General features: G+C 53.7%; 1 protein-coding gene, 1 long non-coding RNA gene and 1 pseudogene across 2 annotated transcripts; 2 read left to right on the forward strand and 1 right to left on the reverse strand.

Moving 5' to 3' along the window:
* Positions 1–31,833: 31,833 nt before the first annotated feature.
* TMEM132E (transmembrane protein 132E) lies at positions 31,834–86,300 on the forward strand. Its single transcript, XM_047833385.1, is given in 15 exon segments — positions 31,834–32,128; positions 32,352–32,469; positions 43,506–43,621; positions 73,753–73,770; positions 73,773–73,847; positions 73,850–73,890; positions 73,892–74,560; positions 74,562–74,683; positions 76,130–76,276; positions 76,552–76,744; positions 77,549–77,692; positions 80,027–80,232; positions 81,807–82,095; positions 83,013–83,204; positions 84,190–86,300. Coding segments are annotated over 15 exon segments (3,681 nt in total). The 3' UTR covers positions 85,246–86,300.
* A 12,596-nt stretch (positions 86,301–98,896) lies between these two features.
* LOC125151154 (uncharacterized) lies at positions 98,897–109,041 on the reverse strand. Its single transcript, XR_007146652.1, has 3 exons — positions 108,970–109,041; positions 106,234–106,350; positions 98,897–99,073 (listed from the first exon to the last, which is right to left on the reverse strand). It is a non-coding gene; the product is annotated as an uncharacterized LOC125151154 (long non-coding RNA).
* A 21,859-nt stretch (positions 109,042–130,900) lies between these two features.
* LOC125152234 (uncharacterized) lies at positions 130,901–131,009 on the forward strand (annotated as a pseudogene).
* Positions 131,010–142,296: the final 11,287 nt, after the last annotated feature.

Raw genomic sequence — 142,296 nt, forward strand, 5'->3', positions numbered from 1 at the left:
GGAAAAGCAGAAGCCAGTGCACCAGATACCTTCCATTTGCCCCATAAATGCTCTCTCCCGTCCACCCTGCTCTGGGGCCATGAGGATGCTGGTGCCTTCCCTGTCTCAGCCAGGATTGACTTCCTGCCTGAACTTCCTTCTTCACACGATCCAGAAAGAGAGACGGATCACCTCTCTAGGATCTTTTTCAAGGGCACGAATCCCCTTACAAGGGCTCCACCTGATTACCTCTCAAAGGTAACCTTCCCCCACTTTGCCATACCAACACCCTGGGGACTGGGGCTCCAACACATGAATCTTGGTGGGATACACGGACATTCAGTCCATGTTAGTGAGTTATAAACAAAGGGCCCCATCCAGCCTGCTCACCAAAGCTCTTCATTATGCCAGCCTCCAGCTCAAACTCCCATCCTGACCCACCAGGCGAGCGGAGGTGAGAGGGACACAGCTGTCTGCTTGAGTTCCAATCATGGGTCTGAATAGGTCATTTCTTGTGTCAGGCATTTCCCCAGAAAGGGCTGGAATGCGTGTCCAACACACGAAAGTCAGAATGGGGTCAGTCGCAAAGCCAGAGTCTGTGGTCTCAGAGAAGCTGCTCAGAAGCACCGGGGTTTCTACTTCTCTGCCCTCACAGCCTCCTGACCTTGATCTTGTGGCGTCTTTCCAGATACTGTCAGGGAAAGATCCAAAGGCCAGGATAGTAACGCTCAGGCTTCTGTGCACATCAGAACTCGGGGAGCTCAGTGACACCGTAGACACTGAGATGGCAAACAAGCTCCCTGGTGGCTCTGAGACACCAGAGGCTGAGGCCAGCAGACCGGGAAATCCTGAAACGGGACAAAAGGAAGGATTTCTCTCTTCCGTGGGTAGTTATTATTGTCATTATTATTATCGAATTACCGAAGAATTGAGTTTTACAGCGAGCGCTTCTAACAGTCCAGTAATTAAATACTAATAAGTACCAACAGAGATACGATCACAGGACTCCCGCCCACCAGGTACTGGGTTCATCACATGCACTAAAACCCATCCTTACATAAACAAAGGTGGTGCACACATCCAGTGGGATGGCGTCCAACCTCAACGGTACTCGGCACATTGACCCATGCTCCATCATGGAGGAACCTTGAAGACAGGGTGCTGAGTGAAATAAGCCAGCCGCAAGAGGTAAATTCGAGACGGTTCCACGTATGTGGGGTTCTTAGGGTGGCCAGATTCACAGAGACACAAAGTCGAAGGGCCAATGCCAGGGGCTGGGGGGAGAGGGGAACGGAGAGCTAGTGTTTCAGGATATGGAGTTTCAGGTTGGGAAGATGACGAGGTTCTGGAGATGGACAGTGGGGACAGCTGCACAATGTCAGTGTACCTAATGCCACTGAACCACACACTTACAACAGCTAAGTGGTAGCTTTCGTGTTATGTGTATTTGAGCACTCACACACAGAAAACATGGGCTTACTATAAGACTGGGCCAAGAGGCGCCTGAGGGTCTCAGGCGGTTGAACATCCAACTCTTAATTTCGGCTCAGGTCAGGATCTCACGGTCAGAAGATCAAGCCCCGAGTTGGTCTGTGTGCTGAGTGTAGAGCCTGCTTGAGATTCTCTCTCTCTCTCCCTCTCTCTCTGCCCCTCCCCTGCTTGGGCGCTTGCTCTCTCTCTCTCTCTCTCTCCCTCTCGAAAAAATTTTTTGAAACGAGGCTGAGAGGTGAAGCATGAACTTCAGAGTCAGGCCGGTCTCGGGTGAACCCCAGCTGTCTCTGGGGAATCTGACTGAACTTCCTGAGTTTCCACTTTCTCTTCTGTGATACGGGGAGGGGGGCAAGACCTCACGTCTCAGGGAGTTTGCCACGGGGGTCATTTCATAGACATCATCTCACGTCCCTGTCCCCCAGCCCTGTGAGCTGGGGAGTATCAGCCTCATTTTGTTGAAGAGGAAGGTGAGACTCAGAGAGTTTGTGTGAGGTGTCCGAGGTCACACAGCTGGGGTGGAAGGGTAGGGTTCCGAACATAAATATAAATATCTGTCTAAAACTGGGATCTGCGCTCCATGCACTTGTGGCCCCACCCCCCACCCTCACCCCTTGAAACACAGAATCTCACTTGGGTCTGAAGACTTGGAAGGTGCAGACCCAGGTGCCCGAGTTAGGGCCCGCTCTTCAGGTTCTGATATAAAATGTATTGTTTTTGAGGCCATTACCTAGCATCTCGCAGTTTATGGGCCTCTTTTATATTTACAAGTCCTATGAATGTGCAATTGAAATAGACCAAAAAATGTGTCTCTAGAATCTTACGTGCTTGGAAACCAAAGCAGGACGCATTGGTGAAGGCGAGAAGTTGTTGCAAAAGCTGAAGTCTAAATTATGGGAATCAAGTCAAAAATCTCAGTTCGGGGAATAAAGTTCAAAATACAGAGAACCAGACAAGATAACGGGTATCGTTGCCAAGAGAAGGGAACGGAACTTCAGCAGGGGAAAAACAAAGCCGATCGAGTTCTCCGTCTAAGAAGCGAAGGACTCAGATTTTCCCTGCCTGCCTCTTGCCAAGGGCAGCACCACATAGAACCAAAAAGACTGCGCCCAACTCCGGGGGCTGGGGGGGCGGATTTGCGTGTTCGAAAATACGAAGGGCGCCCCCTTGAGTCGTGCGGTATGGCAGCTCTCTCTGCCCCTGAGTTAGGAGGATTTCTAAGGACATCGCACATGGTGGGGGGTTCAAGGAAGATGGTGAACAGAGTCGTGGGGAATGAATGTCCCAGCTTTCTTAGGGCAATACCCTCAGGCTAGGTTTCACCCATTTTGCCCCACGTCATCCCCAGCATCTCCCATTTTAATGATAAGGAAAGATGCCCAGAGAGGTTCTGTAAGCGGCCACAGTCATACAGCTAGATGAGCAGTAGAGTCAGAGCTGGAACCCGCAGCAGTGACTCCACATCGGCCCCTCTACCTCCAGCTGCCAGCTGGGAAGACTCTGCACCAGTCTGGACGTGGACTTTTCTAGGCCAGACGGGGCTGGCAGAGCCACTGGGAGCAGATGCAAAGAGGAAGTTAAGCCACAGAAAGGCAACCTGGAGGGTCTGGGGATACACTGAGGGGGGAAGAGACCCAGTTCTGGTAAACCTTGAAGGACGGGAGGGGACAAGGGTTGAAGGTGATTGTTTATCAGCCTCAATGACAACCAGCAGCAGGAGGGAGCTGCCTCATTCCTGAGTCTCTGCCCTCCCAGGTGTCCCTGAGGGATAGCCAAGCTGTCCCCTGGGTCCCGCACATCGTGGGCAAGGCTCTAACGGGTGAGGGAGGGACTAAAATGCAAAGCTCTGAGTGTGGATCAGGAAGCCTGTCTCAGGCACCGGGGTCCAAAGGGAGGCTACGAGTCCAGCTCCGCCCTGGGAGACGGGGGTCTGAGTTCCAGCACTGCCCTGGCCCCTTTGGGCCTGACTTGGGGCATGTACCTCTCCTCTCTAAGATTTCGTTTCCTCTCCGCCAATGCAGAGCAGGGAGGCTGACCGAGATGGTGTTTCTGAGTGTTTTCTATCTCTAACATCCATCAGTTCTAGAATCTGCGTCTGCTTCAAACAGAAGGGCTGGCAGGAAGCCTTCTCCGGGGAGGTGGCCTTGTTCTGTAGGTGCTCTTTGGTCTGGGTGGTTCAGCTGTGTCCCTGCCCTTCTCCTCAAGCCCCGCACTCCCCCGGCTTAGGCCTTGTTAGCCGACGGAGGTGGGGAGAAGGACAGGAGGGGAGCAGAAGCAGCTCGCCTCCCTCAGTCCCAACACCTCCCTACCTTTCTGAATTTTTTAAAGTGCCTTTACTCAGAATTCATCAAAGATTCATCAGGCTTGGGATTGGCCCAAGCGTTTGCCTGAGGAGCCAAGTGGAGGTGGAGTGGGGCGGCGGGGCAGGGGGGAGGCGGGGTAAGCCAGGAGGCCGGCGGGCTGTGCAGGCGTGTGGGCACCCAGAGTGATGTGGGGGCTCTCTGCCTGTCTCTGCCCTGTGTGCTCGGTGGAGGGACTGGAGACAAAGGAGGCAGGAGGTTTGAGTCCAGCTCTCGGAGACCCCCTTCAGCAGTCTGGGCCTCGCCTTCCCCCACAGCCTGTCTGCCCTCCCCATTTCACGGGAGGTGAGGAGGGTCAAGGGGACGATGGACAAGACCCGCTCTGGCTGAGCAGAAGACTGAGTGACACCCCCACTGACTTTACAGTGAGGCATTGAGACCTGATGGGATAGACCGACATTCCAGACTGGCAGATGCAGGGGGTAAAGGAGAGATCAGTCAGTGGGCCAAGGCTCTCGGCTCTGGGCTTCCAAGCAGTTCTTTCCCACCTCTGCCTTGTATCTTTGGCTTCTACAGGAGATTCTGTTTGGAGAGAGGAAAAAAAAAACAACCATCATTAATTTTTTGAAGTTTGCATATCACTGACCAGTCTACGCCTTCGATTTACAGCGGAGGAAACCGAGGGCCTAAGTGGGTATACGACTTGCCATTCGGGCAGTGGGAGAGCTGGGACCAGAACCCGGGGTCATGGCTCTCTGGCCAACAGCCTTCTCTCTTCTCTGTTGGCTTTGCCTTGCCAGTGCCATTGTCTGGGCGTGTCCCTTGGTCCCCCGGGACCAGAGGTGGACTTGCCGAGAGCAGACAGCTTGCCAGACCCCAGGAGGATGTTCCCAGGGGCGGCGTAACTAGGTTGAGCAGAGCTCATCCGACACCCGTGATGAAACGCTCTGGATCACGTACGCTTTGTAAGTGTCCCTGGCTTGAGCCTTACTGCAGAAAAAAGTCCCTCTGGCCCCAGTGGACACTGGGACTTCAGCCCTCAGAGCACTGGGTCGCGTGACCCCCCCAAAGAAGTCAGGGGTCGGATTGGCCCCGGGCCTCCCAGGTGCCCGGTTAGTGCTCCTTGTACAGCATCGCTGCTCCTCCCCAAGGCCTCTCTTCTCCTTCAGAAGTGTCCTTCGGCCCTCAGCATCGCCTCCTCCCCTGCGAGGTGTGACAAGGCCAGAAATGAGGGCAGATCCTTTGTGGGGGTCTTCACCCCTCAGTCTCAGGGAGGCCTGGCCAAGCTCTCAGCACGAGAACACCCACCAAGGGCCTAGCAAGACAATAAACCGTGATAATCATGTTTTTAATAATCGCCTGGAGTTTGTTTAACATACAATCACGGCCGGCAATAAATCCAAATTAAAAGCCCAACCGGGAGGCCTAAGTTAAGCTGCCTGGTTGGAAATGGAACAGCTGAGGGAGAGGAGGGGGAAGAAGGGGAAGGGTGGGACCAGGGAGAAGGGGAGCAGTCTTCCTCCAAGGCTGGGATGTCCTCGGGAGGGGCGGAGAGGGGGCCTGCAAGGAAGCAGGCAGGTCCTGGCCTGGCCCCAGCCTCAACCCAGCGCTGGGAACATGACTTGCTTTCTTAATTCAAAAGGAGGTCTTCAGTGGTCCAGGCAGCAAAAACGTCGAAGTTCCCAAACCTCAGAGACATAAGAGAGACAATATTCACTCCCCTGCCTGCAGACACACAGCTCTGTAAGGCGGGAGCCGTGCCTGTCACACTCAGTTTTGTATCCTCAGCCCCCACATCTAATAGATAATCAGCAACTAGTTGCTGAATACACGAACTGAATGAATGAATATAAACGGACACTTCCGCATCCATTTACTCATTCATTCATTCGGGTCCCCCCACCCCTCAAATATCTATTGAGCACCTAGAGTACCTGGGAAGACAGAGATGAACAAGATCCCTACCTACGAGCTCACAGCCCAGGGGACAGAGGACTGCAGTCTGCACGATGCACCCACCCAAAGGGGGCTTGGCCAGGCTGGGGATGAAGGGAGGGATTGACAAGGGCTTCCAGGAGGAGGTTTCCTGAAGCTGAGTCCTGAAGAAGGGCAGGAGCGGGGGTCGGGGTTGGGGGCAATACAGACCTGAGAACCGTGTTCCAAAGAGAAGGGACAGTGTGGGCAAAGGCGGGGAGGGGAGAGAGGACGGACATGGCAGGTTCAGAGCACTGAGGAGAGCTCCGTGAGACCAGAGAACATAATTAGGGCTGGAAAATGAGGAGGGAGGGAGAGAGGGACGGAGGGGGAGGGTGGATGCTGGCAGCGGCCAGACCTCCAAGCAGCTCTGTGAGCATGTTAAAGAGTTTGGACTTTGTCCTGAGGGCAAAAGGAAGTGACTGAAGGGTTTTAAGCTGGGGTATGACATGACCAGAATCGCAGTTTGGAAAGATGGCCCAGGCTGTGGTGTGGAGAATGGATTGGAGGTGAGGGAGCCTGGGGCCAGGCGAGGGTGGGGTGGGTAGGAGGTGGCTGTTGCTGTGTCCACATGTCTGCCTTAAGCCCAGCCTGCTGCAGTGACCGGCCCCCTGTGCCACCCCTGGAAGGCAACACTGTGAATGCCCAAGCTACAGTGGGCCTTTGAGAAACATCTAGATCAACTCTCTCATCTGACGGTCTCAGAAACTGAGGCCCGGGAAGGGTGGCCACTTGCTCAAGGTCACCCAGTGCTGGGGACGCAGTCCAGGTGTCCTGACTCAGAGCAGAGACTTTGTAGGGTGATCGCTGTTGTTCCTGTGCCACTTCCTGACGCTCTCTGAGCCTCAGTTTCCCCGGCTGTAAAAGGAAAACCGGATGGGCTGGAGATATGGGTTGAGTAAGCACACGCATGTGAAAGGCTTGTTGAACAGGAAAGTACCACCCATGGTGACGGCTTCGGCTTCGGCTTCTTATTCTCATCATCGCTCCTTTACTGGATGTTTGGCCTGTGCCTGCTCCGTCCCAGATATGCCTCTGTACGCCATGGGGTCTGCACAGATGACTGACACAGGGGCCGCCATGGGAATGGCCCCCCTCTCCACTGGCTCTTGGCATTGGGGGTGGTGCATTTCAGTAGGTGGGGTTCCCTTACTGCCCCAAGCCTTACCCACATTCCCTCCATGGACCTGAGATCCCACCCAGCCTATCATCCTGGGGAAGGGACTTCTGGAAGGCCATCCAATATTCATTTGACAATCCTTTATTCTATGCCAGGCACTGAGCTAAGGACCAGGCTCTCTGCACTCAGAGAATTTACTGTCTGATAGGCCTGAGGTGCATGGGGGTCCCATCTGCAAACAGATTAGGTGTCCCCTCACACTTAGGATAAAAAGCCCAAGCCTGCCCTTGTCTCTGGGCCCTTTTGGCCACACTGACCTCATGTGCTAGCACTGCCCCTCCCTCATGCCTCTCCAGCCACTCACACCCCGACTTGTCCTTCAAACTGGCCAAGAATGGTTCCCCCCACTCCCACCAGGTTTTTTCCCTTTCAGACCCTCTGCCTGGAGTGCCCCTCCCCAAGTACCCACGTGGTCCTCTCCCTCCCTTCTTTCAACTCTCTGCACAAATGTCCCTTCCTCAGAGAGGGCTTTCCTGGTCACCCTGGTTAAAAGAACAATCCCTGATCCCTCCCCATCCTCCTTCCTGGCCTTATGTTTCTCAAAGCATTAACCATGACCTTCCTGTTAAATTATTTACATCAGATTTTTATTTGTTTGTTTAATTATTTGTTTCTCGCAATGGAACATGAGCTACAGGAGGTTAGAGACTTGGTTTTTGTTCACTGCTCCAACTCAGTGCCTAGAACAGAGCTCATAAATAATGAATGATTGAATGAATGAATGACTGAATGAATGACTATCGGTCCTCGTAATACTTACACCAGAAGAGAAGCATCTACTGCATTTCCCTGTTTCTAAAAGGCACTTCTCAAAAACATTTGCACATTACTGAAATGCAGATATGTACATTAAAGCAGGGTTTCTTTTCTCCCTACAGCTATTATTAAATCGATGGTGCATCTCACAATTGATGGCATCTTACAATTGAGGAAATGCACAAGAACCCAGAGACGCAGGGATTCATCCTCCCCAAGGAGACTTGGTAGAAACATCCCCAAGCAGAGAATATTTAGCAGAGCTTTGAGGAATGAGTGGGCATTTTCCACAATGAGATTACAGAAAGGGCGTTCCAGGCAGGGGAAACAGCAAGTGCAAAGGCCCCGAGGTCTGGAACAGTATCTGTCCATTGCTAGAAGAGCTCCAAAGTTTGGTGTGTCTAGTGTGGAAGATGCTGGGGTCAGTGACTAAAGATGAGACCAGAGGCCATTTGGAAAGGGCCTCAGGGCACCTGGGGGTCTCATTCGGTTAAGCGTCCGACTTCAGCTCAGGTCATGATCTCACAGTTTGTGCGTTGAGTCCTGCATCAGGCTCTATGCTGACAGCTCAGAGCCTGGAGCCTGCTTCGGATTCTGTCTCCCTGTGTCTCTGCCCCGCCCCCGCTCACACTGTGTCTCTTTCAAAAATAAAATAAAAACATTAAAAAAAAAAAAAAGGAAAGGGCCTCAAATCCTCCTCCAGGGGTATGGGCTCTGTTCTGGAGGCAGATGAGAGCCATGAACAAGTCTGAACTCACTCTGCTTTTTTTTTTAAGTTGATTTATTTTGAGAGAGGGAGAGTGCATGTGGACAAGGGGCAGAGAGAGAGGGAGAGAGAGAATCCCAAGCAGACATGGTGCTGTCAGCGCAGAGCCCAACGTGGGGTTCAATCTCACAAACCATGAGATCGTGACCTGAGTTGAAATCAGGAGTCGGACAGTTAACTGACTGAGCCACCCAGGCGCCCTGAACTCACTCTTTAACTCACATTGTTTCCATATCAAATCACATGGAGAAGCATCCTTACGGATTTAGCAGGACAGGATAAGTCCTAAATCCAAATGTCGCCAAAGTGGATTTTTTTTCCTCCTTTCTCAAAATTATCCAGGTTACTTGCTACTAGGCCCTGCTTCAGAGGCTGAGCCACTAAGACGTGGTACTCCCTCTGGCCTCCTAGGAAGCCTGGGGGAAGGCAGCAAAAGCCGGTTCTCTGCCCACCCAGGAAGGCCCTCTTGCCTCAGACAGATTGATTTGCCTCCTGCTCTGGAAAGGAAGAGCTAGCCTTCTGCTGGTGGGAGAAGGTAGGGGTCCAGGCTTCCTCCTAATGGTACCATGTGCCAGGCTCATCACACCCATTATCTTCTCCCCTTGTGAAGTAAGTAACATTATTATTCCCAATTCACAGATGAGGAAACTGAGGCTGCCATTCTAGCCCCTGTAAATGCCTGGCCCACTTAATAAGCATTTCATCTTCCCATGAATATTAATTGAGCATCAACTGTGTGCAAGGCTCCCCAAAAGACCCTGCTCCTTTTTTTTAATGTGTATTTATTTTTGAGAGAGAGAGAGAGAGAGAGAGAGAGAGAGAGCACAAGTGGGGGAGGGGCAGAGAGAGAGGGAGACACAGAACCCGAAGCAGGCTCCAGGCTCTGAGCTGTCAGCACAGAGCCTGATGCGGGGCTCGAACTCATGAACCGTGAGATCATGACCTGAGCTGAGGTCAAATCCTTAACCGACTGAGCCACCCAGATGCCCCTAAAGAGACCCTACTCTTGAATAAGCCCTACACATGTCATGCTCAGGCTGGTCCCTTGACACAGATTCCTTCACCCCCTAAGAAGCTCCACGGAGGCTTCAAGATACCACTCAGATGCCATTTCTGTGCCACCCCCAGGCAGAACCTGTCACTCCCTCCTCCACCTCCCTCCCACCCTGCAGGGCCTCTACATGGCATGAGAGGGTCTGCCTCTCCGTTTGCCCTTCTTCCAGGGCAGAGACTGGGCCTAGCATGCCATCTGGCACACAGTAGGTCTTCAAAACACATTGGCTAAAGGTGTGAATGGATGAACGACCAAGTAGAATGAAAGGTGGGAAACACGCAGAGCTGAAATGGAAATCAGGAAAGGCCAGCTTCTGCCTCATCCAGCCAAGCCCTGGGGTGTGCTCAGAGCAAGAAGGGAGGCGGCCCCCTCCAGCCAGGGTAGACAGACGAGGGCTCACTGAGGAGGCAGCTGTGCAGGGCTTTGAACGGGGGCAAAAAGCACTTTCATAAGAAAAGAAGGGGGTAGGGACCGCCTGGCAGGCTGGGCCAGACAGCGCCACGCTCAGGGGAAGCCAGGGGTTGGGGCGCTCGTTTAACAAATGGAGCCGGCATTCATTCCACAGCCCTTCACGGGAAGGACAGAAGTAATCTCTGGGTTTGTAGTTAATTTGTTCTTTTAATGGACCCATCTTGTTATCAGCTATTAAAATGGGCTTTCCCCATTAGCTGCTGGAGTCCAGGGAGTCGGCTAGCTTCCCAGCCCCTCTGCCTTAACAAGGAGCAAATGCACCAGCACGTATGTGTTCCAGGCACTGGGGGGTGCGGGGGGCAGTCAGCTTGCCAATACACACCCGCTCAGGGGCATTGGAACCCTGTGCACATGCACAGTGAAACTCACACAGGATATTTTGGACACAGAATATCGTGAATCCCACCAATGCCCACATATATGGATGGAAAAGACCCAGTGATTCCTTTAGGCACAAAAAGGCAATGCTGAAAAGGGCCCCAGGGACCATTGAGCTTAGAGCCCTTCTTTTGATAAATAAAGGGAAGAGAAGCCCTAGAGAAGGCTTCCTAGCCCAGAGAAGGAAAACAACTTTCCCAAGGCTGCACAGCACGTTGATGTCAGAGCCAGGACTGGAACCCAGGTCTCCAGGTGCCCAGTTTCAGTGGTCTCCTAAAATAGGAGCGACAAAGCCTAGTTCAGGTCCCTCGGAGCTGGGGTTCCCAACAATCCCCCAGGACTCCCCCTGTTCATTTTTCACTCTGCCAACCTGTTGTCTAAACGCAAACCTAATTAGAGCATCACAGCTCAGCTCACAATAGTTATAATAGTTATACTCCCTGGCATATAGGCAGCACTTTACAGTTTATAAACCGCTGTACCTCATTAACTCTCCATCTCAAAGGTAGGCAAAGCTGGTATTATTTTAATCCCCATTTTCCAGATAAGGAAGCCAAGGCTCAGAGACAGTAAGGGATTTGTCCAAGCTTGCAGCTTGGAAAGATAAGGCCGGGACTCAAAGCCAGACCTTCCAAATCCAAATCCCAGAACCCCCCAGGGCCACTCTGATTGCTGTGTACAGAAAACCAGGTTCCTTCTCCTAAAGCTGCACTCAGAAACCACACAGGAACCCACATGGGACCATCATCCCCACACATGCGCCTGAACAAACGAGCAAGGACGGGATGTGTGAGCAGACAGACGGCCTCCCCTCTACTCACATGGTCCTCCCCACAGCCAAGGCTGGCCCAAATCTGCCGACACTCCCAGGCACTTAATAAGCAAAAACATCAAGTCACTCGATCAATGAGCTCAGCTGTTGACAACAAGCGAGAGCTGAGCGCTCCTAAGAGCTAATAATGCTTTGAGCTATAAACATGGCCATTAGCCGGGCTTCCGCCCTGCCATGCGGGCTCTGCGGCTGTGGGCAGGGGCACCCGCGCCTGTAGCCGGAGGCCGTGGCATTTCGAGGTTGGCTGAACGCACCCGGCCTGCCCAGACCGGGCTGCTGCTGCCGTCTCCCTCCCCTGACTTCCTCAGGTACTCCTGAGGGGCCCCAGCTGGATCCCACCAGCACACATGGAAACCCCAGGTCACCTCCAGGACTCCTACCTTTGAAACCCAGGCTGGCTCACAACCACGCAGTGTCACCCTCCGAGAGACCCCCAGCAAAAGAGGTCACACACCCAGCCCTCAAGAAAACCCTATTCAAAGTAGATGCTAGACTCCTGGCTCAGCCACTTATTTGCTGTGGGACCTCGGGCAAGTTCCTTAACCTCTATGTGTTTCAGCTGCCTCATCCGTAAACTGGAAATAACCACCACCTCCGAATGGAATTTTGAGGCTTCAGTGTGTCCGTTGTGGCTAACAGAGTGCCCAGCGCAAGAAAGAAGCCTGACAGTCGAGGCAGGAGGAATGTGATCTGTGGGAGTTGCCTGCAAGGGTGGGAGAAGCCAGCATGACTGGAAGCGGGGAGGGGCATGAGCCAGGAGACACGCCTTGATCTCAGGCACGGTCAGGCAGCAGCTAGGCAGAGGGTCTGCCTCTTTCAAGCTGTTTCCTCCAGATGATGTCTGACCTTAAAACTCCTGTTCAGCCAGGACAGGTGGGGGAGGTGAGGGATTAGCAGACCTGGGTGGCATGGGAAGACAGTGACCTGCCAGGACGCCAGCCCTGGATTAAGGAGGGCATTTTGGTGCTATTACCAATCCTAAATCTGAGTACAAGATTACACCAGCCTCTCCTTTTAAATGAATCTCAGCCCCGGCAGGGAGTTGAAACATCTGAGGGTTGCCCTTAATTAGTTGTTGTTCCAGCAGATAGAATCAGGGGGCACGTATTCCCCCAACTTCCCAGAGGAAAATAACATGACTTCTTAGTAAGTAGGATGATTTGAAAGTGATGTCAAAACAAAAGCCATTTTTTTCTCTCTCTCTGGAAATCTCTCAGCACTTCTGACTTTCCAGTGGCTTCTCCTGTCTGCACCTGTGTGTGTGTGTGTGTGTGTGTGTGTGTATCTGTGTCCTTTTCTGTCTCCCTCTTTGTCTCCCTTTATATCTCTTTGTCTCTCTCTTATCTCTCAATCTTTGTGTGCATGTGCATGCATATGCAATCTTTTTTTTTTCTTCTACGAAGACTCAGAATTCCTGAAAACTTTTAGATAAGTGTTCGTTCCCACAGACGTCCCAAGATAGCGGAGGGGTAAAGTGCCTTGGAAGCATGTGATTCAGAACCATGGACAGAGTTTTGCCTCAGCCTCACTAGGCCCTCGCGGCCTTGAGAAAGCAGGTGCCGCCCACAGGGTCCCAGTCAGGGTGAGCAGGCTGGGAAAAGGCTGAACAGTTTGGGAAGAAGCTCCTAGAATTGAGAGGGTGGAAGAGGAGGAGCTTGAATCCACGGGCGTGGGCAGGGCTGAGAGCAGAGTGAGGGTGAAGGGCAGACACATGAAGAAGAGAAGGTGGGCTGAATGTGAAGGCTAAGGCTACAAGTTCAGGTGTACCTGAGCATGAAAGTGGGGTTAGCTGATAAGGGATAGCCACAAGTGCATAAGACTATGTCTGTCCACCTGAGTGGATGTGGAGGCAAGTATGAGATATGTGCAAATGAGAGCAACCCAGGACTAGAACTGGGCCACTCTCAGGCTTCCAGCTTCCCTTCTCGTTGTTCCTGGGGGGCAGCAGGGGCCACCGGGCTGATCCCCAGGGAGGCCAGAGTGGCAGGAGAGCTGAGCTCACGCTTGGAGCTCCACTTGCAGAGAGAAGGCAGAGAAGGGAAGCAGGCCATTCTACCAGGCTGGCGGGTAAATATTTAGAGGGCTGTTTCCACATGTATAAAAACTCAGCCCGTCTGCTAGGCAGTGTTTGCAGAGGCTGGGAGGGGAGCTCTGGACCTAGGCCAGCCAGGAAGCCTGTTTAAACCCCTCTAACTCAACAGCTTCCCCAGCCCACGTTGCACCGGCCTTCTGGCTCTCAGAGACACACACAGGGCACTCAGCCCACTGGGACACATGCTGGCATACCCCAGCACCCTGCATGCGGGGACATGATTAGCCACACACACGTACACTCACACACACACACACACACACACACACACACACACAGTTTTTTGGTTCTCACACAGATGCACATGCGAACACTTTCTCATGGCACCCAAATACACACCACACACATCTATGTGTGCCAGCTTGCGCTCTCTCTCTCTCTCTCTCACACACACACACACACACACACACACGCACACACATACACACACTGTATCACATATACAACCAGACCACACAACTCACATATCACTACAAATACGTCCACAGTGGCCCATACAGCCCACACAATAACACCTACACACACTCAGTTCACAAGGCATCACCCCCACAAATGTACGTGTGACTGAAACACACAGAGACCAGTCATCATAGATTAAACAATATCACAGGTGAACCAAGACATACACAGAACATACACGTGATCTCTCACAGGGACCCAATCGCACACGGAACAGCACGTCAGTTACACACAGGAGTGCATGCACACACACACAGGCATTTAATACTCACAGACTCAACATAGCTTACACATCATTACAAATACAGTTTACTTATCAGAGGCCCTAGACCCATTGTGATTGTGCAGCATCACACGTTGTCAAGCAACCCACCACCACCTGGGAGGCTTTATGCTGTAAGTTTAATGCTTGCAGGGCAGTGGTTAAGACTCCCCTGGAGCCAGGTGGTCTGGGGTAGAACCCAGCTCTTCTGTTTGCCAACTGATATTGGAGGGAGCAAGTGGACTTAGAAATGGTACCAAGCAGGGACGCCTGGGTGGCTCAGTGGGTTAAGCGTCTGACTTTGGCCTAGGTCGTGATCTCACCATTTCCAAGTTTGAGCCCCATGTAGGGCTCTGTGCTGACAGCTCAGAGCCTAGAGCCTATTTCAGATTCTGTGTCTCCCTTTCTCTGCCCCTCCCCGACTCATATTCTCTCTCTCTCTCTCTCTCTCTCTCTCTCTCTCTCTCTTTCAAAAATAAATAAACATTTGATGGGGCGCCTGGGTGGCTCCGTCAGTTAAGCGTCCAACTTCAGCTCAGGTCATGATCTCACAGCTCGTGAGTTCAAGCCCCACGTCGGGCTCTGTGCTGACAGTCAGAGCCTGGAGACTGCTTCAGATTCTGTGACTCCCTCTCTCTGTCTCTGCCCCTCCCCTGCTCATGCTCTGTCTCTGTCTCCCAAAAAAATAAACGTTAAAAAAGTGTTTAAAAAAATAAACATTTAAGAAAAAAATGCCAAGCCCATGAGGAACACTCAATAAACCCTAATTATCACAGGGTTCCCACACATGTCCTGACCCCATTCCATAAGTAAGGGAGCTGAGGCCCAGAGGGTAGAAGTGACTTATCCAAAGTCATAAGAATGATGATGTTTGGGGTGGGGGAGGGTGACGCTGATGATGACACAGGAGCTGATGCTTATTTTGTACTTATGAGAGAGACAGGTACTACTGTGTTTTCATTATATACATTATCTCTTTCCATCCTCGTCACAAGCATATGAGAGAAGCTCTGTTATTATCCCCAGTTTACACTTGAGGAAATGAGGCACAAAGAGTTACAGGATGAGGACAAAACAGGGGCAGCTCCAGAGTCACTGTAGAGTCCAGTAGGCCCCGTCCTGCCCGCATGGTCCACTTGCTGACCAGCCACCCCCAACAGGAACTCTGGAACCTTCTAGCGGTACTGGGTTTTCCCCCTTGGACTCCTCTCCCCATCTTCAGGAACTTTCTCACTGACTACCAAACCCTCCTCTCTGGTTTGCATTCCTTCCTAGGAACCTAGGCCTTATTCTTGGTCCACAGTATGGGAAACCCAAGGGGAATAGAGCCAAGAACCCAAATTCTGCTTCCTGGTCTGTCATTCAAATAGTCCATATCCTTCCAGAAAGTCACGCTAGAAAGGAAATGTTTCACGGGACTGGGCATGCTAGCCACATAACTGGATCCACCCCAGGATGTGTGGCCTGGCTAAGTTCCTTAACCCTCTGGCTCCCGGGCAGCCCATCTGTGAAATGGGAACAGCCGTGGCTCCTTCACAGAGATTAGGCAATCCACATGAGCAGTCTTTGTAAGCTTTGGAACTATCAACAGACATTGATGGCAGCATTGGAGAGCTGGGAAGCTCCCAGAAATCCTGTTCTCAGATTCTGCACTCAAGGCAGCATCAGGATCTCAATTTGGCTTTGGTGGGAATGTCCACATACCTCGGCAGTCCTTCTGAAGAAGAGCTCAGGGAGTGACGGTCCCGGGCCAGCAGGGACAGAGCCTTGGAAGCCTACCTACCTCTTGACAGCTATGAAGAAAAGGCATGTATCGGTCAGAATCGGCTACACTACACCTCAGTAACAAATAACCCCTGAATCTCAGTGGCTAAAAACCACATTATTTCTTGCTCACGCTGATCTCCATCATCAGTCAAGAGGGGGCTCTGCTCCCAGGCGTCACTGGACCCCAGACTGATGAAGCAGTTAACATCTTTCCTGTTGCTAGTCCTCTACCAAGGAAGGTCTCACTTTGACAATTGTGCTTGGCCTGGAAGTGACAGGTGTCAGGTGTCAATTCTGCTCACAAGTCAGGGGTCAGAACTAACACAGAGCCCCACACAAGGGGACCAGGCAGTGCAATCCTACCATGTAGGAAAGGACAAGTGGGGACAGCTGGAAATAACCAGATAGCAGTGCTAATGATGACCCCAAAGACAAAAGCCACATCAGGTGCACTCCGTCCTGAGGTCACAGTTCCTGGGATGCATCCAGCCTCTGTGACAAGCATTTCCAGTTCTGCGAAACATCCCTTCCCACTGTGACTTTCCAGAAGGATATGGATTATGGAGTCCCAGAGGCCTGAGTTTGAACACTGGGTCTGCAACTTCCTGCTGCGTGACCATGGGACAGTCATATTCTCTCTGAGCCTCAGTTTCTTCGTCTTTAAAACAGCAAGCTCCCTGCCAGAAAGGACACCACGGAGATAGCACCTATATCGTGCCTGCTGCTGTGCTTGGGCATGTTGAGGGCACTACATACATGGTGGCTGTGTGTCCCATGGGCTAAAGCACTGAAAAGACCTGTCCTCCACCGTGGCCCCAGCCTCGAAGCCTGGCCTTGCCCTCCCCCGTCTATTCCACCCTGGCTCCCCCTGCCCTCACCAGGTTTTTGCAGTCCCATCATCCCTTGTAGTGAGGCTGACCCATCCCTCGTTGGTAGTGCCTACCCATGGAAAGAGAGAGGGGGGTGCTGGCTACCTGGAAGAGGGTGAGCCGAAGAAAATCTCAGCGGCTCGTCTGCATGCTCATTAACAAGGAAAATTGTCATCCACTGAAACCTAGGGACTGGAGGGAGGGAAATAGCTATTTGGAGCTTCGTAGATACCTTCATCCTGAACACCTCCTTCCTCCCAAAATGAAGCTGGATGCCTCTGGCCCCAAAGGACTGGTGGGCAGCCCCCAGCTCAGGTAGCTGGAGAAAGGGGGAGTCTGTCCTCCTCCAGCCCATCCTTGCTCAGCTGCCTTATTTTCTCTCTCTATTCTTTCTCCCTGAGCACAGGCATGCACCCCATTGCTCCAGCTACCACCCATAGAGTGCAGCTCCCAGATCTCTCCCCAGTCCAGACCCACTCCCCCAGCTCCAGTCCCAAATGCCCCTCTCATCCCGGGTGCCCCCATGTCCAAATCCACAGACAGCCCAAAGCCAGCCTGCCAAACCTCACTCACCTTCTCTCCCCAGCCCACCCCAACCTGGTCTTCCTCCCACCTTCCCGCTGTCAGTGAAGGAACTTTTGAAGCCATTCATTTGTCCAACACAAATTCAATGCTGCCTGCATGCCAGGCCCGGTGCCAGCAGCTGGGGATGCTGAGATGAAAGTCACAGTCCCAGCCCTTGGCAAGTTCTCAGTCTAATAGGGAAGACAGAGACCAAGCACGGAGGGCCAATCGAAAGGGCATATGGGGCAGGGGAGGGAGTGATCAGCTTTGCAGGAGAGGCAGGGGGTGGTCAGGAAAACTTCCCAGAGGAGGCAACCTGAGGGCTGAGTGTCCTGGGCACAGCTGGGAGGGGGCGCTCCAGGCAAAGGGCACCGCGTATGCAAAACAGCTGAACAGCAGGACGCGTTCACAGAACACGGTCCTCTGTGGCTAACACCTAAGGTGGGAAACCAGAGGAAAAGAGTTGAGTGGGGGAGACATGGGTGCAAAGCAATCCGGGAATGTATGTTTCGGTGTCGCTTCACTGGGTCCCTCCCTCTGTTGATGGGGGTGTTACTGTCAGGAAACAAGTGAGCTGTCTCACCTGGGAGCTGGAGATTGCTGGCGATCCCCCAGCAGAGCCCAGGTCCAACCAACCCTCCTACCTGTGGTTTGTGCTTCCTCCTAGCTTCAGGCCCCCTCTTCCCTTGTGCTCACCTGCCTCAATGCCTTAAGGCCCTGACCCCACCTCCTTTTCCTGGACTCTGTCTTGTGCTCTAGCTCCCTGCAGCCTTGGGTTGCCTGCCCTAGAGTTAGGTCCGCCCCAGGTCCAGCCAGCCGAAACCCAGGGGAACCTGTGGCCGCAGTGAGGGCTGTGCAGAGAGGAGACCAACATGGTGGGGGTGAGGTGGGAGCCGCCCAGCCGCTTGTAGGTCTAATGCTGCAGTAGTTTCAAGGGGTCTCAGTGGAAACACCTGGACTCCGGGTGCAATGGGAAGCCATAAAGAGGTCCTAAAGGGGGAAAGTGACAATGCCAGATGTGTGAATTAAACAGATGATGGGAAGGTGCGAGCGATGCTCCCCCCGCCCCCACAAGTGCTTGGCCATGTAGGGCCTGCTGGAACACCAGCAGCGAGGCAGCCCTGGCCATCTTTCCCTAAAGCAGGGCTTTGGGGCACGGAGTACCCCAAAGGAAGCTAGTTGCTAAAGCAGTGCATTCCCCACACTGGCGGGAGGCAGAACCCACCCCTTCCCACCTGTCATGAACATAAGCAGCAAGAGTCTTGCTCAAGATCAGCGTGAGTTGGTGCCCACGCTGAGCTTGAGCCCAACCTCCAGTCCAGTGTTGCAGAGGCTCTGTAGCTGAGCGCTGACAAAAGAGCCTTGAACGAAGGAAGAAGCCATCCCCAACTCTGTGTAAGAGAGTGGGGAGCCCCCCACCGGCCCCCTTATATGCAGCCTACACCTGTAGCCCCACCCCCACCACATCCCATTTTTCCAGATTTCTGTGACACGGCCAGAGGTGGCTCAATCAGCAAGCATACTGCTGTGGGGGCCTGGCTATAAGGAGCTAGAAAGCTGTGAGAGAGGTCCCAACACCCTTCCCGGTGTGCACGTGAAAGAATTCCGAAGCTGCAACCCCACTCAGAGATGCACACACAGACACACACTCAGTAATGCACACACAGACACACACTCAGAGACACACACACAGGCACACTCAGATGCACATGCAAACACACACTGGGATGCACACACACTCAGACATGCACACACAGACACAATCAGATGTGCATACACAGACACACTCAGAGATGCACATACAGGTACACACTTATAGATGGACACACAGGCACACTCAGAGATGCACAGACACACACTCAGATGTGCACACACAGACACACACTCAGATGCACACACAGACACACACTGAGATGTACACATAGACACACACTGAGATGCACACACAGACACACTCAGACGTGCACACACAGACACACTCAGACATGCACACACAGGCACACACTGAGATGCACACACAGGCACACACTGAGATGCATGCACAGACACACACTCAGACGTGCACACACAGACACATCAGAGATGCACAGACATACACTGAGATGCTCACACAGACACACTCACAGGGGCACACTCAGGCACACACTCACAGGTGCACACTCAGGCACACACTCACAGGGGCACACACAGGCACACAAATAGCAGGAGCTGCCGACACCACCGCAGCCCCTCAGAAGTACCTTCAGCTTCCCTGGCGGTCCTTGCTTTGGGCAGCTCTCACTCTGAAATAGGCAGGGGCGCGGTGTGGAGACCACCATACAGAGCAGTAGCTGCTTGCTCCTGCTTCTCCTCCTGGGCTCTGGCCTCCTGAGTCTCCACTAACATGTTCTCAGTCCCTTTCCTGCTTCCTGTCTCTGTGTCTATTTCTATATCTTTCTGCATCTTAATGAGTCTTCCAGCTGGGTCTTCCTAGGTCTCTCTGCATCTCTATCTTGGTCTATGTGTGTCTATATCTCCACGTCACTGTTTTTTTCTATCTCTGTCTCTCTTTCTATGATGTTTCTCATGGCACCATCACAGACGAACAGGGTAGAAAGAGTCTTTAGACCTCATCATGCCCAAAAGGTACTTGTGGAAATGAGGAAACTAGAATAAAGGGGAGGGACAGGCCTCCAGGTACACCTAAGCCTGGACTACTGGGGCTAAAACCTCTCTTGTTTTATCAAAGCTGAAGCCTTCGTTGCCACTTTATGCTGATGCCAAGTAGGAGCAGGATGTGCAGGAAAGAGAAGGCAATGGTGGTCCCACAGCAGCAAGGTGGAGTAGGAAGAGCTTTGGGCCAGTGGATAAGAACTCGGGTCTAGTAACAGCTTGTCATTGAGCCTGCTGTTCGACCTCGGTCATGTCACTTACCATCACTGAGCCTCAGTTTCTTCTGCTGCGAAATAGAGGTAATCAGGGCAACTCTGCCTGCTTCACAAGCCTCTGGTTAATTCTCATTAGAGCAAGGATATGGAAGTGCTTTGGAATAAACTTTCAACCACCAGGCAGTAATGGAAGGCAGGACAAGGACAGTGATTGATGATTGGTGATAACAATAACCCTGAGGATGATGGTGATGGTGGTGACGGTGATGGTGGTGACGAGATGAGAACTGTGATGTGGAGGACCATTGTGATCATGGCCGTGGGGATGGTTATAGCAGTGATCATGTTCACAGTAACAAAATGTAACGCTCTGGATCCAGCCTTCTGACGCGGAGATGTAAAACAGTGGGTATGCTTTGGAGACAGCAGCCCCCTCCAGCTCACAGCCAGGGACTTCTGTGCACCCTCTGCCAGCCCAGACCTCCAATCCCAACTTCCCCTTTAAGTTGTCCTAAAGCACAGATCCAAGCTCTAAACCTTCAGCTCTCTCAACTCCTCCAGCCCCTCCTCTGCAGATGCCACTCTATCCCGAGCCCAAGTGTCACTTCTCTCTCTGTAGCCTTGGCTCCCCTTCCCTGGCCACCTCCCCAACCTGTTCTTTCCCTTGACTCACTGCAACACCCAAGCAAGGAGGGTGAGCACACCCACCATGGCTATTTATACTCAGAACACCTCACGTTTCCCCTGCCTTGGCTTCCTTCCATCCAGCACTGCCCTGCAGTCAAGCTTTCTAAGATGGGAGGCAGGATGGACAGGGCTGTCTGCTGCCCACCCAAGGCTCTTCCTCAACTCCTGGGACAGGACCACCATGGGATGTATAAGGGCTGCTCGTGGGGTGGCCCCAAGCCCAGCCCCCTGCTTCAGTTTCTGCCACATGGGAGTGACTGCTGAGTCTCTGGAGACTATGAAAGAGTTTCCTGCCAGTACGGACGAGGATCAGGGGCTTGTAAACTCTGTTGCCACTCTCCTCAGCAGGCTGGGTGAGGGGAAGCTGTAGGATGGGCCATGTCCCATCTGTGCCAGGGGACAACCACGTCCTGTTCTGTAGCCCTCCTCTCAGCACACAGTCAGGACCTGTCAGGAGACCAGGGAGAACTGAGAGCAGAAGGAAGACAAAGCTGTCTGCCAGCAATGAAGGCTGAGGTTCCCAGCTCCAGCATTCTTATAACCACTAACGCTTCTGGTTATGTCACGCCAATCTCCTTGTGCCTCGGTTTCCCTTTTGCAGGAGGCATAGCCACGGACAGAGGCAGAGGCCCACTGGCTGCCCTCATTGCAGAACGGACAGGGGCTGGCAGCCTCCCCAGGGTCACTCACACACCGCCCGCACCTCCTCCCCCTGCCGTGGTTGCGCCTCTGACAAGCACCGCTCAGGAATCAATCACCCGAGCAGAGCCAGGCCCCGGCCCCTGACATTCCAATTAAACACTTCACTCTGACCTTGGTTGCATCATCTCGGCTTGGAATAACGTCATCCATCTTCCCCAGACGGACGGAGCCTGCAGGCCAGGCAGGGGGAACCAGAAGCCCCCATCCCCAGAGCTGGCCTCATCACTACAGGGACACGTTCAATCAAGAGGACTGCGGCACTCTCAGGAAGAGAAGCCATCAGCCTTCCCAGGGACAGACATCCATCTCCCTGGGAGGAGAAAAACAGTCATGGTCTCTGCCAAGGGGAGCCCCATGTTTGTGCCTCTGCCCTTCCCATTCGTTGGGCTGTCACCGGCCAGCCGGGACCTCTGGAATCCCAAGGAAGTGGCAAGCAAGGGGAAAGGGAGAAGGTATGACAAAGACTTAGTTTGAGGAGGGCAGGGCCCCGGGTGGGGGAGCCTGAGGTCCCCTACCCCAAGGCCTCTTCAGGCTGACGGGAGACAGTCTTCTTTTGGGGATGTGCCAGACTGAGTGGAGAGTCCTGTCCTTGGGAACCCCTTTCCTGATGGGGGAAGCGTAGCCCTGCCTTGTGGAAAGCCCTGAGTGTCTGAGTGACACAGGTCCCTGCCTAGGGGAGCCCCACACCCCGCCTGGGCTTAAAGGGGAACAGAGCCCCTTTCTGATGGCAGACACAAAGCACCTGCCTTGGGAAGCCCCATCTGAACGGCAGACATGGCCTCAGCCATATTCTGAGCATCCCCCTGCACCCCCACCGTGTGGGCCCTGGCGAAGAAGAGCCCCTCATTTCAGGACTTCCTAAAGGAACGTTCTTCATCTTTGGCATCAGGCGGATGTGCCTGAGTTCAAATTCCAACTCTGTGCTTTTCCTCCTGTGTGTCTTTGAACCAGTGACTCAGCCTCTCTGAGCCTCTTTTCTTTACCTGGAAAATGGGGCCTGCTCTGAGGAGAAAGTGGTGAGGCTGTCTGCCACAGGGAAACCCTCGGGGGAGGACAGCAGCCTCCGGGTCAGGCCAACTCACCGCGGGATGGGGCAGAGGCAGCCCAGCCAGCTCAAGTGATCCCGGCCCTCGAGGGAAAAGGAGGCCGGGGTTCCACAAGGTAGTAACCAAGCCGGCGGAAGGACTAGAAGCAGGGCCCCAACATGCCACAGCCTTCCTTGGGCCACTAGAAGATGGCAGGAGGCCAGATGCCCAAAGACCATACTAAAGCTGACCTAGGGGCCTAGACTGTGGGGGCAGGGAGACAGGCCCCACCTCTCCAAGCAACTCCAGATTTAAGAATTATACCCCAGAAGCAACAGAACAGTTCCTTGGACACCCCCCACCTCCAAAGAACTGCTTTTCAGCTGGCACTGCTTCCTTTGGGGTTATTTTTAGCTTGTTTTCCTGGTAATGATTCTTTTGGGTGGATTTCAGGGTTGTAGCTGTGTGCTCTCTGGGAGACGGGAGCGGTATCCATACAAGAAAAAAAAAGGGGGGTTGTTATTCATAGTAATTCAACTGGATTTGTAAAGTTATTATTAAGCATTTGTCACCACAAAAGTCACTTTGATTTGGCTTTTCCTTGGAGCTGTTCTCCCTGCCCAATTTTGCTTCCTAATCTTACAGAGGAGGCCTAGAGAGTTTCGAGCGCCCGTCAAGAACGCACAGGCAGAAATGGAGGCCACTCTTCTCAAAAGACAAGGGAGAAGGCAAACCCTTTGGGGCTTGCCTCTCAGAGGTGGCACAGATGTGGATAATAACGGCAGCAGACAGGCACAGGACTTACCATGAGCCAGTCACTGCTCCAAAGTTCTTCGTGACACTGCAAGGTAGGTAACTACCAATATCCACATTTTAGAGATGAGGCACTGGGGCACAGAGAGGTTAAGGCAGTTGCCCAAGGTCACACAGCTAGTAGGCAACAGAACTGAGCTTTGAGCACAGACAGCCTGGCTCCAGGAATTAGGGTTCGAACCACCCACTAGACAGCCCCGGGTAGCTGCCTATGAGGATCTGAAAGACAGGTGTCAAGGTGGAGACAAGGATGCCTTCACTTAGCTTCAGAAGGGAGGAGGGGAGTCTCCAAGTGAAGAAGACACTGCCATCACCCCCAGACTCTCTTCACCCCCTGCTTTTGGATTTTGAGGTAATCATGAGAAGTCATGGGGAGATCAGCCTCAGAGGACATTTATAATTATGCTCTAAGCAGGTGACAAGACCAAGCATTAGGGACAGACAGGCTTGGAACAGAACCCCAGCCCCACCCCTTTCTAAGCTGTGTAGCTTTGGGCATGTTACTTTGCCTCTCTGGGCCTCAGCTTCCTCATCACCCAAGGGGGCTGATATTTACATACCACTCAGCTACATAGTGAGGATTCAGATAGGTGATGGATGGGAAGTGTCTGAGCCATTGCAGGACACGTGTCCAAACCACGATTGCCCCTCTGCCCTTCCTGTATTCATTCATTTGTTCACGAACCATTTGTCGGACACTTGCTGCATGTATGGGACCGTGTTCAGTGTTGTGGAAGGATCTGAAGATGAATAAGATAGAATCTTTGTCCTTAAGGATTTTATAAGTGAATAGGAAAAGCTAAGAGATCAGGCGAATCCGAACTACAAGGCAGACAACGATTGATTCCATCTGGAGTGATGAATAAGGCTTTGCAGATAAGGCTCCACGAGGAGGTGGGGAAGGAGGAATGAGGCTTCTAAGCAGGAAGAGCAGCAGGCAAAGTGCCCCCAAGGTAGAGAAGTGCACAGCCGATGTCAGGGGGAAGAGTGGCTAAAGGTGAGGAGAAGGTGTGTGTCAAGTGCTAAATGCCAATCCGGGCAATTTGGAATTAATCCTGCTCCAGCGGGGCACCGGAGCTGGCCTTATAGCAAGGATGAGACATAAAGAAGCTGAGAATCAGATTTGGGGGTGGGGTGGGAAGGGAAAGCACGGGTTCCCATCTTACAGGAGCAGAAAGGAGAACCCCAGTTTGGATCCCAGCTCTGTGTGAAGTCAGGCAAGTCGCCCAGGGTCCTGGGTCTCCTGGCCCCACCTGTAGCACTCATGGATTTCCCAGATGGCCTTGAACAGGCGTACAAGCCTACAGCGTGAGGGCTTCCTCGCCAACGCTTAGCACACCTGGCTCCCCCTCTCAGCCTCCCCAGCAGCCCGGCCTGGCATTCTCCACCCCAAGCAGGAGTCCGGGTGCTGCGAAGCCCAGGAGCCTGGCAGAGCTGGCTCCATAACTCTGTGGCATCACAGACGATGGTTTGGGAGGCTCTGTGGAGAAGCTGGGCCCCGGGCTCTTCCTCCTCCTCCTGCACCTGGCAGTCACGTTGGCGAACAAAAGAGAACTTGAGTAAGTTGTAGGAAAACCAAGAGTTTACTGCCATTTAGCTGCTGGGCCGTGGCAAAGAGAGTGTGCTCGCTCACTCTGTCTCTCTCTCTGTGTGTCTCTCTCTCTCTCTCTCTCTCCTCGGTTCTGGCTCTCCATTTCTCTGCTTCACATTTGATCAGAACTTTGCCCTGGAATTAAGTGAAGCCATGTGGGGGGTGGGGAGGAAAAGACAGGAGAGCAGAGCCCAGGCCCGCATGGCCGGAGTCCAAATCCTCCCTTGGCTGGGTGCCCAGGGGTGGTCCTAGCTTACTGTCAGTGTGTGCCCGAAGGAGGAAGGGAAAGGGGACAGCTAGAGTCAGAGCTGACAGAGGGTAGGGGCTGGAGGGAGCGTGCAGCCCGGATGAACCGAAGGTGGAGTGCTCTGGGGAAATGAAACTAGAAAGACCGCAAACAGATGGTTCAGGGGGCAACTCATTTTGCAGAGTTGGTGAGTGTGCGTGCGTGTGTGTGTGTGTGTGTGTGTGTGGCTATGCACACGCATGCTCTGTTAAGATGCTTTAGAAGCATCTCAGTGTCTTTGCCTGTGTACGTGTGAGGTTGTAACTGAACATAATAACGTGGGTGTGTGTGGCATCACAGGCATGTACCTTTGTGTGCCTGCTTGCCTCTCCAGCCTCCGTCCCCAGCGCCACCCTGGCTCTCAGTGCTCTGGCCGTGTTGTTTCCTGATCATACTGTACCGCCCCCCTCCTCAGCTCCAAGCCCGCATGAAAGCTGCGCCCTCTTCCTTCAGCCGCCTCCTCTCCTGCCTCTCCCCCCTACTTTCCTGATGTGCCCCCGCTTGTCTTTCCTTCAGTGCAGCTCAAAGCTCACCTCCTCCAGGAAGCCCTCCCACCACCCAAGACCAAGGCTAAACTAGATGCTCTTTGTTCCAGCCCCCACCTCTCCTGTGTTTCCTTCTGTGAAAGTGCTCCCAGCTCCCCTACCTCACAATCCCTACCTCTTCCACACAACGGTGAGCTCTCTGAGGGCAGAGACCATTTGATTCAGCTAGCTTAGCTCCAGACACATAGTAGGTAGTCAAGAATTCATTTATTCAATAGCCATTAACTGAGCACCCAACAGGTGTCAGGCCAGAGGTATACAATGGGCACAACAGAGACATGGTGCCTGTTTTCCTGGGTCTCCCCATTATAGGAGGACAGAAGACACATGGACACAATGCCATGCATGCTTGGATTCAGGAAACAAGACCCCCCAAGTGCACAAAATAAGGATGGGTGTAGGGAGTGTCCAGGAAGGCTTCAGAGAGCAAGAGGTGTCCAAAGTGAGACGGAATAAGTGAATGAGGATGTAAATGCAATTACTAAACCGAATCTAAGGTCTGAGCTGAACCAAATGAGGGCTGAACCCCCAAAATAACGACCTGGGAGCCTCAATCCCTCCATCAAAGAGAAGACTGGTTCCCAAGTCCACAGCGGGACTGAGACAGGTGGTAAAACTTTGGGGATGGCCACACTGTGGGGCAGGGTGCCAGGCTTATCCTTACACGGGGTTATATTCCTGTCTGTCAATAACTGGCTGTGTGACCTTGGGCCAGTCACTAGCTCTCTCTGGGCTTCGGGTTTCTTATCTATACAATAAGAATATAGTGGATTCTTATCACAATCCTAATTGAGAACCTTACCCCCTACTAGGGGGGATGGGGGAGGGTGGGGATTAACCGTGTAGTAATGACTGGTTGCTCAGGACACAGAAAGAAACTGAGCAGGGTAACTAAGCAGGATTTGGACCCTTGCCTGGTGATGGTGCCGGCTGGCCTAGCCTGGCTGGGGCAGAGGATTCACACTGGGGAATTAGCTGTAGCACGGTGCTGTGCAAAGGACACTACCCTCTTGTCAGAGGCTCCTGTCCCCAGGAACCCCTGTGCTGGCCTCCACAGCACTGCCTCCGCAGCCGCCCCCACACCCCCGGCATTGAATGTCCCCTCCATCTCCTCGTCTGGAAAATAGCAATAATAGTACATACTCTTTTTTTAAGCTTATTTATTTATTTTGAGAGAAAGAGAGGGGCAGAAAGGGAGGGAGAGAGAGAGAGAGAGGGAGACTCCCAAGCAGCTTCTGCACTGTCAGCCCAGAGCCCAGGGCAGGGCTCAAACCCACAAACCATGAGACCATGACCTGAACCGAAATCAAGAGTTGGAAGCTTCAACAGACTGAGCCACCCAGGCGCCCCAATAATAGTATCTACTTAACAGGGTTGTTGCAAGAACCCAGATAATAATGCATGCAAAATGCCCAGAACGATGCCTGGCATATCAAAAACACTCAATAAATGTTGGCTATTATATGACTAGGCACTCAATATGGGTTTGTAGAACTAAGCTCTTGAACTTCCCCATCTGGCTCTTGTCTGTCTTATCCAACCGATGTATTCCAGTACCTAACACAATGCTTCACATATAATTAGAGCTCAATAGAAAAAAGTTGAAGTATTTAATAAAATGAATTAACTAATAAAATGAATGAATCAAATGACCTCAGTTTTTGCAGCTGTAAACGGAGAGGGCTAATGTAGGAAATCTCTGAGCCCCTCACCAGCTGAGCCAGAGTACAATTCTAGGGGAATCCCAGGAACTCCCTCCAAATGGTGACTTCCCCTTAGTGAAGTCCCACGTTGGCCTGTCCATCTTCTCTTCTCCGCAGGCATCCTGAAACACGGGGACATGCTGATAGGGCAGATGTCATCAGGTCCACCATGGTGGCAGAGGTGAAGCCAGGTGCCTGGTTCAGCCTAGCTCCCTCAGGGACATCCACACAGGGCACAGGGACCTGACATAGAGCCCCACTGACTCTCTGGCTGTCTGGCAGGAAGGTGGGGCTGCTCCAGGCAGCACCCAGGAGCTGAGGATCTAGGACATCCCCAACCATTGCCAGCCCTCTGGCTAGAAAGACACCTGACCCTGAACAAACTGGTAACAGCAGAAAGGAGACGCCACCACCTGAATGAATAAGGCGTCCATTTGGGGAAGAAGAGTACATACATGCCAGTCCTTCCTCCAGTCTGGGCTCCTACCCAGGTTCCAGGTGGGATCCATGAGGAAGCCCCACAGGTGAGGTGGGGGCAGTCTGTGGGTGTGGCAGGAAAGGACTGCAGGAAGGTGTGAGCCCCTTTCCCAGTAAATGACATACGGGATTGGGATGGTTATGGCAGCTGGCTGTGTCTACCTCTTGCCCGCTGCTCTCTCCCTGAGCTCTAGAACAGTAACAGGCCCACGGGGCACTGGAGTTGGAACAACTTAGGCATTTTATTCTCCAGGTGGGCTGCCAGCAGCCCTCCACTCCCTAGGGTGAGGAGAACGAACTGCCACTTGGAGCAACAGAGAATAATCAGATATGCTGACCAGGCAGAAGACTCTTTGGGGGGGGGGGTGGGGCAGAAGAACCTGGGACTGAAATTACATAGCAGGCTGCCCCCCTTTCCTGACCCTGGGCCTCAGTCTCCTCTGTAAGAGGAGCCAAAATATATGTTGCCTTATAACTTAACACAGTGGCCATCAGTGATTGGCTGAAAGTCTGTCTTCCCCTCTAGAGTGGAAGTTCCATGAGGATGGGCTAGGTCTGCCTTGCTCTCTGTTGTAAGCAGGGCCGGTGGGGCTGGAGTCACTCACCGAAGTGTTGTGAAAGGAGAGGGGGAGGGGAGGCTACTTTCTCTTCACCTAAGAGCCGGGGGAGGGGAGGGTGGATGCGGTGCAGAGAAGAACCAGAAGTCTCCTGGGCTCGGTTTCCAGAAAAGGCTGGGAGAGTGGCTGGAAATGCTGGCCCACGTCAGCGGCAGACATCTGGGGAGGATGGCTTGCCCCACATCACTGGGGGCAGTGGGTCCTCAGCTCAGAAAAGCAAACTTGTGTCCCTCCTCTGGACTTACTCTTTACAGGCCCTGTGCCCCCTTCCATTTGGGGAGGGAGAAAGGAAGGTGGCTTCTTTTCCCCCTTTCTTCCATACACGGAGCTCCTGGATAGCCTCTCAGTGGGATGGCTAATAAGCCTTTGGGTGACATTAATTGCCGTGAGGCATTAGGGGCCTAATGAGAATCATCTTCCTTGATGACTCCAGCACCTTCCATCCATCCCCAGGGCCTCCAAGTGCCTGGGCAGCCCTCGGTAGCTGCGCCTCGGAGCTCCAGACAGATGTGGGCATGGGGGAGGGGCGAGAGCGGCTCTCGGCAGGCCCGGGTTCTAAGCTGAGACAGCAACAGCAGGCTGCCAGGGAGGAGGGAGGCTTCCAGGAACCGTCCAAGCCCATTTTCCAAAAAGAAAATGCCAGTTTCCTGGATAACAGGGTTAAGAAGTCTAGGGCAGAGTCAGGCACATGGGGGACATAGATTGAGCACCCCAGCTAGCCTTGTTCTGACCTCCCTCACCCCACACTCTCTGGACACATGCACACGTGTGGCGGAGTGGCCCTCAAGATCCATAGTCACCCCCCCCCATAAGAGGTATGTCCATAGGCTTGAAGACCCCGTCCCTCCCGAGTTGAGTGGGATTGAGACCCGGCCCCTGGGGGCTGGGGCCCCACACCCAAGGATGCTATAAAATCATTGCCATTGATCGAACGCCTGGCTGACGGTTGACGGTTGACTTGTCGGGTCTGATCTGGGTTGCGCTCTAATGGAACCGGCCTGACGGTGGGAAAGAACGCCACCCCCGTCGCCCCTCCCCCTCGTCAGCAGGTGCTCTGGTGAGTGTGCCAGAGGGGCAGATCCCCACCACTACCCGCACGTCCCTTTAAAGGCTTGCAAAACAACCTGTAGAAAGGCACGTCCCCCTCCTCTCCCCCCCCCCCCCCAGCATCGGACGGGTTTTTCCCCAGCTGCGCCCCAGATCCATCCCAAACGAAGCTGAGCCGACGAGTTCCCGCGCGGCGGAAGGGCAGGGCGCGGCAGCTCGGTCGATTCCCACCCAGTGCCCCCCGAGAGCCCCGCACAGACTCAGGGGGTGGGGGTAGAGTGCCCCCTACCCGCGCCTCTGGCAGAGCGGCTGGAAAGCACCTCCGGCGCCCGGCGAGGAGCGTGCTTCCTTTGAAAAGGGACATCGGTGGTTGCGGTGGCGTCTACCCGGGGGAAATGCAGCCACAGCAGCCGGCCGGCACCGCTCGGGCCCCAGCGCTAGCCTACAATGGGGAGGAAAAAATAAAACATAAAAGAGAGGCGAGCGGAATCGCGAGGTCGGCCGCGGCCCGAGTCTCATTAAGGAGCCGCGCGCGCCCCCAGGCTGGGAATGCGGAATGGACACGTGGACCGGGGTGGGGGGAGCAGGGGGGGGGGGGTGTCTCCGAGGCGCGCGAGTCGTGGGCCGCGCGCTCCGGGCCCACGTGACCACGGGGAATCTGGGAGGGGAGGGGAAGGGAGCGAGCGCGCCAGGCTCCGCGCCCGCTACTGCCGGGGTGGGCGCTGAATCCCGGACGGGGGAGGAGGGCGGGCGGGCGCGAGTGTGTGTCTCTCTCGAGTCATTTACGGCGGAGCAGCCGGCGCGAGCGCCGAGGAGGCAGCGGCGGCGGCGGCGGTGGCTTCGTGCAACTGTGGCTCCCCCCACCTCCTCTCGCTTTTTGCTCCTTGATTCTTCTCCCCCCACACACGTCCATGGGGAGCCGGCCCCCCTGCCGGCACCTCCTCTCGGCTCGGCCCCGTAGGCTCCAGCTGCCGCCTCCCTGGCCGCGGGCTGCGCGGGCGCCCGGTGCCTCGGCCCCTGGCGTGGCGCCCGGGTCTCGCCGCCCGCAGCCTGGGCTGGCGCGGCGCTCCGCTCGCCCAAACTGACTCCGAGAGAGGCAGCCGATGCCCGGCTGCACCGAGACAGCGCGCGAGCCGGTATCCGGGGGCAGGGCGGGGGCGGCGGGGAGAAGGAGACATCGGAGACTCTGAACCCCCGAAAAGTTCAAGGTTTGTGCAGGTCCCCCCGGGGAAGGCGACGAGCGAGGCGGAGCGGCGTGCCCCTCTGCTGAGACAGCGAGACCTGGGAGGAGAGGGGAGCGGCTCGGGGCCGCGGCGGGCTGGCCGAGCCCTTCTCCATCCTAGTACGGCTTACCGGCCGGGAGGCTGAAGTCGGCACCCCTGGCAGGGAGGGCGCGGGTCGAGCGCATTAGCCGGCTGTCCCGCTCCCCCGCTTCTCCGAGCCCCATCTCCATGGGGCAGCGCGTTCCGGCCGCACCACCCTCGCCCCAGCCGCGGAGCCGCTGCCCGGGCAGGCGGCGCTGAGCCAGCCTGCGTGGAGCCCGGGCCCTGGTCGAGACTGGAGAGAGCGCGCTGGAGCCGAGCAGCGAGCTCTGCGAGGGGACGAGCTGCTGGCCGCCTGCCTCGGGCATTTTGTCCCGGCGTCGCCCAGGGTGGTGGCGACCCGCGTCGCCGGTCTCAGCACCGCACGGAAACTTTTCCTGCTCCAGATGGATTAAAGTTGCCTGGATTTGCTCTTTCTTTGCGAAAGAAATCATTCATTTGCACCTAACCTGGAATTTCTATGCTGGGGCTGCTGCAGGGCGCTTGGAGGAAGGAAGCCGCGCTATCTATGTGGGGTTACTACCGAAACCGAAGAAACTGGGGCTTGCGTCGGAAATCTGCACCCTCGAGCGAGTTCGGGTTCGAGCTGGGCCTCGGGGCTGGGGGATCCAGCACTTGGCTCTAGGCAGTCCCCGAGACGCCGGTGGCCACTGGGCTCCGGGACCGCACGTGCGGCTCCCCCCTCGCCGCACAGATCCTGCAGGGGGCACCAGCCGGGGGAGGTGGAGGCTCCTCCCGCCCGGAGCTGCGCCCCTACCAGCTCCGAGGGTGTAGCCGGCGGCGCCTGGGACGCCCCCTCCCCTCAAAGTGTCCCCGAATTGCACTCCCTGGCCCCCCAGAGCTTCGGCAGAGACATTCGGGCGCCACGGCCACCCTGAGTTGGATGTGACCAAGCCCAGCCTGGGGCCAAGTCGTCGAGGACTGTTGCCCCCTCGGCCCCTTCCCGCTCCCGCCTCGGCCATGGCCCCAAGGATGTCGGGCCGCGGCGGCGCCGCCCTGCTCTGCCTCTCGGCGCTGCTCGCCCACGGTAAGTGTCGCGGCGCGGATTGGGAAGTGAAGATGCGGCGGGCGCCGCTGGAGGGGGCACAGGGGAGACTGGAGAAAGGCGAGCCCCCACCCTCCGGACTCGCAGCCGCGGTTCCCAGCCTGGCATCTCGGGCTGCTGCTCGAGTTACCTTCAGTCCCCTAGCCCTTTGGCGGGAGCGGCGGCTGCGAGCCCCGCCCTGGGGACCGAGCCCGGCTCCCGAAAAGGGCGGTGGGGGGAGGGGGGGTAGGCACTCCAATCCTTTCCTGGTTAGAAAGAGGGTCCAAACCCTAGAGTCTGGGGGCGTGTCCGCCCACGGAGATCTGTGGGGATCCAAGGGATCCGCTAGATCGCATCCGGGCCGCCCCTCCTTCCACTTTCACCCCCGCAACCTGCGGGGCTGGGGGCCGTTTGGGTCCGCCGGGATCCTGTCTTCTCCGCCGCGGGCGCGCAGGCCAGTGCGGGGCCGCGCCGCCGGCCGCCTGGCTTCCTGCGGCGGTCCTCGGGAAGGGAAGTGGACTGACCGGGGCCCCGGGAGCCGCGGCGGCTCGCCGCTCGCCGCCCGCCGTCCTGTGAGCTGCATCTAAATGGCCGGCTTAGCCGAGCCTGGAGGGCGGGGGTCTGGGCCACGGGCGCGGGCCGGGGCGGCGAGCGGCGCGCGGAGGGGACGGGCTCCGCGCTCTCGCGTTCTGCAATCTGTTGCGTCTGCTCCCTAGGCTCGCCCCGGGCTCCGCGGTAAAGGGGGTGGGAGAGGGAGGGGCCGGGGTTGGCGCGCTTTGGCAGTGGGACAGCAGGGATACTGGTAGGGGACAGAGGGTCGCTGAACAGCCCCCCCCTCCCCAGAGTGGGAACTCCGAGCCGACGGGAGAAGGCTGCAGCGGGCCTTCCGCAAGCTGGAGGCGCTCCAGGAGGCGAGGGGCGCTGACCGAGCGGGGAGAGGGAGAGAGCTGGGGCGGAGGAGGAGAATGGAGAAGAGAGGCCCCCTGCCCCCTCCCAACACGAAACCAGCAGACCTGGGACACATTTCCCCCACCGGGGGTGGGGGTGGGGAGGGCTTTGTCGCCCCACGCTGAGGGGTGAGCCTGGACAGGCTGGAGGCGACTTGGATGGAGAGGGCAGGGGGCTCTCCGGGTTGATGGAAGACCCTCGATGTGTCGGGCTCAGCGTTTGCCCACATCTGCCCAGTCCTGAGGGGCCGGCCCAAGCCCCTCTTGAGCTTGCCCCCCGCCTCTAACCAGCTGCCTCTCTCACCCTGACCAAGGCGCTTCCTCAAGGTTGAAAGAAGGAAAGGAATGGGTTCCGGGAATCTGGGGGCCTGGGGTTAGGAGTGGGTGGGGAATAAGGCCAACCTCCCTCTAGGGTAGATTGGCTCTTCTCTGCCCCGGGGGGGTTGACTCTGGGTGGGAGCCCGTTTGAGTTCAGTTCACCAGACACAGCCAACCTCAGTTCTTTATCGGAAAAATGGGCAGGGCAGCGGGAGGGGGGTAGGGGCAGGGGGAATGCAGCTGGGAACCAGAAATCTCGGCTCCGTGTGCAAGACTGAGGGTGGGGAGGGGGTGGGGAGGTGGGCTGTGCCCGTCTGGGCACTGGAGGTGCAGGGGCTGTGCCTGTGACCCAGCCCTGCTGAGCAGGAAGTGTGGGCGCCTAGCAGGAGGAAACTGAGCTGGGGCCTGGGTCTAGGCGTGGTTCTGCCCAGCTCCCGCGGTCTTGTGTCTTATTGTCGGGTCTCCTTTCTAGAACCCAGCCATGGCCCCACCTGGGGGCAGCTCAGCTGCTCTTATTAGGTTCCCACTGCCCAGCTTCCTGACCCCTCAGCCTGGTATTAAAGATCCTTTCTCCTCCCTCACCTGTTAGAATCCTGCCTGCTTCCAGAGACCCAGCCCCAGTGGGGCCTTGGCGTCCTGGCCCTGCTTCTCCTGAGGGGTAGCAGTCTGCTTCGTTTCCTCCTGAGATGTCCCTGTCTTTTCTGCACCCCGTTAGTCCTGGAGTGGTGGAGGCAGAACGGTGGGCTTATTCTCCTCTGTCCCTCCACACAGCCAGTGCTAGTATGCACAAGACCCCTGGCTGACCAGCGATCAGAAAGAAGCTATTTGCAGAGGTGGGGTGGGATTCCCCCACTGAGCAAGTGGTTTCCCTTCCTGGTTACCTGGCTCCCTTTCTGAGCCCCTTCCCGGAGTTCCCATGCCATGCCTCAATCTCCCCATCCTCAGGGAAGGGTGCCAGGAGATGCTCAAAGCTTGGGGAACTCCCCACTCCAGAGCTGGATAAGGCCAGAATCGCAGAAGTTCCTCCCCCCTTGAGAAACAACCCGTCTTCCCTGGACTTTCCTCCTTCGGGGCTGTGTGACACCCACCCACCCGGACCGTCCCTCTGTCAAGAAAAGCGGTCATGGATTTAGTCTCACTTCAAGCTAACTGTTGGTTGGGATTTCTGGGCTCTCCAAAGATGCTGAGATAGGGGAGGGACTTGTAGTCTTCGGTGCCCGGCAGGCTACTGAGGCCACAGGCTTCTGACCACACAGCCAGACTGGGAGCCAGATAGCCTAGGTTTCTGTCTGACTCTGGCGCCATCCGGCAGGGTGACCTTGGGCTGTCTCCCTCGTGCTCCCCATCTTGCACAAGCAGTCCCTCGCGGCCCTGCCCCCCTCACATTCTGCCAGAACCGCTGGGCAGATACCACGTGTGGACAGAAACCCACTATGTTTTTAGGGCCCAGCTCAGCCTGTGGGGCAGCAGCCCTTAGCCTCAAGGCTTCTTCCAGAGACTATCAGAGAAGGCCACTTTCCTGCATCTGGTCTTTGGGGAGGCTTTCTGCTCCATTTTTAGTTTGAATGGGAGTTTAGGGGGGCAGGGTGCTGGTTAAATGTGTTGTAGAGCTGATAATGTCAGCCTCCTACTCAGTAACCTGCACTGGCTCCCCGCCGCCTGTAGGATCAAGGATACACTCTTTGCCCCCCCCCGCCCCCCCCCCCGCCCTCCCAGGATCAGAGGCCCTACACGATCTTGTCTGGGTCTGCGTCTTCTCCTCGGTGGCACTTCCTGCCTCTCCGCTTTTGCCCCCACCAGCCCCTCCCTCTGGAATACCAGCCCCCAGAAATCCTTACCTCGCCATCAGAGCCCAAGTCAAACCTCATCTCGTCCAGGAGTCTGCCTCTGTTACCCCTGGGCTTCCCACCAGCAGCCCCCACCCTGTGACAGAAACAATGGCTTTTTCTAGTGCAGCCTTGGCTCTTTGTGTGGCCTTTCCAGCACTCCTCGTGCACCGGAGTGTGGGTGTGTGAAGGGTGTGCGTGAGCCTGTTTGTGCGTGTGCACCCCTCCTGGTCCCCACGTCCTTGCATTTAGCACAGAGGCTATGTGTTCTTCATTTTTGCCCCACTCTCCAGTGCTTGACACATGGTAGGTGCTCAGAAGAAAGGGATGGGGTGGGAAGACAGCCCCGTCTTGAGGGGCCCTCCCAGTCACAATTGAAAAGGGAGCTCTGGGGGCGCCTGGGTGGCTCAGTCGGTTAAGCGTCCGACTCCGGTTCAGGCCGTGATCTCACGGTTCGTGAGTTCGAGCCCCACGTCGGGCTCATCCCTGACAGTATAGAGCCTGCTTGGGATTCTCTCTCTCTCTCTCTCTCTGCTCCTCCCCAACTTTTGCTTTCTCTCTCTCTCAAAATAACTAAATAAAGCTTTAAAAAAAAAAAAAAGAAAGAAAGAAAGAAAAAGAAAAGAAAAGGGAGCTTTGGCGGTGGGAGGCGGAGGGGGGCCATGCAGAAGCCGGGACAAGGAGGAGGTAGGCAGAGACACCAGGAAGAGACCAAAGGAATGGGGCAGGGCCGTGCCCACACCCTCTTGAGGGGCACATATAGGGTACACGTCTCTGGAGTGACATGTTATAACAGCACTCCATAGGATACGAACGTAGCGTCCCACGGCAATCTGACTGCACAACCTCAGATGCGTGCGTCCTCACCTTTTGGTCCCCAGCCTGGCAACCTCGAGCCTCCCTGGTAGGTTGGGGCCACGCTCTCCCCACCCCACCAATGACCCTTTGGAGATGCACGAGGGACACCGCAGAAGAGGGTCAGCACTGACCCCTAGAGTGAGGAATGGTGTTCCCCCCACCCCCCGACACACACCCCCGTCTTGGTCCTGGCCACATGGAGCCCTACACCACAACACAGCCTTGTTATGTTTAAGACCAGTAGGTGGGGATGTGTTATAAACTTGGCGGCAGAAAATGAGCTTTATTAGAATCCTGAGGATAACTCAGTGCTTGGCTGTAGGAGGCAAGGCCACGTTGGAACATGAGGGGAGGGCCTGGGGCCCTCGCTGGGGCAGCCTGGCTGGAACTGACGGACCCCAGGCCTGAGATTGGCAGTGAGTGCTCAATGAGGCCGCAGAAACTGAGACCCTTAGAGGCACTAACTCCAACCCCTGCCACCCACCTAGGGCAGGGGGGTGGGTGGGGGCGAGGGGAGGGCTCGCCTTGCTGCCCTACACATGGTGATGTCCATCCCCAAACCTGTGACTGAAAAGGACCACACAGCCACCACTGCAGCCCTCACGCAGATGAGGAAACGGACACTCAGAGAGGGACGGGGATTGGCCAAGGTCACCCTGCCAGTTTGTTCTGGAATCAGAACTAGCACCAGAGCCCAAAGGGAGTTCCTGGAGTGGTGGTCTGCTCCAGGCCACTTGGCAGGGATCCCACCGTCTCTGTTGCCGCCCCCCCAACCCCATCTCCCGGCTTTGTCCAAAGACGTGCTTCTGGCCTCAAGCCAGCCTCGAGTCCCAGCCAGTCGAGACAGCCAATCACCAGTGGCATTCACAGACCTCGCCGGGCACAACAGGGAACGTGGAGGGGTTCCGGACATGATCTTCAGCTCTCTTTCATGCGTCCAGTTGAAGAGATGAGAAAAAGGCCCAAATTCTGAAATTCAAGGTAGTTTGAAATCAGAGTTCCCCAGGAGAAAGGCGGGGGTTCAGATCCTGAATTTGTCATCCACTTGCTGTGCAACCACAGTGAAGCCATCTCCCTCTCTGAGTTTTTTCCTTCTCTGTCAATGAGGGGACAGTGTCCCCCACGCCCCCGTCCACGTCTCTTGTTGTGATGGACAAGCCTGCTGTTTCGTCCCTTAACGTGTCTCTGCTCCGTGCGGTGCCTCCCTGCACAGATGCCCACATTAGATGCTAACAAGGGGATCGGCTTCCCTCTCTCCGTTCCCTCCCCAGAGTTCTCCTTACTTCTTCCTTGGCGGTACTCAACACAGAATTTTAATAAGAGATTAATGAGCCAGGTGTGGTGGGTTTTTTTTTTTTAAGAAAATGAATTTTTTTTCTATTTTCCTACTCTTCTTACATGGAAAGGGGGCCTCCTTACCATCAATTCAGTCAGCTCTGCTGCCCTCCAGCTGTCCCCAAGGATGGGACACTGGTCTCTGGGAGGCCAGTGCAATAACAGGGCACAAGCCTCTCTGGGGACACAGGCAGAGAGGCCAGAAGTCCCCTTCTCCTTTCTTCTGTCCTGTTTGCCCCTTTCAGTCCCGCCTCCCCCAGCCCCCCCATGCACACACCTCCACCCCAGGCTCTGGAGACAACCCAGCAGGATGTATGGGACGTTGGAAGCAATTACCTGGATTACTCAATGGTTGTTGCAGGAGAGAATGAATGCAAGAATGAATAATTCGGTGCCGGAAAAAGGTAGAAAAGGTAATTGAAGGAAATCCCTTTTGGCCTAAATTTTCTGCCTTTGGAAAGTTTTGCTTTTTTTCTTTTAATGTTGCATTTATTTTTGAGAGAGAGAGAGAGAGAGTGCAAGCCGGGGAGGGGCAGAGAGAGAGAGGGAGACACAGGCTCCAGGCTCCGGGCTGTCAGCACAGAGCCGGACGACGTGGGGCTTGAACTCCGAGTGGCAAGATCATGACCTGAGCTGAAGTCAGACGCCCAAACCGACTGAAGCCCCCAGGCCCCCCTGGAAAGTTCTGCTTTTTATCAAACTTGAATCCTTCCTGCACTCTCTTGCTACATTCTTGCCCACACCTTCTTGGCCTGTGAGGATAGGCAACCAGTTACTCTCTTCTCTTGAGTGACTTTTCCTGTTCTGCCCACACGGGAGGCAAGGGGCAGGGCACATGCTTACTGGCGGAGTTTAGCAGCCTGTCTCCATTTCCTAGGCCCCTACCTCAGGGCCCTCAGAGCTGGGGAGTGATATGCCCAGGGTCAGCTGGGTAAACAGGACAACACTCAAAATAGTTGAGCTTTTCACAGGTATCTTTCTCCAAGAAGCCAGGTCTGAATGGCATCAGACCCTAGAGAGCAGTCCCCTGGCAGCCGGGACACCCTTAACCCGGAACCCTTGCCCAGGTACCCAGTCCCAGAGGTGGCCAATCCTTAAACAGAATGAGTCACAGTCGCACTGACAACCTCCCTGCTTTTCTGAGGGACAAAAGGAGAAGAGGGAAAATGGTTTCTACCCCCCGGGAGTGCCCAGTAGGACAAGGGGCGTCACGGTCTCGTGCCAGAGAAGCCCCAGTCCGATGAAGGAGGCACAGCCCAAGCCCTCAGAGATGGCCTTTGTCCCCTTGCATGGTGAGGGTCTGACGGAGAGAGACAAGATGACCACCTTTGCCCAGAAGCGCGGGGCCCCACCTTACAGACCTCCTCCTCCACTCCCTGCCGCCCCCAGGGCTGTTGGAGAGCATATGCTCTGGGCCAGAAGCGAGTGTGTTTTGGGTGGATTGATACAGACAATGCAGCAGACTTGTCACGGCAGGAGAACGGTGTCACGGGGAGCTCGCGGCCCAGGCTCACGCTCGCATGTGCACCCACATGGTCATGGGCACACCCAGACATGCTTGAGAGATCAGGCAGCCCTTTGGGGTCAGATCCACAAGCTCATCTGAGTTCCACGGCAGCGGCGGGGCGAAGGCAGTGCTTGCGATCCCCATTTTACAGATGGCAAAACTGAGCCTCCACAGAATCCTCACCACACCAGCTCTACTTTCTAACCCTGAACAGGGAAGTCTTCTTTGCCGTACCTGTCTGTCTCTCACAGGGAATAAGCACGGACATGGACAGACAGACACGTGGGCTCCCTCATCTCGAGCTCCTCTCCCCTTACTCTCTAGACCTCTTTCAGTCCCTTGAATGAATGTTCTTTTCCGTGCCAGAGCCTCTGGACATGCTGTTCCCTCTGACCAGAACACCCTTCCATAGCCATCTCCTGCTCAGCCTTCAGGCCGGAGTCTAACCACACTTCCTCTTGGAAGCCCACCCTGATTCTCAGGTGGGCAAAGACCCACTGTCTTCTTCAGCTCCTTGCCGATTTGCCGTGCGCATAACTGTGCTGTGTGGCCTCCCGGCTGGCCGTAAGCATGAGTGGACCTGGAAAGTGGGTGGCCTCTCCCCGGCCACTGTATTCCCGTGGTCTGCTGGGAGGTCTGGGACAAAATAGGTGTTTGGTGATTTGTCAGATGAGTCCATGCACATACTTGTGTACATACACGTCTTCCCCGTCACTCCGTGAGTTTTCAGTCGGGGCTTCCTGTGGGCCAGGCGCCGTTCAAGGTACTTGTCTTAATTTAACAAAAATCCCTGCACTCATGGGGGCTGTGTTCTTGTGGAAGGTGGTGAGGCACGCAGACAGCAAGTAATAGATATACTGTATTAAATAAGTGAACTATATGTTAGAAGGCAAAAAGGGCTATAAGGAAAATAAAAAAGGTAGGGTATGGGGAATTGGGAGTCTGTGTGTGTGTGTGTGTGTGTGTGTGTGTGTGTGTGTTTTGGGAGGGGTTGTGCAGTATAAATGAATGCTCACTTGATAAAGTGTCATTAAGCACACTTGAAGGAGGTAGGAAGCAAACGAAGCGAGTAGGGGAATATTACAGAGGGCAGGCCCTAGGGCAGGAGTGGGCTTGACCATTCAGATTCAACAAGGAGGCGAGACTGGGCTGGACAACAATGCGGGATGAGGACAGCTGCGGCAGACGGGTGGCTCTTGTAGGAACATTGACTTGTAGGCTCAGGGAAATGGGGAGCCATAGCAGGGTTTGGAGCAGGGGTGACCTGAGCTGCCGGCTTGCAGAGCCCCAGAACCTGTGGGGTCAGTGGCGCAGGGAGGGACCTCTGTCTGCTCCCTTTGGCCCATTGACCCTCACAGTCCTGGCTGTGGCTGCCTTTCTGGCTGCCCCACAGCCACCCCATCAGGGGCAGGCCCAGGGTGCGGAGGGGGCAGGCTGCAGCAGAGACGATCCAAGCATTGGCAAAGCTGATTTCCAGACCCGCCCGGCCGAGGAGCCATGGGGCTGTCCGGCCCTCCTCTGATGGGCTCGGACCTCTGGAACTGCAGCCCTGGATGCTTCCATGGCCTCTTCCTGCCAGGCCCCCACCATCGCCTCCGTGATGGATGCCAGATGCCAATATCTTCATCTCAGCTGGGGCATTTGGGATGCTAAGTTAGCTACAGTTTATGTCACAGATTCTGATTTTGTTTTAACTAATTATCATCCCTTACCAAAAAAAAAAAAAAAAAAAAAAAAAAAAAAAAAAAAAAAACCCACTCCAGCGGTCAGGCGGATTATAGGCACTTGCTTGGACAGCGATCTTCTAGACCACTCTGGTTTGGGAAGGAAGACAGCCAGGATGTGTCCCGGCTCTGTGTTCCAGGAAAGCAAAACCCAATTTCCCTGGATCCCTGAACACCCTGCAGTGACTCCAGATTACCTGTTGCTTTGACCTCTCTCTGTGTCCCTGTTTTATGTCCGCAAGAGCTGGGTTGGTGGCCCCTCCTTCCACCACCAGCCCCCTGCCACCCGCATGACCTCTGCAGCCCACGCCCCTTAGGCAGGGAGGCGACCTGCCCCCGGGTGGGTGTTGGGGGACCGCACTCTCCTGGGCCCTGCCCCTCCTGGGGAGAGAGAAGTGGTAGGAGGCCTTTGTCCAATAGGAAAGAACTCTTGGATTGAAAATAGGAAAAATTACCATTTTCTCCGCTGCCAACACAGCAGAGAAATGATCTCAATTTTCTGTGGCTGTTCTCGGCAGGAGGAACACTGCCAGCCGCCTGCCCCATGCATGAGAGGTCTGAAATGCTGGAGGGAGGAGGCAGGAGCCGGGGGAGGTAGTGGAGTGAGATGCGGCAGGGGGACTGGCATAGGGCAGAGGCCTGCAGCCCTCCTCCAGCACGGCCCCCACTGACCACAAGCCTGTGTCAGAGGAGCTGTTGAATTATCTAACTGCCTCGCTCATCACTTCTGTTAACTGGGTACCTACCATATGCCACTCCCTGTGCTGGGCACCAGGAATTGTCCCTGGGGAGCCAGGAGTAGACTTTCGTCCATTTTGTTTTAGCCCTGATGCCCACAGCTCTCCTCCCCTACCCTCACTTTTTCCCTGTGCTTGACTCTAAAACCAACCTGCCCGGCGTCGTCACTTCCTGTGTGACTTCAGGCAAAGCCACTGAACCACTTCGTGCCTCGGTTTCCTCATCTGCAAATGATTATAAAAGTACACAACTTGTAGGGTTGTTATGGTTCGATAAATGAGTCATTGTTTCATATCAGATGTTAAGAATAGTGACTTGGGGGCTCCTGGGTGGCTCAGTCGGTTCAGCGTCCGACTTCAGCTCAGGTCATGATCTCACGGTTCGTGAGTTCGAGCTCCAAGTCGGGTTCTGTGCTGACAGCTCAGAGCCTGGGGCCTGCTTCGGATTCTGTATCTCCCTCTCTGTCTCTCTTTCTGCCCCTCCCCCCCCTCTCAAAAATAAATAAACATTAAAAAAATAGTGCCTTTGGGGCACCTGGGTGGCTCAGTCAATTAAGCATCCGACTCTTGATTTTGGCTCAGGTCATGATCTCATGGTTCGTGAGATTGAGGCCTGCTTTGGGCTCTGCGCTGACAGCGCGAAGCCTGTTTGGGGTTCTCTCCCTCCCTCTCTCCCTCTCCCCTAGCCTGCTCGCACACAAAGGCTCTCTCTCTCAAAATAAATAATTAAACATTTAAAAAAAAATAGTGCCCGCCCATACCAAGTGCCAAAACTGAAGGTTGTCAATGTCATTGTTGTTACTATACTATCACATGCCCGGCACCTTGTTAAATGTAAAAATGAAGAAAATACGGTGCCTGTCCCAAGGGGGGCTCTAACGGGGTGCCCTGAGCAAATGAACCATGTCTGCACAGACTGTGATAAAATGCAGTCGTAGGTTGTCGGGAGGGATAAAGTCGTAGGTTGTGGAGGGAGAACTCTCATAACTATTCAAGAGGTCAGGGGAGGCTTCACGGAGGAAGTGCCGCCCCTGAAGACCAATCAGTCAGCATCTACTGTGTGTCTGATACCCTAGGGAAGACAGAAACGCAGGGCAAAAATGGTTGCTGGCCTACAATTCAGTCCAGCGAGGGAGAGCCAAGCTGCCTGGGATGGAGTAGCAGGATAGGCAGACTAAATGCAGGGTATATGGTTGGGAATTCTTTACCTGGATGATCTTTAGAGATCTCTCAGAGCTTTGACTCCATGTTCCATTGAGTGCTGGGGAGCTACTGAGTGCTCTGGAGTGAGGGAGTGACATGATCAAAGCAGGGTTCTCAGCAATGAGTTGGTTGGGGGCAGTCTGCAGATTGGAGCAGCGCTGAAGAACGCTGTTGGGTGAGGGCTCTTGGGAAGGATGGTAAGTGACCCTAGCTGTCCTAAGAGGTACCACCATATGGCAAGGAGCCCAGCCTTAGAACCAGAGAGACAGATCTGAGTGCTGGCTCTGCCATTCTTCCATGGCCTGACTTCTTTCTACTCCTTGGTTTCCACCTGTGAGACCTGATGGCAAATGTGAGGCACAGAGCCTGCAGCGTAAGGCTCAGTGTTTGGAACTATCTTGATTATTTTAGCAGCTAAAGACCACGGAAGAAAGGGCACTTTAGCCCACAGCCATTTATGACCCCTGGGAGGTGGGTGGGGGGAGTAGGGGGGTAGTCAGGAGTCCTGGAGAAAGTGGCTGGGTAGGAGGAGAGAGGCAAGATCGCCCTCAGTATTTTCAGCAAAAGCCCAGCCTTCCCCCCTGTTTCCCACCTCCACTAGCAGCCAGGGCCAAGGGGACAGATCCCAGGGGTCCCTGCCAGCTTTGGGCTCCAGGGAACTCTCAGACAAAGCCCTGTCAGGTCAGAGAATGGGGGTGGGTTTTCAAGTCGTGCAAATGTAGGTTGGCATCTCAGCCCTTGACTCGGTCCAGCCGGGTGACCCAGAAGCCTCAGCTTCCCCCTCTGCAGAATGGGAATAATAGCATCATCTCTCTTGAGCTGGGCTGCTGCAAGGGTGTAAGGGTGGATGTGCCTGGAACAGGAGCCGTGAGCCTGCCGGAGGGCTCAGCCCAGTAAATGTGGTAGGTTCTGTTTGTTTCTTCCCTCTTTTGCCTGGAGCCAGGCCTCGCTGCTGGGAAGCATGGTTAAGACAGTGCCAAAGACTTCCCGGAGATCTGTTTTCTGGTGGTTGGGTTTTTTCATTTCGTTTTGTTTGGGGTCTTATTTTTCTTACCCTTATGCCTCCTAGCAACATGCTGCCTGTTTGAAACACAGCAGTGGCCAGCAGCCGGCCCCTCACCCTCCCTCCATTCCTCTTCCTTTCCCTTCCCAGGAAAGCCACCACCCGCTTCGGCCCCCATTCCCAGTGCCTCTCCAGCCTGGGGCCAGGGGAGGCGTTCCTGGGTCCCGCAGCCGGCCCCGTGGCACTGCCTGGGTCTCACTGGGCCGGTGAGGCCGTGGCTTCCTGATATTTGCATTGCATTCTCGGCAGGTCTGCTCGGTGACCAGAAATGGGGTCTGGGGTTATAGACGCGGAGCCAGGGAGGTTCCCAAAACACGTGCTCTGATGCGTCCTGCAGCCCAAAGCACATGGAGACCCTGGTCCCAGAGCTGCCTCCTCCCCCGTCCTCCGGCTCAGATTGCCCATCTGCAAACAAAGAAAAGCAAACCCATCCTGTAGGGGCGTTGAGGGCAGGGTAACCGAGGTTATGCACCCTGCCGGCACAGCCAGAACTCAGTACAGGTCACGGTAACCATTTCTTATTCATCGTGAGCCCCTAGGAGTCCCCTCAGGGCCCCAGTCTTGCCAGCCTCCCACCAAATCTTCCTCTGCCTCTGGGCTGTCACAGCCCACCACTGGCCTCAGACACAGCCTTCTTCCCACTGGAGTTCATTCTCCTTGTCTCTGAAATTGGGGCTGCTATACTGGGTCCCTGAAATCAGGGCTGCTATATTGGATCATTGCTGCCCAATGGAAATATACCACATGTGGAAGGTACGTTTTCCTAGTAATCATGCGAGAAAACAGTGAAAAGAAACAGGAGAAATGAATTTGAACATACTCTAACTGATATATTCAAGTTTGTCATTTCAACATGTAATCAGCACAAAAGTTAGTGAGGAATTATTTTACATTGTTGGGTTTTTTTTTTTAATTTTGTGTGAAATCTTCGAAAGCCCCTGTGTCTAACTCTTACACATCGCGATCCCAGCCAGCCGCGTTTCAGTGGCTCAGTAGCGAAGCCTAGAGAGTAGCCACCACCCTGGACGGTGCAGGGATAGATGCTCCCCAAGGACCTTACCAAGTTCTCCCCTGGGAGGTTCCTTGGGGACCCCTGGAGTCAGCCCCCTGGGACTGATGAGCTGGGCCACTGTCCTTTCCGCAGTCCTTGGAGATTCCCTGCCCACGTGGAGTAGACTCAGTTCCGCCCCAGCCCTGGGGTGATTCGTGGGGGACCTGGAGACCCATCCATGCAGGGCCCGGCAGCTCCCGGTCGCTTCCCCTTCCCGTTCTACCGGGAGATCCTGTAAACCACACGTCACACCAAGTCCCTCTCCGTCAGAGCCCTCCACCTCACTGAGAGTGAAGGCCAAAGTCCTTACTGTGGCTGACAAGGCTGGCACGATCTGTCACTTTTCCCGACAATACCTCTCTGACCGGATCTTCCTTCTCAGCCACTTGGCCCCCACCACACTGTCCTCTGCTGTCCTCATACACGCCAGGCACAGAGCCTCAGGGACTTGGCCCTTGCTGTCCCCCATCTGGCCTTTTCCCCCCAGATAAGGATGACTCATGCCCCCACGCCCTTCAGGCCTCCACTCAAGTGCATGCTGCGGGAGAGCCCCTCCCTGGCCATCCCCTATCCAAACTGGCCCTGCCCACACCTCCCTCTGCCCCCCACTGTTTCCCTTCACCGACAGGTCATGTAGTTACGTGTCTGCTTGTTCATAGACTGACACGCCCTTGGAATGGAAGCTCCTGAGAACAGGAGCCACATCTCTTTTGTTCCCTGCTATATTCCCAGCACCTGGCTCAGGGCCGGCACAGGAGAGACGCTCAGTACAAATTTGTGGAAGGAAAGAATTAAAAGCTTGCTTCTTTCTCTCCTCTCACCTTTCTCCCCAGGGAGCCACTGGGAAGAGAGATCTCGGAGTTAAATGGGTGACAGAGACCAGAGGGAAGTAATTTCTTCCTCCCTGCCTCCCTCCCTTCCTGCCTGCTTTCCTTCCTTCCTCCCTCCTTTCTCCCTCCCTCCTCCCTCCCCTCCTTCTTTCTTTTCTTCCTTCCTTCCTCTCTACCTTCCTTCCTCCTTCCTTCCTTCCTTCCTTCTTCCTTCCTTCCTTCCTCCTTCCTTCCTCCTTCCTTCCTTCCTTCCTCCCTTCCTCCCTCCCTCCCTTCCTCCTTCCTTCCTTCCTTCCTCCTTCCTTCCTCCTTCCTTCCTCCTTCCTCCTTCCTTCCTTCCTCCCTCCCTCCCTCCCTTCCTCCTTCCTTCCTTCCTCCCTCCCTCCCTCCCTTCCTCCTTCCTTCCTTCCTTCCTCCTTCCTTCCTTCCTTCCTCCCTCCCTCCCTTCCTCCTTCCTTCCTTCCTTCCTTCCTCCTTCCTTCCTTCCTTCCTTCCCACACTCATCTGCCACATCTTAACTTGGTGGTCTTACAAAAATTACTTCACTGCACTGTGGCTCAGTTTCCACATCTATAAAATGGGAGAATAAGGGCACTGGTCCCATAGGGTTGTTGGGGTGAATAAACACCTTAATGCCAGTAATGTGCTCAGAGCAGTGCCTGGCTCGTAGTAAGTGCTCAGTAAACGATAGCTCCAGTTTTACTCTGCACACATTTTTGAGCACCTACTCCACGCCTACTGTGACAAGCAGTGGTCATGTGCAGGGAAGACGTGCTCACCAGCTGATGTGGGACAAGGGCAGAAACCTCCAGTGCAGTAGAATCGGTGCCAGGGTAGCAGAGGTGCCGGTGACTTTGGAGAGGAGCAGGGTGTAGCTTCCCGTCGTTTTGCAACAACCGCTCTCAAAGGCTATGCAAACTGGTGACTTGAGCTCCGGTAACAACAACTGGGGCGGCCATTGTGTGCAGAGTCTTGCCCGCCCAGTGACTGCGGCATGCTCGAGAGAGTACAGCAGAGCGGTTCGAGAACCCCGCTATGAACAACACCCACCTCTTAGATCATGGGGTCCGATGGGCTGTGTATGTAAAGGAGCCAGCACTGCCTGGATGCAGAGTGTAGACCAGAGAGACTAGACCTATTATTACCCTGGCTATTGATGTACTGGCCAGAGGGAAGGCAGAAAGTGTGAATCTTCCTGCACACAGCGCCCTGCCTGCAGCTGGCACTCTGTCAGTGCGTGTTGAATACACGGAAAGCAGGTGTCCTCTGATGTCCTACCTGCACCGTGGCACAGAAGGGCCGCTCGGTGGGGTGAGATACTTAAGGTCAGAGAAGCTTGGGTCAGGGAAACTAGATGGGAGCTACGTGCCCCTCTCATGCCTCCCATCCATATTTGAAAGATAGGGACACTAAGGTCCAGAAAGGGACAGATCTTGGCCCAGCTCACACAGCGGTCTGTGATGGCAAAGCCACACCTAAGACCCAAGTCCCTGATGCCCAGCCCAGTGGGCTTGCCAGGTGTCTTCGGAGGTTTTGCATGAGGGCGTTGGAGGCGAGGGCGTGGCCAGCAATCACTGGAGGAAGCCGGTTGGTCAGTCGCAGATCAGGGTAACCCCCCCATCTCCGGCTTCCCCCACGGCTGTATCTGGGGGGTAGGTCTCAGCGGGCATGGTGTTTACACCGAGTAACCAGATTCCATCTCCAATAATCACATCACAAACAGCATGAAATGCGAACTGTGGGGAAGGCTTTGCTAAATGTGCAACCGGTTTTCTGATTTTCCCTCCACTCACTCCCCGCCCCCACTTCTCTCGCTGCGCAATCGCACGCCCGCACATGGATGCACACATACGTGACCTGCATTCTCCAGACATCCAATTCAGGCCTCTGATCCCAGCCCAGCCAAGGTCACTTAGGTCCTTGTTCGGGAGAGCAGCTTCCCCTGTCTGGGGGGCTGGACAGGAGGAAGGGGTGTTTGAAGGTCAGGTTCTCATCCCTCAAGTTCGCCACCGTTTCCTACCGAGACCAAGAGTGTGGTACCCTGGGCAGTTCAAAAGTGGCTACCACACACTTTATCACCTCATCACAGGTAAGCCCAGCTTGTGAAATTGGCAATCCTGATCCCCATTGTATGGACGAGGAAACTGAGGCTCAGAGAAGGGAAGTGACTGGCCCAGGTCGTAGAAGGGGAAGGCTGCCTTTGCCTCTTGAGAACTGTCGTCTGCTCCCCCTGGGCCCTATCTCCTGAGTCTGTTGGTCCAGGCCCAAGGCCCCTCCTCTTGCCCCAATATCAGAGGAAGAGTCACACCCATTCAGCTTGGTCCCAGAGCCATCAACTCACCCATGCAGGTGCCCCAGTTACAAAGGGGAAACCAAGGCATACATCCACTGGTGCCGGCTCCCCTCCTCATGTGTCACATCTCTTCGCCCACCATATACTCCCCATCCATCCATTTCCTGGGTCCCTGGCTGCTGCTACCCTAGCCTTGAGAGATTTGTCAGAGCGGGACCCTGCAGGCCCCCTCCCCCTCCCCACACCCCTCAGAATCCAGATTCTCCTTCTTGGCAACCCTGCAAAGCTGATCTGCATAAAACCATCCCCGGGCCCTGCCTTTAAAAGTCTTCATCTTTTCTCTTCTCCCTAAACGGCCCCTAAATGATTTCTGTAAATTGCTCTAAGTAGCTCAAAAAAAAAAAAAAAAGAAAGAAAAAAGAAATAATAATAACTCAGTGAGTGGCTGCCTGACCAGAATGTGGATGGCTCTCCTGTCTGGCCGCAGCTCCCAGCTCCTTCAGGCCCAGCACCCAGGCACAGGGGCCTCTGCTCCTTAACCCAGGAAGGGGCTGCACTGCCTCTGAGACCCCACCTTGCCTCCTCCCTCAGGCAGGAGCATCCCCCATCAGACAGGAAGATCCCTGGGACACTGACATTCTCCCTTCCCCTTCCCCCACCCCTCCAGCCTGTGGACCCACCAAAGGCAGAGCTGGGCCTCCCTTCTCAGTCTGGGTCTCCTCCCCCATCAGACATGAGGCTTTCCCAGGAGAGACTGCAGCTGCCCGGTCAGGCAGGGGGTTCTCTCTGGGCAGGACTAACTCTCCTTGTTCTGCAACCAGCTGCCCTGTACAGCCTCATTTCCTTCACCCATGTTAGAAGCTTGGGCCCTGATTCCTAGACTGGGCTCCATTTCTATGACTCAGTCAAGCATGCACACATTCATTCATTCATTCTACGAAGCTTTCCTAAATACCTCCTTTGTGCCAGACTGACTGGGCACGTGCCCTTCTGCAGAGTTGACTCCTTTATGGTGCTCCTATGAGCAGGACCCCCAGACATAGGCCTGGTTCTCCTGGGGGTAGGGTATCCAGCCAGAGGGCCAGCCGGGGCGGCATCCCTCATGGACATGAGCCCAGCCTCACCCCTTAGCCACCGTGATGACCTCTTGGCCAAGGTGGACCAGAGAGGGGCCCCTCTTGGGGAGCAGAGGCCAGGGGTGGGAGGTAGGTGCTTCCAAGGAGACCCTGGCCTACCCCCCACTTCCCTCCATAAACTCTCCCCAAGCCCCCCACCCCCACCATCTCCTGGCCACAAGGGGCTGAGATCAGGGCCAGGAGACCTTGATCTTAGCAACCTAAATCCTAAGCATGGACTTAAACAAGTCTCTTCTCCCTTCCGGGCATCAGTTTCCCTTTCTAAGAGGTGACAGAATTGGACTCCATAACCAGGGAAATACATAATCCATAATATATTATAATATGTAATATATATTGCCAGGGATATACATAATCTATAATGTATCATATACTATATATTACATATGATACAATTACTATAGGATGCAGTCAAAGCAGAGCTACTGGTTAAATGGAGAAGAGAGGTGCCCCCCCCCCCCGAGGGCTTATCTGCCCCACCCTCCCCTGCCACCCCAGGGCAGCCCTGGAGACACCCGAGGGAGCCCAGCTGGCAAGCTCTGGGTCTACTTAATCCATCCCTGAGGCCCCATCCACTCTGCCTTTGGGGGGGTCTGGCTAGAGCTGCCTGATTAGGGGCAGTCCTTCCACCTCTCTGGCCCCAGTTACCTGGGACCACACTCAGTTCCCCTGTGGGGTGAAGCCCATGAGAAGACTTTGGCTTTTGCCTGGGCCCCCAGCACCCCCTAGGGTCCCTGAATGGGTCCAGCCTCCGGTTAGAAGTGCTGGCATGAGAGCTACTCAGAAGGTGGCAGGTGGGACCGGCCCCAGGACAGCCCCGTCCACCCCTGACGGGAGGCGGATTGTTCTAGATGGGATGAATCCCGTTTGTCACCCTCCCTGCACTCCCTGTGATGCGCAGAAGTTGAAAGGGGGAGAATAAACAGACACAGCCCTCTGCTTCCTCTCCGATTTAATTGGAACCCCATTAAGTGAGTAATTGTTACAAATGTGAAATCACCTTCCACCAACTTGGGGACGTGAACCTACGCTCAGCCTGACCCTATGGGACCCAGGCAGGGACCCAGCCCCGGCCCAGCAGTGCAGGCTTTCCAGGGGCTGGGGAAGTGGTGACTCACAGAACTCCTGACCGCGCCCCCCAAAGCTGGGAGAGATGCAGGAGGATCCCGTCCAGCCCCTGCTGCCCAAGCACAGCCTCTGGCCTCCACCCTCTGGTGTCACATTTGGCTGCCAAACTTGATTGACCCAGGATGTGGACTCCTCGCCCCAGGTCTCACAGACACTTGCTTGGTCCGAATGAAGGTGCGTGGAAGTGTCACCGTCGAGGCAGGGACAAGGGTCCCCAGAAGAATGGGGGTGAGGAGGGGTGAGGGGCAGGTGTGATGACAGTGTCTGTGGATTCAGGGGAAAGAAGTAGAACAACTCAGGGAGCAGTTCTGAATCTTGGCTGCACATTCAGGAGTTTGTAGATAACTCCTGGTGTCTAGGGTCCCAACCCTAGTGATTCTGAGGCCACCAGCTTGGGGTGCGGCATGGGCTCCCAGGTGATTCTTCAGACTCACTACTGGGGCAAAAGGGGTCAGGGAGGAGTGAGACAACTGTCCCCTTCCAGGACCCACCCAGACCCGCCCGCCTGGCAGGGTCTGGGAACCTGCATCTTACAAAGCTTCCTAGAACCTAGATGATCCCGGTGGGGATGTCCCCATGCTGGGGTCCTCTGGGGAGGGGACACTTGGAGGGCCTGGGGGCCAGAGGCGCTGGGGTCCCTGGGGAAGAGGAGGAGGCTAGAAAAGGTGTTAAGGATGGGCCTATTTTTAAGTGATTTGAAGAGAAACTTTCTTTGGTTTTCTCTCTTCTCTTTCTCTCTCTCGCGTGATCCTGTTTCAGGACCCAGAACTCAAGGTGACACTCTTAGAACTGCTGTTCAGTTTCATTATACACATAGTAGGTACCCAATAAATATTTATTGAGAGGCGCCTGAGTGGCTCAGTCGGCTAAGCATCCGAATCTTGATTTCGGCTCGGGTCATGATCTCACAGTTCTTGAGTTTGAGCCCCCATCGGGCTCTGTGCCGACAGCGGGGAGCCTGCTTGAGATTCTTTCTCTCTCCCTCTCTGTCTCTGCCCGTCCCCCATGCTTGCTCATGCTCGCTCGTTCTCTCTCTGTCTCTCGCTCAAATAAAATTTTAAAAATATTTAATAAACACTTTATAGGCAAAATCTGTTGGGTGGGCTAGCCTGGGAATGTAACTGCTATCGATGATACTGGCTCTATGGAGGAAGGCATTGAAATGTGTTTCTAATACCCAATTTCCAGCAAACTTTTGATGAGCAGCCATGTAGAAGCTGGTGTGTGTGTGTGTGTGCGTGTGTGTGTGTGTGTGTGTGTGTGTGTGTGTGAGGGAGAGAGAATATTCTGCTCCCAGTGAGCCCAGCATGGACCTCACCCACCTTGGGGCCCACAGTGAGATGTGATATGGGTACCCAGATTGAACTCAGTGGGCATTTATGGAGATGGCAGAGAGGAGTGTGGTCAGAGGGAGGAAGGCCTGAGTGGTGGTTGAGGAGAAGATCAGAGAAGGGCTGAGGCATCCAGGACAGGCAGACGGGCAGGGGTTAGAGTGGCCAGCGCTGAGCTGGGGCCCGGGATGTGGCTGTGAAGGACACAGATGTCAGGGTCCTTTGCACACGGCCTCCTCCACTGGGGTGGGGGGGGGGGGCGGGGTACAAGGACAGATCAAAGATTCCAAGTAGAAAAAATGGCTGGAGATGGGGAGCTGTGAAGGGGAGGCCATGAGGTCACAGGACCCCCTGACCTGGAGCTTTAGCCCGGGTCCAGCTCACTGTGGGTCTCTACAGTGTTTGCTGTGGGAAGAGAGAAGGGACAGTCCCCACCAGGGAGCAGGCAGAACCCAGGAGAAGTTGGAGTGGGGAGGAGTCTCCTTACTGCCTTCCCACAACACAGGATTTGGGCAGTGACAGCTGACCAGAGTCCTGGGAAGAGTGTCACCAAAGACCAAGGAGGGCTCTGGCTCACAACCTTCTAGGGGTTTGCAGGAGACCCCAACTTGACCATCACCCCAGCATCATTAAGGAATATGGTGGAAAGAAGAGAGAAGCAGAGCCTGGTCCAGAGGCCTGGCCAACAGTGTCCTTTCCCGGAGCCTCTGAAGTGCAAGAGTCAGGTAGCATCTCCAAGGAGGAATGACAGTCAGCCTACTGGCCATTGGTCCCCAGGACATCACTGTCACTCCAAGGGGCAGCCATTAAACTCAGAATGAGGGGCTTGGGAGAGCCCCCCAGCTCTCTGGGCTGCCATATATCTGGAACCAGGCTGTCTTTCCTACAGCCAGCCTCAGCCTGGCAGGGTACTCCGACCTCTAGCCCAAGGCTGTCTTTGTCCCCAAAGTCCCAGCCCTACTTCCTGCTGACAGAGGACTCCAGAGAGGCGGCCATTCACAGGAGAGTTGACCCTGATGGCCTTGGGGGAGGGGGCTATCCCTGACCACACAGGGTGACAGTGATTAAATGTACCAGCAGCTGGGCCATCCGGGCCCTCCCTGCTGCTAATTTGGGTCAATTAAGCCAATTTGTCTTTGTCGACTTGAAGTCCCTTCTCTGTAATGGCTGCGGTCCCTCTGGGGCTTCCAAGGGAGGAGGGAGCGGGAAGGGAAGGAGGAGGCAGTGCCCTGGCCTCGGTGGCCATTCTCCCATCCCCATCCCAAAGCCCCAGGCTCAGGGACATTCCTGAACCTTGTGACCCCTCCCATTGCACTGCCCAAGGGCCTCTGCGGCTGTCACCCCTGCAGGGGCCCCATAAGGTAGGTCAGGCAGGGTTAATCCCTGTCCCACAGATGAGCAATTAGGGGTCCTCCAGGGAGGAGATGACTCCAGGTTAGCGGAATAGAAAGATCTGAGCCAGGCATTCAAAGCCCAGTCCAGCGCTCCTCTCCCCAGGCCATTTGGACTTACAATTTCCTGAAGGTGCTCAGTCCGTGCTCCTGAGGCCCAGGGGAGCCCCGCTGCCATGGTCCCTGAGAGGCTCCAAGGAACACAGTTTGGAAACCACTTCCCCACTCTCTCAGGTTCCACCTTCCACAAGAAAAGGGAGGCAGGGACAAAAATCAGTGTCTCCAAAGCAAAGCCAGCTGCGTCTGCTTGGCCTCCCGGCCAAGGAGAGAACGGCCATCTTCTGGAAAGGGCGATAGTGCTGCCTGGAAGCTGGGCCCTGGGAGCGTCTGGACCTGGCCTCACCCACAAGAGGGGTGGGAGCAGCAGCACTTTAGGCAAGCACGGGGTCAGAGGCCAGATCCCCAGCCCGACATGCAGCTCCAGCTACCCGGCGTCTCATGAGGCCCCTTCGCTCCTCTGGGCCTTAGTTTCCCCATCTGTAGCATTGCCGGACGTGAAGAGGAAATTGGGCTAGGACCCTACGGCTCTCGCATTTGACAAGTCCTCCTAGAGGGAGTGGAGGTCGAGGGGAAGGAAATGGAGTGCTCCCTCTCTGCCTCCATTCTGTCGAGGTGAGAGCAGGCGCAAGAGGTGAGAGCAGTCCTAGAGGACTGGCAGGGAGGAGGGGGATCCAGAACTTCACAGTGTCCCCTGAGGGCAGCGCCTGCTCAGATTTCATCCCCAGGGACCCAATCTGGGCCTAACACTCAGGGCAGAGGGAGGGCATCGGCTGGGGCAGTGGTTTCCGGGGGAGGCAGGCAGGAGAAGAGAATCTGGAAGGCACCACAGGCAGGGTCAGCGTCCGGCACGCAATGAGTCGAGCTCCCCATTAAGCCCCTACCAGGTGGCTTCCTCAACCCATCTCATGACCAGAGTCACTTCCACCAAGGGCAGAGGGTGGGGGAGCACGTCCAAGTGGGATGGGGTAAGTGCACCGTCTGCAGAGAGATGAGAGTCCCCTCTCAGGAGACCTCCAGCTGCACAGGGCCACACAGTGGCTCAGCCTCCTTCGGGAGTTCGTCCTGTAAGATGCGTCCCAGCCTAGGCCAGGCTCCCAGGAGAGGAGGAGGGCCAGATGGCCGGGGCGGGGCCCAGAGGTAGTTTGTTGGTGCTAAGTTCTTACGTGAAGTCATCTTTGTGGCTGCGTCTTGGCCGACAGGAGACGGGATGGGTGAGGGTCAGGTGCAGGACTGTGGCAAATTCGGGAGAGCCTCACCTCCCCGGCATCCTCTCCCGAGTCATTCCCTTTGAGGGAAAGCCAGTGCTGCATCTCGGATGTGTGTGACCTCAGGCCTCTATGGTATCGGGGCCCCCAGGACAGGAGGCTAGGGCGACAGACTCACAGACCACCTGGAGCCTCGGGGCAGATGCTTCAGGGCGGGAAGGGACCCAGGGAGGGGCCAGCTTAGCCTCTTCCTGTTGTTACTGGTGGGGAGACTGAGGCCCAGAGAGGTCACAGGGCCGGCACGCCGTGTAGACGTGCTCCGTGAAAGCCAGCCGACGACTCCCAGCCTTGGCCAAGTGTTGCCTTCGGGGTCCTATTAAATAAACCTCCACGCCATGGTAGGTGGGAAGAAGGGACGTATGCTGTGCCCACTCCTGCACAGGCATCCATTTGACAGGGGACACACGGGACAAGGTGGGTGGCGGAGCTGAGCAGGCTTTGGCCTGGACCTTGGAGGGAGCCCTCAGGGGCCGTTCCTTCCCTGGGTGTGATCGGTGGCACTGTCCTCCTCCGGCCAGCTCTTTCCCCCGCATGTCCCCATGTCCCCCGACCCTGCCTTCTCAGACTCCTTGCAGCTTCTGTCCATGCCCGCCACTCTCAGCTGTGTGCCCTGGTGGGCAGCCCTCCCCCTCGGCCGTCCCGGCCATGCTCAGATCCCTGGGCACGGGACCCAGCCATCATCCGTGTCTCCTCACACGGCTTCCTCACTCTGGTCACCCACCGAGCCTGGTCACCCCAGAGCCCTCCGTCATTCACTGCAACTGCCCTCCTTCCACCCAGAAGCCCAAGTGGGCAAACTGCCCACCATCTAGACCTCTCCCCCTCCTCCTCCTCCTCCCTCCCTCTCCTGGCCTTGGGTCTGGTTGACCGAGTTGCTTTAAAGTGACAGCAACAAACACTATATGTTAACCAGCTTGGATTTAAACAAAATTTTTTAAACAATAAGAAAAGAAAAGAAAAGAAAAGAAAAGAAAAGGGAAGGGGAGGGGAGGGGAGGGGAGGGGAGGGGAGGGGAGGGGAGGGGGGGACGGGAAGGGAAGGGAAGGGAAAGGAAGGGAAGAGAAGGGAAGCAAAGAGAAAAAGTGACAGCAACCATAGTTGTCACTTACTGGTGTTTACCCATTACCTGGCGTTTTTCTAAGGGATTCGCACATATTAACTCATTTAATCCTCCCAATGACCCTCTCAGGCGGGTACCAGTACTATTTCCATTTTGCAGACAAGGAAGCGGGCCCAGAGAGGGTGGTAATTTACCCAAGGCCACACAGCAGCTGGTGAACGTGAAGCCAGGACCAGGCGCACATATGCCCTCAAGTCTGCGCCTCACAGTGGCTTCTCTGGGAAGGGCCTCTGCTTCCTCGCTGTCACCACCCCGCTCGGGGCTCCACGTCTCTCTGCTGGACCGCTGCACCTGCATCCGGTGTCCGGGGCGGACTTTCAAAATGAAAGTCTGACCGTGTCACCACCACCCTCCCACCTTTCCTAGTTGCCTATGTATGGGGTGGAGGGAATACAGGGTGGCACCCGAGGCCCTGATCTGGCCTTGCTCTTTCTCCTGTGCCATCACCCACCTCTCTGCCCTCTCCCCCGGAACACATCCCCTCAGGCTTCCCCCCCCCCACCCAGATGGCCACTGGTGCCTGAACTCCCCAAGCCCCGCAGGTCCCACAGCGCCTCGCTGACCCGCCCATCCCTGACTCTTCCTGGCAAAATCCGGCTCACGGGCCCCAGCTGAGGGCCCTGCTGAGTCCCCGTCGGACTCCATTATTCCCTGCTCTGTGCACCCTCAGCAGCTTAGTTAGCTACCTGTGAGTCTGTCCCTCTTGGAATCCAGTTATGACCTCTCTGGGCCTCACCTGCACATGGAAAGCCTTTGAAGGACCAAATAAAGGAATGGATGTGTTTTCAGGAAGATAAAGTCCTGAGCCTAATGAGAGTGGTTTATTATTAATAACCGTTGCGAGCCTTTATTACTGAGCACGTATCTGTACCAGGCACCACACACAGAGTTTGCTTCGTATCCTCACGGCACCCCCTTGAAGCATCCACTTTAATGGAGAGGTGGCTGAGGCTCAGGGAGGTTGAGTCGCTCGCTCAAGTTCACACAGCTGGAAAGAGGCAGGGCTGGGATTCAAAGCCAGGTTTCTCCGAGTCCAAACTTGAGCTGCAGACCCTCCCACCCCCGCCACTGCTTGCACTCCCGCTGCCCAGAACGGCCCAGAATAATGGGGCAAGCCTGGAGGGGCCGTGCCTACATGGGCAGCACTGAGCGGGACGTGCCTGTCCTCTGCTGCCTGAAGAGCGGCTTGCATTTCCGTATGTAATCAGCCATGAAGTCCTAAGTGAGCAGACTCAGGTCCCTTGTCCCTGACTGTCACACGGGCAATTGGGGCCCTCAGAGCATGAACCATATGATGAGTGAGGGCTCAGCCCAGCTCCAGAACCACCTGGTTCTTCACAGCGGAGCCCAGCAAAGGTATCTCCTTTTAGAATAAGGGGTCGGGTCGGCTGTGCTTGGCACCCCCATCTCCGTAGCTACACGGGACAGGAGGGGCTGCCCCTTTTAGGCAAACTCCTATGGAGACCCTTCCTTGGTCATCTACAGCCAGCCTGCAGGAGGTGCCAGGAGCCCCCAAATACACCCCCAGCATCAGAACGGCCTGACCCCGTCCCGCTCTCCCACCTGGGCTGCAGACAGACAGGGAACTGCGCTGTGCCTCCAATAAGCCATGGTCTCGTACACTGGCAGAAGAAGGGCTGAGACGATCTTTCAAAGTCCCTCATCAGCACCAGGATTCCACACATCCAGGAAAGGCTATCACTCAGCTATTGCCGTGACGATGCCGCATAACAGACTTCCCCATCTGTCTTAAGGTGTGTCTATTTCTCGCGAGTCTGCCTGGTGTCTGGGGTTTGGCTATTCTAGACCGGGTTTGGCTGGCTGGACTCCAAGCCGCTGTTTGGACCCCAGGCTCTCCATGTCTCCCAACATCCTCTTTGGACCAGGTGTTGCTTGAGGGCTTACTCTTCTTGTGATGGAAAGTCCCAGTCGTGCAAGCACATCTCAAGCGTCTACGTGCGTTTCCTTCGCTCAAATCTCACTAGCTAAAGCAAGTCCTGTGGCCAAGCTCCAGATCAGGAGCTGGGGAGGTATACCCCACCTACCACAAGGCCACGGCCGGGGCACAGCTGCACCGTACGGCTGCAGGACATTGAAGAACTGAGACTAATAATTCCATCTGCCACCCAGGGAGAAAGTGAGGCAAGTCAGAGCCGGAAAGGGACCAAGAGGTCACAGGCATAGAAACTGAGGCCCAGGGAGGGGATAGGACGTGCCCAGGGAGGTGCGAGACCCAGTCTCATGCCCTTAGTTTGTGCTTGTGTTGGACGGACCAGACCACCTGGAGTGGGGAGCAGTGTGCACCCCAATCCCATGACCTCTCCTACCAAGCAGAGACATGACTGCTTCAGTTTCTCCAGCTGCAGTCCTATCTGCCCTCCCTGCCCGCGCCTGGCCTGCCGGAAAGACAGCGCTGGGCCTCTTATCCCCTCTCTGCATCTCGCACTCACCCCTTCCCCCCCTCCTCCTTTCCTTTCCTTTCCTCTGCCCTTCCACAGCAGACAGCAGTTCCTAAGAACGGTAGCCTCCCAGAATCTCACAGCCAACCCTCTGCCTGTGCGGTATCACCGATGGAGATCGTCAGCCTCAGGTGGCTGGGATCCTTCTGGGGATGGGGAGCTCACTACCCCCACAAGGCAGTCCTTTCTGTTATTGGGCAGCTCCAACCCCAAGAAATTCCCAACTCATTTTTAGTTCCAAGTCTTCCTCACCACCCCCCCCAATTCCATTCATTGATCTTAGCTCAATATTTCGGAAAACATACATGCCAGCCGGGAACTGGGGATACAGAGATGAGAGTCTGCCCACGTGTCCAAGGGGCTGCAGTCCACATGGGAGGCAGACAAGGGTACAGGGTGACAGGCATTTGGGTGGGAGGAATCATGGTTGTCCTTGCGAGACGTCCTCACCTTCCTGGAGCGTCAGGACATCTTGTCCTCTTCCCCAGGGCATCTTGAGATGCTCTGGTGTGAGCAAAGACTGTTGAGAATGTGACTCTGTTATCTCCCTTCTGGTTGCTTCCTCTCGGAAATGAGCAGCGTCGTGGGACCCTGAGAACGACCAGGGGGCATTAGGCCCACAGAGGAGTTTGAGCAGATCTCTTTAGCAGAGACCGGGAAGCAGGTGGCCTTAGCATGGAAGAGAATGTCATCTGCTCTTATATGGCCCCTCCCAGAATCTGAGAGCTGCAGGGAACCTCAAAAATGTCTAGTTGAATATCCATCTGGGTGCTTGGAGTCAGGAGGGGTAGGCACACTAAACATGGACACAGAAGCCACTGTTCCCCCATCCGGCCCTCACAGAAGACATTGTTCATCACGTGTGGCTCTCTCCTTCCCTTGAATGTGGGCTCAGATTCAAGCCACTCTCAACTCCGGCTCCTCTGCAGGAGGGATAAGAATTTCTTGACCGGTCTTGCTTTACAGCAGCCCACACAGGCTTCCTAGAGGAGGCGGGATTTGGGGATTGAAATGAGCAGACATGGGGCGAGCAAGTTCCGGGTGTGGAGTTGGGAGGGCATCTGGGGAGGGCCCTGTGCTCAGTTCTCCTGCCTTCCCGGCAGGTGCCTGGGAGATCTCTCTCAGAGAGCCTCTGGGAGGCGCTGCCGTGGAGTGGGGCAGGGACAGGGACAGGATGGGAGAGGAGGGAGAAGAAGGCAGTTGTGAGCGGAGGGGGCCATGGGGTGAGATGGGGGGCTAGGGCAGGTGCCCGCCACGGGGTCTGGCCCCTTCACCTCAGGATGCCTGGAGCCCAGGCTGACCTGACGGGTTGTTGCAATAACATAAGCTCAGGAAATTCTTTGTAATTATGGCACTCGCTTCCCATGCCCCGCATCAGCCCCTCTGAACAGCAGTTTTATCCGTGTCTCCTGCTTTTGCCTGCTGTCTTGAGTGTATGTTGGGGGTGGGGTGCCTGGGAGGTGCTGGGAGATAAGGCCGGGCCCCACCTCTGGCCTCCCTGCCTTGCTCCAGATCCCTAGGGGCTCCCCATCACCCGCAGCATGATGGCCCGAACTTTTAAAGGCAATTACTCACGTGAAAGCCTTTGTGAAAATCCCTGTCTACAAAACCTGCCGAGGACCTCTGCGGCACCCCCCTTGCACCACCCCCAGGCCTTGTAGGGTCCGGGACCCTTCCGCAGGGCCCCAGGGCCCCTGGGAATACAGTCTGAAAACCATTGGGATAAAATCCCCAGACTCACCCTTCCAGCACCAAAGCCTTTCCCACGCCCTCGCTGCCACCTGCTGTCCACCTCAGCTCCCTATGCCACCCAGCCCAGAGCTGCCTTCACCCCTGGCCCCGTTGCCCACCCCCGCTCGCTCCGCCTGAAAGCCCCTCACCTCCCGGGTCTCATCACGCTCCTTGGTTGATGTATTTCTACCCTGCTCCAAGGCCCCGCCACTCAGTCCTTCCTCCCCCTCCCGGCGTTTCTTATGTGGGCATCTGCCTCCTCCTAGAACACCCAGGGTACCCTGCACTCCTCCTGAGCCTTGCAGTATTCTACCTTTTAGCGTGGTTATTTATGTACCTGTCTGGTCTCCCTGTTAGCCTGCAAATTCCTTCCGGGCAGAAACTATCTTCTTTATCTCTGGCTCCCTGGCAGCTCCCAGCAGGGTTTTGAGCAGAGAAGGGGCTGAGTAAATATTTATGTGTTGAATATCTTTATTGAGGACTGTTGTACTGGGTGGTCAGGCTGCAAGGTGAAAGGCCCAGCCCCTGCCCTCAGCAAGGCTTCGGTCTAAGAGGAAGCAAAACCTGTACAGAGGAAAATGCGGAATGGTGAATGCAAGCAGCTCAGAAGTGCCTAACCCGGTCTTGGGGGCGGTCAAGGAGGGCATCATCAAGGAGGTGACCCTTGAGAGGAGTCAAAGGTCAAGGAGCACCCACCAGGTGGAGCGTGTGGGGAACAGCACCACAGGCATAGGGAACAGCATGTGCAAAGGCACAGAGGCAGAGGGCATGGCTGGAGTGGCCCAGACCCAGGTGTGTGGGCTGGGGAGTGGAAGGAGGTGACTCGAGAGCAAGTAAGGACCCACGACCGGGGCACTGTGGGAATGAAACACTCGTGGGGATATGGGACCGAGAGGAGGAAAGAAAGCATCCCATAAGGAAGAGGAATGGGTTGCAGTGAGGCAGAGCGGAGGAGGAGGAGCAGGGTGTCTGTGTTCTCCAAACCTCAGTCTTCTCATCCGTAAAGTGGGTGGTTACAATCAGAGTCTGGAAGACCCTAGCCCTGGATCAGAAACACCCATGGCGCATCAGGTAGATGACTGACCGTCAATCGTTGTGGTGCCAAGAGAAACCAGGCACAAGAGGGCCTAGGCTTCGAGGGGCAGTTAGGGTAGGGCAGAGCAGATCCGGAAGGCTCCATGGGGCTGAAGGGGGACACCCGTGAGCCAGAGTCTGTGAGAGCACTCAGTAGGGATTCCCACACCTGTTCTTTGTAACACCTGTGTAGAGGTGGGTTTCCTTGGCCCCATTTCGTGGGTGAGGGAGCTGAGGCTCAAAGAGTAAGTGGCTTGAATCCAAGGTTGTGACGCTGACCCTCTGCTCTCTTCCCAGCTGGCAGGCAGATCTCATCATCCAGGGCTCCCCACCTCCACCCCCAGGAAACCAGCCCAGGTCCTACAGTCACCCTGCGGGACACTTCCTAGTTCTTTTTAACGCCCTTTGACAACCCTGTGGGGCAGACAGAGAAAGGATGGTTAGCCTCCTTCTTAAAGTGACCAACTGTGTTTTGCCCAGGATGGGGGGGGGGGGGGTAGTGGGGACTGTCAGTATCAGATTGGTCGCACTACTCATTCTGCAGGCCCAGGTCACTCCTTGCAGGGGGCAATGCCCTGGTCCCCAAACTTGCCCTCACACACACATGTTCCAGCCCAGGGGCCAGCTCAAGAAGGGGCCTCCCTCCCCAGCTACCCAGTTCCCAAGGCCCCAAGCTGGGGGCCACAGAAGACTCTCTAGTGAAGAGACTAGACAGCTTGTAAGTGAGTCAGGAAGACCAAGGCAAGGCTCAATGCCGAAGGACAATCATGGGCTCCTCCTCCAGGTCCGGATGCCCAGACCAGCTTGGAGTGCGCTCTCCTCCTTCCTGGGTGGCTCTCTCTTCCCCAGCTGGAAACTCCCCAGATGGGGCTTTGGCTGTGCAGCCCCAGCAGACCACCCCCCCTACCGCCACCCTGCTGACCTGTCCCAGGGGCCACGAGTCTGAGTTCCAAACCCTGCTCTGCCACAGAACCCCTGAGATCTTGGACAGATACCCTCCTGTCTCTAGGCCTCAGTTAAAATGGGCTCAGAGGAAGGCCCACCTCTCAGGCCGTTGTCAGAACGTGAGACCTGGGCTGTGGACGGGCCGAAAAGTCCTGTGTTCATAATAGCGCCAGCCGCCGGAGCTGTTCTGGAAACACAGCTCAGTTGGTCCAGCATGCCAGGTCTCCTGCTTCCATTGCTCCCAGGAAATGAGCCCAGGGCTAGGGAAATCAGGAGGCCTGAAGGAGCCTAACCCCAGCTGTGTGGCCTTGGGCAAGCCTCTTAGCGTCTCTGAGCTTTGGTTCCCTCACAGGCAGAAATAGGGATGTTATTTATTTCCTGGAGTTATCGTGGGGACAGGAGTCTAGCCTAGTGCCTGCGGTCTGTAGGCAGCCTCTAAATATGAGCTGGGCCCCCCACAGGCTTGCTCGGCCCTTTGGGGCCACTCTGTTCGCTGCAGCCCTGACCCCCAGACTGGGCTGGGCTGGGCTGCAGGGGTGAGGTGGTTCCCCAGCTGTCCCCAGAGCCTCCCTTCCCAAGGCCCAGCTCCAAACCCCACCCCCACCCCCACGGGCAGGCACACACACACACACACACACACACACACACATTCTCTCTCTCTCTCTTTCTGTTGTTTGCGGCTAATTGTTTATTAGGAGATTCGGGGCGACTGCGCCAGTGGGAAGGCTCAGCTTGCTCCGCTATAATTAGGATAATGCCCACTAGTCATTTAGTGAAACTCAGAGAGCAGCCCCTCCCCCGCGGTTCCTGCTGCAGCTCCCAGGCCCGGCTGCCCAGCGTGCTCCAGTGCCAGGCCGCCCCACCCCTGCCCTCGGCCCACCTCCTTACCCCTCCATCCCCCTGGGCACCCGCCAGGCTGAGGTTTTCCTCCCTCCCTCTCCTGGTTTCTTTCTCTCTGTCCTCTTCCTCTACCTCCCCCCTGCTCTCCTGACTCTAGCTTCCTCTCTCCTTTTCTCAACACCAACCCCCCCCCTCCCCGCCCAGTTCCCTCATCCTTGCCTCATGTCTGCTCTCCCCCTCCCCTTGCCCTCCTGGGAGCCTGAACCAGAAGCTGGGTTGGGAAGGTCAGCAGAGTAGGTCAAGCCTGGGTTTCCAGGCCCCAGGCGGGGGCAGTTCTAGTGGAGGCTGTGACCTCCTGGGGGACCCGCCTCCTTCAGGCCTGCTCCCTTGGAGGGGCCCTCCTTGCAGCTGTTCTCCCCTCTTCCCTGCCCGAGGCTGGAGGACTGGACCAGTAGAGCAGGGCTTGATCTCCAAAAGCCCCCTCCCATGAGCACAGCAGTATGACTCTATTGCCCTATCCCCCATGCACTTAGGGTCTTCCTGAAATCCCAGAAACAGGGGTGTTTGGGGGGTTAGGGGCTTAGGGTTCTGGGTGTGAAGGTGGGGACCCCCACAGGAATGGCCAAGCAGGGAGCCGTCCGCCTCACATGGCCCGAGGTGGGGAGGGGCAGCGGGCTGCTGAAGAGTATCCATTAGTTCACCAGCAACCAGGGGCTCTTCCAGCAGCTTCCTTTTGTTCTGAGCCCCACAGCCACCAGTGGAAACCAGACCTGGCCACATATGAACCCCCAACCCCTCTTCCTCCACCCTGGACCCTACCCCCCACCCCCGCTCAGCCCTTTCCACCACAAAAGAGACCTCACATCAGACCCATTACAGCTGGGCAGACTGAGGGTTTCACTTGCCCTGATAGTTGTTGCAGGGGGCAGAGGTGAGGACGGGGTCCCTTCCAGCTTTTCAGAAGTCAATAAAAGAGCTGTTCCCCAGGGGTGAGAGATGCTTGCCTGGAAATACAAGGCCTCCTTGTCCTCACAAGCCTGTCTGAGCCTCTGGTCCCCATCCTGGGATCACAGATGCAGACAGACTAACAGACAGACACACACTCACGACTCATAAGGGCAGGCTCACAGAGCAGGCACTGGGAGGGGGGCCTGGGACACTGGGCATCTGGAAGGGGCCGGGCTTCTGTCCCTCCTCTCCTGGGCTCCCCCAGCCCAGGAACCCTGTCTCTGGGCTCAGGCTCCTCCAGCCCAAGGTCACCGTCCCACATCTTCAAGTCTTTGCCCCCAAGAGGTCTGTATCACCCTCTCGAGGGCTACCGCTTCTCACCCTCCCTCTCTTCATGGGCCCCAAGGCTCTGGACCCCCGGGCCATCTGTAGCTTACAGCATCCCACAGAGAGAGCAGAAGCTGGAAGGGAAGGGAGTGAGCCTGGCTCAACCAGTCCCTCAGGACCAGGCTTGGTCTTGCCCTGGGATTGCTTCCCTCTGGCTGCAAGGCTCTGGGGCCAGCAAGATAGTGCCCCTGGGACCAGCAGGGAGCCGGGGAACAAGAGCCCTGGCTCCAGCGGGTCTCCCATCTGCCTTGCTGTGCACCCAGGATGTCCTCCCTGCCTGGGCCTCAGGTCCCCTGCCAGGTGCCCAGGAGCAGGACTGGACAGATGGTCAGTGCCAGCACACAGGGGCCACAGCAGCTCCCTGGGGGGCACAGCTACCCGAACTTCCGGTGCCCTGGCCCTCCTTTGGGCCTCTGAGAAGCACTCCCAGCCCCCAAGTTAGCAGAGCTTGATACTGTCTCTCATTCACCAATACTCTCCTCCTCCCCTCTGTTTCTGCCTGCATCTGATTTCTCCCCTTGCTCTCAAAGATGACCAGTCACAGCTGAGCGGCAGGCAGCCGCTGGTCTCATGGAGCAAGAGTGGCCAGGTCAGGATGCCGGCCCGGGATAGGGCTGGAGCAGGGGGCCTGGAAGCTGGAGACTGGCCCAGACTGTGTGTGTGCGCGTGCGTGCGGGCGTGCGTGGCTGTGAATCAGCACGCACAACCTCCCAGGGTACCCCCCCACCCCACCCCGGTCGTTCATTTGTTCATGGCTCTGTGCAAAGCACCAGAAGGCTCGGACATAGTGAGGAGGGGGAACAGTCACCGGGTTTCGGAGGCTCTCTGGGCCCTGGCTCAGGAGGCTGTGTGGGTTCCCTTCAGTGATGGGGACAATGACTGCCAAACCATAGCTGACATTTAAAGAGGCTGACTGTTGGGGCACCTAGGTGGCTCAGTCGGTTGAGCCTCCGACTTCGGCTCGGGTCATGATCTCACGGCTTGTGGGTTCGAGCCCCGTGTTGGGCTCTGTGCTGACAGCTCAGAGCCTGGAGCCTGCTTCGGATTCTGTGTCTCCCTCTCTCTCTCTGCCTTCCCCCACTCACTCTCTGTCTCTCCCTCTCTCAAAAATAAATAAACATTAAAAACAATTTTTTAAATAAAGAGGCTGACTGTGCACCAGGCATGGGTGAAGTACTTTATAGGTCATCTTATAACACGTGCATTTCCTTCTCAGAGCAGCCCAGCGAAAGAGAGACTATCGCCCCCTTGGACACTTTAGGAAACTGAGGTAGAGGGATGCTAAGCTGTTTGCCCAAGCTCACACAGCTGATTGATGGCACAGCCAATCTGAGGGGAGTCTTCCTGACCCTCAGTTTCCTCATCTGTAAATGCAGGGTAGGGATCTTGCCATTGCTACAGCTAAGGGACCAGGAGTTCTCCTGTAGATGCAGGAAGCGACCTGGCCAATCATCAGTGCCGCAGGCAGCAGGCAATTTGGGCAGAGTGGACAGGTGCCCCTTCTACTGGTCCCTCCCCTCGGCTTGTTCCAGCCCAGTGTGGCAGGGGGTGTGACAGCATGGGGAGGCTGCCTCCCCAGGATTTGCAGCCTCCTGGGGGCTGTGGGATACTGGAGGCTTGGCTTGCCACAGGTCCTCTCCCTGGAGCTCCTGCTCTGCTCAGCCCAGCCAGGGCTACAGGCCCACGGGGGTCCTCAGTGCTGTCACACTAGGTGCATGGTGAGACAGCCTCGCCTTGAGGGAACCGCTTTGGGAAGAGGCAGAGCGAAGCTGGGGAGGGAGGGATAGTGGGGCTCAGGGTGGGGACAGACATCTCAGGACCCAGACCTCAGGGAGGCACCCATTTCTCCGCCGGGCTCCTCCTCAAAGAGGTGGTTCACCACAGCCCCAGCCTTGGGTGGGGACATACCTATATCGACCAGCCCGGATGGCATCACATAGGCACATAGGCACCAGGCTCTGGGCTTGGTGAGCAGAGCCCGGGGCTGGGTTTAATTTCCTGCTGGCTCCCTGGGCCCAGCATCTTTGTGCAAGACCCAAACTGTTTAACAGTATATAGAGGCCCTGCCTTAGGGGATACGGGAGGGCATTGTTTGGGGCCCACGGGCCCAGCTGTCACCTCTCCTGTATCCGGCTGACCCCTGCCTGGCCTAGAACCCACCAGACTCCCTGCACACATGGCCCCTGCCCACCCCTACGTCCCCCATGTGGCAGGCAGCTCAGAGACTGTCCGCTTCTTCCTGATGAGGTCCAGAGAGGGGAGGAAACCGCCCCAGCTCACTCAGCAGGCCACCGGCAGATCTTCCTGAGCTGGATTCCAGGGGCCCCCAAAACTAGTAATCCTTTCAGCCTCGGTGACACTTTCGAGCTCCTTGGGACACTGTGCTTCATGTGCCTGTCATCTCTGTACTTGTCCTTTTTAACTCAACAGACACTGACAGAGGGCCTGCTGTGAGCTAAACAATGCATCCAGTGCTGGAGAAAAGCAGATCAGCACTTCTCCCTTCTCACAATGAAATAACCAATACGTGTTGAGTGAATAAATGAATAAACACTGAACGCTGAACACTGACTCTGTGCCAGGAATTACACCAGGCAATTTGTTTATTTAGTCATGGCAACCCTATGAAATAGGTTCTATTATCCTCATTTCCCAGGTGTGGCAATCGAGGCTCAGAGAGGTTAAGTAACTTGCCTAAGGTCACACAGCTAAGAAGTGTCAAAACTGGGATTTGAACTGGGATTTGAGCCATTTGTGTGGCTCCCAAACCACATAGGTTCTTTCTTCCTTTTCTTTCTTTCTTTTTTTTTTATTTTCCTTTTTAAAAAAAAATCTTGGAATAGCTTCAAACACTTTCCTTCATTTTTAATGACATTTATTGTTTTCTTTCTAATTTTACAAGCAGTACATGTTCATCGCAGACAACTGGAAAATACATAAAAGCATAAAGTAAAAAATAACAATCACCCGTAATCCTCACCCCCCAGAGATAACCACTATTAGCATTTTGATGTATTTCCTCCCGGTGTCTACATCTTTTTATGTAAAATTGGTAAAATTGTAAAATTTTACACCCTTCTTTGTTCAGTTCAAACTATTTTGTGAGCATTTTCCCATCTGAGTAAATATTTTTTTGAAAACTTGATCTGTAATGCTTGCACACATCCATTCTTAAGCATTTGCTTTTATTTAACCATGTCTTGCTTTTGGACACTTAGGTGTTTCATATTTTTTACTTATAAACGTAACATTGCAGTGAGTATCTTTTTACATAAATCTCTGAGCCAATGTCTATGGACGAGATTCCCCAAGGGGAGTTCCTGGGGCAAAGAGCATGAGCATCGCCAAAACCTTTAAAACGTATCTTGAAAGCGCGTTCTAGAAAATTGTCTACAGTACCCTCCGACAGTAGGGCATGCAGATGCCCCGTTTCTTAAAACCCTTGCTAATACTGGATCTCACTAATGAAAACAACCACAAATGAAAACCAAAAACCTTCCTCAAGACAGGTTTTTCCCACTTCACCTCACTCCGTGGTTCCTGGCATATGGGTTGATGATTGATTCTCCGTGTTACTGATATGGGGAAATGGGTCCTCAGAAATGGCATGCTTGCCCTGGGTGGGAGCTACTCGTTAGCCAAGGAAGAGCAGGACTGGCACCGGGGCACCCCTCCTCCCAGCCAGAGCCCTCTTCCAGGCACCTTCAGAGGGGAGCTTCCTCCCCTGAAGCTCTCCTGGGCCAGGGGTGTTTCACACCTCTGCTGTGGGCCTGGAGGTTTGAGCTTGTTGGCGGGGGGGGTGGGGGGGGGTGTCACTGTGCAAACCCATCCCTGGCCTCTTGATAGTGGACACATAGACCCCAGGATCCTCACCACCTACAGCAACCATATCTCTTGCTCCCATTCATTCATTCATTCATTCATCTCTTCACAGATTTGGCACCTGTATGTGCCAGGCACCGTTCTAGGCTCTGGGTACTTCATCATCCACTGTCAGCATCACCAAATTATGTCATACAAGTCACTTCAGTGTCTCCCAACCTTTCCCGCTGGGCGCCATGTTTTCCAAACTTCTGTGATAACAGCGCCTGGGGTGCTTGATAAACACACATCATCAGGTCTCTCCCCTGGAAACTCCGATTGTGTTAAGCCTGGGTCCAGCCCTAGAATCTGTTTGCTTTTGTTTTGCTTGCTTCCTCTGATTCTTACATTCAGGCAAGTTCAGGAGCAAGTGCCAAAGGCTCCCCAAACATTGACATCTGGTGTGGCACCTGTGTGTGTGTGTGTGTGCGCGCGCGCACACAGGCGAGTAACCAAGCGGCTCCCAGCACAGCCCAGCACCCTCAGGCCCTGCTAGGACACCCTGCTGTGTCCCTCAGCCTCAAACTCACCAGAGCTAATGACGATCTTTTTTTCTGATTTGCAAGCGATTAGTTTTAATTTGGGGACAATTAGAGGTAGAAGCAGGAGGCATCTGATCTTGATTAGAAGCCGGGAAATGGCCAGAGGCACCCCCATCCCCAGCCTGCCTGGCTGTAACCTCCGTGTAGATTAATTTATATTTTCAGTAGGTTCGTGGGGGTGGCAGGCTGGCCTGTGTGTCTGGGGAGAAAGTGGGAAGGTTTTGTGGGGGTGGCCAGAGGCCCCTGCTGTGCTCCCAGACCACAAAAGCCAGACTGAATTGAAGAGGGAGAGCCTCTGTGGGGCACCTGGGTGGCTCAGTCATTTGAGCGTCAGACTCTTGATTTCAGTTCAGGTCATGATCTCACAGTTTTGTGGGTTCGAGCCCTGCATCGGGCTCTGCGCTGGCAGCTTGGTGCCTGCTTGAGATTCTCCCCGACTTCCTGCCCCTCCCCCATTCATACCCTCTCTGTCTCTCAAAATAAATAAACCTATAAACTTAAAAACAAGGAGGGGGGAGGGCCTCTGTCCAGCCACTGGCCCTGCGCAGATGTCTCATAAGAGGGTAGAACTGAGACTTGCTAAGCACCCCCTGAGTGCCACCCTTTGCACTGCGCAAAGCTGGTCCAGGCCCCGTGTCTGCCTGTCTCACCATCGAGTTGGAAAAGCAAAAGCATAAATAAGTAGGTGCCTTCTGGTGTAGGGGGTGGCTTGGGAGACTTCTGCACAGGTGAAGGGGCGCGCAGGCCAGTGTCCTGCCTGCGGGGAGCATTCACTGAAGTGACTAACGAAGCAGTTCGATGGTAATTTGCATGTTACACCCAGACCAGGGCCAAGCTCCAGATCAGTCGGACCCAGAGCTGGACAGAGCAAAGCAGCACCCACGGGTCCTAGTGAGAGGCGTCGGGGAGTGCTTCAGGAGGAGGCAGAGCCAGGGCAGGCGTGGAAAGAAGATGGGACCCCCACACCCCATCCCAGCTGAGCATAACCCCAAAGTGGCCCGGGTCGGTGCTCCTCAAGGGACTGGGCAGATTCAGTGCCCAGGGAAGCTGGGTGGGGGGAGAAGATTCGAGGAGGATGGGAGTTCAGGCCTGTTGCATCCACAGACACCCCATTCTTCGTTACCAAGCTGTAAAGAGCTGTATGTGCCTTCTGGGGCTGTGGGAAGAAGGAGCTGGCTCAGCTGAGTTGGGAAGGGTCACACTCTGGGTCTAGTCTCAGGGAGAGGCTGGGACTGCCTCAGCCGCCATCATTATCCCTGAGCACAAAACCAGCATGATCCCCGCCCAGCTTCTTCCCCTGGATGGTGTCTCCGCTCCTGACTGGGGAAACTGAGACTGTTGGGGGGCAGAAACAGCCAATCCCCATGTGTTTATCTGCTTGGGCGGCCCTAACAAAGCACCACAGACTGCATGGCTAAAACAACAGATTTTGGCTTCTCGGTTCTGGAGGCCAGAAGTGCAAGGTCAAAGTGGCAGCAGGGTGGGTTTCTCCTGCGGCCTCTCTCCTTGGCTTGCAAAGGGCCGTCTTCTCCCTGTATGTTCACGTGCTCTTCACTCTGTGTGTCCGTGTCCTCATCTCCCTACTTGTTGGGACACCAGGCGTATTGGATTGATGAGCTCGGTTTACCCTGATGACCTCATCTTACCCGAATCACCTCTTTGCAGACCCTATCTCCAAACACGGCCACATTCTGAGGTCCTGGAGGTCAGGTCTTCCACGTATGAATTGGGGTGAGGGGTCACAATTCAACTCCTAACACCCATCATGCGCCGGAGAAGATGTGGAGAAGCCCTCTCTATCAGAAGGCGGCTCAGTCAGTTGAGCGTCCAACTTCTGCTCAGGTCATGATCCCACAGCTCGTGAGTTCGAGCCCCATGTCGGGCTGTGTGCTGAGCTCAGAGCCTGGAGCCTGCTTTATACTCTGTGTCTCCCTCTCTTTCTGCCCCTACCCTGCTTGTACTCTGACTCCCAGGGCTGCACCCAAATGCCTCCGGAGGCCCAAAGCTGTTTACACAGAGGGGAACCTAGCTGCTGCTCCGGGGGAGAGTCAAGGCCACTGACAGGAACACAGTGCAAAGGGTGGTCCGCAGGGTGAGCTGGGCCCAAACACAAGAGCAGGAGTTGGGAGCCTGGAGGCCAATGCTCTGGGGAGCAAGTGAGAGGGTGAGGGGCAAAGAGTGGCCAGGGTTCAAAGCCAAGCCTGAAGAACCCTGTGGGGTGCCTGATGTGGGGCCCGAGGGGCAGATGTGTGCCAGCCCGTGAGATCAGCCCCCCTGTGTTGGGGGCGGGGGGGGGGGGTCCAGGCTGTCATGTCCACCCCAGCCACACCCCTTCAGCACCTCTGGGCCCAACCAACCTCAGTTCTGTTAGATCCTCCCCTCCCCTGACTGTTGTCATTCAGGGAACCTGCCAGCAGCTCTTTCCTCCCAAGGCCAGGCCCTGCTTTATGCTGAGATAACAGGCCAGTGCGCACATTAGCACACACACACACCTTCCCAGATAGCCTTCCAGAAAACCTGACCTGTCTGCTGACAGCTCCACGGGCCTCAACTTCCTCCCCTCCAGCTCCCCACCCACCCCAGACCACCTCCAGGGCCTCTCCCACCTCCCTGGGGAAACTGAGGTCCAGAGAGATCAAGCAGCTTCCTTTATGCTCCACAGTAAGTGGGCAGGAGAGCAGAGGTTATAGTGCTGGGGCCTCAGAAACACTCACCTCCACCACAGAGGAGGCCTCAGGGCCTCAGAGGATAGAATGACTCACAGTGGTGACTGGAGGGGGTGTCATGTGTCATGATGACACAAATACGAAAATTGCACCACCCTAATACTGTCTTTTCTGGCTCTCCTTTCTGAAAGCGAGCTGTTTTCTTAGCACAAGTCGCTTCCCCTTTCGGAAACCCAGACTCTTTATCTGCAAGGTTGCTGCCTGCCACTGAGAACCGTCCCCCTCAGTGGCCATCCGGTCTCTTCTCGATGCCTCGTGGAGGAGGCCCTTGTACCCCACAGAGCGTCCCAGTCGTCGGGTTCTGAGAATTCCGTTCATTCCACAAAAATCTATGGAGGGCAGAGGGGTGCATGCAGACATGGCCTCCAGGCCCCTCCCCCGTGCCCCTCTGAGTCTTCTGCCCATCTGGTGGCTCCTGCCCCCACTGTGCCTCCAAGGGGTCCAGATGGCCAACCGTGGGGTGGGGACGATGAGAGTGTCATCAAAGGGGACTAAGTGCTTACTTAGCAGCCTTTGGGATCTCCTAGGGACAGTAAGCAAGGCAGGGTCAGTGGTTATGAGTTCCGTGTCCCCAGGCTGTCCACCCCGGATGCTGAGCACTTACTGCTATGGCAGCTGCCCTTCCTCAACCCCAGCAGGACAAGCACGGTGGCCCCTCCCCGCCTCGGCCCAGGGCCCACAAGCCCTGGACATCCCACCACACGGAGCAGTGCCCCCCTCCTCCTCTCCCTTGGCCTTTTAGCCACTCTCCACATCCTCGTGGAGGGGCTGATGTCACCATCTCAATTTTAGATATGGGAACCAAGGGAAGTATCTTGCCCATGAGTGTCATGGGGAGAACCTTGCACCTGAGTCCTGGATTCTTTGTTTGTCTGCTTCCTGCCGCTTCCAAAGCAGTTTGGGTGGTTTCTGAGCTCTGGCTTAGGCTGTTCCCCTGGACTCCAACATGTGTCACTTGGACCAGCCTCCCCCTGATGGCAAGGACAGCATCTCAGAGACTCCAGGTGTAACTGTGGGGCAGGGACTGCAGCCAGGAAGGCTCTTCCCATCTCTCCAGACATCTTCCTGTCCTCGTCTTGGACCTAGCTGTCCACCCCGCCACTGCAGCCAGCATACCTTGCAGGGTTCAGAGCATCTAGTGGGGAAGGTGGCCTGGGAGCAGAGTTCTCCAGGGAATGGGAGGAGCAGTCTGGTGATTAAAGCATGAGCTGCCCCCCGCACGGGCCTATGCCCTGCCCCAAGCCAAATGCTTCTTTTTTTGAATGAGGAAATTAAACCACAGATTGAAAAAAAAAAAAATAGGCCATAGGCACCAGAGCCTCAAGAGCGGGGAATTTTAGTTCATTGCCTTTATGAGGAATTGGATGTGAAGGTCTGTAGAACTATCAAGGTTTCATTGATGGTGGCAAAATAATAAATGGGCATAAACTGCAAGGAACCACTATAGCGTTGCTTAGAAGGCTCTTCCTTGGGACACAGGTCTCTGCAAATCACTCCGCGTAAATCAGGCATGATTTGTCAGAGGCTTGCTCAGTGCACGGCCTCCTAGATAACTAACTTCCATACAAGACAGGATGCGAAGTCCCCTCCGAGAAGGAGAGTCCCAGGGATTTGAGGTCATACCTTGGAAGGCTTCCTGGAGGAGGTGGCATTGGAGCTGGACCTCGGAGGAGGATTCCGATGTGGATGCATGCAGTTGGGAAAGGGGAGAATTTGATGCAGAAGGCACAGCATGAGCAAAGAGGGGAGATGGGGCAGAATCAGCAAGTGCTGCAGGCAGAGATGGTCCAGTCATGCTGGCAGCGCGGGCTTGGGAGGGGGAGTCCTGGGGCAAAGGGGAGCCTGGAACCCCACAGTAGAGGACCCTGAATGCCACACTCAGGCCCAAAGTGAGTTTGGATTTTGTCCTGTAAGCAGAAGGGAAAGAGTCTATAAAAATGCCTACAGACATTGGCATTGCGATGCACAATTTATAGAGTTCTTTCTTATTTGATTCTCGAAAACAGAGCAAGTGACAGCACAGCATCCTTTAAGACCAGTATTATTATTATTATTATCAATTACTATTATTATTAACTTGATTTTAAAGGTGAGGAAAGTCACTCAGGGCCGATGAGAAGATCCAGAGCTGCTTCTCAAACCTCAAACCCCCACAGCTTGGTCCTTCCTATTCCAGAACAGTGTCCAACGGGAATTGAGCTGGCAGTGAGGGGCCAGCAAGGTCTCATTTGTGTCCAGGAGAAACAAATCTCTCTGCTGCTGTGGAGGGGAGTGGATGCCAGGGAGGTGGTTAGAGGGAGAGGGGAGACCCAGTCAGGCGGTGTTATGTTGTCATAGCAGCGGGATCAAGGCAAGGTTCTGGGGATGGAGGACAGGGGGCAGCTCAGGACACCTCACAGAGTCAAGAGGTAGAATTGCTTTTGGCAGGGTCCTTCTGGGATGTGGGGAGGGGACCAGAGATGGCAGACCCAAGGCTTGAGTTGGGTTTGGGAGAGTGGGGTCCCATTCCCTGTGTATACAGTGCATGGGGAGAGGGCGTGGGGGGGGGGGGGGAGACAAGGGATCTCTGGGGGCCCTGCACCGTCTGAGGCAGAGGGAGCAGGAAAGGGCTTGGGTTTGAGAGTCAGGTGGCCCTGGGTTGGAAGCCTACTGCTGGCCCCTTTGGCTCATGTGGCTCGGGCAAGTTGCTTAAGCATTCTGCACCTTTACCTGTAACATGTGAGAATAAGCTCTCAAAAGAGAGAAGTTGTTGACAGAACACGATTGAATCCGTGGAAATGGTAGACTGTGTAGCTCAGAGGATCCATCTGAGGATCAAATAAGCTAATGCCGGTGGCGCCAGCGTGGAGCAGGTTGGAATGGTAAGAGCGCTTTCTGGGGGCCCCCTCTCCGCTCTCGGCCCTTTACCCGCACACACTACTCGGGAAGTCTTCAGCAACCGCACCTGGAGGCAGAAAGCAGTTTCATCCTCATTTTACAGATGAGGATGTGGGGGGATAAACCCTCTTTAAAGCCTCACAGGGCTTTGCGCTAGTGTCCGGTTTACGCGCACGCTGCAGCAAAAGAAACCAGGCAACGGTGAGCGGAAGGTTAACACAGCAGCACAGGGGCGCGCGCTTGGCACGGACACCCGCTGCGGGGTGGGAGGCTGGGGTGCCCTGCCGTGCCCAGCACAGCCTCTGCTCACCCCACTGGGCTCTTTCCCCTGTCTGTCCCCAGCCTCCGGCCGCTCGCACCCGGCAGCCCCAGCACACCCGGCCCGCAGGCCGGCCCGGTGCTGCCGGTCAGCTACCGCCTGTCGCGGACGCGGCTGGCCTCTTCCTGCGGGACGCGCGGCCCTTGCCGCCTGCGGTAGCACAACGGCTCCCTGCAGCGCTCCGAGCCCTTCGTGGTGTTCCAGACCAAGGAGCTGCCCGTCCTCAACGTCTCCCTGGGGCCCTTCAGCACCAGCCAGGTGGTGGCCCGGGAGCTGCTGCAGCCGTCCAGCACCCTGGACATCCCCGAGCGCCTGACGGTCAACTGGAAGGTGCGGGCCTTCATCGTCCGCGCCCGCGTGCCGGCCTCGCAGCCGAGGCCCAGGTGCTGTTCTAACGTGGCCGGCCGCGACTGGGACGACTTCGGCGTCACGGAGCGGCTGCCGTGCGTCCGCCTGCACGCCTTCAGGGACGCGCGGGAGGTCAAGAGCTCCTGCCGCCTCAGCGGGGGCCTGGCCACCTGCCTGGTGCGGGCGGAGCTGCCCCTGGCCTGGTTCGGGCCCCCAGCCCCCGCCGCGCCGCCCGCCGCCCGCCGCAAGTCCCCGGATGGGCTGGACCCCGAGGCGGCCGGGGAGAGTCAGCAGGCTGAGCTCTACTACACCCTCCACGCCCCGGACGCGTCTGGGGGCTGCGGGGGCGCCCGTCGGGGGGCAGGGCCCGGGGCAGGCGCCCGCGCAGAGAGCCCCACCCAGCACCCCCTGCTGCGCATAGGGAGCATCAGCCTGTTCCGCCCGCCCCCCAGGAGGACCCTGCAGGAGCACAGGCTGGACAGCAAACCTGATGATCCGCCTGCCTGATCGGCCCCTCAAGCCTGGCGAGGTGCTCAGCGTCCTCCTCTACCTGGCCCCCAACTCCTCCTCTCCCTCCAGCCCCAGCGTGGAGCATTTCACACTCAGGTAGGGGGCATGTGGGGGGAGGGTCCGCCTGCATCCCAAGGTCAAATGCATACCTGGCCGCTTGCAGGGGTGAGCCAGCACCCTAATCCGACTTCTTCCATTTCTCACTTTGGCTACTTCAGGAAGGCACCTTACTTATTTGAGCCTCAGTGTTCTCATCTGCCCGGTGACAACAAAAATTTCTGCCCTACCTCCGTAGCTCACAGACATGGGGAAGGAGAAATGTTTGTTTTCACAAGCATAGGTATCAAGAATCATAGAATGGGGTTGGAAGGGCCCTTAAGCCTTAGCTGGTGTAACTCAAAACGGTGTACCCATTTTGCAGCTGAGGAGACCAAAGGCAAAGAGAAGAAATGGAGATCAGACAGCAGCCCATTGGCTGGGAGTCAGAAATGAGCAGTAGTGTGTCCATGTGTCAGGACATTTGCCCAGTCTTGGAATTAAGAGAAACATTTTCAGGAGTCCCAGCCTTTTCTGTACCCTGAACAGGATACAATCCACAAATTCAGAAATACCTTAAGCCATATCACATCCTCACAAAACAGGATGGAATTTAAACCATGTTGAATGATTCTGAGAATGCAGCAAAGGCCCCACCAAAATATTCCCCCCACCCCAGGCACTATGCATAGGACCCACAACATTGCCGTTAGCCTCCGACTTCTTTGAGTTAAGTATTACCCTCTCTCCTGAGTGTACCACCTTAAAGTTCAGATCTTCCTGGAAGGGATGAGACCTGATTCAATGATTGATACGTGAATGTGAATATGAGTTAAATCAGTCATCACAGATCTTGGGCTACATTAATAGGAGTAAACATGTAGAATTAGGGAGGTGATCACCATTCTGCTTTAGCCAGTATGAATCGGAGCATAGCTGAAGTGTTGTATTTAGTACAGGGCGCTACACCTTATGTGTGCAGTGTCCAGAGGACGGTGACCTGAACCTGTGGCAAAAAGTAACAATTGGAGGAGCTAGAGATTTTAGGCCTGGAGAAAAGACAGACTCGGGGAACACCCGCTCCCCTCCGGCTGTCTGAAGAACTGTTACAATTGAGACGAAGGAGGAGTGTTGTCTCCTGCCCCAGCAGAACCCATGACTAAGTATAGGAATGGGGTTTCCAATCCTTAAGGGCTTTCTGAGAATGGAATGGGATGTGCACAGTAGTGAGTTCCCTGTCACTAAGGTATGCAAGTAGAGGTTTGGTAAAACTTGGCAGAGAGATGGGGTAGAAGCGATTGTAGCCTCCACTGAAGGTCAGCATTTTCAGCCACATGATACCAGATTCCCCAAGTTCATCTCAAGCATGAAGTCTAGGACTCAGGGTAATGTACTCACCTGCTCCCCCTACTCCCAGCCCCAGCCTGGGGGGTGGGGGTGACCAGGTGGGCAGCCATCGGGCCCTAGGCTGACCCTCTCACCCTTCTCCCTCCCACTTTGTCCCAGGGTGAAGGCCAAGAAGGGTGTGACCCTTCTGGGCACCAAGTCACGGAGTGGTCAGTGGCATGTGACCTCGGAGCTGCTGACTGGGGCAAAGCACTCAACAGCCACTGTGGATGTGGCCTGGGCGCAGGGCACACCCCTGCCCCCCTGGTAAGCTGAGGTTGTGCCTCTGCCCACCTCTTTGCAGGATAGCACCTGGGAGGGGTGGGGGAGTTCTTGATGGAGGAAGCCAGACCAACAGAAGGGCTGGGGCTCAGATTGTGGGGGCTCTGGGGCCCGGGTCGGGGCACCTCAGGTAGCTGGAAAAGGCTCAGAAAGCTCCAGGAGGCAGGATGCCAAGGAGGGCGGGGGTCCTCATCGGGGTCCTCATCCCGAGCTGCTCCCAGCTCTTCCTCCCGGGCTCTGCTTCCTTCCTCCCCCTGCAGGGAAGGCCAGGGGCCCCTGGAGATCCTGCAGCTGGACTTTGAGATGGAGAACTTTACCAGCCAGTCGGTCAAGAGGAGGATCATGTGGCACATTGACTACCGCGGCCGCAGCCCCCTGCCTGACCTGGAGCGGGCGGTCACCGAGTTGACAGTCATCCAGCGGGATGTACAAGCCATCCTGCCCCTAGCCATGGTGAGCGGGGCAGGTGACTGGGCCAGTGGATGCATACGTCTGTCACGGGCACGTGTGTGTGACAGGCACGTGCACAGCTGAGCGTGTGTATAGATCAACGCATGTCCGTGTGAGCCTGCGGCCAAGTGCGTGCCTGTGAGTAAAGGTGTGCGCATGTGTGTGCGCGCGCTCACTGGAGGCAGGCGGTGCTCTGTTCCTGGTGCTGGAGTAGGACAGCAGAGGCTCGCGGGGACAGAGGTGGGAGAAGTCACCCATGGAGAGGGCACTCAGGAGAGGCTTCCTGGAGGAGGCGGCCATGCAGTTGAACCTGGAAGGAAGGGCTTATATAACCAGAGATGAGGAGGGTGCTCGAGGCTGAGGATCGTGTGGGCAAAGGTGCGGTGATGGGAACGTGAGTAGTTTGTTCTAAGGAGCAATGGACTTGGGGGTGCCATGGGTGGTAAGGCTGGAGTCACTGGGCCAGCCTGAGGGCACCTGGAATGGTCAGCAAATGTGTTGGATGTGACGCTGAGAAGCATGTCAGATGTTGAGAGAAGATGGTGGGGGACTGGCGAAGGGTTGTCTCCTGGTGGCACGGTGGCCTCCTGAAGGCTGTGGCAGGAGGCCAGGTGAGCAGAGCACCTGAGAAGGCAAGTGAGACTGGGCGGAGGCCCCTCTCTGCACATGCGTGCTGGTGTCCCCAGGGGAAGGACGCGCATCTGAGGAGTGGGGGCTCCAGGAGCCTGGGCCTTGGCTGGCCTGTCGTGGGAGAGCAGATGACCACCATAAGCACCCCAGCTCATCAGGGCCCCACCCTCCCTGCAGGACACAGAGATCATCAACACGGCTATCCTGACAGGCAGGACGGTGGCCATCCCTGTCAAGGTCATCGCCATCGAGGTGACTGGACTTGTCCTAGATGTCTCTGCCCTGGTGGAATGCGAGTCTGACAATGAGGACATCATCAAGGTGGGCGTCCTGGAGATGGGCCCCCCACACACAGGGAAAGAGGCCTCAGACCTTCAGGGGGAGCAGAGCCCCAAGGCAGTGGGGATTCACATCCCAGGCAGCTCCCCTTGGTAGGCAAGTGGAGGAGAAATGGGGGTGGGGGAGAATAGCTTCGCATCCCACGTCTAGCCTGAGGGGGGTGAGGAAAAGCCCTGGGTACTGCTATCCTAGAGGGCTTCCTGCAGGAATTTGAAAGAGGCCATTTGGCAGGCAGAGGGGAGAAGGCAGCGTTGACAGCCTGAGCTCAATCCAATCCAGCAAGTGATTATTGAGCCCTTGCCCATGACAGCCAACAGGGAAGGCAGCGGGGATAGGGAGGGAGCCTACCCCTCAGGGACACGCCCTGAACCCAGATGCTGGTGACCAAATGGAGAAGCTTCAGCTCTGGGAGGAAGCCCCAGAAACATGCGAGTTAGTCCAGGGGTGAAGGTCATGTAAGGAAGGACTCTCTCAGGGCACACGCCCCCAAGTCCTCCAACTCCTGAAGCACCCCCCCCCCCCCGCCCAGTAGAGCTCCTCCCCAGAGACCCACTCTGGGCCCCCGGTCCTCATGACCCAGCAAACAGGACATCGGTCTTACTCAAATCTCCCAACTTGCCACCTCCCCAAGAGGGCCTCCAGATTTGCCCCCGCCCCTGGTTTTGGATGGTGTCACAGGCCATGATGCACAAGGGTGCAGCCCCAGTATCTGTGTGGTGGGTGAGCTGTTTGTTGGGCCAGCCTCCAGCAGGTGCCAAAATCAGATGATCAGACAACAGAATCTGTTCCCTGTGTCTGTAAATAGCTCAGCGTGAAGGAGAACGGGAGGAATGGGCCGTGGGTGTCCTTCTCCCTCCGGCTAACTGGGGCTAGCCTGGAGTGTGCTCGCTCTCTCTCCCCACATTCTGCTCCAGATCCCTCCAGGTCTGGGGAGCTGGAGCCTCACTTCACCCATTCCCCACCCAGGAAGAATGCCCCCTTCAAAGTCAGCCAGAGCAGATGGCTAGGTACCACAGCCCCATCCCCTGCAGAGCAAAAGCCTTGCCCAGGCCCTTGGGGCTTCCCGGTGCTGGCAGGCTGCGTCAGGAAGAAATAGACCTGCTCTCAAAGGCTGTCACCCAGAACCTGCCCCTGCCCCCCCCCACCCACGCTCCCCGACCCCGGCCGCAGAATGGACCAGAACAAAGTCTTGACAGCTTAGATACCAAAGGGGAATTCGCAAAGATGCTAGGTGGAATCTGTTTCCGTTCTCAATGAAATACACTCAGGTTCTTTATGGAGTTGGCCAACACTCTGAATGGACTTTGCCAGCCTTCTGAAGTGGGAAATGAACATTTCTGGCAGAGCTGCTGTCCCACGTCCCACCACCCCCCATCTGAGATGCTTAAGGGAGCTGGCAAGAGTTTGGGACGAGCCAGGGGCTCATCACAGATGAACCACAGCCCCGGCCCCCTCCCCGCCCCCACCAGAGCCTCCAGAGTGTCCTACGCCCGCAAACCGCATGATTAGACCCTCCTCGCACGCGAGGGGGGGCACCCAGGGGCCTGTAGCAGCAGGAACACTTAAATGCGTTGCACACAAGATTCACTGCTGCGTGTGCCGGGTACATACTGGGCACAGTTGACGTGCACACCCACCTACATCTGCCCTGATGTACCGGCACAGGTGTCAGCGAGTGGGCACAGGTGTCCACCAGGATGTGTTCAGCAGGCATGTGCCCACCCAGCGAACCTCTAGGAGTATAAGCTGGTGTCCTGGTGGGCATGCATCCGTAAGAGCTGCACCCACCGGTGGCAACCATCCACCTGTCTGTCCTGATTTTTCCTCTCCCTGTCCCCCACCTCCACCCCAGGGCTAGAGCAGTCCCTGCGCCTGAAATTAACCAGCGGCTCATTTTCCTGGGGCCACAGGGCCAGATGGGCCATGGAGGAGTCGTGGGTTCAGGACAGGCTCCCTGCCCCCTCTGCACTGTGGAGGGTCCTACCAAGTGACACCTGCACCAGAGCGCAGGCAGTCATGCGGGGGAGGGGAGCCAGCCCCCGGGGGTGGGGTGGGGGGAGGCGTCTGCTGGAAGGCTCCTCTGAGGGGTGGTCTGTAAAATCACGGGCACGCTGGCTCCTTGCCAGGGAGCAAAACCCTCCTGTAGGAGCCACTGAGAGATGATGCTCTGTGGAGAAACAGTGGGAACAGGGACACCAAAGCCTGATGTTTCCCCCCCCACCCCCCGGAGGAAATAAATTCGTCACCTCCCCTCCAGCCCACAGGATGCCCCCTGTAGGGCAAGACAGGCCAACCAACCTCCCTCCCCCTCCCCAGGTATCCAGCAGCTGTGACTACGTGTTTGTGAGTGGAAAGGAGTCTCGCGGGTCCATGAATGCCAGGGTCACCTTCCGCTATGACATCCTCAACGCCCCCCTGGAAATGACAGTCTGGGTCCCCAAGCTGCCCCTGCACATCGAACTCTCGGACGCACGCCTCAGCCAAGTGAAGGGCTGGAGGGTACCTATCCTCCCCGACCGGAGGTACAGCCCCTCCACACACAGTGGACACTCGGGATACTCACAGGTGGACACAGCCCTGGCACATAGTCTGATCCACACATGTGTGTAAGACCCCAGGTGTATACAGTCTGCAGGTCGGTGATGCAATCAGCAAACTTTTATTGAGCAGCTTCCTGTGTGCCAGGCACTGATGGGTGCTTGAGACATGGGGTGGGTGTGGCCAGTGCCTGACCCGGCCACGCCACGAACATGGTAGACACGGGAAGCCCTGTGCACAGGGAATCGAGTGGCACTAAAGGAGACAGCCACCTCTTCCTCCAGGAGAAGTCCAAGCAGGCTTCCTAGAAGAGGTGACTCTGGGTATGCCTCTCTGGGGCACGTCCTCCACTCACCCCTCATTGCTGCTGGAGAGGAAAGCCAGCAGGGCAGAGAGAGAAAGAGTGGCAGGCAGCTAAGAGGGGAGGGGAGGGGCTGGGGGAGAAGCAGGCAGCCAAGGGAGAGCTGGGCTCAGCTCAGTTCTGTAGAGATTGGGAAAAGCAAGGTCCGGTGGACCGGTGGATCGGAGCCTCTCAAATTTGAATGTGCACATGAATCCCCTGAGGGCCTGTTCAAATGCAGATTCTGACCCAGTAGGTCTGGGAGGGGGCCTTCTGCAGGGGAACCAGCTCCTGCCCTGCCCCCCCCCCCCCCCACCAGGTGCTGCTTTGAGTCATGACGGGGGAGTGAACTCTGCAGCCAGATAGGCTGGGTTTAAATCCTGTCTGCTGTTTACTAGCTGGGCCACCTTGGACTACTTACATAACCTCTCTGTGCCCCCGTTTCTTCGTCCACAAAACGGGCACGTTAACACTTACCTCATAGAATGGTTGTGAGGATTCATTAACACGGGCACAAGAGACCTGTGTGAAGGGATATTCTGGTTGCTGGATGCGTCCAGAGCAGTAGCAAAGCACCAGCCACGCCCTCTGCTCTCTCTCCAGAGCACACTTCCCTGACAGTGAAATCTCCTGGTTTTAGCCTCTTAGGCAATCTGGATAGGCTGAACTTCCCAAATCCTCAAGTCCTGGCGCCCTTTTGCTTACTAGCGCCTCCCTCGGCTCACCTGTCTGCTCTCAAGTTTCACGATGAGCAGCAAGGGGAACCAGGCCGCACATTCCACAGGCTGCTTGGAAATTGAAATCACACCAGCTAAACCTCCGAGTTCATCTGCTTGCCGCACGGCTGTAAGGATACAATCTGGCTGAGCGTTCTGGAAGTCTGTAACAAGGGCTGCCTTCGCTCCAGTTTAGAGCTGAGAACAGGGCCAGGCGCATGCCTGGCGCCGAGAGAGAGAGAGAGAGAGAGAGAGAGAGAGAGAGAGACACGGCACTTGTCAGGATTTGACATCAGCTTCTCCCAGGCGTGCCCAGCAGAGGCCGGGAGGCACAAGGGAGGGTCAAGGAGGTGCCTTTCTAGGAGAGGAAAGGCTGGGGAGTCCGGGCTCCAAGTTTGTCAGAGACAGAAGGAACGGGGCAGGGAGGGGGCTTGCCCCTTTGCACGGCTCCCACCCACAGCGCAAGGGTGAGGAGTGACCCCCCTGTGCCCCGCCCCCCCAGGTCGGCCCGGGAGAGCGAGGACGAAGACGAGGAGGAAGAGGAGCGTAGGCAGAGCGCCAGCCGCGGCTGCACCCTGCAGTACCAGCACGCCACTCTGCAGGTGTTCACCCAGTTCCACACGACATCGTCCGAGGGCACCGACCAGGTGGTCACCATGCTGGGCCCGGACTGGCTGGTGGAGGTCACCGACCTGGTCAGCGACTTTATGCGGGTGGGCGACCCCCGCGTGGCACGCATGGTGGACAGCAGCACGCTGGCGGGCCTGGAGCCAGGCACCACACCTTTCAAGGTAGGCACAAGGCCAAGGCCAGCAGCTCTGTGGATCTGCGGGCAGAGAACACAGACGTTCCCGGGACAGGATCTCTAGGGCCTCTGGGGTCCACCCCAGCCGGCCCCCAAAACACACTCTCTTCCCCTCACCCCGCCCCTGCCCCCCCCCCACCACCACCAGAGGTGAGCTCCTTCACTGCCCCCTTGGTGAAGGCTCTCCCTGCAAGCCCTATCAACCTTTACCCACCCGTATAGATCGCTCGGCGTGTTCCCTGAGAGCAGGTGTGGATGCGGAGAGGCGGCAGAGGAGAGGGCCCAGGAAGGGGAATTCAGGGACCTTAGAAATTCAACTCTGACCCTCCTACAGCAGGGTGCCTGGGCAGAAACCATCCATCTAAGAGGTTGTGAATAATGGCCCCTGGGCTAGGATCTGCCCGCAGACGTGATTTATCTGTAAAGCAGTGGATCCAATGTTGAAATCTTGGGAGGTTTCTCATTTTTCAAAATCTAGATTTCTGGTTTTACAAAATACAAGGCCCACATTCCCACCTGGCAATCATCAGCTGGTCGGTACTGGTGCCTCCTTGACATGAGCGTGAGTTCTGTTTGCCAAGGTCCCTACCTTCCCCCTTTGTCTCTCTGACATCGAGGCCAAACATCAATGGCTATTTATCGCTGTGGGGGGCTGTTGTTGACCTTAAAATCTGCCCACCTGTCTCATCCGTGTTCCTGCCTGGCTCTGGCGAGCCCCTGACTCTCACTTGGCCTCTGGACCCTGGTTTCCAGTTGCAGCCCTAAGGCAGAGCCCAAGATTCTTGCCCCCCAGCTTGCCCCCAGGGGTGGGCCTCTCTTGCAGCACTGGCTTTTCTTCCCAGGCTGGGAATCGGGGGGGTTGCTCTCCTGGCCTTCGCCCATCCCTGCCCCACTCTGCCTCAGGTGGTGTCCCCGCTGACGGAGTCTGTGCTTGGGGAGACGCTGCTAACAGTGACGGAGGAGAAGGTCAGCATCACACAGCTGCAGGCCCAGGTGGTGGCCAGCCTCGCCCTCTCCCTGCGGCCCAGCCCGGGGAGCAGCCACACCATACTGGCCACCACGGCCGCCCAGCAGACCCTCAGCTTCCTCAAGCAGGTAACTGGATGCCCAGCCGGCCAATCTGGGGGCTTGGGGTGTGGAAGGAAGAAGGAAACTCCGGTTTTCCCTGGGGCCATGAGTCCCCAAGTTAGGGCTCGAATGGAAGATCTGTCTGCCCTTTGTGCCCTACACACCCGGCCCACCCCATTCCCCTGCCATCTGCACCGGGAGTCTGGCCAAGGTCCCGCTTCTTGCATCTGCCACCAGAGATGCTCCTGCTGAGGGTTCCCCCTCCCAGATTCTCAGAGAACCCCCGTCACCTGTGCCTCCACCCCCAGGAATTACCCTCAGCCATCTCTGGAGCCCCAGTTACAGCCACCCCACCCCCCCACCCCCGACAGATCCACCAGGGCATAGGCTACAGGACAGAGGTACAAAGGTGACAGGCAGGAGCACAGGGAGCCAGAAGGCTGGTGTTGAGCACCGGGCCAAGGGTCCCCTGCCCCTAACCCGCTGCATGACCCCAGGCCAATCCCTTCTCCCTGGGCCCCGCTTCCTCATCTGCAGGAGGGGCACTGCTCAGAATGTTTTAACGGAGGACAAGGGTGGGGTGGGGTGTGTGTTCTCAATGTCCACATGTCTCATGGGGATGATCCCAAGGTCAGGCGTGGAGATATGGGGTTGCTCCTGCAGCAAAAGGGACTTGAGGTAGACCCAAGGCAGAGCATACGTTCAGCCCATCGAGGGGCGAAGGATAAAGTGGGTGAGGAAATTCTCAGGGCCGTATGAGGCCATATTGAGCCCTTGATGCTCCCCACAACCTCCAGAGGAAGACTTCCTGCTCCTCCAACAATTCTCCCTAAGCACCTGCCACTCGTCAGGCACAGTTCCAGTGCTGGGAGTTACAGCAGGGAGGCAGAGTACCCCAGTCCCTGTCCTCATAAAGCTCAGCATCTGCTTGGTATCTCCCAGTGAAGCCAGCCAGGACTAGCTCTCTGACTCCTGTCCCCTTCTCCTCCTCCTCCTCCTCCTCCTCTTCCAGGAAGCCCTCCTGAGCCTCTGGCTCTCCTACAGCGATGGCACCACAGCCCCACTCTCCCTGTACAGCCCCCGGGACTACGGGCTGCTGGTGAACAGCCTGGATGAGCGGGTGGCCACGGTGACCCAGGACCGGGCCTTCCCGCTGGTGGTGGCCCAGGCCGAGGGGGCAGGGGAACTGCTTCGTGCAGAGCTCACCATCTCTGAGAGCTGCCAGAAAACCAAGCGCAAGAGTGTGCTGGCCACAACCCCAGTGGGCCTGCGGGTGCACTTTGGGCGGGAGGAGGAGGACCCCACGTACGACTACCCAGGGCCCAGCCAGCCGGGCCCCGGCGGGGGCGAGGACGAGGCCCGGGGAGCCGGCCCACCGGGCACCGCGCTGCCCCCAGCCGAGGCCCCGGGCCCGGGCTCGGCCAGCCCCGCGGTGCCGCCCACAGAAGACTTCCTGCCGCTGCCCACCGGCTTCCTGCAGATGCCGCGCGGGCTCACGGACCTGGAGATCGGCATGTACGCGCTGCTGGGCGTCTTCTGCCTCGCCATCCTCGTCTTCCTCATCAACTGCATCGTCTTCGTGCTGCGCTACCGGCACAAGCGCATCCCGCCCGAGGGCCAGACCAGCATGGACCACTCTCACCACTGGGTGTTCCTGGGCAACGGGCAGCCGCTGCGGGGGCAGGCGGAGCTGTCGCCGCCCGCGGGCAACCCGCTGGAGACCGTGCCCGCCTGCTGCCACGGCGACCACCACAGCAGCGGCAGCTCACAGACCAGCGTGCAGAGCCAGGTGCACGGGCGGGGCGACGGCTCGTCGGGCGGCTCGGCCCGGGACCAGGCCGAGGACCCCGCCAGCTCGCCCACCTCCAAGCGCAAGCGGGTCAAGTTCACCACCTTCGCCACGCTGCCCACGGAGGAGCTGGCCTATGACTCGGTGCCCGCCGGCGAAGAGGACGAGGAGGACGAAGAGGACCTGGGTTGGGGCTGCCCGGATGTGGCAGGCACCACGCGGCCCACCGCGCCCCCAGACCTGCACAATTACATGCGCAGAATCAAAGATATGGCGTAGAGGCGCCGTCCCGCCCCATCCCTCCGGGGTAGGCTCTGTGTGGGACGCGACCGGGACCCCTGCTCACACTGACGCAGGCGGGCGGAAGCGGATGTCGTACTCCCTGTCCCTGCAGCTTTGCTCTGTGCTGGGCGGTCGCCTGCCCCAGCTGGGCCTTCCCCACCGCCACCTCGCACCATACCCAATTGTGCCACCGAAGGCGGAGGGCTCCTTCCTCAGGAGCTTGCTAGGAGGAAAGCAATCCTTGTTCGACTCTTTCCAAACCTCCTCCCATCTTAGACAACCCCCTGCCCCAAAAGTGAGGCATGGAGGCCAAGCTTGGGGTGAGGTGGGCCCACACTGTGCCCCGCCCCTGCCCCCCCCACGTCCCCTGTCTTCCCCCTGTGTGGGGGAGCTTTGGGGGGGTCTTGTGTCACAAGCTGCACAAAGACTTTTCTCAAACCAATATTCAGGGATTTCTGTCCTGCAGGGTGGGGAGACGGCGGCTGCCCGCCCTGCGGAGGATCTTGCTGTGGACAAAACATGTGGGGGATGGGGGAGACACTTGTAGCATCTGCTGGCTTCCGGGTGCCCCCCCCCCCAGTCCCTTCCCAGGACCTGGGAGCTGACCCTACAGAGGGGTCTGGGACCAAGCCAGGCACCTTCCTGAGATCTCAGGACTCCCTCCTCTATCCCCACCGGCTGTGGGCGGAGCCTAGAGGGGGAGGAGCCCTGGGCCGGCCCTGAGCAAGCCACACCCCAGCACTGTGGTCTGAGCAGTCCCGGGGAGGCCCGGTCCCCCTGCTAAGCCCACAGCAAGGTCAACACTACGCCTTAGCCGCCCCTCTCGCTCTGCTGACCACTCCTCCCTCTCTGCAGGGGCAGCCACCCATCCCCCCAGGGAACGGAATCGGTGGGAGGGGGAGGGGGCACCAGGGGATGCTGTGGAGGACCTCGGGATGGGCAAAGGCAGCGGGGAGCCGGGCGTCTCCCTTACCCTTCCCAGCCCACAGCCACTTCTCTCTTGGGTTCTACCCACCACTGTGTCGGATTTTCTTAAATAAATGGGGGTGACCAGACTGGGGCGGGGCAGCAGCTCCCGGAGAACAGAAGGCGCATGGTGGCTGGCTCTGCGTCTGGTCCTTGTGCGTGCGTGCACACACACACACACACACATGCGCACTGTGGACACACTAAATGACAGAGATCGCCCGGCTGAACCCGGCTGCCCCTTCTTCCAACATCCACATCCCTTCAGGCCCTGTCTTGCCGAAGGGGGTGCCCACGTCCAGTGTGAAGGATTTGCTGGCCCAGAAATGTGCCCTTACAGAGAGGTAGCTCCCCTAGGAAATGCCAAGGTTGTCTCGGGAGGGTGGGGCAAGCCTCAGGGCCTCGGCTCCGGAGAAAAGGCTTGGGGAGTGAGGGGGCACAGAAAAGTAAGGAGAGGGGTGAGAGCAGGTTGGTGTGCACACCTGAGCTGCTTCTGGATTCCCTCTCCACCTGTAGTCCACCTCCCAGAGACGGTCCCTCCCTGTCACTGTCACTGTCACCACCTCCCAGGGAGGCCTCTCTTCTGCATGGATTGATGAGGAAAGCCTGGGGCGGGGTCTCCATGTCCAAGCTGTAGGCAGGAGAGAGTGAGGGCTGTTGGGTGAGTACACGGCCTCCGACGGCCCTGGGGCACTGCTCCCCAGGAACTAGCAGCAGCCCCGGCCCCGAGAGGCACAGGGGACCTGGCCAGAGCAAGAGCCCAGCCGAGGCTGCCTGGCCAGCCTGCAGCGCCCTGGACGGGTGACTACAGCCACCAACATCTGTTCCAGAAGGGACCAGGGAGGAGGCCCGGACCTCCCTCCTGGCTCAGAACCAGGGCTGCATTGGCACCCGTGCCCAACATGCTGTAGTCCACCATGGAAGGAAGCCTGCTTTCCTCAGTCTTCTGCTCAACAGATCATGGTGGCCCTGGGGTTGTTGTGAGGACCAAATGACACCACATATGCCCGGCAGGAGACTAAGCTCCTAGCTCACACCTGCTCGTAGAGGTTCCCAACAAATGGAGTTTCTCAGGCCTCAATGTTCAGGATCCATTTGTTTATGCAACACATTAAGCTCCTGCCGTGCACTGGGCCCTCCCGGGGAGCGTGGGGGCAAGATCATGGGCCTGTCCCCCAAGGAGCCCCAGCCCCGCTGGGAAGATGGACGCGTCAACTGACCACGGTTATCTGGAATGATTGATGCTATGATAGCTTTACCCTGGGTTGGTGGGACGCAGGGGAGGGGGGAGGAGACATTCTCAAACTGAGTTTGCTGAGGATGGGGCCAAGGGCATTCCAGGAAGGGAAGGGAGCGGGTATAAAGGCCCAGACGCCACCTACAGGGGCACCCAGCTGCGGAATTGTCAACTGCGTCATCCTACCTGGGGATGAGGGGAAGGAGACACAAGCCACTGCTTGCCACGGAGACCTCCTTCCCTAATGAACCTCAGAGACCAGGCTGCCCCAGAAAACAAGGTGGGAGCTTCCACAGAGGTGTCTATCAGCATCCAGGCTTTCACAGACAGGGAAACTAGGACCCAGAGAAGGGGAGCCGTTGGCCAAAAGTCACACAGCAAACTTAATAACGGAGCCAGCGGCCTGCCTCCCGCTCTGTCCTATAATTTGTGTCCCTTTCTGTTCATCCCTCACCCCCTGTCCGGATGCGAGAACTCAGAAGCAATTGCTAGAAACAGCGAGCCCTGACCCTCATGCAGTTCAAGAGGGAGCAGGCTTGGAGGGAACGAGACAGGACATTAAGTTAACAGCCCCTCTGGAATGGCCCTGGCACCGAACTTCTCTTTAAAAATTTGTCTTCAACCCCAAAAATGAATCGAGGGACCTTGTAAAGAATAGTTATTGACAGAGAGCTGCTCGGGGAGCACTGAGACACCGGGCCCATGAATCAGCTTGCGAGGGAAATGAGATTTCCCAGACAGCCAGGCCTGGCAAAGGCAGAGCCAGAGGTACAGAGAAGCCACCTCGAGCCTGTCCCCACCCTGGTGCTCAGCTCCTTGCCCCACCCCACACCACTAGCTCCCCACCCCCACCAGCCCTGCGTGTGTCTCCGTGCCTGCCTTCAACAAATATTGACAGGCACCTACTATGTGCCAGGCACTACATTCCCCCTGAGAGAAGGCTTCAGGAGAAGAGGGAGAAGCCATGGAGCCCGCTGAGAAGGCTGAAAATACAACGCATGGGCCGGAGAAAGGAAACTCTCAACTGAAAGGATGATTCTTCCCAAGACAGGTTGGCAAGGACTCCTGGGTCTGACAGTGCATTTGCTGTGTGGCCTTCAGCCACTGTATCACCAGCTCTGGGCCCCCGTTTCCCCTTTTGTACAAACATGGAAATCACTACTGCTAGGCCATGTCCACTGACCTCCCTCACAAGGCCCCAACTGTTTCAACACCTGTATCACTGCAAAGAGTCTAGAGAGGTAGGAATTACTACTCCCATTTCCAAGAGACCATAACACAGAGAGGGCAGGTAACTTGCCAGTGGTCTCCAGCTCAGAAGTGACCAGGCGGGCAGCTACAAATTTATCTTCCTTTCGCTACCTCCTTAAGCACCATTGGCAACTGAAGGGGAAAGAGGTTGCAGAGATTTGGGGGAGGTTAAGAAGGGGGTTTCTAAAGATTTGGTGGGCTGGGATGGGGGCAGCCTGTGGGGCCACCGTTCAGGGCATGGATAGATCACAGAAAGTGTCTGGGGACAGATGGAACATTATGAACACTATGACCTCTCTGCCATCGTCAGAGGGACAGTACTCGCCTGCTGAGAGAATTCTATGACTTGCTTCGTGGCACATAACAGATAAACAGCAGAGTCCGGATGCAAACCCAGATTACGTGGTTCCGAGTTCCAGGTCTTTCCGCTGCCCCGCGCCGCCCTCCTCAGCGGGCATCTGGACTCCAGAGGATCGTTCTGATGAGGCCAAAAGAACAGCCAGGCTGGGAATCCAAGGGCTTGGTGCAAGTTCTCAGCCATGAGTCTGGCATGGCCATGTGTGGAACAAGCCAGGACCCTCAGCTAGAATCCAGGGGTCAGATGGTCCCTCTAGTCCCTTCAGTCTTGACGCTTTGTGTGTCTTCAGGTGGGAATCCCTGGGCACCACCCAGCCCTGCCAGGCCACACCTCCCCCACCTCTACCCCCTTATAGAGATAGCTGCTGTGGGGTAGAAGGGAGAGTAATGGGCCTCAGCGGTCCTCAAAGCTCTGCCAGCCTCTACCCAACGCCAGCACGGGTTTGGATTGGCCGTGTTGGGGTGGGAAGAGCATGGTGAAGGAGCAAAGGGGGGTGGGAACGGTCACTATCCCTGTGTGCGCCAGACAGGCAGTGGGTCTCAGGGCTGAGACAGAGCGTGAAGGGTCCCCTGCCCACAGGGAGCTCCCAATCTGATGTCAGAGACCAGAATCTGTCCCACAGGAGCTCCCGGTCTTGGGGGGGGGGGGGGGGCGGGCGCGGGAAGCCACCTGCCTGTGACGAACGCCCAGTCTGATCAGGGCAACAGGTCGCACCCTGAAGAAAGGACATCATGCATTCAGAGAGATATAAGCACTGAGCCCACAGAGCAGAGGGGATGAAGTGGACGTGGAAAGCAGACAGCTCATCCAGGAAGGCAGAGGGGAGTGTCAGTGGCGCTGAGGGGAGTTGTGAGGAAGGGTCTACCAGATGGCTGGGACTGGGAAATCAGGATCCAGCACTCAGAGGTTTGGGAGATAGGATTGATTTCTCCTGGAAGAAAGGGATGGAGTCCTGCGGGGTCCTGACCAAGAAGAGTGGGTATGGGAGGCAGGATGTGACCCTCCCTCGGTGACCCTGGAGAAGCCCTGGGCTGCTGGGGAGAGAGCCGCTGTCCAGGCCTGGGAGAGGCAGGGGCGAGGGCCCCAACCCTTTACACCCTTAGGGGAGGAAAAGGAGACTGGCGCATAGTGGGGAGGCCTGGATGGGGGCCAACAGGCTTGGATTCCAGCCCCCTGGGCATCCCCATTCGCAACGGGCCCTGGCATGAATCTCTGGCCCTCCTCTGGCCCCCTCCTCTGGCCCAAGGGATCTGGACTGGATGGCATCAGAGGGCCCTCCCCGGACTGACCCTCCCATCAGGAGCCCCGTGGTGCCCCGTGTGCAGACACATATACATCAATTCGAGCACAGGGATCACTGTGCCAGGCAGCCCCTCCCTGGGCAGTAGGAGGGGACCTCAGGCAGGGGTACTGCGGCTGCTCCCCATAGCTCTCCCACTCCCTCCTGGAGTGGCCCTGTCAGCCAAGAGAACTGATGGCGAGCAGAGCAGGGCCAGGCACGGATCTCTGCGCCCTGCCACCAAGCACTTGCCCTGAAAGTGGCCTCCACCTACAGACCTATCCGGGAGGGGGGCGGGAGAAAGCCACAGCCAGTGGAAGAAGGCAAGCGAAGGGTCACCTAGGCACCCCCCCCCACCCTCCTTATTATTTACTCCCCACAACCACCTGCACAAGACAGAGTGGAGCCCACCCCAGGGATGCACTTCATCAGCGCTGACTGAGCTAGAACGCTGTTCCAGGCCCTCCTCCCTCTCACACTTTTGCCCACGGGGTCCTGCCTCTGCCCCTCTCCTCCCCGGTGCTCTGGTCCAGATCCCAGTCCCTTGGTGGGAAGACTCTCTACCCAGGGAAGGGGTGGGCCCAGAGGAGGGGAGCTAGGCTGTGGTTGGCCCTCGGGTCGGGGACCACTTCCTCCAGGGAGGGAAGAGGGGAGGAGGGAGAGCGTAGACCACTCCAGCCGCTGCAGCTCAGCCAAGGAAACCTCCAGAGATGCCTGAGTCACGAGGCGACCCCTCCACCCCAGCAAACCAGGCTCCGGGAACAGACACAACAAAGCGCCAGAAGCATCCAGTGATTAGAGAACTGCCTTTGTCAAAAGATGAGGAGCCAGGCTCTGGTGAGTGGTGCGGGGCAAGCAGATCACGCGTACACACGCTCCCCACGCGCGTGCAAAGCACACATAAACGCACGCTCTCTGAGCACCGCTGCACATCCGCACACCTGCCGAACTCACTGCCCCCCAACACGCATGCACACACAATAAACACATGCACACATAGGGCGCGTGCACACTATAGCCCCAGAGCAGTAACAAGCAGAGGCAGCCAATGTTTTTTTCACTATTTTTTTTAGTGTTTATTCATTTTTGAGAGACAGAGACAGAGTGCAAGCAGGGGAAGGGCAGAGAGAGAGGGAGACCCAGAATCCGAAACAGGCTCCAGGCTCTGAGCTGTCCGCACAGAGCCCGACGCAGGGCTTGAACTCACAGACGGGGAGATCATGGCCTGAGCCGAAGTCGGAAGCTTAACCAACTGAGACAGTGTTTGAGCACTTGAGGGGGCAGAACCCTCCAGGCCCTCCCCGCCCCCAGGCAGGAAGGCCCACAGTTTGAGAGAAGGTCTGCAGGGGCCTCATGAAGAGGGGCTGGAATGAAGACAGGTGGCACACTCTGGGCTCCAGTTGTCCCCAGGGGGTCTCTGCGAAGGTGTGCTGTTGCCCCTCTGTGGAAGTACCCTGGGGTGGAGGGGGCGGGGGTTGGTCGACTGTAGAGCAGCTTGTCTGAGGGAGGGGCGGTCAGGAACATCTTTACCCCACACTTAAAACAATAAATAAATAGTCTCAGGCACTCAGAGGAATTTCCATTTACATGCAAGCCATCACTGAGTTAATTACAAAGATTCTTATCTGTTCATTAAAGCAGACTGGAGGCTCTCTATTTGGAAACACTTTGCAGTTAAAGGGACCATGTTATTAACTCTAATGAAATGATTTATTTTGGACTCGTGCCTAGTGAAGTAGAACCTGGGACCAGAAGCCCTCATGGGGTGGGGAGGGTGCGCCCTGGTTCTCTGCGCTGACATTCTTGGTCCCGGAAAACCTCTGTGGGAAAGGGAACAGGGATCCACAGAGATTAACACCTCTCCTGTGGATGGAGGGAGCCCCGCTGAGGCTGGCTGGAGGGGAAGGGCACCCAAGGAGACTTGGGGGCCATGCTGGCCAGTCTGCCTTTGCCGCAGATGGCAACCGAATTGATTCCTCCCTGAGCTCAGTTCCTTGTCTATGAAATGGGGGTAAAATAGCACTTAACCTCATTGGGTGCTCGTAAGGATAAAATAAGTTCCTGAATGTGAATAACAGAAAATGTCCGGCCTACAGCTCACCTAAGTAAATGCCAGCTATTAGTTTATCATCTTCCAGGGAAAGATGAATTTTCTAAAGTGATGTGACACCTGATCTGATCCTCCCTATGATACTCCCAATTTTTTTTTTCCTAGCTTGGTGTTTAGATGTGGGACTTCCCTCTTAGGTTAAACCACCTCTCTGGGGTACCTGCACAATTTGTAGGGGAGGCTTGCAGTCCCTAAAAGGAAGATATCGATGTTTTGCTAATTTGGGGCAGGGGGAGTTCAGTCAATTCATCTGAGAGCCCAAAAGAGATCTGAATCCAGGCTGGCATCAGAATACCTACATTTGAAATATTTTTCAGGACGGACTCTCTACTGATATTCCTTGGAGCCATTCTAATACTAGGAGGTATGAACTGAATCTTTTGCGTGTGCTGGGAGCAGAGGGGTGGAGTAACTCGATTCTCTTGGTCCAGGTGACCTCATCAGGAGTAGAAATGCTTCAGGAGAGCAGGCCCCTGGAGCTGAGGCCAGGGACAGTCGACTCAGAGAAGCAGGATCTCAGCTAAGGCGGGCCAGGGGGCAGCTTGCCAGGCCACACAGATCCTGCTCCTGCTCCTCAAGCTGGCATGGAGCTCAGAGGACCACTGTGGGCCATAAGCAGGCAGCCAGGCGGAGATGTATATCTGCAGGGTGGAGATAAGGCCCAGCCCAACAGCAGGGGGCTTATCTCCTGCTGGCCTGTCTCTCGTGGTGCTCACAGGCTGGTTGGCCTGCTACCATGGCTCGCCCCCACCCCCAATTCCCAGTTCCAATCCCCTCCTGAGTCCTGCATCTCGGTGAGCCCCCCAATGAGACCCTGCACCGGAGAGGGTGTGTGGTTCTGTTTGGGCCACTCTGTACTCCAGGCTGGGAGGGAATGAATGTATAGCGACTTTGTTTCTCGGCCACTGGGGCCCATAGGTTGAGAGGCAGCCCCAGCTTGTCCCCAGGGACATGGTGGGTGGCTCCTGCCTTTCCTGGCCCACCCGGGACCGACAGCCCATAGGAAGGCATGGCAGGAGCAATGCTCAAAGACCAGACTGGAAGAATCCCTCCCTTCGAGTCCTCAGGCTTAGCCCTCCCTACCTGTGCTTCAGTCTCTTATAAAAACAGGTTCTACCTTGGGGTACCTCAGGTCTACCTTCCGGAGGGTTTCCTGAGGGGTGCGGAGGGGAGTGAAACAGAGTCCAATGGCCAAATAGAAAAGGCATTGAGAAGCTCAAAATTTCCTCCTGGAAACCACATTAGGAGAACTCTTGCTGGCAAGGGAGGAAACCCAGACTCCAAAGAGATCAGAAGTAAGAGAGAACCCAGGGATTTGGAAACACAGAAGCCTTCTCCCCTACCTCACCCCCACCCACCGGAGCTCAGCAAGCAAAGAGGCAGGTGAGACTAGGAGTGTGGGCTATATCCTGGGGCCCACTGAGGCCTGAAGTTGCACTAGGTGTTACCTGAGTCTGGGAAAGGGAATGCTGTCCCCCAGAGCTCTCTCAAGGCTCCCAAATACCTCCTTTCCATTATTAAAAAAAATTTTTTTAATGTTTTTTATTTATTCTTGAGAGAGAGAGAGAGAGACAGAGCATGAGTGGGGAGGGGCAGAGAGAAAGGGAGACACAGAATCAGAAGCAGGTTCCAGGCTCTGAACTGTCAGCACAGAGCCGGACGCGGGGCTCAAACTCACAAGCGGTGAGATCATGACCTGAGCCGAAGTTGGACGCTCAACCAACTGAGCCACCCAGGCACCCCACCCCCCCCCACCTGCTTTTCCATTATTTACTTCTCCGTGAAATTCCCTAAGTTCCAGGCCCCCAGGTGTCTCCGCACCCTGGGATGAGCACATCATTGAATAAAGACTGTGGAGCCGACAGGGCTGGGTTTGAGTCTTGGGTCTGCCATTCACTTCTCGAAAGTCCCTTCAAATCAGCATCTCAGTGGTCCAAAGTGTAAACCAGGGCTAAAGTGCTCTTGTGAAAACCAGCCATCTTTTCCATACTGTCTAAGGCACACAGTAAGTGCTCAATAAGTGGTGGGACATTCACATCGGATCTTTCAATCACCAGTGCATCATCTGTCACCAGCCCTGGGAGGAATCCATTCCAGTTGTGGAAGAAAACAAGACCCAGAGCGGTAGAACAATTTGCCCCAAGGCCTAGAATTTCACTGATTCGAGTCCGGAAGGAGCCGGATTCGGATCTGGGTCTCCAGACCACTGTTCCTTCTTCCCAGCTGCCCCATCCCCAGGCGGACCTGACCTTCCGCGTTTCCGTGAAATGACTGCCCGGTGTCAAGTTTTAAGATTGGGTAAGGCTACCAGGCCCAAATGCAGGGCCTCATATCTCCTCTCCCCTGACCACAACCTCATCCTCTCTCTGTCTTCGGAGGCCCAGGGCGGGCCTCCAGCAGAGAGGGAGAGAAGGAGGAATGTTCCTCTTGTCTCTCGCTCTCCCCTGGGCCCTAGAGCAGGGCTGAGGGATAGGCCAGTGCTCTGTCAGCAGCCCCGGTCCAAGATGGATGTGGAACCTGGTAGGATGGTGTCGGCAACACTTGGTGAGATTCATTTTCCCCGCTGCTAGGGGAGAAAAATGTGGCCTCCGCGCCATTTATCTGCTCTGCAGCGAAGTGGTAAACAGGCAAGCCTCTCGGAGAACAGCCTGGAGCGGAGCCCAGCTCAGCAGGCCTCCCACAGGGGCTGGGATGCTGGGAGAAAGCACTGGGACTCATTTCCCCGGGGCGCCCACGACTGGAAGGACTCCCAGCTGTAGACCCACGGGGTGGGACCCTCGGGGGAGCCACACACACCCTCAGGAAGCAGAAGTTAGGAAGTCAGATGGACCATCTGGCCGCCGAGATGGATCCAGGAGAAAAATGGCTGGGTGCCCCCTGTCCCTGAAGCCCTGCCTTTGCCTGTGCTGTCCCCCGCATGGGGTGTTCTCTCCGCGTCCCTCCTGGGAATACCTGGGGCCAGCCCACAAGTCACCTCCTCTGAGGAGCCTTCCCAGATCCTAGCAGCTTTATTTCCCACTGCTCTTGGCACATATCCTATGAGCAAATTTGGCTTTAAATGGTTGAATAATTTTTATCCCACTTCTGCTCCCCGCAACTGTATCATTTCTGAGCTTGGCCCTCCCGCGCTTCCCCTGTAGTGAATTATCTGTATTCCAGGGCAGCCCAGGACTGGGCTGGAACATGCGTAAAATCAAAGTTCACTATTTCCTTCCCAGGTCAAAGGCTGCCTCCTTCCTGGCAGGCTCTGTCAGATGCCCTTGTCAATTCTATTGTGCTTCCCGGGAAGGCAAGTAGACAGGCTGAGTGGAGTTTGATGCTTCCTTCTCGGGCCCTCCCTCTCCCTTCCGCACTCCCCGCCCCCATCACTTCTTATACAACAGTCCCACATCTGTTCTCCATAAGCATCAAAGTGCTTTCATGCCCACCCTCCTGTCTTCGGGCCTTGCTTGCAAGGAAGAGTTGCTACTATGATTCCCATTTAACAGATGAGAAAACTGAGGCCAACACATAGAGAAATCTTGCCTGGAGTGACAAGAAACCAAAGCACACACGAGGACTAGATTTAATCTGAACCTTCAGAAGCAATTCCTTTCCACATTTTTCAAGTTCCCAGCCCCAGCATGAGATCCGCCCCTCCCCCCTTTGTCACCGGCAGGGACAGGGCTGGCTCCAATGCTCTTTCTCTCTGCCTTCCCACCTGCTAGGGCTCACCAGCACCACTAGAACACCCTCCTACCTGGCTTCCACCGCAGCCTGTGACCTCCACACCCCTCAGTGAAGCTGCGCTATGTCCCCTCCCCCTGCCCCACACAGGTGTCTTTTGGGGGAGCCAAGATCGGCTGACCCAGGCGAAGGGTCCTCACAGGTTGCCAGCCCTAGGAACCTCGGTGGAAGCAGTCAGGGCAGCCCAAGCACACACCACACATCAGAGGCTTTGCTGGAGGTCCCTGGTCTCACTCCGCCTCCTCCCCACCCCCACCAGCCCCTTCACCCTGTGGTTCACAAGGAGAAAGGCATGCAGGGAGGCTCAAGAAACCAGGATTCTCTCACTCGGCACCCCTCTTTAGCAGAGATCATGCGGACGTGAAGATGAACACAACCCAGCCCAGCCTCCGGATCCATCCACACACGTGCCATAGGACATGGGATAAGCCCTTCTCCCTCCCCATCTGTTAAGCAAGAGGGCAGAATCCGAGAGATCTTGGGGTGGGGAGCATGAACCCTTTAGAGAAACCATGAACCCTCCCCAACCACACACACTTTTCTAAAATAAATTCCTCCTCATACAAAATTTCACCTGCCACTCCGTGGGGGTGGTGGACAGACCCCTGAGGACCCTCCTTAAAACTCCATGGAAGCTAGGGGCACCTGGGTGGCTCGGTGGGTTGAGCATGCGACTCGATTTCAGCTCAGGTCATGAGTTTGGGCCCCGCGTCGGGCTCTGTGCTGACAGCATGGAGCCTGCTTGGGATTCTCTCTCTCTCTCTCTCTCTCTCTCTCTCTCTCTCTGACCCTCCCCTTCTGCCACTCATGTTCTTTCTCTCTCTCCAAAATAAATAAACTAAAATAAAAAAAATACACCTTCACAGAGGCCACTTCGGAAGCTCTTGTAAGACAGTTCCTAAGGACCTTTCCAGCTTCAGCTCTCTGACATGGTCTGCTTCTGCACAACCAGGAGGAGGCCAGGTGGACAGCAGTCTCTCCCTGGTCCCTGGCGGCAAGCCCCAGGAAAGGCTGGGGGCGGGAGGGGGGTGGGGGTTTTCTCACCTCATCCCTCACCAGGGGTGTTAGCGGAGACGGCATGGCCATTACTCACTGAGCCAATCTCTCACTCCGACACAGGCCTGACCCCACCCCCTCCTCCAGAGAACAAAATTAAAAGAGATTTGTCCTCCAGCCGAGACAGCTCATCTCTCTCACCACAGCAGCGACAACTTTCCTGGGCCCGCAGCTCTGTGCAGATTGCCGGGTGAGCCTGGGCAGGAGGCCTGAGAGCCCATCTCCTTGGCCTTGGTCCCCACTGCTCCCCGAAGCCCCTCCCAGTTCAGCCCCCTCCCTCCAGGGCTCTCCTCCCATCCTAGTTTCAGCCCAGGAACCTCTTAAAAGGATCCAATTTAAAACTTCAGGAGGAATCCCTTCCCACATTTTTAAAGCTCACAGCTCCAGCATCAGGCCCTCATCTCTCATTTGTTCATGCGTTCGTTCAGCAAGTAGCCCAATTTGTCACCCTTTGCCCAAGCGTTCCCATCCCTGCAAGCTGAATTAGGGTGTCCTACTTGGAGCTCTTAGAGTGAGTGCTTCCTTGAGGTTTCTGCCCTCAAAGTCAGGGCCCAAGCTGCTGGCCTCTCTGTCTCTCCCACAGGACAGTGAGCTACTTGGGGGTATGGACCCTTTGGATTCATTTTTGTACCTATGCGTGGCATAGGGCACGTGCCAAGATGGCTGACCACATGTACTGACTGTGGAGCTCCCATGTGCGGGCCCTGAGTAGGCCCACAGGGGGCTGACCAAGGACGATGCATCCAGTAGAGGAGACAGATGCAGAATCAAACAAAATGCTTCTGTGACCAGTGCTGCGATAGGGGTGAGCAGCCCCCCGCCCCAACATTTTGCCCTCTACCTCTGGCCACATCGTCTCCGCAGCTGAATCAGGCTTCCCCAGGCACGCAAGGCACCCGGCTCACCAGCATAGCTTGGTCATTACCACCACCATCCAGGACACTGGGGCCAAAAGACCGAGCTTAGTATCAGCTCTGCTCCTTGAGAAGGGAGTGAAGAATTGTGGGAAATTCCATCATGGCTCTTCTTATAAGGGATGGGGAGTGGCTGACGGAAGCAGGGAAGGAAGAGAACCGTTCTCTTGATCAGCCCCAACCACTTGGCCATGGGTACAGCAAATTCACTGCAGAGAACACCTGAGGCCCTCAGAATTTAATTTGGAGGACCTGCCTTGGGGGACCTTCCTAGCCCCCCAGATCTCCTCCTTTAAGGGGCTCGCAACCACAGCAGAAGTCTAGACTGGATCTGGACTACACAGAAGTTCTCAGTTCGAGGGCCACCAAGGAGAAGAACCACTCAGACCCAGGCAAGGTCCTGCCCTGGATCGACACATTATCTTAAAGCACCAGATAGCAAATATTTCAGGCTTGCCGGCCACACCGTGTGGGCTCTCTCATAGTACAAAAGCAGCTACAGACTATACCTGAGCAAATGGGGTAATTCTGTGCAGTACAAGCTTATTTATGAACCCAGGTAGTTGTCTGCTGGAACTCAAATATCACACACATGCAGGAACACACACACACACACACACACGTGCGCGCGCACACACACACACACACACACACACACACAGGCACACAGACCCTTTAAACAACTCAAGGCCACCTCTTATTACTCAGGAATACTATACTATGCCCAGTGCCGCCATGGTAAACCCCCTAATCCTAAAAACCCTCACGATTAACACTGTTCGGGCCCCAGGGATGTGCACCTCCACGTGGTTTGGTCCAGGTTTGCAAAATAAAAACCAGCAGATTGCTGAGAAGTTTTCTGGGACCCGCTGCGGCTGACATCAGGCTCCACTTGATGGAATGGGGAACATGGAAAGCAGCAGAAGCCCTTAGGTAACCAAGAAGAAGAATTAATTAGCTTTTCAAAGCCTTGCTCTTAGATAGCAAGAATGCAATAGATTCTTGAAAAACAAACATCGCTTCCAAGTAATGCCAAGTGTCCTAGCTATCTGACTGCTCCAATTAATGGTTCTGGAAGTACCCACAATTACCAACTTATTACTTGTAGCATTTGCTACAGTCGGCACAGCAGCTAAGGAACATTTTGCTACATTGAGCAATTCATATTAATCACATGTTATATGTGTAGGGCTAGATGTAAAAAGCATGATACTGATTCATTTCATTAACCAAAAAATTGAACAGTTAATGCTGTTTTCTCATAAAATTTTTTAGACAAATATTTAATAATATTTAAATATCTTTTCCAAAAAATTAGAATAAAATTTCAGCTTTGTGTAAATAATTTTGATTTAGAGTTTTGATCTTCTTTAGTTACAATAGGAATTACATTGTTTAATTTGGAGAGACCATTTTGAATGCTTTTCAAAAAAGCATGAAAGAATTTAATTTCTGACTATCGGTTGAACTGAGGTATTTAGCGAAAATATATCCAAATTTCGTACACCTCGGGTTAAGATTTCATCCTTTAGCTGAGCTGTCCCACAGAGTAGCCACTCTATATGTGATGATCGAACACTTGAAATGTGACCAGTTTGAACTGAGAGGTACTCCAAGTGTAAAATGCACACTAAATCCCAGAGCTCTAGTATTAAATATGTCGTTAATAACTTTTTATATTGATTGACTATCGAAATCACATTTTGGATACCTTGGGCTGAATAACATGTATTCCTAAAATTAATTTCACCCATTTATTTTGACTTTTAAAAATGTGACTGCTAGAAAATTATACACGCGACTCCTATCTGTGGCTCATGCTATTTCTATGGGACAGGGTTGCCTTAGCTCAGTCCCATAAGTAGAACACGAATAGTATAAAAATCCTGATTGTAACGACAAGATTGGCGATTTTGCTGACATGATGGCAAGAAAAACTTTGGGGAGTGGATATGCGATAGTCGAAGCATTGTGCACAGCTATTTTTGTGCGATGTTTTAACACTGAGTTGTTCTAAATTTCTCACGATTCTGATGTTCAGTTTTCTGTTATTATATTCGAGGCATAATTTACATATAGTGCAACGCCCTCGTTTTTAGTAGATAGTTGGATGAGTTTGGATGGGTGTATACGCCCGTCTAGATATGAGACAACCCCACACCCCAGACTGGTCCCTCGTGTTCCTTTTCCTTAAAACCCACCCCCTAGAAACAACGGATTTTCTGATTCCTATCACCACAGATTGATTTGACCTGTTCTTGAACCTCCCGTGAACAGAATCCCGTATTATCTACTCCTGTGTGTCCAGCTTCTTTTACACATTTTTATTTCATTCCTCACTCAGACATCAACCCACCAACAGGACTCCGGGACAGCCACGGTAGTAATTAAACTGTTTGATGTTTACCACCAAAGCCTTATACATTCTTTGCAATTTTGTCATTACGAAGGTACGTTTGCCTGTCTGCTAGCTGTCTCCGTGACATTGAGGCGCTTCGATGTGTGGTGTGTGGGCCCCCCCTTTGCACGGCTGCCGGGGCCCCGCAGATGGTAGGCATGGGTGGGTCAAGGAGGGAGAGAAGAGAGGCCAAAGCGGCAGGGGAGCCTCCTCCACCCTGCAGTGCAGGAGCCTGGCTGGGTGAGGAGACTCAGCCCTGAGTGGCTGTGTAGGGAAGGACCCTCCAGCTATCTGAGAGCCAGTAGAGAAATCCTTACCAAGGAGGCCGAGGTGGAAAGTTCAGGGTGGGTGGGAGGTAACAGATCACGGTGCTAGGCTAAAACAGGCACTACTTATTCAACTGATCAGTATCGAGCATCTCGTTATGCCCACAGTGTGTCAAGTTTGGGGAGGAGATATAAATAAACGATGTGCCCTCTACCCTCCTGGAGCTTACAAATTGGTATGAGAGATCTTAATCAAATAGTCACAAGCACAAGGGATAAAACCGACCAGATCCAGCCCAAACTTTCCAGACAGACATTCAAGCCTTTATTGCTGCCTCCCCCTCTGCCGGAGAAGCCCCCTTCTGGTTCTTTCTTCTGCCTGCAGAAGTCCCTACCCGTTTAGCAAGGCCCGGCTCCAAATGCCTCCCCTGTAAGCAACCTTCCCTGTTGTCCCCCATCTGAAGCTCGGGCCCCGCCCCCTGAGTTCCCAGGGCACCTTGCTCTCCCTCCCTGCATCATATTAGGTGGGGGTCATTGGTCACCGCATCTGTATCTCCCACCACTGAGGGTTCTCTGGTGGGGGACAGGAAGGGGGCGGTGTGATGAGCTTGAGGGCTGCCTTTGTCCAGGTGAACTGCTGTCTCTGAGTCTGTTTCCTGGTCTATACAATGGGAACAATGACCCTTACTTCCTAGGGTCTTTGTGAGGATTAATGATGTCTACAGGCACGTACAGACCCTGAGTAAATGTTGGTGTTCGCCTACCCTCCCCCGTCCCTCCCCTCTTCCCCGTGGAAGAGGAGCTGACCACCCTCATCCGGCCATAGAGCCCCCGCATAGCCTGGCAGAGCGGACAGGCAGCTAGAACGGGACGCGAGGGGAGCAGAGGCAGGCTGGAGCTTCGGGGGCCCTGAGTTCCCTGGGGGGCATTGGTTCCCATCTTTAATGTAGCTGAGGGTAGGGAAGAAGCTGCCTCTCCAGGCAGCATCGGAGCTTGGAGTCAGCTGCCAGGACGGGCCCTGTGTGGTGGCAGGACAGGCCCAGAGCAGCTGGGACCCAGGTGGGCAGGAGGCAGGCTCAGGATGCTGGCGGACTGCCCAGGGCCACTTCCCCAACCCCATCTTCTCCCCACTCCCAGGGTGTGGCTGCCACACTGCCAACAAACCTGGCAGTGCCTGGCTCCTCCGTTTCCAGAGCAGCCTGGGAGGCTGGGACTCTGCCAAGCTAGTCGCCGGTGGGGTGAGGCGCCCCTGCCTGGGCCCCGTGGTTACAGCCCCTATCGGCCCCATCACTAAGCTCTGGGATCCAAACCTTGATTACAAGCAGCCCCGCCCAGGCCCAAGGACAGCCCCCCTACGCCACACAGAAGACTGGGGTCCCGAGCTGGAGCTCACAGCTCCGCTGCTGACTCATTTCTTTTTTTTTTTTTTTTTTTTTTTTTTTTTTTTTTTTTTTTTAATTTTTTTAACGTTTATTTATTTTTGAGACAGAGAGAGACAGAGCATGAACAGGGGAGGGTCAGAGAGAGGGAGACACAGAATCTGAAACAGGCTCCAGGCTCTGAGCTGTCAGCACAGAGCCCGATGCGGGGCTCGAACTCACGGGCTGTGAGATCATGACCTGAGCCGAAGTCGGCCACCCAACCGACTGAGCCACCCAGGCGCTCCCTGACTCATTTCTTGAATCCCGGCTTGTGCACGCCTCTTTCAAGTGTCCGTTTTCTCATCGGCTCCGTCCTCCCTAACCTCCGCCACTCTGTGGTTGTAAACGGAGATCGCGCAAGACGATGCATTTTACACATGGCTCAACCTACTGTGTGACCTTCACTCGGTCGCTGACTTTCTCTGTGCCTCAGTTCCTATGAGGCAGCGCTAGGCAAGAGGCTGGTAAGTGTATTCCCCCTCCCTACCCACACCCCCACCTCAGGGAGAGAGGAGAGGGCAGCTCCTAGCTGGAGCCACCTGGGATGAGCTGCAGGTTTCTTTCCCCCTCCCCACCCCCCACTTCGAGAAAGCCAAGGCTTGATTCTCACACACACACCCGTCTCCGTCCATCCTTGGACACGTCCAGGGAAGCTCCTGTGTCCTGGAGAAAGTCCAGAGGCTCCTGCCCTGTGAGATACGTCCCCAACCAGATGCCAGCTCTCCTACCAGCAGCCAGCCGTAGTTGGGCCCCACCCCTCCCTCCCAAGCTAATTATCACTGTCCCTGCCAGCTCCTCTTGGCAGCTCAGACCCCCACACCTCGCCCAGCCGGGCCTCTCCTCCTATCGGTCCTTCCCCGCCGCTCCACTTCTGCCATTTACTTCCAAAATCACTGCATCCAACTGGGATTCACTGCGAGCCTGCTAAGGTCCAGGCACCGGACCAGGCTTGGAGGCACACAAGAAAATGAGACACAGCCCCGCTCAGTGGGGCAGACGGATACAGCTGGCCCCAGCGACCAGAGGACGATGCGCCTTCTCAGAGGTGTAGAATAAGAACAGTTCACATTGATTGGGTGCAGCCCAGGTCCCAGGGCCTGAAGGGCTGAAGGATTTACAGGCATTATCGCCGCCCTGTGAGGTGGGCGCCATTACTGGAATGCAATGGTCCCATTTTTAGGCACAGGATCACTGAGGCTCAGAAAGGGCACCTCCCTCCCCAAGGCGTGAGGTCGCAGGAATCATTCTACCGTTCCGAGTGGAGTGCTCAGGCCACACGCTGCTCACCAGCAGGTAGAACGCAGGTCTCCGATGGGCCCCTTGGCTCAGCCCGCTTCCAGGTTGCACACAGGTGCGCGGCGCACTGCACCTGCCGGGGAGCCCCGCCCACTGGGAGCGGGCCTGCCGAGCGCGGGGAGACTGCCCTTTGCAAAGGAAAAGGCAGGGCCCTTCCCATCTCCTTCCCTGGACCCCCGCCCTGCTGTCATTCACATCCCAAGTGATAATAATGCAAATACTGCTTGCCCATACAAATGCAAATTACTTTCAGAGGCATGCAATTGATTGTTGTTCTGCGGATACCGACTAGATTTGCCCGTGTTTGCATCTATTTGTAAATTCACTCTAGCAATACCTTCCCGGACTATAGATGTGAGGTGCTTTGAATTCTCCTTTGAACAGGTTGTAACATCTCACGGGGTCCCTCGCTAATTATTGAGTTAAATACAATCTTGACACATGTTCATTTTATTTCTATACGGGAGTCATGATGGTCCTTTTTCAAAATAAATGATCCTTTATTAATACTCCCAAGATGGCTGGCAATTTCTCATCCGGAAACTGGAATCAGGGGGGTTAGGGGCAGGCTGCACCCCAACCGTCCCAGTACTGCTCCCCGCTACTTGTTCCCCTGCCATGAGGCCTGGCCAAGGGGGTGGGGGGCTTCTAGTGATCTCTCCCAACGCTGTTCCACTACGTTTCTTGCTAACAGAAACGTGGAAAAGACATCAGTGTTCCCTCCTGATGGGAGGCCCCAGCCCCACATTCTGAGCAGAAAGGGGCCTCCCTCTTTCCGGTTGTGCCCAGTCTGTGGGCTTCACAGAAGGGGACTCTGGAAAGCAGGGAGCTTGGGATCTTTTGCTGGGCTCCTCAGTCTGTCATTCAAGCCGCATTAACTGAGCACCTGCTATTGTCAAGTGTTCTGAGAGCAGAGCCAACCAGGAGGGCTCTCCCTTCAGGTCTCTTTCAACTTCCCTAGGCCTCAGCCCTGCTGTCATTCGTGTTCCAAATGGCCCTGGCATCAGGTAGGCCCTTAAGGAACCAGAGAGACCCTATGTTCCAGTCCCCCACCCCTCCAAGAAAGCCTGGCCAAAATCCTCTTGTGGGAAGCAGGGCTCTCCAGACTCCAGGGCAGCTGGCCTGCCTCAGTGGCCACAGCTTCCACTTACAGGGGGGCCTCCTTCCCCAGAGAGGAAATCGGCACCTCTCTCCACCAAAGCTCCTGGGTCTCTAGAGCCCCCAGTGTGGTTCAGTGAAAAGTGTACAGGGCAGCACGTCAGATAGTGTTGGGGCCTCAGCTCCTCCACTAATTACTCGCTGTGTGACCTTGTGCCAGGGGCTTCACCTGTTTTCCCGCGTGGAGGATGGGGACCATATTAGCCCCTACTCATAAGGTTGTGAGCAGTAAATAGGACCATGCAACAAAGCTAAACTCCGAATAAACGCTGGCTGGTATTACTGCGGTTATTAATTATTCATCCACGCCCCATAAAAGGCTAAGTGGGGTCAGGGTTGTTAATTCCATCCTATAAACTGGCAAATTGAGGTCCAGATGATAAGGAGATTCAAAATGTCTCTAAATGTAAGTTCAAGTACAAAGTCAGAAAACGAGATTCAGGGACCCCCCCCCACACCCCCGATTTGAATTCCCCTCATCAATTCCCCAAGAAGGAAAAAGAGCAGGACTATTTAACAAGCAGATCAGGCAGAATGATAAGGATGCCACAAAGACCCAGGAGCCCTGTGCCCAGTGTGCCGTGTCCAGCTTGGCGTGGTGAAGGAGCTGGCCTGGAGCTCCAGACACCCCGGCCAGGGCGCATGGTGCGCGGGAATGTCTCCTCCACCTGGGGCTTCCCATCAGGATGCTCTACCCCAGTCCCCCCCACACCCCCTCTGGGCTGTTACCAGCCCACAGAGCAGCACGGGGGGCCTCCTGGCCCCCATGGAGGCTCATTAAAGAGCTTTTGGGAGGCTCCAGCTGCACGAGCCTGCATATGGACAGACGGATGAGCAGGAACGTGGAGAGAGGTCTTCCCAGGAGACCACAGCCCACCCCACCCCACCCACCGTTCCCCCTCCTTCCAGTCATAGCGGATATGACAGGGATAAAGGGGAACTCCCAGAGGGGTATGGGAGGAAGCAGATCAGTGTCCACGGGGGGGGCGGGGCATACATGGGACCACATCCTCCTGCAAGCCAGGCATTGTGCTAATAACAGGTGAGCCTCATGTGAGGCACACGCCTTACCAGGCAGCGGTCCACACGCTCTACAGGTGCTCCTTCATTTAGTCCCCGCAACCACCGTGGGAGGTGAGTACTATCACGATCCCCATTTTACAGGCTAGGAAACTGAGGCTCAAAGAGGTCCAGTGACTTGTCCTAGCTAAGCACGGTGCGTGTAAAAATCTCACTGAACTGTTCTCACCAGTCAGTAGGGAAAGGGACTGTTTTGATCACTATTGTATAGAGAAAGAAACTGCCTAAAAAAAAAAAAAAAAAACACGGAGAAAGAAACAATGTAACTTGCACAACACCACACAGCTAAGAAGTAGGGGAATATGACCTAGGACACAGGATTTTTAGTGATCCCCCACCCCAAGTTTGGGCTTTTATCACCATGTCATATTGCTATCAATCCGGAGATGTAGGTGTATTATCACCAAACCCATTTTCTAGAGGAAGAAAGCAGGCTTTCAAGGACCAAGTGACACGGCTAGTAACATACCAATCAGCACTGGAGCCCAGCCTGTCTCCACACTCCAAAGACCTCTGTTTTCTGGGATACCACGGACTGGGGGTGGCTCAGTGTAGATAGAGATGATGCTTCCTCGGGCACAGCTGCCTGAAAAGAGACTTGTGGGTTCACAGTAGGGCTTCCCATCCCTGAAGGTCCACATCAGACCCGAGGGAATGACTGGGGTGCACTTGGTGGGCTTAGTTTGGATAGGAGCCTGTTTGGTGTGAGCTTCAGTGGACCCAATCTCAGAGAAATTTCACAAAGTTCTGCCCAGTTCCTAAGAGTTTCCCCTCTTATCCTTGACCCTGGGGAGCCTCTCACGCCCCCTGTTCCCGTGAGTCTGAGCCTGAGGACAAGAGCTCAAGGGGTGCACTGGCTTCCAGCCTCGCCTCTCTCTGCTTGCGTACTTCTCCACTGAGTGACCTTGGCCAGGGGCGGTGGGGGAAGCCTCTTCCACGATGGGCCTTGTCTCTGCAGAGGGCCCTGCCCTCAAGGCGCCACACGCATGGAGCCATAACATACTCCCGCCAGCAGAGGCAGCCAGCCCAGGACATTCAGAAAAGCACCCCAGCGGCCACTCACATGGTCTCACACTGTCCTAGGAGGCTCATGGAAAGGGGTCCTTGTAGAGAGGGGCTCACCACCACCACGTGCAGCCAGACAAAACACACAGGGTACATACAGCAGGAGAATGGGAGGGAGAAGGGGAAAGGGAGAGAGGGGTAGAGATCGAGACATGGGGGAGAGAGGAAGGACAGAGAGACAGAGACAGAGGGCAGAGATAAAGGAGAGAGAGAGTGACACAGTGGGAGGAAAGGCAGAGAGACAGAGAGATGGGGGAGAGACAGTGAGGCAGCCAGAGACGCAGGCTTACCAAGACGGGAGCAGAGATGAGGAGAGCCAGCCATTCAGCATGACAGAGAACACAGAGAGAAACACCCAGAAAAGCGAATACAGAGCCCAAGAAGGCCTGGCGGCAGCGGGAAGCGGGGAGCAGCCAGCTCAGGAAGAGGGGAAGGTGGAACGCGGAGGGCGAGGCGGAGAAAGCTACGGGGAAACTCGGCAAGGAAACCTGACAGGAGACGCGGAAGAGAAGGGCCGAGGCCGGGACCGTCGGAAGAGAGGCGCAGGGGCGGCTGGAGGAGGGCGGGGACACAGGGGCGCAGCCCGCAGGGAGCCGAGCGGAGGCGCCCCGCCCGCCGCGCGCCTGGGCATATGGCTCCCGGTTTCCTAAAGGCACGGGAACGATAACCATTCATCTCTATAAATAATTTTATCCGCCGAGCGTCCTAAATGGGTTCTGTGTGTCTGTGAAAGCTTTTAAAAACCATTTGCTTGGTAAACAGGCGGGCGGCGAACAAAGGCCTCTTCCTACCAGCGGGAGGGGAGGCTGGGAGACCAATTAGGCCGAGGGGGTAATTAAAAGGGAGAGTGCGCTCCGCTAGGCCCCTGCCCGCCTCCTTCCCTCCCGGGGGCCTCGGAGCCAGCTGAGGCTGCCAGTCCGTCTCAGACAGCGGGTGCCCCCCCCCCCCCCCCCCGCTCTTCACCCCTGTCCCCTCCGGGTCCCTGGCGCAGTGGCCGTCCGCGCCCGGGGGGCCGGGGCTGGAAGGGACACCCCCGCGGCACGTGAGCCACCCACACACGGAGGGCATCTTAGTCGTCACAGAAGCCTGAGCCTGGTATTCCAAACGGTTTAGAAATGCCTCTGTCTCTAGCCTGAGTCCCTCCTGCGTTTCCATGCCTTACAGCCTTTACCCCTGAGGTTTTCTTGGTCACAGGGGTCTAAAAACAGACTGGGGGTGCGGTCACATAGGAAGTTTCTTATCCCTAAGTCTAAACCTCAATGTGTAGTGTCAGGCCCAAGACCCTACGTGGGGGGGGGGGGGGGGGGCAACCCTGGATACTGATATCCCACTTTGTCAATATCCTGTGCTGAGTATCTGTACCTCCCCCCAAAGGAATCATTGCTGCCTGCAGCAGGCCCTCTGAGTATTTGCTAAAGCCCCTAGGTCATTGTCACCCCTGCTGGGGCCCGCCTTGGCTCTTGGGACACCCAAAGCAGATGTCCCCTTTGTCCCTGTTAAGTTTCGTCTTGTCCGATTCTGGTGTTTGCTCCAATCATCCAAGATCCTCTTGGACCCTGATTCTATCGTCCAGTTTATTCCCCAGTCCTTTCTGGCCTCTATTCCACCCCTGGGGGCTGGGCTCCTGAGCTCTGCTGGGGACGCTCTAGGTGTTATTGGGCACAAGGCACCCATATCTCCGCTTACTCCTCAGGGATGATCCATGTGTTGACTGCTCTGGCTCCCTGGACTGCCCACTGTCATCACGCCCTCCATTCATGCCACCCATGGTTGCCTAGACATGCCAGAGAGCCTCACTGGGGACCCTGGCTTCATAGGACATGTCCCCATGTGGCCCAAGGTGGTCCAGTGGTGCCAAGGCATCTCCAGCCAGCCCTCTCTGACCCTGGAGCACCCACAGTTCCCTGACTCTATGAACTTGGAACCCACACAGACTTTAAAGAGCACAGAGGGGCCTGAATACCACCACCCCCCTCCCAGCCGCAGCTCTGATTATGGGGAGTCTGCCCCTCCAATGCCCAGAGACCTTGGTAAAAATGGCCAGGGAGGGGAGGGTGATGGATGACAGATCAGTTTCCCAGCGCTGGCATTTAAGAGCTCTCTGCCAGGGATGTGGTAGTTGTGGGTTCCCAAACTCTACCTGCTTCAAACTGGATGGAAATGGAGGAGCCCAGAACTCCAGCCAGCCTTTCTCTGAGCCCTGTGTCCAGCAGGAACAAAGGGGGGGGTGGTGTGCAGGGCAGAAGTCACTGGATAGAATTCCTCCTGGATGGACTCTTGGAAGAATGAACCGCCTGACAATGGACATTCTAATTCAGTGCCTAAGGCCGTGAATTTTGTGCTTGAATGCAGCTCTGTTTCTTAGCTGCTAGGTGACCCTGGGAAAGTTACTTACCCATTCTGAGCCTCTGTTTTCTGATGCGTACAATGAGAACACCACCGCCTCCTTACAGGGGTCGTCTGAGCATCTGTTGAGTGCCCACAGCATCCAAGGAGCTGCGGAAGGACCTCTTCATCTCAGCCCCATAGATGGATGCTGTGGGTCCAAATCCATTTTAAAAAACCCTTGGGGGCGCCTGGGTGGGTCAGTCAGTTAAGCCTCTGACTCTTGGTTTTTGGTTCAGGTCGTTATCTCACGGTTTGTGGGATCAAGCCCCACTTGGGGTTCTCTAGCTTTCTCTCTCTCTGCCTCTCCCCTACTTGTGCTGTTCTCTCTCGCGCGCTCTCAAAATAAATAAACTTAAAAAAAAAACCCTGGGAACCAGATGTTTTAAAAGTAATTCAGTGCATAAAATGTTTATTTTATAAAGCCTCCAGGGGTGCACCCCATAATCAAGTACATTAACGTATCTGCAGTGATACACGTGACTTTCCACATCAAGCAAAGTAAGTAAACTCTAGGTTTACAGCCTCATGTCAATTCAAGTCAAGTCTGCCACCAAATGAGTTTTGAACAACAGTGTCGTTTTCAGGGATTGGTGGCTTCCTGAATTCCAGGTACGGAATGTGGGCCCGAGTTACGGTCCCTATTTTACGGATGCAGCAACTGAAACCAGAAGCCAAGAGGGCTCAGGCCACGGACGTGGCCGAGGACACTTGGAGAGCGTGAGCAGGGCCGGACGTGAGGCTGAGATCCATGTCCGGGGCCTGAGCCCTTACCCGGCCCCCACATTTGGAGGGGTTGCTACAGGCTTTTGCCTTGTGTCTCCTACCTGGCCCTTCTGGGTCAGGTTTCTCCTTCCATCCTGGTAACCTCTGCCGGGCAGACTGGGAGGGTCTCAGACCCGAGAAGGAGACGTCAATGCCCCAGAGTGGCTGTTGCAGGGGCACAGGGCTTTTGTCCTTGCTGCTCTCCACTTCCCTTCTTTAGCTGGCCTCTCTTTCCTTGGAGAGTGTCCATCCTCCAGGCTTCAGGGCGGGGTCAGAGGTCTTCCCAACTGGCTACCCACTGGTGTAGGTGTGTGCTTAATTGTGAGCCAAAGGCAAGTATGGAGGGGGAGGGAATAGGACAGAATGCAATGACGGAGGGACTGTGGGTCAGGGGCATGGCTTCATGGTGCTCTGGAAATCCTCTCCACCCTAGCCCCCACCGCAGCCACCAGGCCAAAGGCGCAGACTTGAGACTCCCTCCTGCCTGCCTTTCCCCTTCCCTCCCCTCCACCCCAGCCCACAGGACAGCCCCTTCCCCAGGGGCTGCTCCCAAGCCCTTGAGGGTCTCTGGTTTACTGAGGGCCTGTGTACTGTGCTGTCCCCAGGCTCAGGTACCGCCTCTGCTCAGCCTCCCACCCTGAGACCAGGCAGCTTCCAGGCATATAGTTAAGTTCCCGACTGCTGTAACAAATTATCACAAATCCGGTGACCTAACCAATATAGATTAACGTTCTACAGTTCTGGAGGTCAGAAATCTGCAAAGGGTCTCACTGGGTTGAAATCAAGATGTCAGCAGGGCCATGTTCCTTCTGGAGGTGCTTAGAAAGAATCCGTCTCCTTGCCTGTCCCAGCTTCTAGAGGCCTCCGGAGATTTCCAAGGGCTGGTGGAGCCTCCACATTGTTTCACTGCCACCACATCCTATCTGCCTCCTGGCTCCTCCCCTTCTGTATTTAAAGACCCTCGTGATTACTTTGGGCCCACCTGGCTAACAGGGGAGGCTCCCCCTATCTTAAGGTCAGCTGATTCACAAACAATTCCATCTGCAACCTTAATTCCCCTTTGCTTTGAACCCAACACACTCAAAGCTCCGGAGGTTAGGATGTGAACCCTGGACATCTTTGGGAGGCCACTGTCTGCCTGCATTAGTCCAGGAGCCACAGAAGCCTGGGAAACAGTGTAATGAGGGTAAAAGGTTCTGGGTTAGGGGGTGAAGAGGTCTGCCGCTTAATGCTGGGGTGACCCCAGGCAAGTAACTTAACCTCTCTGTGTTTCCCTGTGTCATTCATTCAACAACTATGCGTGGAATACCTGACTATATGCTGGTCTAAGTGCTTGGGATAAAGCAAGGGCTCTTCCTCTCATGGACATATGTTCTAGTAGGACGGAGATGGAAAATAACCAAATCAGCATACAAGATGTCAGGTGGTGGGAATAATTGTTATGGAGGAAAATTAGCAGGGAAAGGGAATGAGGACTGAAGGGTGGGGTCGGGTGCTCCATTAGGAAAAGTGGTCAAGAAAGCCCTCTTGGATGAGGTGACATTTGAGCAAAATGGAGTGAGTTGATCAAGGCCTGTGAATGTCTAGGGGAAGCATGTTCCAGGCGGGCAGAAACAGTAAGTGCAAAGGCCCTGAGGCAGGAGTGTGCCTATAGTGCTTGAGGAGCATCAGAGAGGCTAGGATGGTAAAAGGAAGCAAGTTGTAGGTGGGGACTTTGGAGAGGCCATGGGGGCCACAGTAGGTAGGGCCTGGTGAGCCATGGGCGATGGCCAAGTGGAGGGTAGTAACTTTTTGGGAATTAACGTGTAAAAACACCTTGCACAGGGTCTGACATATAACAGAGGTTTAATAAACTTAAATCTCTAACCTCCAGTGCAAGGAACCGTGTCTCCTCAAGTGAGCCTGGCAGCTCCCTTGAGCTGGGCTGGGCCCAAGGGGATCCCTCATGGCGGGATATCTTCAGACTGGACCCCCCCACCCCCCTCCACAGGGCCGGCAGCCCAGCGCCCAGCCCTCTCCTGACAGTCTCCGGCTTCCGTTCCGTGGGTGTTTGTGTAGTGTTTCCTCCACAGCCCCCGTGGTTCTGTTAGTTTTCACTGCTCCTTTATTAATTGGCTTTTCTGTTCTTGGGATTATTTGATTTCCACTTAATTGCTTGATGACAGCAAGGTTTGTTTTTGTTCTTTGCTTTCCCAGAGGAGGGGCAGATGCTGGAGAGTGGGCCATGCTGACTGCTGAGGCTGTGTGGTCTCCTCTAGGGCAGCCTTTCTCTTCCACCTGGGGCCTCAGTTTCCCTTCCTGTCACCCTACAGGGGACCGAGGTGGGAGGCCAGAGGCCACCACATCTTGAAGCCTCAGAGACCAAGGCTGCAAGGGGCAGAGGGGCAAGGCCACCCTCTGTGTTTATAGCCAGAATCTGGTGCCGGGGATCCAGCTAAACCCCTCGTTTGTGGAGCGCATCCTGAGCCAGCTGGGCAGGGCCTGGGACACACACGTCAGCTCACTCTCCTCGGCCTGAAAGCAGGAGCCATTCAAATCCCAGCTGAGACAACAGAAGCTCCCAGAGAACTTGCCTGGGGCCACAGAGCCAGCCTGTGGCAGGAGGAGAGCCATCAAAAGACAGACCCCTCCCCCTGGCGGGTGACAGACAAGTAAACCAACAGTGACACTGAAGGTAGAAAATGGCCCTATCGTGGGGCTGGGTGAAAAAAAAAAATCCCTCCAGTATGTTCCCACTTTAGTTAAATGAACACCTATGTATACACATGTACGTGGAAAGATTCATTCCTTCGACAGATGTTCACTAAGGCCTTGTGTGCTGTTTCTCATGTAGCTACTAAGGAATGCAGGCTGGCAAACAAAGTAAGGCCCCTCCCTCGAGGAACCTACGTTCCAGAGGGAGAGGTGGTTCATAAGTGACTAAATCAGCAATTGGTAATTTTAAATAATAATACACGCTGTAAAAAAAAAAAAAAGAGAGTGAGAGAGCATCACTAGGGAAGACTTCTCCAAGAAGGTAGTGTTTTGTGGCAACTTTATGAGGAGCTGGTCATGTGACACTGAGGGCAAGATTGTTCCAGGCAGAAAGTACAGCCTGTGCAAAGGCCCGGCAGAAAGTACAGCCTGTGCAAAGGCCCTGAGGCGGGAATGAGCTTACTGTGTTTGAAAGCCACACAAAAGCCTGGTGTGTGAGTGGGGGGAGGGGGGGCGCGGGGGGGAGGGGGAGGCCAGAAAGGAAAGCAGAGGCCAGATCGGAAAAGGTTTTGTGAGCTGTGGTGTGGAGTGTGGATTTGATGTTAATGGAATGCTACAGAAGGATTGTAAGCCATGTATTTAAAAAGGTCTTGTTTATGTGGGCTGGGCTGGGCAGGGGTGAACCTATGGATGGCCAGTGGATGCTGGGTGTGTGGGTTTGGGGGCAGGTTACTCAAGACTGCCATTACTGGGGAGGGGGAGCACGCCAGGGAATTTGGCAGAAGGTGCCTCCTTCATCCACTGGGGATCTGGGCCCAGGCTTTGTAAGGAGCACCCAGCAAGGCTCTCTGAGCTGCCTCCTGCCCTTGAGGCTCCCTGTCTGGGGACACTCAGGGCCCTAACTTCGGGATCCATCCCCTTCCCTTCCACTACATTTGGGCTTCCAGGGCACTTGAAAACATCAGTGAGCCCACCCCCACCCCCCCACCCCTCCACATACTACCTACAAAGTTACAAGGGATCTGGAAGCCTGCCCAAACTGGCCCCAAATGCCTCAGGCACTGGTCCCTCCCCAGCACACCTGTTCCATCCTGTAACAAGCCAGGGGTCCTGGCCCAGGGGTCGCTGGTGGCCAGGAACATAAACCCACTGGTACTACCTCAGGGGAGTTCCGTGGAAACACAACAGGATACCTCCTACGGGGTCTCCAGGGTATCTATCCGGCTTGTCTCTGCTCTCTGCCCCCTACTCCTGCCCTCCGTTGTAGGCCTGCTTTCTCTGCTTACTCACGGCCCTATAACCCCATGCTGGCAGGTGGCTTTACTTTGCCTCCAATTCCCGCTTCCATGATGAGCTTTCCCGCCATCCATCTGACTAGTTCTCAGAGTCCAAGTTCCCAGTTCCCAGGAGCAGGGCTCTGATTGGCTCAGCATAGGCCAGGAGTCCACCTGATCCAATCAGCTGTGCTGGCAAGTGCGGGAGTTCCTTGCACATAAGACTGTCCTGTCTGGGGGTCCCCGGTCTCTAGACTGAGCAAGGGGCCTAGAGGCAGTGGTTGACATTGGGCCGCTTCCTGTTCCTCAGACTATACTCGCCCGCCTCTGAGCCTTCACTCATGCCACACCTCCACCTGGAGCACTGCCCACAAATCTCGTCCTTTGTGGTCCACACCAACTTCTGTGAATTCCCCAGTGTTCCAATCTGTTAACAGCCCTTGGCCCCCAAACACCTTGAGATGGCCCCATACGCCATCCTTGCACCGTGGCCTGCCCAGGCCCTCCCCCCCCCCCCCCCCCACTGAATGGGTCCTGCCTGGCCCCAGTTTGCACGGGGCACAACACCCTTCATGCCAGCCCTCACCCGGACCCCAGGACCCAGCGCTGATGTTCAAGCAAACTGAATAGGGGGAAGCAAATGCAAGTTCTGAAGACCCCATCAGGCCTGTGAGACTAGCTTACTGGGAAAGGCCATTTGCCAGGGTTTTCTTCAGCAAAACTCACCCATTCTCTACACTGAGCACATTTCTCACCAGCCCAGCCTCCAGGTCACCTCCGCCCTCTGACCAGACCTCTGTGGTCAGATTCCCCCAGCTGTCCCCCACACCTTCCCCAGTTTCCCATTCCGGGGCACACCGTCTGCCCTTCTAAGGCCTCATCTGGAACTTCTCCACCCCTCCCCACCCCTGAAAAACTTTTTTTAAATGTGTATTTAGTTTTGAGAGAGAGAGACAGAGCATGAGCAGGGGAGGGGCAGAGAGAGAGGGAGACACAGAATCCAAAGCAGGCTCCGTGCTGTCGGCACAAAGCCCGATGCAGGGCTCGAACCCACAAACCACAAGATCATGACTGGAGCCGAAGTCAGACACTTAACAGACTGAGCCACCCAGGAGCCCCTGCTCCAAAAGCTCAGATGCTGAAGATAATAATCCTGCCCCGCCCCCACCCACCCTCTTTGCCTGCAGAGCAGGTTTTGCACTTGGACTTTCCATTCTAAGCCCCGTTAATTTTTTCCCTCTTTCTTCTTTTTTAAACACAGGGTAATTTAAACCCTCGTTTCACAGATGAGAGGCTTTCAACTTTGGCACCAGAACTTGGGGTTGATTTTTTTTTTGATCCTCAGAATAGATTTTTCCCAGCCAGAGGGACCCCTGATCCCCTGGGCCAACCTGGAGCTTTTACAGAAATGATTGCTCAGACCCAGGGAAGAGAGGTGACCTGTCCAAGGCCACATAGCACAGGTAGGGTGAGAACCCAGGTTTCCAGAGGCCCCTCGTCTGGATTTCTCTCTCCTCTCTCTGCTGCAGATGGCCATTTTTTTATAACTTGCAGAAACTATGCACTTGAAGAGAAAAACAGGGGTAACTGGACCAGCTAGCGTCACATGAGAGAAGGCAGAAGACACACACAGGGTGTGTCCCTAAGTGACCCATAGTGCTAGAACCACAGCCACCTCCAGAACCCCTTGGGCCCCAAGCAGGGCCATGGGCACTGACAAATAGTGGCTCAGGTGCCTCTGTCTCCCTGGCACCCCCAGTGAAGTCAGGATCCCAGCATCTGCCCTTGTTCTGGCTGCTGCCGTAACAGAAGCCGCGGTTTACTGAGGGCTTGCTATGTGCCAGGCCCGTTGCATGCATCATCACATCCAGCCCTCCCACAACCCCGGGAGACGGGCTCCATTCCACTATGCCCACTCTACAGATGAGGAAGCTGAGGCTCAGAGGAACTCAGCAACTTGCTCTAGATCACGCAGCCAGGCATATGGTGGATCTAGGATTGCAAGCCGTCTGGCCCCAGAGCCCACGCTCTTCCTAATACTACCCTCAGATTCAGTGTTTGAAAAATCCCACAAGCTGGGAGGGAGCCAGGTGGAGAGGGTCGAGGTAGGGCTGGGGGATCATTTCATCCACTAAAAAAACAACGCTGTGGGTCACAAGTGCTAGGTCGGAGCAAGTCAGCAGACTTGGACCAGCCCGGCGGGGTGGGGGGAGGGGGGTGCAGGGAACCCGGCCAGCAGCACAGGCAGATCATGATCTCGTCTGGGATCTGGTCTTTCTTCTTTCCCTGCAGAGGCCTGCCCTGCCTGTGTGGACAGCCTGGCCGTTCCGAGACTGAGGCACCTGGACACCCCCAGAGCCCTGGGCCAAGTGGCACCTGTGTAGACTGGATGGAAACGCTCTGTGCCAGGACCGTGGAAGGACCCACCCGCATCCCATAAAGTCCTGGACGGGTGGAGGAGGAGAGGGAGGAGGAGGAGGAGAAGACTCTTGATGATAGAGCAATAACGCTGCTCTCCTTCAGAGCTTGGGTCTTAGGAGCACTCCCCATGGGACTGGAGCTCAGCCAGAGTAAAAGCCTGCAGTCCTGCCCTGGCCGCCAGGGACCTGGATGACCCAGACCCTGTGACCTTGCTGACCTCACATCCTACTTCTGTCCCTGCTGCTTACCCTTCCCCAGCCGCATGGGCCCCCTCTCCATTCCTCAAACACCACAGGCTCATTCCTGCCTCTCGCCCTTTGCAATTGTGGGTCCCTCTGCCCGCACGACCTTCAGACATCACATGGTTGGCTCACTTTCTTCTGGTCTTGACTGGAATATCATCCTCTCAGAGAGCCCTGACCCCAGCAACACCATCTAAAGTTGCAAGTCAACCCCACCGTGGTCCAAACCCACTTTCTTGTCCTTTCTCCTTAATACCTCCAGCCATCTAGTGTAATGTGTTTCATCCTAATGTATGCATGTGTTTGTCCCTCTGTCCCACAGAAGCTCTGTGAGCACAGGGACTTTGGTCCATCTTGCTTTATCTCCAGAGTGTCTAATGCCTCCTGGCACACATGGGCACCGTCCCTGAATGAGGTCTTTAACCTTCTGAAGGTGGGAACCAGCACCACCTGGGCCACAGTCTGGGTTGGTGTTTGGAAGTGACAAGAAGATGTCACATCCAGGCACCTGGAAGAACCACCCAACTGTGAAAACAAGTGTGCGTGAGCGAGGGCAGTGGGAGCCAGGCCAGGCCAGGCAGGAAATTTCCACTGGGTGGTCCCAATTATCACGGTAATTATAGCCACACTTTTCTCCCCATGACAGCATAGGCTTCCGTGCTTCTGTTCAATCAGGAGGGTCCAGACCGGCACCGAAGGGGCGGGGAAGAGGGAGGGAATGAGAGGGGAAAATTTAGAAAAAGATATTCAGAGTCAACAGGCAGCCACAGACTGACGGGAAACCAGAGGGGGTGAGCCGGAGAGCTAGAGTTGCCTAGAATATCTCGCAGTTGCTGGAACGCGACACCTCATGCTGTTGGGATTCTTGCCACACGGATCACATGTGTGGACTTGGATGCACTGAGCTCTCTTTCTCCCACTGCAGCGCGGGCTCTTTGAGGGGAGCCCGCGTGCCTCTCACCTTGCCCTCCCGTGTGCCTAACTGGTCCCTGGGGGGCCCCCGCACACCTGTGAGGGACTGACTCAGTTTTAAGTGGATTGAAGTGGCTGGGCTGGGGCGGGAGCAGTGGAGGGCGGGGGTCTCCTCCCTCTCTGCCCCTGACCAGCAAGGTGGCAATGGGATGGCTCTCCACCCCCTGCAGACCTCATTCTGGCACCTGTGACATAAAGGGAGGAGGTCATAAAGACATAAAGAGACCAGGTGATCTCTCCAACGGTCTCCAGCTCTAGCATTCTGTGGATTCGTGAGGGTTTTGTTCCAAATTCCGCCATCTACTTCCTGAGGGAGGCCGCTGCTCCCCTTCCTAAGAGGGAAAATGAGTAAGTGACAAGAGAGACAGGGTGCGTCCCGCCCCATTGCCCAGACCCTCCTCCTGATGATGTGTGCCAGCTCTCTGGAACCCGCACTTGGCTTTACGTGGCATCACTGTCCACTCTATTCCACGTGGCCTCACGCAGGCCGAGGAGACCCCACCACCTCTGCAGCGTCACCCCCTCCCCTCCCACTGTCACACCTCCACCAGGGAGACCACATCACAGCACAGCTTGGATTACCCCTCCTACCGATCCTTCAATGGCTCCCCACTGCCTACGGGATCAGGCACAATCCCTCACGGAATAATCAAGGCCCTCCATGATTTAGCACCACCTTCCCTTTCCCAGCTTCGACTCCCTTTCCCGTCCCTTTCTTGTCCTCTGTTCTCTAAATACTGTGCTTTCCCACCTCTACACCTTTGCTCACCCTAGTGTCCCCTCCCGGAGTGCCCTCCCATCGCAGTGATAACTACTCATCCCCCGGTGACCCAGCCAAAGGCCATCCTCTCTCTCTGTCCATTAGACCTTTCCTGATTCTCCAAACAGTTGGAACATTTGCCCACTGCGCCTTGTCTGTATTTGTTGTGGACATCATGGAGGAGCATGACAGGGACTCTCTCTGACTGATCTTTGCAGCCTTTGTGCACCAACCGGTGGCCTGCACACTCTGGGTGCTCCATATACTTGGTGGTGGGATGCCAAGGATCCAGCCCAGGGTGGAAATCTCCACCAGCACTGGAGTGCACGTTCTGTTCCAGCCACTGCTCCAGCTCCTAGGTGCATGGACTGATTTCATCCCACAACAGTCCTGTGAGGCAGGTACTGTTACTAGCCCTGTCTTACAGGTGAGGCCGCTGAGGCTCAGGGAACTGAGCCCGAGGCCGCAGAGCTGGTGGCAAAGCTGAGATTAGAGCCCAGATGGTCCGGCAGGCAGCCTAGCCCACATTCTTAGCAGCTCCCTACCTCATGCCCTCCCCCAAGCCCCTGGCCTGATGGAGCCCAGCTTCTGTGCCCTCCCAGCCCTGCCCCTCCTCTGTCAGGAGCACAGGAAACCCGGCCTTGTTTGGGGTTGGGCAAGGCAGGGCTGGTTTCTTGGAGTCCCTCCTGTAATAGGCAGTGGAGGGGAGAGCAGTGTGGATTATTGACCCTGAGCCCAGAAGAGAAGGAAAGCAGAGGGGATGAGGAGATGAGTGTGAGTGGAGGTCAGTGGCGACTGGTTATAAGAGCTGGAAGGATTAGGGACAGCAGATGGGGCGGGTCCCCTCTAACTACCCCTCAAACAACCCCAGCCACGCCAGCCACATGGCTGGCCACGGTATTAGAAGAAACCTCCCCAAAGCACCCAAAAGGAATGTGCCAGAAAGAGCAGCTGCATTCTCCTATTAAATTCCTCACGGGGCTGTGGGACCCCAAGTCAACAAGAGGGGGTTCTAGGAAAGTGTGATTAAGGGCCCCACGACTATATTTATCTGACACCCAACATCTGGATGAAACGTGAAAAATCATCATTGTCAAGGTTTCTGTCTTTCTTTCTTTTCTTTTTTCTTTTCTTTTTTTTTTTTTTTTTTTTTTTTCCTGTACAAAGCTCTAGGTATTTAGAAACATCTGGGTGATGGGCTGGCTGGTTCTGCTTTTTGTCCAGATGTTCAGCGTTCCCTAGGTTCAGCCTGACGGTGGTTGCTGTAGAGACAGGTTCAAATTGAGGAGGCCAAGGGATCGTGAGGGAGGAGAGGTGGCACTTCTGCCCTGTGGAACCTTCTGCCCCTTGGCTCACTCTGTCCTCACCAGAAAATTTGTTCTCCCCAACCCCCGCCAGGTTGCATGGAGCTAAGAGACACTGCCTTTTATACAACATCTTCCGCTGGGAATCGGCCCGGCCCAGCACAAAATTAGCTGGCGTCTTACGGCTCCTGGATTATGCAGGCAGAGATTTTGATTGAATCTGGCAACCAGATTTATGAATCAGTCGATATTTATTGCGGGGAACAATCCATCTTCATGTCTGGTCTGTGCACACAGAGCCCCACTCAGGGCACACCCGAGGCCTTGGTGCTAAATGTTGGAACGGTCTCCGTGAACACATCTGAGGGAGGGGGCAACGGAGAGGGGTCTGACACCAATCAAACAGGAGTCAGCCTATAATGAGGGGAAGTGTAACTGGGGGGGGGGGGGGGGGGGCGGGCGAGAGAGAGCTACCATACCCATCCCATGTTTGTTCCTGTCTGCTCTTCTGAACCCTCTCCCAATCCCCCACACCATCTAACAAAAGTCAACTAATATTACATTATTTGAAGTCAAACGTGATATAAAATTTTGATATAATGCATTGCAAAGTAAAACGAAATTGTGTGTGTGTGTGTGTGTGTGTGTGTGTGTACTTGCGTGTTCTAATGATCTACTCTTGGGTTCCCTCCCCTACCCACTGGCCCAGGTATTAAAGGAAATAACTGAGCCTGGCCGCCCAAGCTCAGTCTTCTGATGGACCAATCACAGAGCTGGGGGTGTGACTCGGCTGATGAATGGCCAGGGAAAAGGCTACTCAGGATTCGCTCATTTGCATGCCTGCGCTGATTGGCTGAACCACTGCCCCCTGTGGAGGAAAGCAAGTTCCCAGTCCAGGCAGAGGGAATCCAGGAGTCAATCCCCGCCCCCCCACTCCCCCCAGGCATTCAGCTTACTCTGAGAACCATGAAGGATGGTCCCTTACCTATCTGAGCTTCTTAGCCTGATTGTGGTAAGGGCAGAATTTAAGATGGGTGGGAAGGAAGAAAATAAGATGGTGTCCCCAAATCACCTTCTGCTGCCCCCTTTCCATCTCTGACTCAGCCTCCTGCCCCACACACTCATTCCTCTGTCCTTGTCTGCCAAGGTGACCGCCTTTTTGGAACTGTACCTGGCAGCCCACCCCTCCCCCAAACCCTTCCCCAAGTAACCCTAGTTACAAGGTAACGACGGGGCGTTGAGAAAGGACAAGGGAACTATGTGGAGGAGCAAGCTACCCGCAAGTTGTAGAACAGAGTCTCTCTAGCTGGGAAGAGAATGGGCAGCACCCAGAAGGGATAAAAGACAACTGCCCCCACTCAAGGGCCAGGACACCTGGGCTCTTAACTAGTTCTGGACCTCTGGTCAATTACTTCACCCCGGAGGCCCTTATAAGATGGGGAATCACCTCTTCTCAGACTTCCCCCAAAGCTGGTCGAACAAGACAACACCCATGAAGGGCTGGAATCTCCGTGGCTCCAAACGGACAGAATCGCATCCGATGGGTAAATTTACAGGCAGTCAGGCTTTCCCTCGGTGTGTAGAAGAACCTTTCTATATTCAAAGTGTCCAGTAATGGAAACGGTTAAGATAGTGATTGAGCACAATTCAAGCATCCAAGCAGTTTGGATGACCATCTGTTGTAGAGTATAATTTCTGGACACTTTGATGCACTGGATGAGAATTTTGGCATAATCTGCTGGCTGCCTCCAACTCTTTATGATTCTATGACTCATTCATTTAGCAAATGTTTATTGGCTACCCGCTAGACCCAGCTCTGTGGCTCGTGTGCTGTGTGACTACCACTTTCCTCTCTAGAGTCCATTTCCCATACATAAAGTGAGGGCGTTGGTCCAGTGGACCTCTAAGGTCTGAGAGCCAGCTCTGATAGGCTGCCTTGTTCTAAATGGAATCACAAGGAACTGCAATAGCCCGCCTGCGCCCCCCTCCCCATCCCCTAAGGCTCCTCTTTCTCCCACTTTTTCCTGCATTACCCATAACTTAGCAGAGTCGGGACAGAATGAACTTCTCCTGGCCCGGGATGCTGTGTGAAACAGATGGCCCTGTTGCCATGGAGACCAGGGGGCTACTTGTCCTGCGGGGCTGGGACTGGGTGGGGGGCTAAGTCAGGCACGGGTGATTTACTCCTGCAATAGCCCAGCCTGGAATCTACATGAATGTTAAAAAGGAGTGGCTCTAGGCAATCACTCAGCCAGACAGATCAGAAACCACTCAAGATGAAAGACCCAGAACATCTCTTCCCAGGGTGCCAGCTACTTCCTGGCTCCCCACCCCCACTGTATAATCTTAGGCCAGTCAACCCCTCTCTGGCACAGGAGATTTGACCCCGAATCTAGAGGAACACACAGTCTGTTGTGAAGAGGGGAGATACAGGCAGTTCTGGAAGGGACATTCTGCGGACTCAGGAAGACTGACTTCCTGGGCTTGTTGGAAAAAGGAGTTCTCTGGCAATCAGCACTGTGCAACCACGGATGGGCTGCCCCAGGAGGCAGTGAGCTCCCCACCCCTGGGAGCATTCAGACTGGGCTGGGAAGATCCTCGGTCCGAGATTACCAGAACAACTTCCCCCATCAAGTAAGGAGATTCTAAAGGCAGCTCTTCCAATTCTGAGATCTTGTGATAGCAGAGGCAGCGAGATGTGATGGTTCTGAACATGCACTTTGGAGTCAGACAGACCTGGGCTCAGGTCCCAGCTCTGCATCCAACTTGCTGTGTGACCTTGAGCAAGTTAATTTTCTCTGAACATCTATTTCCTCACCTGTGAAAGGTGAGTCATAATACCAGCCTTACAGGATTTTTTGGGAAAGGATTAAAGCGAAACACAGCATCTGAAGTGCTTAGTATAATATCTTGCACATGTTAAGTACCCAGTAAGTGGCAGGTATCATTATTAGTTTATAATGAGTAAACCTACACAGGAATGGAAAGTTCCCCAGCTGTTTGGATTGGACGCCTGGCTCCTCATCTGCCATTCACTGTGTGAGCGTAGGCAGATTCCTTTTTTTTTTTTTTTTTTGTATAGTTGACACACAATGTTACATTAGTTTCAAATGTACGACATAGTGATTCAACATCTCTGTAGGACATTGTGATTCAACGTCACTATACATTAAGTGGTGCTCACTACACATGTAGCTACATGGAGAGAATTTCCTTACAAAAAAAAAAAAAATCTCTGAGGGCGCCTGGGGTGGCTCAGTCAGTTGAGTGCCTGACTTCGGCTCAGGTCACGATCTCGAGGTTCGTGAGTTGTGAGTTCCCCACATCGGGCTCACTGCTGTCAGCACAGAGCCTGCCTTGCAAGGATCCTCTGTCGCCCCCTCTATCTACCCCTCCCCCACTTGTGGCCTCTCAAAAATACACATTAAAAAATAAATAAATAAATAATCTCTGCGCCTCAGTTTCTTCGTCTGTAAAATGAGGCTAATAATAGCTCTTACCTCATGGGCATATTGTGAGGGTTGAATTCTATAATCCATGTAAAGTGTTTGGAACAGAACCTAGCACAAAGCAAGCGTCCAGTAGCCGTGTGCTAACGTCACTGTCACTGTCATGACCATCACCAGCCTCAGCCTCAGCTCTAGCTTACCTCCCCAGTGACTGGTTCTTGTTCGGACTTATCCAAGATCAAAGTGGGATTTTTTTGTTGTTGTTGGGGATTTTATTTGTTGTTGTTGTTGTTGTTGGGAGGGAGAAAACATTTAAATTCTACTGTTAGCAAGTTTCAATTACACAACACAGTGTTATCAACTGTAGTCACCATGTTATACATTAAATCCTCAGACCTTATGGATCTTATAACTTCTACCAGCCTCTTTCTATTTCTGCACCCCCCCCCAGTCTCTGCCAACCACCTTTTTCCCCTTTATTTCTAGGAGTTTGACTTTTTATTTTAGATTCCACACATGAATGAGAGCATACAGTATTTGGACTTACTTCACTTAGCATAGTGTCGAGGTGAGGTGATGGATGTGTTACTTAACTTGATGGGGGAAATCCCTTCACAATGAATATGTATATCAAGTCATTACGCGCACACTTTAAATATCTTACAATTTTGTCATTTACACATCAATAAAGCTGGGGTGGTGGGGAAAGACAAGACAAAACAAATGCTCGCAAGGATGTGTAGAAAAAAGAACCTTTGTACACTGTTGGTGGGAATATGAATCGGTGCGGCCATTATGGAAACCAGTAGGGAGGTTTCTCACAAAATTAAGAGTAAGGCCACCCTACGATCCAGCAATCCCACTTGTGGGTATATAGCCAAATAAAATGAAGTCAGAATCTTGAAGAGATATTTGTACTCCCACGGTCACTGAAGCATTATTCACAGTAAGCCAAGACATGGAAACGACGTAAGTGTCCACCAATGGGTGAATGGATAAAGGAGATGTAGTATACGTACACAATGGAACATTACTCAGCCATAAAAAAGAAGGAAATCTTGTGGCAACATGGATGGCATTTGAGGACATTATCCTGAGTTAAATGAGTCAGAGAAAGACAGACTATGATATCACTTACGTGTGGAATTTTTAAAAGCCAAAATTTGTACAAACAGATTGTGGAATGATGATTGCCAGGGGCTGGGAGGTGGGAAAATGGGGACATGCCAGTCAAGGGCACAAACTTCCCGTTACAAGGAGACTAAGTTCTGGGGACATAATGTACAACATGGTGACTATAATTAATGATACTGTAATGATACTGTACTGTACTGTACTGTACTTGAAAGTTGCAAAAAGGGTAGATCTTTTTTTTTTTTTTGATGTTCATTTATTTCGTTTTAAGAGAAAGAGCAGGAGCGTAAGTGGGAGAGGGGCAGAGAGAGAGAGAAAGAGAGAATGTAAGCAGACTCCGTGCTGTCAGCACAGAGCCCGACTGAGGGCTCGATCCCACGAACCATGAGATTATGATCTGAGCCAAAACCAAGAGTCGGACACTTAACTAACCGAGCCACTCAGGTGCCCCAAGAGTGGATCTTAAATGTTCTCACCATGAAAAGGAAATAACTATGTGAGGTTATCCAGGCGTTTACTAACTCTACTGTGGTGATCTCTTCGGAATATATACATGTATCAAATCTTCACATTATACACCTTAAACGTGCACAATATTCTATGTTGATTAAATCTCAGTAAAGCTGGGGGTGGGGGGACAAAGATCAAAGGAGTGAATGAGCCAGACATGAGGTGAATGGGAAACCCACATCAACAAGAAGCATTTGTGAGAACCTGCGGTATTTGCTGCCCTAGGCTAGCTGGAAGGATGCAGAGGACCTGCCCTTGAAGAGCTTACACTGAGTTTAGATAACCAGCACCTTCAGGAAGAAACGATCAAAGGGTCATTCATGGTATCCCAGATGGTAAAACCAGTCATGCTTCCTGGAAGAAGTGAGAGTTGCATGAGGCTGGAAGGAGGGGCAGGAATCTGGCAAGTATCCAGACATGGGGGTGGGGGCTGGGATGGAAGCATTCTGGAAAGGGGGCCAGTGAAGGCAAAGACCCAGGGTGGCAGCACATGGCCTTTCTGGAAGACAGTGAAGGATACACAAGGATAGGCCCCAGAGTTTCTCTACATTCTCTACGGGGCCTTTTTATTTAATTTACTGTGTGTGTGTGTGAGGTCTCAACCTAGAAGTGGTAATGGAATGGGCTAGAAATGTCCAGAAGCAACTCACCTGGGCCCTGGTGAGCTTCCCACGGACATCTCCCCTTTCCAAACCAACATTATGACTGGATTGGCCCTTGTGGTTCTTGTTACGATTTCAACAACCACCCTTCAGCAACAATTGTCAGGAAACTTTTAAAAAATAAAGGTTTATTACTTACAAGACCTGGAAATTACACAGCACACCTGGGGCCACACAGCGAGGTCACCGGTGGAGACAGAGCCCATCTGGATGGGGCTTCTGTTTTTATTGGGGTCAAGGTTGGAGGCTACGGGTGTCTCAGGCTCACTCTTTATTGGTAAATTTAAAATATAAAGGTGGGGGCACCTGGGTGGCTCAGTCGGTCAAGCGTCTAACTTCAGCTCAGGTCATGATCTCGCCGTTAGTAAGTTGGAGCCCCATATCAGGCTTGCTGCTGTCTACCTGTCAGCACAGAGGCTGCTTTGGATCTTCTGTCCCCCTCTCTGCCCCCATCCATGCTTGCACTCTCTCAAAATTAAATTAACATTAAAACAATAATAATAAAATAAATAAATATGGGGCACCTGGGTGGCTCAGTCAGTTAGATGTCCGACTTTGACTCAGGTCATGACCTAATGGTTTGTGAGTTCAAGCCCTGCGTCAGGCTCTGTGCTGACAGCCCGGAGCCTGGAGCCTGCTTCAGATTCTGTGTCTCCCTCTCTCCCTGCCCCTCCCCGCTCGCACTCTCTCACTCTCTCAAAATTAGATAAAACATTTAAAAAATTTTTAAACTAAATCAATAAAATATACAGTGGGAATTTAAAGCACAGGGAAGGGGGGTGCTTGGGTGGCTCAATTAAGTGTCCAACTTTGGCTCAGGTCGTGATCTCTGGTTTGTGCATTCAAGCCCCTCGTCGGGCTCTGTGCTGACAGCTCAGAGCCTGGACCCTGCTTCAGAATCTGTGTCTCCCTCTCTCTCTCTCTGCCCACCCCCCACTCATGCTCTGTCTTTCTCTCAAAAATAAATAAACATTAAAAATTAAGAAAAAAAAGCACAAGAAAGAGAAAAGACAAGTGGCTCAAATGGTGAGTTATCAAAATGAGCTAGGATCTCTAAAACAAAGGAGCCTCAGCTAGAGGAAGTGGCCTGGGTCTTTACCCAGTCTGTGGCCAGCTAAGTGTTTATTCCAGATAGTGAGGTCACAGTCTTTGGAGTAGATCTCTTGGCAATCAAAGCATAAGCCAGCCCTTGCGACACAAAAAAAGAAAAACTCTCAGGGCTTACGCTCTAGGCATCTTTGCCTGAAGATGAGGAAGAAGAGAATTGGGAAACAAGATTCCAGCTTCCCCGGGGAAGGCAGAGACCCAGGTCCGTTTCCTCCTAGTACTTGAGTGACCTTGAGCAAGTTACGGTTCTAAAGCCTCAGTTTTCCTATCCTTACCAGGACACTAATACGCGCCCCTAAAAAGTAACGCTAAGCTAACATTTATGCAGCACTCATAAAGCAGTGGTACTCAATCAATGTAGCTATGGTTTGTCCTGGGAGTGGTAAAGAACAAGGGAAGCTTTTTCCTGATATCTATCTATCATCTATCTATCTATCTATCTATCATGTATCTATCATCTTTCCTGATAGATAGATATATTCTTTTAAATTCCAGTACAGTCAACACACAGTGTTATATTAGTTTCAGGTGTACAATAGAGTGATTCAACAATTTCATACACTACTCAGCACTCATCACAATAAGTGTGCTCTTAATCCCGTCCACCCGTTTTACCCATTGCCCCCCCGCCCCACCCCCACTCTGGTAACCATCAATTTTTTCTCTGTAGTTGAGAGGCTGTTTTTGGGTTTGTCTCCTTTTTTCTTTGTTCATTTGTTTTGTTTCTTAAATTCCACATATGAGTGAAATCATCTGGTACTTGTCTTTCTGTGACTGACTTGTTTTACTTAGTGTTATACCTTCTAGATCTGTCCATGTTGTTGCAAATGGCAAGATTTCATTCTTTTTTTACAGCTGAGAAATATTCCATTGTGTGTGTGTGTGTGTGTGTGTGTCCATTCATCTACCAGTGGGCATTTGGGCTGCTTCCATAATTTGACTATTGTAAATAATGCTTCAATAAACAGGGGTGCACATATCCTTTCAAACTGGTGTTTTCATATCCTTCAGTTAAAAACCCAGTAGTGGAATTACTGGGTCATATGGTAATACTATTTTTAATTTTTTGAGGAACCTCCATACTGTTTTCCACAGCGGCTGCACCAGTTTGCATTCCCACCAGCCATGCACGAGGGTTCCTTTTTCTCCACATCCTCACCAACACTTGTTGTTTCTTGTGTTTTTTAGTTTAGCCATTCTGACAGGTGTGAGGTGGTATCCCACTGTGGTTTTGATTTGTATTTCCCTGATGCCAAGTGATGTTGAGCATCTTTTCATGTGTCTATTGGCCACCTCTAATGTCTTCTTTGGAGAAACGTCTGTCCATGTCTTCTGTCCATTTTTATTGACTTCTTTGTTTTTTTTTTTTCAGTGTTGAGAGTTAGAAGTTCTGTAGATATTCTGAATACTAACACTTTATCAGATATGTCATTTGCAAATATCTTCTCCCATTCAGTAGGTTGTCTTTTTGTTTTGTTGATGGTTTCCTTTGCTGTGCAGAAGCTTTTTATTTTGATGTAGTCCCATTTTTCCTGCTATGTTTTAATGAAATTAATCATTGCACGGTAGGAAGGATGGATTGGAGTGGGGCAAGGGGAAAGGCCAAGAGATAGATTTAGAGATGTATCATTCAGGAGTAATGTAAATTCTGCTTCAAAATTTAGTGGAGACAACAGAGACTGAAAGGAAGAAAAAGAAAAGGACCCAGCGGAGCAGATGTTGGTAAATAATGGAGAAGAGCAAGGACTCACAGGTGACTTCACACTTTTAGGAAAGGGAGGAGAACCGAGAGAACAGGAGAAGAAGGGATTGATGGAGAAAAGGGTGAGTGGTTCCACATGGAAACCCTGATCTTCACAAAATGGTTCTATATTCAGTCAACAAACATATGTTGAGCCTAAATGGTGTCAGGCACTAAGAATATAAATATGAACAGACATGGTTCCTGCCCCCCAGGGACTTTATGGTATCAGTAGGGGAAGCAAAGACATCAACCAATGCATGCAGTGAAGTATAACAGATGCTTTTATCCACAATGTCAGTCCAATTAGACCGCAGAACAAGGAGGTGATTGATTTCACTAGATTTCAAGGAGGAAGTTACTCAAGAACTGTGTAAATGTTCTCCAGGAAGACTTTGAGGGAAAACATACTCCATATGGAGGGACAGCATGAGAAAAATACCAGTGAGTGAAACATGACATATTCTAGACTTATAAGTTGGTCTGATACTTGGGACTATCAGATCCAGAGCTGAGGCTAGAGATGCCTAAAGATACCATGGCATGGACAGTAGTGTGGGCCATAATACAGAAAGAGGGAAGGATCAAGACGAATGTTGTGTTGGAGGTGTTGGAACCCTAATGGGAGTTCAGGACCCATGGGTTTGATGTCAGAGGAGAGCTCAAATGGGAAGAATCAAGGACAATTCTTCCTTTAAGGTAGGAGGGAAGGAAGAAAGAGAAGGTAGAGGCATGTTGAAATAGGGAGGGGGAACTGACTGGCCTAGGAGGTCCACCCTTGACCTTCCAGAAAAGTCAGAGGCAAGAGCATTAGTTCAAACACGTTCCTTGAAAAATGAAAGTTACTAAAAATGACAGGAGATAAAATAGAAAAATCTAAATAGCCTTATATCTATTAAATAAAGTTAATTTGTTATCAAAAACTTGCCCACAAGGAAAACTCCATAATGATGGTTTCACTATGAATTTGATCAAAGATTTAAGAAAGAAATAATATCAACCCTCTATAAACTCAGAAAATAGAGGAAGATGAACATGCCTAACTTGGCATTTTACAATGCCAGATTAACCCTGATACTAAATCCTGACAAAAACATTACAAAAAAGAAGAAAAGACAAACCAATATCCCTCATGAACATAGATCCTTAACAAATTGTTAGCAAATAAAACCAGCAAGACACAAAAATATACATCATGACCAAAGAGGTTTATCCTAGGAATGCAAGATTATTTGAACACTCAAACTCATTAATGTAATTCACTACATGAACAGAATAAAGAAGAAAAAACATGACTGTTTTTATAAATTCCAACACCTGTTCATCGTTTTTTTTTAATCTGAGCAAATTAGGAAAAGAAGGAATTTCTTTAACCTGATAAAGTTATGAAAAGCCTACAGCTAACGTCATATTTAGTATGATTTTTAATACACATTCTCCCTAAGATTTGGAACAAAACAAGGATGTCCAGTCTCACTACATTTATTTAATATTTTGTTGGAGGTTTTGGCCAGGAGCCAAATTGCTTAATTAGGCAAAATAAAGGAATAAAAGGCACAGAGATCAGAAAGAAAGAACTAAAACTTTATGCACAGATGACATGACTTTTTATGTAAAAAATCCTAAGTAACCTACAAAATAGCAACTAGAACAAGTAAATGAACATCGCAAAGTCAAAAGATAAAAGAACACTCACAAATCAACTACATTCCCATATACTAGCAGAAAACCATTGGAAAAAGAAATTTAAAAAAAACCTCATTTACAATAAGGCCAAAAAACATAAAAAATACTTAGGAATGGATTTAACAAAAGATGTACAAGAACTATACCCTGGAGACGGCTTAAAAGACACTGAGATAAGTTAAGGAAGACATTTTTGTTTTTGTAGGCAAAGACTCAATATTGTTCAAATGTCAATTCTTTCCAATTTTATCTACAGATACAACACAATCCCAATCCCAGTTTCCAGCAGGCTTTGTTTTTGTTTGTTTGTTTTTGTTTATTTGTTTGTTCTAAGTAAGCTTCACACTCAGCCCAGGGCCCAATGTAGGGCTTGAATTCACAGCCCCTGAGATCAAGAGTCAATGTTCAAGTGACTGAGCCACCCAGACACCCCCAGCAGACTTTATTTGTAGAAAATGATGGGCTTATTCTAAAATTTATGTGGAAATGCAAAGGACCTAGAATATCCAAGACAATCTTGACAAAGGAAAACAAAGTTAGAAAACTTAACATTACCTAATTTCAAGGCTTGCAACAAGGCTGGTATGCTATCTTCAAAACAGTATGGAAGTATAAAGAGATATATATAGTTCAATGGAACAGAATAGAGAGCCCAGAAACAATGAGGAACCAAGCAATCCTATGAATAAAGCAATCTTTTAACAGGTATGGCTGGAAAAACTGGCTCTCAATATGGAGAAACATGAACACTCATTCTTATCTAGCAAATACACAAAATTTAATTTGAGATGAATTATAGATCTGAATCTAAAAGCTAAAATTATCAAGTTTCTAGAATAAAACTTAAGAGAATATCTTCATGATCTGCAGATGGGCAAAGGTTTCTTAGGTAGGAGGCAAACAATAGAAGAAAAAATAATTGTCATCCAGATTTTATAAAAATTAAAAACTTCTGCCCATCAAAACTACAGTTAAGAAAATAATGGTGTGCAATGGCTGCAAACAGTGGCTTCCTCAGTAATATATGCAGTCTGTTGCTTGTATGGGTTGTCCTAAGGGACCTTAGAGACCACACTTTCCAGTGAACATGCATGTCTGAACTCATGCTCTCCCCAGTCTAGGCTCCAGACAGTATTCAGAGTGTCTTTGGAAAGTCCCAGGGCACAGTGGTCATAGTCCACATTGGCCAAGTTGTCATGTCCTTCCACGCCAAGTTGCAGAACAAGAAGCATGTGATTGAAGCCCTCCATAGTGCCAAGTTCAAGTTCCCTGGTGGCCAGGTGGCCCACATCTCCAAGAAGTGGGGCTTTGCCAAGTTTAATACAGATGAATTTGAAGACATGATGGCTGAAAAACAGTTTATCCTGGATGGCTGTGGGGTCAGATACATCCCTAATTGAGGTTCCCCAGGGCAAATGGTGAGCTCTGCTCTCCTGAGAGCTTCTGCACTGCCCCTCCTTAGGCCTACCAATAAATCCTACTTACTACCCAAGAAAGAAAATGATGACAAGTCACAGACTACGAGGAAATATTTGTAAAACATTTCCATTAAAGGAATTGTATCAAATATATACAAGGAACTAAAACACAAGAAAAGCACAAACAACCTGATAAAGAGAAGGGCAAGAGAATTGAACAGACATTTCAAAATAAGGTGGATGAACTAAATGTATGCCTACCTTATGACCCAGTAACTCCACTTCTAGGTATTCACCTAAAAGAGAAGAAAACATACATCCACAAAAATACTTGTACAAGAACATCCCTAGCAGTTTCATTCACGGTAGCCCCTAACTGGAAACAACTCCATGTAATGGGAAAAATGGATAAACAAATTCTAACCATTAATGGGTGATACAAAAGGAACACAGCACTAACACATGCAACAAAATGGATGGATCCCCAAAACATGATGATACTAGTCGGTTCCATTCACATGAAATTCTAAAAAGGTCTCTCTAAAAATGAAAACCGATTGCTTCTGTGAGATGAGAACAGTGATTGACTGGAAATGGGCATGAACAGACTTCCTACATGATAGAAATGTTCCATATCTTGATAGGGATTTGGGTTACACATGTGTAAGCATTTGTCAAATCTCCTGGAAGAATATACTTATACTCTGTGCATTTTATCATTTCACTGATACAAATTTAACACCCCAACACACACACACACACACACACATACACACACACCACAAGCAAATATTGAATTCTGCTTAATGATGTGCATGCTGAAGTATTTGAAGTGAGGTATACTGATGATCTACATCTTATTTAAAAATATACCAAAAATAAGATGTATTGAAGGATAGATAAATGGATAGATGTTTGAAGAAGGAGATAGAGCAAAATGTTCACATTTGAAGAGTCTACCTGCTGAGTAGCCAATTGTGAGTACTCACAATTCTTTTCATGTTTAAAATTTTGCAATAAACCTTTGGGAAAAGGGGAGTCAAAAGATGGGATGCAAAGCTGGTCAAGAATGGAAAAATCTCACAATAGCCTTGAGGTGAAACCAGGAAGGAGTGGTCAGAATTTCCTGGGTGAAAGAAGGGTTCAGCTAGGTTTCTATAACCCTTGTGTGTCAGAAAGTCAGTCAGCCTGTGTCCTGGCCATTCTTTTCCAACAGTCACACCCAGTCTGCCTGATCACACCTATCCAATAGGACTTCTGAGGGACAGCATGGTGACATTACATTTTCCATCTCCCCATAAGAGAGTGTCCTCCCCACAGGAGACCGGAGATTATCCCAAGACAGGGACTAGGTATCCCCCAACAGACTAAATGCTTACTTTATTTTTTTAAGTTTATTTTGAGAGAGAGACAGAGAGAGTGGCAGAGAAAGAGTGAGAGAGAGAATCCCAAGTAGGCTCTGCACCGTTAGTACAGAGCCTGACACGGGGCTTGATCTCACAACCACCAAATCATGACCTGAGCCGAAACCAAGAGTCAGATGCTTAACCAACTGAGCCACACAGGTGCCCCTAAGCACTTACTTTAATTTTTTAAATGTTTATTTATTTTTGACAGAGAGAGAGAGAGACAGAGCATGAGTGGGGGAGGGGCAGAGAGAGAGGGTGAGAGAGAATCCTAAGCAGGCTCCAGGCTCTGAGCTGTCAGCACAGAGCCTGCCACGGGGCTCGAACTCACGGACCATGAGATCATGACCTAAGCTGAAGTCAGATGCTCAACCAACTGAGCCACCCAGGTGCCCCCCCCTAAGTACTTACTTTAAATAAGACCTGGGTCTTCCCCATCACACCGTGAGCTTCTTCAGGCTAGAAGTTAGCTCTTCCATCAGTTTGGGAACTCTGTTAGGATGGAGACTAACTCCACCATCAGAAGGCTGCCCTGGATGTATCTGCCATTTGACAGGGGCCGTTCAGAGAGCTGTCAATTGTTTCCTGTGTTTCTCCCATGATTCCCACTTGAGCTGTGCAGGTTGAGTGCACTCAGCAGAGAGTGAGAGAGGAGTTACTGACAGTTTCCAAGCAGGAATGCTCCAACTTCAATCATCCCAGAAGCTGACACTCTTTTACATTTAGCTAGGGAAAAGCAACATGAATTCACTGTAGTGATTGAGACTTTACACGCCCTAAAGTGAAGAAATTCTAACTTGAGGTTCCCTCAGCAACTGTAGCTGGGCAACGTCACCCCCAGGCATTGGCAGCAGGTCACAATGCTCAACAGCTCATTGGGCAGGTGGAAGCACATCCGCCTTCACACACCTGGGCTCACGGGAACTAAGGGTGGGGTGTACCCAGATATCCAGAGAAAGGGGGAGGGTGCTGAGGCTCCAGGAAGAACAGACAGGAAAAGAGAGAGGGGGAAGAGCAGAAGTGTTTTCTCTGCTTCTCTTCTTTAGAGAACCCCATGAGACAACTAGTGTATCTCCCCCTTATCTCATTCTCTCCCTCTCTCTCTCTCTCTCTCTCTCCCTCCCTCTCTCTCTCCCACCCTCATGAGCACACAGATGCACAGCTTAAAGTATGATTCATGTTCTCAAGGGAAGGTTCCCTAGCAACTCATGACACTTTTTCAAGGGGTTGCATGATTGGACGCTAGACACCTGGCTGAGAAATGGAACAAACTTGGTTACTCTATGGGATACAAGATCTACTCATCTCCCATCCTTCATGCCAGTTTCCCTAGAGCTTCCCCCAACTTCTGACCCCTATAAGTTTGATTACTTTCCAGATTTTCTTTGGGACTCGGCTTCTAACATGATAATACAGTTTGTTTTTATTATTCTGGGTGACATGGAGAGAGAGACATTGAGCCAGGCCATGAGAACTAATCTCCCATTTTCTATACCAAAGTTTTTCAAAGTGTCACCCTGTGCTTCTTCCAGTGATAGTAAACAAAATAACCTGAAAGGTCTTTCACTACAAAATAACTAGCTCCTGCAAAAACAGACTTAAGTGCATTTCTGGGATCAACATAAGTAAGAGAAATATGTAATAATCCCATCCATCCCCCAAATTTACTGAAACTAGGGCAACAAGTAATAAGCAGCAAGGAAACTCAAAAGACAAAGTTGGAGCAGATAAAGATACTTACATTCACCACTGCAATTTAACATTGTGTTACTAGAACAATTAGACAAGAAAAAGAAATAAAAGGCTTCTACGTTGGAAAGCATGAGGTAAAACTACCTTTGTTCATAGATGACATGATCCCATATGTACAAAACCCCAAATAATTCACAAGAAACTGCTAGAGCAATCAATTCAGCAGAGTTGTAGGGTATAAGATCAGTTGTGTTTCTATACACTTACGATACAGAAAGGGAAGTTAAGGGAACAAAATCATTCATTATAGCATCTAAAATGTTAAAATATTTAGGAATAAACTTAACCAGGGGCACAAAAGACTCATATACTGAAGACCACAAGATTGCCAAAAGAAATCAAAGAAAACCTAATGAAATGGAAACTTCAGGGAGCAAAATTTACCACCCCAAAATGCATCTCTTGGCATGTGGATTATTTTAGGCTGATTATTTTTAATAAATAGAAGACTCAGAAGTTTTTCTTTATTGCCTCCCCACTAACTGCCTATCTACAAGAATTTAGACAGAGGACCTGTTCCTGGAAGGGAACGATCACTATAGATGACTACAGTATAATATGAACTCGGTGTCATAGACAGAAAGGAACCCAACAGAGTAATGTTAAAATTCCTCTGTGTCCCATTGTTTCTGCATGGCCCAGCAAATATTTGTTTACCAAACCTTTACTCTTTTTCAACCTCCTGTGAATTGTCTTCCTTCCCTTTGAAGTCCCAGACCCCTACCCCCTTCTCCTTAGCTCTAGATGGTATATAAGCCTCAACTGTCTGCCTAGAGGTCTCATATTTTTATGGAGCTCCCATAGGTGCATGATTAAACTTGATTTCCCCCTGTAATCTATGTCAATATAAGTCTTAGACCAGTCAAAAGAACCTCAAAGGGTAGAGAAAAATTTTTCTCCCCAACAAAGCACAGCTCACATTCATAGGTAGGAAGACCATATTGTTAAGATGCCTATACTACCCAAAGTGATCCACAGATTCAATGCAATCCTTATCAAAATTCCAATAGCCTTTTATTTCTGAAATGGAGAAGCCAAACATCAAATTCATGTGGAGTTATAAGGGGACCCTAAATAGCCCAAACAATCTTGATAAACAATAACAAAGTCAGAGTCACTTTTCCCCAATATCAAAACTTACTACAAAGCCATAGTAATCCAGAGTGTGGTACTGGCATCAAAAGGAAGTATCAAACAATTGAAAAGACAACCCACAGAATGAGAGAAATTACTTGCAAATCATTTGACCTCAGACATTGGAATTAATCCACTAGAGTCTCAGCTGCATGAAAGCAGGTATTTTTATGTGTTTTGTTTACTGCTGAATCCCCAGCTTCTACAATAGAAACTGGCACATAGTGGGCACTAAATAAATACCTGATGGATAGTCAGATATAAAAAATAAAATGAATACATAGAAAATGTTTAGAGAAAACTTGCATATTTGAAGGTCTTTTAGGACACTTACCCAAAGTCACACAGCTAGAAAGTGGCAGGATCCAGGACTCAATCCAAGAGTATCTGACGTCAACACCTGGGTCTTTAACCTTTATATTATTATACTGCTTCCCCAGTAACCCAAGGTAAACCAAGGTTTGGTTTTCGAGAGGAGACAGCAGAGTGGAAGTTTTCAGGCCATGTCCAATCTGAGTTATTTCTCAGGACTCCATCTGGATTCCTTCTCAACACCTACTTGCCTTTCGAAGAAAACATTTCCCAGGAAATGGGCACTCCGTGTCTTTCCCTACATGTGAATAGAGTGGGAGGAAGGGAGGGTTGTTGCGGGTTTTTTCTTTATTTCTTTTTTCTCCTTTTTTTTTTTTTTTTTTTTTTTTTTTTTTTTTTTTTTTTGAAACTGTCCGGGGGACGTGGTGCTGCTATTGGTGGTGGCAACTGCTACAATCAGAGCTGTTTCGAAGCAAAGAACTAATTTACTGCATGAATGACTTTAGCTCAAAAGAAGAAATAAGGACGATCAGGAGTCCTAAGGGAGCAGAATAATAGGGTAATTTACACGGGGAGATGAGGAAGATGGGAGAAACATGCAGGGTAATTCTTCTGTATAATCTTTATTTTATATTTTTGCCCTTTTTCCCTTTGCCTCTCTGGGGACAAAGCCTCAGCTCAGAGATGATTCCTGGCCATCCCCAGGGTTGATGTCTGAAAAAAAATGAAAGGGCAAGGAAGAGGAGGCTTCTCAGGCTGAGGAAGAGAAGGTCGAGAGGTGGTTTCACGGCAGTTTTCTAAAGCTAGCTTCTACTGGGAGGATGGTCTGTGGGAGGCCCCTATTAAACCTTGTGATTGGTGAGGGATTGCAAAGGGTAGCTTCAGATGTCTGAGTGCTGTGTACAAAGGAGCTGTTATCTGTACCACCAGCTTGGGCTGGCCCCAAGCAAAGAGCTCACTATTACCCCTGTTATGGACTGAGTATTTGTGTCCCCCCCGCCAAATTCATATGTTGAGGGGCACCTGGGTGGCTCAGTCAGTTAAGCATCTGACTTCGGCTCAGGTCATGATCTCACGGTTCTTGAGTTTAAGCCCCATGTCAGGCTCTGTGCTGACAGCTCGGAGCCTGGAGCCTGCTTCGGATTCTGTGTCTCCCCCTCTCTCTGCCCCTCCTCCACTCTCAAAAATAAGTAAACATTTTTTTTAAAATTAAGTAAGTAAATAAATAAATAGATAAATAAATTCCTATGTTGAAATCCTAAACTCCAGCCTAATGGTATTAGGAGGTGGGGTCTTTGGGATGTGATTAAGTCATGAGGGTCGAACCCTCATGAATGAGATTACTGCTCTTATAAAGGAGGTGCAAGAGATCTCCCTCACCCTCTTTCCACTATGTGAGGACACAACACATAGGGGTTGTGTCTACAACCCCAAGGGGGGGGGGGTCTCACCAGAACCCAACCAAGCTGGCACTCTGAGCTCAGACATCCAGCCTCCAAAACTGTGAGAAATAAATTTCTGTTGTTTATAAGTCATCCTGATCTTTGGAAATTTACTGTAGCAACCCAAATTGACTAGACCACCCCAGATTCTTAATTTCCCAGCACAGAAAAGATATGGGCTGGCAGGACTCTTGTATAGCATTTAGTCCAAGACACGCATAACAAAACCACCAAGTCTTGGGTTCCAGGTCTTACTTCAGTGCATACTAGCTATGTAACCTTGGCCAGACCCTGGAGCCATGGGTTTTCTCCTCTGCAAAGTCAAGATTATCATCTTCACTGTCATTTGTGAGGATCAAATGAGATGGCACCTGACAAAGCACTTTGTAAACTGAAAATTACCATATGAGTGTGAGTTATTATTGTTATTTGTCAATGAAGGAAACTGAGTCCCACAGGGGTCAAGTGACTCATCCAAAGTCACCACACCACACCACAGAGACAGCATAGTGCAGTGGTTAACAGTATAGACTTTGGAGCAGGCTGCCTGGTCTGCCATTTGCCACCTGTGAGACTTTGGGTAAGTTAGTTAATGTCTCTGTGCTTCAATTTCCCCCATCTGTCAACTGGGAATAATAATAGTACCTACCTCATAGAGTTGTGTGACTATAACATATCCAAGAATTTAGAACAATGCCTGCAAATGGCATTTAATAAATGCTAGCTATCACTATTATTCAGGAAATATGGACTAAGCCCAGGAGATTTCAAATCAGGTGGGGATCCCCCTTGTGGAAACTTTCAAAGACCAAGAATGAAGAAATGAGAGTCATGTTCAGCGATAGGAATTCAGCTGAATTCTCCTACTTGGAGGTAGAGCTCCAAGTCTGGTAGAACTAAAAGGTCCTGCCTAGGAGTCAGGAAACCTGCGTTCTGGACCCAGCTCTGCCACCTAATTCAATCTCTCTGAGGCCCAAGCTCTTTGTCTATAAAATGAAACTGACAATCTTTCCCAGCTTGTCCGTACTACAAGGCTTTGATTACACCCAAGTGGAAAGCCTCATAAACTATAAAGTTCTGTGAATGTATTAAGATTATTCCTGGAAGTATAGATCACTGAAATGACTTTTGCAGGAAAGAGCAGAACTGGGAAGGGTATGACATTTCCTGATTCTGAAAAAATGAAAACAAGAGCCAACTTACAGAATTTTGGGTTGCAGTCCTTTCTGACAGTTAAAGGATGTTCAGGGTCCTTTATGGCATAAGCTTGGCCAAGGGCCTCCCCAGAGTAGACATAGGGAAATGGAACAGAGTAAGTCAGCTACCTACTCCACACTAGCCTCTACATCCTACAACACTCATACAGGTGAAACCAAGATAATTATATATCTCTACATCTTTCAAAGTCCCATATCAGACATCTCCCCTCCTTCAGAAAGACTGCCTGAAGTCTTCCAGCAAAAGATGCTCACTTCTTCCTCAGGATTCTTTTGCTGCTTGCATAAATGGCTAAATTTCAGTTAAATAGAGTAATGGGACCCAGGGGCATGGAAAGAAGCCACAGACATACCTGAGTCACAAATAAAACAAAAGTGTCATCAACTGTCCATCACATGTTATCAGATCACTGTGGGTAAGGGGCACTGGGCCCAGAGGTACTCACTTCTCCAAAGGGACTTGGAATTTGGGCAGGAGGTAATGCATGTATATGCAGAAAGGAGTTAACCTTAGGATCAGAAAGCTTGGAGTGGGGATGAAGAAGTTGAGGTGGGCTGTTCCAGTTGGGGCACAGGTAGAGGCTCACATAGGATCCTCTAACATGGAATCACAGACATTCTCCCTTTGCAAAAGAGATCTCAATATACACTAATCACCTCTGATGTGTCCCCTTGGGGGAATGAATCACATCCCAGTTTCTAAAGTATTTTATCCACAGGCAATGCATTAATTATCCCCCAGATAATGACATGACAATAATTTTATTTTTCACTTCCCTTACTATATTATCATTTATTTGTTACCTTCACAACTCCCCTACCATCCTGGGAACTCTTTGAAGGAAAGGATTGTGTCTAATTCACTTTACACCCCTTGTGTCCAGAGCCTGGCATACCAGATGCTCAACAAAATTTTGTCCAACAACTGTTTGTTAAATTTAGAGATTAGAACGTGTCACTTGTTGTTAGAGACATTTCTGGATAGCTGTCAGCTGCACCTCTTTGCCTTTTCTAGACTTTTGGGAACAAAAAGATCTTTACTCTACAAATCCACCTTTTGCCTTGTGACCCTGACAGATAAGGGGAGGCCATAGAAACCCTTAGTAGATGGAAAGAGAGGAGCCTAAGCTCAAAGACCAGACCTAGAGCTGAGTTCTGAGTGTTGACAGTGGCTGTGACTCACTGAATAAAAATTGGGTGGCTGGGGGAAGAAAATCCAAGGAATACTTCAAAACATTCTGCTTCCATGTGGCAAGCTGAGCCTGGGCAATTGGAAGAGTCCAGGCTGGCATTGTCTTTGGAGTTAGCAGAGAGAGGTACTCTACTGATGAGGCTGGAGCCAGGAAAAACAGAAGGACTAAGAGGAAAAATAACCTGCCTCCAGTCCTACGGAAAAGCAGTATCACATTTGATGATAGTTCACAAAACACAACAGGACTTTCATTATTCATTGTGTTTCAAGACAAAAGATCTTTCTATTTCTGCTTTACACTGAACAATTTTTAAATTACCTAGAAATGGAAACCAGTTTGAGAGTCCCAGGAATATCCTCTGTTGGCAATTTGCATCCACCCTTAAGGAGGGCCTAGCACTTTAGCCAAGACCCCAACAAATGATCCAAGTACATCATAAAACCTTAGCAAATGAAGCCAATTTTACTGAAGATTTAATCAAAAGATGGAAGAGATGGTTTCATTGCATACCACAGAGCAAAACTTAATACAAGTGATGATTAGAAAAAAAACACCGAACAACATCCTGCTTCCTATATCCCAAAGTGAGCATTACCAATCTGACCTGAACACCGGGCTCGTGCTTCTTGGGGGCTTCTTTGGTCATGAAAGTCAATACTGGCCACAGTTTTATATACACTGACCTACCCCATCCCAGACTTCTTTGTCCATCCACCAGTAAGCAGCCACAAGAACTCCGTAACGGGCCAGTCATTGCCACAAACAGAAGCACAGGAATTGTTCTCTGTTACCTGTACGTAAGTGTTCCTACTTAATGTGTAGGAACGAATGGGCTCTATATTTATGGTTGTAGCTGTTGCATTGCTGTAGCCTGTGGTTTTATGGCCCTAATTTCATAATCAACTGTAGTTTTAATTTTTCTCCTTCTACCCTGCAGCCAGAGTCTCCTGGATGTGGGGGAAGGGAGAGAGTTCCTGTCCAATCGCTCTAGGCCACCTGTCACAGCAAAAATCCTCACTAGAGCCAAACCAACCCACCTGCTCCTTCATCAAAGAAGAAGGTCACCTACCCTGTGGGGAGGAGGCCTGAGCAGCCCAGATGCCCTCTGTGTCGGAGGCCTTAGCTTTGAAAAGTAGCAAGTTCATCCTGTAAATGTGCCAGGACAGTGCCAGCTGTTCAGAGCCCTCTGGAGATGCCCCAGCTAGGGCAAAGGGAAGGCAGGGGTCAGGAGAAGGAGGCCTGCCAGTTGGAGGACCTGACCCTAGCCGTAGGCACAGCATCATTAAGCAGAGAGAAGAGAGAAGTGTGGGTAACAAGCTGTCTCTGTCCGTGGTTCTGACTCATGCTTGTAAACTTGATCCTGAATGTTTTCTCCAAGACCCAGGATTCTGGTGACTTTGGTCCAGATTCCTTTGCTTTTACTTCCCTTCTTGATGACATTACCAATTGTTTTACACTGATGCAAAACAAACAGAATCAGGGCTTGCATTCCACAACTGATGCAATTGGTTTCGCGTAATGTTGACAATTCTATCACATTTCCAATATTTACAAGAAAGTGTTTTCCTTTGGGTATTTGAGGGGCTCCTCTCCCTTAATGCACTGTTGCTATTCACGTATTCCCCACACACAATGTAGAGGTGAGAAGTGGAGAGAGAATGGCATCAGCAGGAGGTATTGGGTGAGTAAAGTTGGTCCCAGCAGGACACATCCCACCTGCAGATTTATTATTCTAGGGAGTCACCAAACGACCCTTGTGGAGGAGAGCGGGCTGTTTGAACATTTCCAATCTTGCAAAGCCACTTAGTGTGACAAAAACTCTCCCAGGGGGTATATTTGAGACCCGGAAGGCAAAGACAAAGAGGGAGAAACCCCACGCAGCTTCACTCTCCAGAGAAGGGAGAAGGAGGACTCACTCTGAGAAGAAATCTGGTATCTTACCTGCCACAACCAAGGCAGGGGTGCAGATGGAAAGAGATGAGCAATTTGAAAGGACTCATTAAGAGATTCTTATAGGCCCATTCTGTTCCTACCCTTGGTCTGCCATTCATTTTGGAGTAGAAGTATGGGTTCTGCACTGGAGACTAAGACCTACCTCTTGCTAGCTGGTCAGTTTGGACGAAATGTTTCATCTCTCTGGACTTCTGCTTCCACATCTGTAAAACTAGTATGATAATAACAATCCCCCCCACAGGATGCTCCTGAGGACTGGATGAAATAATAAATGTAAAACACTCAAAGCTTGAGGAGGACCCAAGGAATGGCAGGTTCTCTTCTGCTGAGAGATTTTCTAAATTCGGTCCACCGGAGTGTGGCCTAGAGTGGGGGAAGGAGTCTTCTGAAGTCATTCGGTAACCAGGTGTGCTCCTATGACTTCCAGACCTTTTTCTCACAACTCAACAAAGAGTACACAGTGCAACAACTTCAACTTGGTAGAAGGAGGCATGATACTTATATGCGTGTTTCCAATTTGAGCTTTTCTGCCCC

This window comes from Prionailurus viverrinus, chromosome E1, assembly GCF_022837055.1.
Source record: "Prionailurus viverrinus isolate Anna chromosome E1, UM_Priviv_1.0, whole genome shotgun sequence".
NCBI lineage: Eukaryota > Metazoa > Chordata > Mammalia > Carnivora > Felidae > Prionailurus > Prionailurus viverrinus.